The 144,179-nt window shown below is 39.8% G+C and overlaps 5 protein-coding genes and 1 long non-coding RNA gene across 7 annotated transcripts in view; 2 read left to right on the forward strand and 4 right to left on the reverse strand.

Annotated features, from left to right (window-relative positions):
- The first annotated feature begins 3,535 nt into the window (after positions 1-3,535).
- LOC122671979 (CMP-sialic acid transporter 2-like) lies at positions 3,536-79,041 on the forward strand. The gene is made up of 15 exons (XM_043869480.1): positions 3,536-3,783; positions 4,504-4,620; positions 16,350-16,406; positions 28,391-28,468; positions 28,704-28,748; positions 30,565-30,624; positions 30,748-30,870; positions 52,299-52,376; positions 71,312-71,381; positions 71,900-72,007; positions 72,202-72,335; positions 72,418-72,497; positions 78,019-78,067; positions 78,189-78,260; positions 78,833-79,041. Exons 1-14 carry the CDS (start codon positions 3,619-3,621, stop codon positions 78,237-78,239), a joined length of 1,215 nt encoding a protein of 404 aa, XP_043725415.1. The 5' UTR covers positions 3,536-3,618; the 3' UTR covers positions 78,240-78,260; positions 78,833-79,041.
- Positions 25,742-26,095, reverse strand: LOC122671980. The gene is made up of 2 exons (XR_006334424.1): positions 25,970-26,095; positions 25,742-25,866 (listed from the first exon to the last, which is right to left on the reverse strand). It is a non-coding gene; the product is annotated as an uncharacterized LOC122671980 (long non-coding RNA).
- Positions 79,042-85,949: 6,908 nt separating the features above from the next.
- Positions 85,950-103,027, reverse strand: LOC122671978. The gene is made up of 5 exons (XM_043869479.1): positions 102,871-103,027; positions 102,687-102,772; positions 102,129-102,273; positions 86,953-87,095; positions 85,950-86,885 (listed from the first exon to the last, which is right to left on the reverse strand). Exons 1-5 carry the CDS (start codon positions 102,964-102,966, stop codon positions 86,039-86,041), a joined length of 1,317 nt encoding a protein of 438 aa, XP_043725414.1. The 5' UTR covers positions 102,967-103,027; the 3' UTR covers positions 85,950-86,038.
- Positions 103,028-105,264: 2,237 nt separating this feature from the next.
- LOC122670966 (ubiquitin carboxyl-terminal hydrolase 2-like) lies at positions 105,265-124,656 on the forward strand. The gene is made up of 6 exons (XM_043868023.1): positions 105,265-105,299; positions 112,890-112,939; positions 122,377-122,423; positions 123,446-123,492; positions 123,617-123,719; positions 123,796-124,656. The coding sequence occupies exons 2-6, from the start codon at positions 112,909-112,911 to the stop codon at positions 124,567-124,569; spliced, it is 1,002 nt and encodes a 333-aa protein (XP_043723958.1). The 5' UTR covers positions 105,265-105,299; positions 112,890-112,908; the 3' UTR covers positions 124,570-124,656.
- A 2,653-nt stretch (positions 124,657-127,309) lies between these two features.
- Positions 127,310-129,528, reverse strand: LOC122670964. The gene is made up of 2 exons (XM_043868021.1): positions 128,230-129,528; positions 127,310-127,387 (listed from the first exon to the last, which is right to left on the reverse strand). The coding sequence occupies exons 1-2, from the start codon at positions 129,269-129,271 to the stop codon at positions 127,320-127,322; spliced, it is 1,110 nt and encodes a 369-aa protein (XP_043723956.1). The 5' UTR covers positions 129,272-129,528; the 3' UTR covers positions 127,310-127,319.
- An 11,739-nt stretch (positions 129,529-141,267) lies between these two features.
- The window catches only part of LOC122670965 (PTI1-like tyrosine-protein kinase 3), a 14,077-nt gene continuing 11,165 nt past the window's right edge, over positions 141,268-144,179 (reverse strand). The window contains exons 7-9 of one of the 2 annotated variants that reach the window (XR_006334296.1): positions 144,138-144,179; positions 141,527-141,711; positions 141,268-141,422 (exon numbers count right to left, since the gene is read on the reverse strand). The exon at positions 144,138-144,179 is cut by the window's right edge and continues 45 nt beyond it. Coding sequence is in view for 1 of the 2 variants with exons in the window: in XM_043868022.1 (XP_043723957.1) it covers positions 141,586-141,711; positions 144,138-144,179 (168 nt within the window). In the remaining variant the exon portion in view is untranslated. Of the gene's footprint in view, positions 141,712-144,137 lie in introns of both variants that reach the window. The other variant, XM_043868022.1, reaches the window with a different exon arrangement.

Here is a 144,179-nt window from a genome sequence, read left to right on the forward strand (position 1 = left end):
CTAGGCACCTTAGTCTACCTGGTTAATCTGGACTTCAAACCATAGGTATATTAAATAAGTTTAAAGCCAAATATACACAAAGAAATATTAATCTAAAAAAAAGAAGGAGATAGGAGACTCACCTCAATCCAGCTTTGTTGTATGTGCAGTATACTAACAATAAACAGACAATATGCAAAACCCCGCAAAACCCTGAGAACTAACAAGGTGTCAAACCTAGACTAAGGTTAGGATATGATGGAAATTATGAAAATGTCATTTTGCATATAAAGATGATGTATAGGCCTGTCATGCCAAATAGAGAGACATCATCACAAAAGTAAGAAGTAACCCTAAGAAATTTGTGCTTGTACAAAAGACAAAAATACCCCTAGGCATAGGCATGACATAGGGAGAGAAAAATGGAGAAACAAAGGGAAACAAAGCTTACACTAAAAACCAGTGATGAAGGCCATATAAAAACACGATAAAACATCGACTAAACATCAATGAAAACACCATGAAACAACGAATAAAATCAATCAAACAATGTAAATATGTGACAGAATATTTGCTGAACAGTCAAAAAATTAAAGAAAAAATAGAAAATACAATGAAAAATCATGAGTGAAAGCTAAGACCTAGATCTAAATAATGATGCAAAAAGATCTAAAAAAAAGGACATACCCTAAAAACATGGCACATCATCGCTCCCTTGTTGGGGCAGCCAAGATGCACCTCAGTAAACAGAGGCTCTCTAACAGTATACTTAAATGTAATTTAATGAACTTAAAGAAAAAGGAAAGAAGAATCTCATGTATTCAACTATCGTGAAGGAGACAAAATAGTTAGAGCAGACTAAGCTTAGGTTTGGAGAGGTTCAATCTGGGATAGCTGTGGCGAACTTGCAGAAACTCGAACTCTTTCTTTCGAGTGCCAAGATTCTTACTTTCTAATCTCAGATCCTCTTCAATTTGTAAGGGACCTCTTATTTTATAGTCCAGGGTGTTTACCACATCCAAGGAAAGCTCTCCTTATCCCAATTTTAAGAGAACTCTTTGTCTCTAAGGGGATTAGTTGGTTTTGAGCTATAGATGGATACAAACTCCATAAAGCGAGGTTGCCATGGGTTTGTGATGACGTGCAACAATTACGAAAAACGTTGATCATGTCCTCTAGAATAGTCTAGGTGAATTTTAAGGTCGACAAAGAAATATAAGGTCGATGCAAACTGGGACTCGAAGTTTTCACAAATCTGAAAATATTACATATTCTAGCAAAAAAAAAAAAAAAAGAAGGTTATAGCCTGCACAAAATGGAGATTGGTTGGCGCCATCCAAAGGCACTACAATGCCACCCTCAGTTCTATCGGTATCGACCTCAATCAGCTCCATGAATGGTTGAGGCTTGACACTAGGGCTAGGTCTGGCTCAAGTATGATCCTGAAACAGAGGATATCTTGGTTCTTTGGGGTTTTGGGCTCAATCTTTTCTATGCATAACAAATCCATTTCCATGAATTTTACAACACATTTTTAAATAATTAAAGAATCCTAAACCATATGAGGATTTGGAATGCTGTTGGGGGCCTAGGAAACCTCCTGGGCTTATCAATAATAGGTCCCACTCTACTTCGGGTCATCTATTTTATCATTTTTTTGTTTGGTTCGGGTGACAAGGTGAGGTGTCTATAGAGCCTTCCAGCCCACACGATCCTTATCACATTGGAGCTTCGGTTGCCCTTAGTGTTGATGATGGCCGTGTTCAAGACTCAGGAACAGAAGAGTTTCCTTGCTCTAGAGCCTCCTCTCTGTTTCCAGTGTGGTTTTTATATTCCCCTCTAACAAACGGGGCCTAACGGATAATTAATGACATTGTTCTAATAATTGGAAAAAAAAAAAAAAAAAACCAAAATGAACCACGGTTGAAAAGAACAACTGGTGTCTTGTCCTGGTCTGATTCCCAAACCCATACATCATAATCAATCAAACCAACATCGACCCGCCTCTTCTACCGAACAACAAAAAAAACAAAAAAACAAAAAAGCGACATGCTTTAATCAAATTCGTGTTGGGGGTTGAGGGTGCGTTTGGCTACAACTGAAGGGTCCCCATGGCCCAGCCCTTGTAATACGCAAGTAAACAAACTATCAAGGGTATATTCGGAATAATTTCTATTTCCGTCCACCTTTTTTTTGCCTTGGGGGTTTATGTTTTAACTTTTAACACAGAGGAAGGAGAAATACGACCCACCTGCACCTTCTTGTAAATTCAGAGCAAAATCTATATATATGGAGAGAGAGACGTCTCCGCTATAAATTTTCCATGGCAAGCTTTTCAGTCGGCATATTCTTCGCATAATCGTGTCTGTGCGTCTTCCGCAGCTCCATCTTCTCGCCCATAAGAGAGATCTCTTATTAGATCCTGAAACTCGTACTGTCTCTTCAGCGAACTCAGTTCCGGTCCAGATCGATCCTGTTTCGTTTCAGCAATTCATAGAATCTAATTGGTGATTGTCGAAATCTAGCGCTCCAGGTACTTGAGTTTGGCTTCAATGATGAATTCTTGCGTTCTGGTGTTTGATTTGGGCTTTGACAATGTTCGCCTGGTAGTCACATTGTACGTGGGTTTGTTGCAATTTTTTAGGTGTCATTGTTGTGTGAATCGATCGAGATATTTCAATTTTGCATTCGAAGTGGCAGGATCTCGGTTGTTTGTATGTGTGTATTCTCGCATTTTTTTTCGCTTTGATTATGTGACGGTAGAAAAATCACGTGGAGGTTCTGATTGTTTCAGCTCTTAGAGAGCAGAGTTTGTTTATTGTTGTTGACGGGGTCTGGTTGAATATCCTGCGATAGTAAATTGTAGAGGGGAATTTTTGTGTTGCTTTGCCACTGCTTGGCCCGAGTTTGGTATTAAGTTCTTTGATGTTTGGTGATAGTATTAACGCAATAGCAGATGAGGACGATCTAGTCATTCAAGATATGCCAAAGACTAGGTCCACAACTGATTCTCATTATCCCTAAACTCACTCTACGGAAGTTTCAAAATTTGTAAAATGGTTACCTTAAATTAAGGAACCGTATAGCTATACTGATGGAGTTTAAACTCTCCACTCTCCTGTATAAATGAATACCAATACGTCAATGCAAGTCATCCAAAAATTGAAGCTCAAGACTTTCAAGTCTTTTAGATAGTTTCGTAGTTTGGACCATATTTCTGTTACAATTAAAAAAAATAAATTCTGAATTACAGTAGAGAGAATTCAGTACTTCAGTCTCAGAATCCGTGGTTCCTTGGGATCTACTACTGTTAGCGTCCATGAACATATCCGCAAAAGGTAGTTCCTTTTTGTCGGATCCGTACTTTTGTTAGTTCTCGTTTGTTGTTTGCATATTATTACATCTTCAATGGTTTTTCAATAAATTTTAAGATAATATTTATGGGTGGTTGAGCTGCTTAACTGTGCTTTTCCTTTGGTGGTTTACTTCTTTGAGACAGCTTTAACATTTCTACGATGTTCCTTTTATCAGATGGCTTGAGGGACCTTCCTGATGTTCTTGCTGCTTCAATCTGCCATCTAAGCAATATATTGTAGATATATTTCTGTACTTGGTGGCATTTTGAGGAGTAATGCAACAATGAATGGCATGATAGAATGCAGTGTCTGCCATTCTAAATTGGTGTCTCCAAATACCAAAACTGTATCTAGGGCATATGATCAGCACAGAAGCAAGATATCATCAAAGTACCGAGCCCTCAATGTTCTTTTGGTTGTTGGAGATTGCACCTTAGTTGGGCTACAGGTGATTGACATTGTATAATTTTGTCTCATTGATGATCCAATTGTGGTGCACAGATAATGTAGGATGATGAAAATAAGTTCCATTCATTTTGGCCATTTGTTTGGAAGAAACTGTAGTTTTAAGCATACAAGTTGACTCATGCTTGATGCATTCATTTGTCTAATTCTGCAACTCAATGGGTTGTATGTTATTTTCAATCAGGCACTCGCCATCTATTTTCATTGTTCAACTCTTTGACAACATAACATGAAAAAACCAAAAGCTTTGCCCTCCCTCTCTATCTATCCAAGGGATGGAAGGGCAGAGGCCTTTGGTGTCCCCTCCAGTCAAGAATTGGGGCCTCACAATCACTAGCCAATATTCTTTTCTCTCATGCCTTTCTTCGTTCATGGTTCGATATTCTGGTGTCCTAGGCGTAGAGGAACCACACCAATCCATCCCGAACTTGGTGGTTAAACTCTACTGCAGTGACGATACTGTAGGGGAGGTCCTGCAGAAAAATAGCTCGACGCCAGGATGATAAAATGCTTAACACCTCTCATTCTTATTACTTATTCAATATGGGGAGTTACATCTCTTTTACATTTCCATTCAAGAGTTCTTTTCTTATGTGTTTCCACACCCTTTTGAGACCTCGAAAAATGGACAAATTCCTTTTCTTATTCTTAGGAACACATACAAGATTCGTCTCTAACATGCTCCTTTTTCGTTTTGGTGCAGCCCATTTTGGTTTTTATGTCTAAGGTTGATGGGAGTTTTAAATTTAGCCCTATTAGTGTTAACTTTTTGACAGAGGTTGCGAAGGTTATCTTTGCAATTGCAATGCTCTTGTTCCAGGTACGATTTACTTTTTATTCCGTTATGTGATTTCCTTTTCTATCTTTTCATGTGTTTTATGTGGGGTCAACATAATTGGTGTAATTGAGAAGTCATATCACTCTGAGGACAAACTGATGAAAATGAATTTGATGTAGTTACACACACTTGGTCCAATAAGGGCATATAGGGGTTATTTTTGTCGATTTACATTTATCATTCCTGTTGTTAGTTACCGTAGGAGGTAGGAGTCAATAGAAGAGTTTGTTTCAGTTTAGGAATTCTTGTTTGATTCAATTTTATCATTGGAGAGTTTATTTCTATACTTATAAACTATACATCAGATTTCAGGGTTGAATAATTTTGGAATTCTTACGTACTGTTTCTGTGACTTGGGTGCTAGTTGTATGGCTTTCTCTTCTTCTTCTTCTTCTTCATTAATTCAAATCTGATCAGTCTCCACAGGTCTGAATTACTGTTTCCCCTATTTTCTTTTGTTGTAATATGGGATATAAGGGTAGAATTGTCATAGGGATTTTGTGTTGTGTTGCCCTAGGGTCATTACTGTCTTTGTATTCCTATAAATAACGGTGTGCTGTGTCTTATAGACACAAATCACAATTCCCAAAGTCATCATGGTATCAGAGCAGGAAAAATAGACCTAGGGATTACCGCCGCCGCCGCAGCTCTCTATCCCCTTCCTCTTTCTCCTTCCCTAGCACTGCCACCACCTACCACCACTGTCGGCCCTCCATCTCATCACCGCTGCCTCCTCCCTTGCGACTCCTCTCTCTCGGTTTCCATTCTAGCGTCATCGAGAGGTAGGGAGCCGTGACTCCCTTTCTCTGCCACCCCTCGGTGGTGTTTTCTCACATCGCCGAGGGCTTTACCCTCTTTTTTGTTGGTCCCCAGCCCTTCTCCATGAACTAAAAGGCTGTGGTCTTTGTTTCCTGAAGGATTTTTTGGATTTGTTGATGATCTAAATTTTTTTCCTGCTTTTTGCTACGATGTTGGATTCTTCAACTGCTACATCTATTTTGGATGGGCAAGTCCGTGGCTCTCATGGCGGCTTTCCCTATGTGCGTTGTTCGGTTGGGTGGTAGCAATTATTTGATGTGGTCTAGATTATGTTATCTCAACATCGACTCTTACGGGTTTGTGGGTTATCTCACTGGCACGAAAGAGAAACCCCTCACTGTAGGTCCTGAACAGGATAAGTGGAGTTCTTCCAACTCCCTAGTGATGTTTTATTTGCTTTTCTGCATGACACCACAACTTGCTCGTGGTTATCTTTTGCTCGACACTGCTGCAAAAATTTGGAAGGTTGCTCAAGAGACTTATTCTCAGGTTGGGAATGATGCCCAAGTCTACGAATTACGAAAGAAACTTCATGAGATCAAGGAGAAGGAACTCAAGCTTTCTCAATATTACTCTTAGTTGCGTAGCCTGTGGCAAGAGTTAGACTTTTATGACACTTTCTAGGCCTCTACACCTGAAGATGTGATCAAGTTCAAGAAAAGAGAAGATAAATTTAGGGTGCATGATTTTCTTGCTGGGCTTAATGTAGAGTATGATCAGCTGCATGCCCAGGTTCTTAGCAAGGATCCCTTCCCAACTTTGGAACAAGCTTATTCTCTAATTCAACTTGAAAATAGTCGTCGCAATGCTATGCTGCCACCTTACCAGGACAGATCGACTCTTCTGTCTAGTCCTCCTATGCAACCCAAAAGTGCTTCTTCTTGTCCTGGTGATCGTTCGGACTTCTGACAAGGAAACCATTAAGTGTGATTATTGTGGGAAAGCGAGACACACAATGGAATTCTGTTGGAAGCTTCATGAGCGCCCTACTACTACTTCTAATAGGGGCCGTGGACATGGGAAACCTGCTGCACTTCATATTGAGACCATTGTACCTGATGTCCCTATAGGTGCTGCACCTCCTCCGGATGAGCTTACCAAGCTCCTGCGCCATTTGGTTGCCTAGTTGGACTCCACCACCGGCTCTGCCAGTTCCATCTCTGCTTCTGCTTCTACTTCTACTTCCACCTTGGTACCTTCGGACTCTACTACTCCAGGTATATCTTTTGCTGGTCTTTGTACCTCTTTCCTTTCCAATTCTTGGATCTTTGACTCCGGTGCTTCCGACCACATGACTGGTAAGGCAAATTTCTTCTCTACATATTCCCCTTGTTCTGGTAAGGATAAAGTTCACATTGCTAACGATTCCCTTTCCTCTATTTCTAGGAAGGGGTCCATCGTATGCGCTCCCACCTTGTCATTAAATTCTGTTTTACATGTTCCTAATTTTACTACCAATCTTCTCTTTATTAGTCGTCTCACATTTGATCTTAATTGTAAGGTGACTTTTTTTCCCCTCTCACTGTCTTTTTCAAGATCTGGTAATGGGGGAAACGATTGGATCTGGTAAAGCTGATGGTGGTCTCTATTTGCTTGATGCTGCCCCTTCTTCTCTTCACCACGCTCATCTCACTGCTGTTGATTCTGCTGTTCCATCTGAGTTATAACTTTTGGCATCGTAGTTTAGGACACCCTCCTGTGGGCAATTTACTTAAAACATTTCCCAAGTTATTTTGTGGTTGTAATCTTAAGAATATTTTTTGTGATGCTTGCGTTTTAGCCAAGCACACTCGTTCTTTGTACTCTAGTTTGAATTCTCGAAGGAATGCACCTTCAAGGTACTAAAACTCGGAACTCGACCCTAGGAAAAAACCGAGATCTCGGTCGAGTTGGTGCATTTTTTTTTTTCAACTCGAAACTTGGTTTCAGTGGGTTTTAGACCTAGTTTGGGTCTGAAACTTGGTACTCAGCCTATTTTAGGCCATTTAAATACAATGACATTATAAGATTTTGCAAAACAAAGTCCAAATAGGAGTTTCACTTAGTGGGAGATCAGGACAGACACTTATTTATGCCCAATATCATTTACTTAAGATATTATTCTTAAATAACCATATACCTCCTATTTGAATCCAATAAAAATAGTTAAAAAATCAAATTCCAAAAGGAAAAAAAGTTAATCCCCCAGTTCAAGAACAAAAATTGGATTTTCGGTGGCAGATGCAATTTTCAACTTTCCAATGCTGGGGTTTTTCTCAAATCTAAAAATCCCATAAATCTTAATATAGTAAAACATTGCTAAAAACCAAAAGTGCGGTAAAATATTCATTTATTTTGATGTCCAAAAAAATAATTTCATTCAGAGCAACCGCATTCGCGCACACTGATTTATATTGAAGGAGTTATGTACTGGTCAAACTTCATTTGGTGTGCGCGAATGTTGTCAAAATCGCTCTGATTGAAAATATTTTTTGGACAACAAAACAATGAATATTTTTCCGCATTTTTGGTTTTTAGCAATGTTTTACCATATTAAGATTTATGGAATTTTTAGATTTGAGAAAACCCCATCATTAGAAAGTTGAAAATTGCATCTACCGTCGAAAATCCAGTTTTTGTTCTTGAACTGGGGGGTTGATTTTTTTCCTTTTAGAATTTGTTTTTTTAACAATTTTTATTGGATTCAAATAGGGGGTATTTGCTTATTTATGAATAATATCTTAAGTAAATGAACATTTACTTAAATGATATCTGGCATAAATAAGTGTCTGTATACAGTATACTAAGGTTTGCATAGATAGGTGTTTGTATACCAAGATTTCCCACCGAGATCTCGAGATCTGGCACTCATATAAAGGAGTTTGGGTCGAGATCTCGCTCAAGTTGTTGCACTTTTTCAACTCGTATTCCATCCATGGTACTAAATCTCGTTTCGTTTTGATGTTTCGGTCCGATCGAAATTTCCGAGATACCGAAATTTCGTCGAAATCTCGGTCGAAATATGGTATTTTTCTGTGGGTGTAAAATGCCAAAAATGACCGAGATTTCCGAAATTTTCGAAACGAGATGACCGAAATTACCGAGATTTCCGAAACGAGATGATCGAAATTTCATCGAAATTTCCGAAATATTGCATTTTTTCATATCGGACTTGCGTTTCGTTTCGGACAAGTCGAGATACTCGAAATATTCGATATCTCGACCGAAATTTCGCGAGTTTTAGTACTGTGTTCCATCTAATCTCGACCTCCCAGAAAATCGAGATCTCACGAGTTCTCAAACTATGTGCACCTTTTATGTTAATTCATTCGAATGTGTGGGGCCCTGCCCTTCTCTTTCTGGCTATAAATGGTTTGTTTCTTTCTTTTATTGATTGTGATTCTCGTTGCACTTGGCTTTATTTGATGCATCATAAAAATGAGTTTTTCCAATGTTTTAAATCCTTTCATTCTTTTGTTCGTACCCAATATAATGCTCAAATAAAAATTCTCCATAGTGATAATGGTAGATAATATTTTGATGAGACATTTCAGTCATATCTAACTTCTCAAGGCATCCTCCACCAAACCAGCTACGTAGACACACCTGCTTAGAATGGGGTGGCTGAAAGCAAGAACAGCCACCTATTGGAGGTTGCTCGTGCCCTCCTATTTTAAATGAATGTCCCATCCCATTTTTGAAGTGAGTCTGTTATGACAGCTGCCTACTTAATCAACCGAATGGTTACCTGTGGTCTCCAGTTTTGCTCTCCTATGACAGCTGCCTACTTAATCAACCGAATGGTTACCCGTGTTCTCCAGTTTTGCTCTCCTATTCAAGTCCTTAAGATTCCACCTCCTTTATTATACCACCCAAATATTTTGGGTGTGTTTGATATGCCTGGAACCATCAACACCCTAGTAATTAAGTTGGAGCCACGAAGTTTAAAATGCATTTTTGTCGGGTAATGGGTACTCTCCTACACAATAGGGCTACCGCTGCTATCATCCACCTTCCTGTTGTATGTATGTGACCATGGATGTTGTTTTTAATGAAGGTGTCCCTTATTATGATGTGGCATCTTGTCAAGGGGGTGATCTGGTTAGTGCTGATATGCCTGTGTCTTCTCTTCCCATGTCTTTGGTTCCAGGGGAGTCTTCCCTTCCTATTCAAAAGGAGACTCAACCTGCTATTATTCCACCTATTATTCAGACATACACTCGTCAATGTCCTCATCGTGGGATGCACATAGACACTACTGCAGCTGCACCAGATCCACAGGCTCCTCCTATGTTGGATCCATCACCTCCAGGTAATAGTTCTTCTCCTTCATCATCTCCCATTATTTCAGATCCATCTTTAGATTTGCCCATTGCTGTTTGTAAAAGGGTTAGATTCTTGTACGCAACATCCTCTTTCTCAGGTTGTGTCATATGAGTTTCTCTCACCTTTATATCGTGCCCTTGTTACTTCTCTATCCTCTGTTTTCCTTCCTAAAATCTGGCAAGAGGCTCTTCAAGATCCCAAATGGAAGGTAGCTATGATGGAGGAGATGCACGCCCCTGAGAACAATGGCACCTGGGACTTAGTAGTTCTTCCTCCCCCAGAAGAAAACAGTCAGTTGCAAATGGGTGTTTGCTGTCAAACAGAATGCAGATGGTATTGTGGATATATACAAAGCCAGATTGGTTGACGGGGCTTTACCCAAACCTATGGTCTTGACTATCAAGAAACCTTTGCTCTTGTTGCAAAGATGAACACGATACGGGTGATCTTGTCATGTGCAGTCAATCTTGGTTAGGAGCTGCAACAGTTAGATGATGTGAAGAATACTTTCCTTCATGGGGAGTTAAACTCTATTTGGATATCCCTCCTGGATTTGCTACTCAGGAAACTCATGGGAAGGTGTACAAGCTCAAACGTGCTCTGTATGGTTTAAAACAGTCTTCCAGAGCTTGGTTCGGTAGATTTTATAGTGCTATGGTTAAATTTGGTTACACCCAGAGTAATGCAGATCACACTCTCTTCATCAAGAAATCTGGAACTAAGATTGCTATTCTCATTGTTTATGTGGACGATATAGTTGTCATAGGCAGTGATACTGAAGAAGTTGCAAGATTGAAACTACATCTTGGGAAGGAGTTTGAAATAAAGGATCTTGACCCATTAACGATATTTTCTTAGAATTGAGGTTGCCCGTTCTACAAAAGGTGACCTTGGAGCCACATCAATTCACAAATGTCATGGGACATTGCATGAAACTCAGCTTCAGCACTAGATCGAGCAAAGACAGTCTGTTTCTTGCTTCACCAGGTGACTCCTCATGAAGCTAATGCTTGTCTCTCTAATAAAACAGGTAACCCTGTGGACAAAGAAAAATATCAGAGGTGGTTGGGAAGTTGATATACCTTTCCCATACTTGGCCAGAGATTGCATTTGCAGTCAGCATGGTGAGTCAGTACATGCAGGACCTCTATACTTCTCATTGGGATGTTGTGTTACGTATCCTTCAATATTTAAAGGTTGCTCCAGGCAAAGGAAATTTAGGCACCGTTTGACAACGTTACTAGTGTTTCTGTGCCATTTCTAATAAAAAACGTATTTTGGTGTTACTGTTACCAGAATAACGTTACTGGCTTCCTGAAAGGTGTTTGATAAACCTGTTCCAGAAACGTATCCAGAACACTATTAATACTGAAAGGTGTTTGATAAAACCTGTTTCTGTAACAGTTTTGTATTGATTAATATAAATTACAAAATTGCCATTATTAATATAAAACATATAAAGTCAATGATGTTAGGACATTAAAATTTATTAAAAATCTAAATAAAATGTATATTAAAAGAAAAAGACAGAAATGCAATAATAGGTTACTATAAATTACAAAAATGCCATTAATACTATAAATTACAAAAGTTTATGGATCGATTAGACATACAAAAGTTTTAAAGAATATAAATAGGAAATGTCTCATTCATTTTTGCATCTTCAAAACCAGAGAAGCAACAAAATTCATTCAAACTATCAACAAAAAAAGAAAAGAAAAAAAAACACAGAGAAGCAGACATTGTATGATGCTCATGATTGTCTTCTATGAACAGTTGAATAAAAATGGTCATGGTGGATTCGAACCACCATCCCCTTGGAACATGCTTGACACATCCTCATGTTCCAAGTGCTTTACCAATTTGAGCTAAAGACCCAACAAGTAAAGTTTGAAATTTACAAGTAACCATGAGACCATGCCACAAACCATGCTTCAATGATAATACTCAATTGAGAAGGATATAAATACATTATACTATGAAAACACACATACACAGTTTTGGTGCAATGAGAAAGAGAAGAAGAAGAAGAAGAACATTACATAAGCTGTGCTTCTGTATAACTAGTATGCAATTTAAGCATTTCACTCCACAGAGGGGTTTTGCTGATGGGACCCAATCACATTTGCTATGTGGTTGGTTCCATTTCCAACTCAGATTTTTCAACAGTCACCAATAACACCTTCAAGCTACAAACAAGAGAAAGGTCCTCCAACAGCAAAGCTGCCTTGCAATAAATTGCCAACTCTCCTTACCTTCTCCCTTTATAATTCCATCCACAATCTTCACTATGAGACTCACTATCAAGTTACCTGCAGCCATACCTAATGTGAAAAGAGCCATTGCCATGCTAGCCATGTTCTTAGAGAAATGAGAGTAATAAAACTCTATTTTTGCCACAACGCTTATTGCCTCAGCTAAGCCATTCAAACATTGCTGTGGAACCAACCACATAGCCGATGGTCAAATTGATTGGGTCAAATTCCTAGGAACTGATGGGACCCAATCACATTTGCTATTTTGCTTTGGAATGGACTTTTGATCAACTCGATTCATTACTTTGATGGAAGCTATAGGTGTTGTTGCTTGTAATGGAGTTTGGTATAGCCTCTCAATCCTAATTCTAAGGACTTGCATCATATTTGATTTCTTAATGATCTTTGGGCCACGGAATCAAGCTCTAAAAACAGAGCAGCCGCAGGGTTTAATAGGCTTTCATAGATATGAATCAATATTAACAGAGAACAATGAATAACACTAAAATCAAAAGGAAAGAATCCATACCTTGGGTGGATTTCTTCAAGCTACAACTCAAAGGCCCAGCAGAGAAAAGAAGTCAGAGAGGTTACCTGAGAATTAACACTTCACATTAGATGTAATACTGTAATAGTAATGAATTGGGTCAAAGGTGTAAATGATTTCTTGATAGGTGAAGATATCAAGAAAAGCTTCATTCCCCATACCGTTCTTGCAGAGCCCATAAATGATTTCTTGATAAGTGAAGATATCAGGAAGCCGATCCTTCGCTATCATTAAATGGAGAAGCTCTGAAACCTTAACGTAATTCCCATCTCTGCAAAATCCAGAAATCAATTTGGTGAAAGCAATATTATCAGGGGTATGCCCAGCTTCAATCACTTGCCGAAGAAGCTCATAAGCTTTGGAGAGCTTTTTATCCTTACAAAAGGCTCGGATTAGATACCCAACAGTGTCAACATCGCCCACGAGGCCAGATTCCATCATCTTAGCATACAAATCCCAAACCAGATCAGTTCTCCCAATACGTAGAGAACCCAAAAAAGCTGAATACCAAACTGATAGAGAAGGCACAAAGTTGAAAATTTTGAGCCGCGAAAACACATCATGAGCATCGTAGATTGCTCCATCATCGCAGAGACATCGAATGAAGGATTCCAAAGATGGTGGTTGGGGTTGAAATCTAGGGAAACTTAGAAGAAATGATTTTGCAGCTTTTGCTGCTTTGGCTTCGACGAGGGTATCGAAGAGAACAGAGCAGAATTGAGGGTCAGGAGAGAAACCAGGCTGAGAGGAGACCCATTAAAAGAAACGGAAAGACAGGAAAGCATTGTTTTGACGCTTAATGATCTCTCCAACGCAGTTAGGATCGAACATACTGTGACTAAGAGAGGGGAAATCAGAGGAGTGTCTGTTCCCATCTCGATCGTGTTCGTATGGTCTTGCAGACCTCAATCGCCATTTGTTCGTATGGTCTTGCAGACCTCCTTCGCAACACTCGACAATCCACTCTCCGTGGCAGCATTAAGAACAAGTTTCCGCAAATTAGGGCATCCCTGTGCTATAACTCGTAGCCCTCTATCAATCGAAGCCGGTGGCAGCAAATTCTTTTCAGGGACAAACTCACAAGGCGAGAAATCAGAATCAAGGTGAACCGATAAGAATTTATGGGTCAACAAAATTCCAGAACTCCTGGGAGAGTCAATACAGGCGGCAACGAGATCAACATCGGTGAGGTTGGGGAAACGTAAAAGAAGTCGACCTGAGATGAGGACATCCTAGTCGAGCAGCTTGACAGAGTGAACTAGGCGGCCTTGGAGATTCAGCCATCGCTTGCGAATTAGGGTTGCGTTGTGAATCAGGAAGCTTGGAGAATACCCAGAGAAGAAGCTTGTCGGATAAGAGAGCGGTAAGGTCTGTCTTGGAAGATACTAAAGCAGCTTTCTTCTCCCACTCTGCTGAGACTTTGTGGTCTGGTGGCAGTGGTGATGGCGTTTTGCTGAGAGTTGAGAGAGCTTTAAGGGAAGGTCGAGCGAGAGTTGAGAGAGGAGACCTTTCTTCAATGGCTGTCTTCCTTTAAAACACGGGTAACACTTTTGGATTTTGGACCACAAAGTGGTAATAACAACAAATAGTTGTTATGTCAAAAACGTTTTTTTAGGCATAAATTGTTAAAAATTTTGATTTTTGTTATCAAAAAACACTTGAAACAAAACGGATTTATCAAACGGTTTTTCTGTGCCAATTGTGTGCTGGGAACATTATTGGCACAGAAGCAACAGAAACAAAACATTGTCAAATGGTGCCTTATTCTCTCCCCATGATCATCTGCGAGTGGAGGCTTTTACTGACTCTGATTGGGCTAGTTCTCCTGATGATCGCCGGTTCACTTCTAGCTACTGCACTCCTATTAGAGGTAATTTGGTCACTTGGCAAATCAAGAAACAGACTATTGTTGCTCGATCTAGTGCTAAAGCTGAGTTTCATGCAATATCCCATGACATTTATGAATTGATGTGGCTCCAGGGATTGTTAAAAGACTTAGTTCTTCCTACTTCATTGCCCATGTTGTTGTACTGTGACACAAGTCTGCCATTAGCATTGCTCATAACCCTGTTCAACATGACCGTACCAAACATGTGAAGATTGATCGTCATTTCATCAAAGAGAAGCTCGAACAGGGGCTGATTTGCATACCCTTTGTCAAGTCTGGTGACCAGTTGGCTGATATCTTCACAAAGGGGTTAAGTAGTAAGGTGTTTTGTCCTCTTGTATGCAAGTTGGGCATGTGTGATATCCATGCTCCAACTTTAGGGGGAGTGTTGTAATATGGGATATAAGGGTAGAATTGTCCTAGGGATTTTATGTTGTGTTGCCCTAGGGGCATTACTGCCTTTGTATTCCATTCTTATTATTATAAATAACGGTGTGCTGTATCTCATAGACAAAAGTCACAATTCCCAGAGTCATCATCTTTATTATTTCTCTTCTTATAGTACTGTTGCAACCCTTCTCATTAAACCCTACTCCTGCTCTGTTCTGGGCAATAGGTGCATCCCCTTTGAAATTGATTGATCTCTCTTGCATTCAATTAGTTTGGCCTCAGATTTTGGGGTTTAGTTCACTGCCCTAGGGTGACCAAAACTCTAAAGTTCTATCCCCATCAAACCCTCCTGATGAGAGATCATTACCTGAATGGCTGAACTCAAACCTGATCCTGTAGATTTCGTCAGGTCTCATTTCAGTGAACTTTTACTTCATGCCTGGTTTTTGATTTGGGTTATGGTTGGTTGGGATTCAGAGGTCAGTGGCTTGGATCATAAACCTGAAATTTTGTTTTGATAGGAGTTCACATGAGGGAGAACTCTCACCTGAATCGACAGAGGTTCACCGCTGGTTCAGTGCTATCGTATAAAGAAGAAGACATAGATTCTCATAAAGTACAAAATAAGGATGCTACTGTTTAATTTAGTAACAGCCCCTCCTTTTCTAACTTGTGTTTTATTTTATCCCCATATCACTTCTAAATTCCAGATTACCCTTAATTGCATAATTTGTTTCTGTTTTACCTCTATCGTTTCAGAAATTCCAGTTTTGTCCTTCCTCCTTAAACTTTATTTACATTTACATCCCTGATTCTTCCAATAAGGGTTTGAAATTTGCAGAATATTTATAAGTTTGCCACTGTTCATTGTAATTGAGTTTCCCATTATTTTGGTGGACCCATAATGATCCAAATTTAAGAGTTTCGATACCCGGGATTGCGTTAGAATTTTTATTTGCTTTGTGTAAAAAATAGTTTTTCTCCCATGATGGAAATTGTTACATTCAGAATTATTGAATCAACAATGGCTCCATACTTTTGCACGAATCTACAAGTACTTTGGAAGAACCAAGAAGATTGACCGGAGTCCATCCAGTGTCGCGAAACTTATCACTTGATGTCTGTTGTGACTTCTAAAATTTGGCTCAGGCAGCCCAAGGCTTCAGCAGGCTTGGCTGGCCTGGGTTGGTCTTTACCAGCCTTTAGTGCTCAAAATTGTAGTTTGGCTGGCCTTATGATAGACATTCGCACAGCCTGAGTTTTCCTACCTGGCCAGTTGACCATCTGAGGTTGGCATGAATAGTACTTTTAGCTTAAATTTATATGTATGTATTGTATTGTAGTTGGGCTGGTTGAAGCCTGGTCAAATAGCCCTAGCTCAGGGCGGTCGTGTTCAATCCTAGTCAGGATTTTTTTGGTGGAATTTGCCAAGCATTTTCTTTTTTTATCTATTTGTTGCCATGCCCAGGCTAGGTGAAACTTTCTCATGGTTTTGTTTGAATTGCAGGCTAGGCATCAGAAGATTGGGGAGAAACCACTTCTCTCAGTTTCTACGTTTATTCAGGTATGAGATTCTCACTTACAAAATCAATGCATGTCTATTTTCTCTGTGTCTTGTAACTAAATTTACTTTCTTAATCTTGTATTAAAAGTTGGATATTTTTTGTACTTTCTTAATCATATATCAAAGTTGGATATTCTATGTGTTAGTATTTTGGGAATCATGATACTTAGTTGCCTAAAGAGAGACTATTTTTTTGGGGGTGAATAATAATTCATTACCAAGAAAGAAGGAACAAAGGGGCCCCGAAGGGGAAAGAATATACAAGGCACAAGGCGCAAAGAAAAACAAAATTCAATGTCAATCTTGCACTAGAAAGAGTGCGGGAGGTTCCAAGAGCCGACAATTAGCCAGTTTTGGGGGAGTCAACACATCTAAAGGACACCGTAGGAAGTTTGCTTTTGACATCAAAGGTGATGGAGTCCCAAATATGCTGAAAAGATCTAGAGTTGGAAGTCCATCTTCTAAGGTTGTACTCAAACTAAATGCGGTGAATAGCCACGTCAAACACAAGCTTATCCACTCTGTCACAAATGGAAGAACCTCCAAAAGTCATGTCGACAAAGATCCACTCACGTTGAAACGGCATAATGCTTTTGCAAGGCCAACAACAAGCAAGAAGGCCAGCCCAAATCTTGGAGGAGAAGGGGGCAGTCGAAGAATAGGTGATCTACATCTTCAAAGGCATTCCAACAAAGGATACAGGAGGGGGGGGGACTGCAATGTGCCTTTAGATGAGAAAGGACTGCGTTGGAAGGCAGTAAGAGAGAGCACACCAAAACGTGAAACTATGACGGGGAATATGAGATTTGAACCACACCAAATTGCGCCAAGTAACAAGAGAGCTGTGAGTTTTTACAAGATCCCAAACCGACTTCAAACTGAAAAGATCCAAAGGAGAGGCAGTCCAAGAAACCATATCACCGCTACCAACCGGCCTCCTAGGGATACCAAGAAGGGAAGATCAAATGAGACCCAATTGGATGGAGGAGATGGCTAGGGGAGCCCAATCACCATCGATGATAATGTCAGAGACCATAGCAAGTCTGGTCGAACCCAGGCTGTAGATGGATCTATCACCTACCAAATGAAGGAGAATGCCAAGAGGGTGCCAATGAAGCCAAGTCTGGTGGAAGCACCATCATCAATCAAAGAAGTGATAGATCTGAAGGCAAGAGACCTGAGCTTCAGTATCTTTCTCTAGACCCAAGAAGCATCTTAGGTGATGGGAACCATCTAGATAGAGTCATTACAGAGAAGCCTGGAGTAGATGCAATCAAATCCAAATATTTTTCTTCTTTGCAGCTGATTTCCAAATGAATGTTGGCCGAGTTAACATCTTTGATGTGCCTTAGGCCCAAACCTCCCTCTTCTTTAGGGAGGCAAGCTGAAGTCCAAGAGATGGGGTGGAAAAACCTTGAGCATTCAGATCCTTTCTAGGGAAAGGAGCACATAAGAGATTCAAGCTTCACAATAACTGCCTGTGGACGACCAAAGATGCCTGACCAATAAAGGTAGATGGATTGGAGGACTGATCTGATCAACTCAAGACGGCCCGGCCCACATAGGATAATAACTTACCATTCCAAAGTTGCAGTCTTTTACTCATGAGGTCAAGCATGAGGGTACAATGATGGTAAGTCAACTAGGAGGAGATATTTGACCGGAAAGGAGTCAAATGAGAATCCAGTTAAATCTTTAAGACTAGCCTTTACCTCTGCAGAAACCCCAGATAAGAAGAGGAGGGATTTACAATGATGGGCAGTCAACTAGGAGGAGATCAAAGGCAGGCCAAGATATTTGATCGGAAGGGAGCTAAGGGAGAAACCAGTTAAATCTTTAAGACTAAACTTTACCTCTTCAAAAACCCCAGATAGGAAGAGGAGGGATTTAAAGAGGTTGATGCAAAGTCCAGACATACACTCAAACTGCCTCAAATATTGTAGAGGAATCAATGGAGAGGGGGTCAGCCTTGGAGAATAATGTGAGGTCATCGGCAAAGGCAAGTTGGGAGAGTTTAAGAGCTTTGCATTTAGGGAGGGGGGAGATGAGCTACTGGTTGAGTGATAGTTGAATACTGTGCAAAAGGACTTCAAGGGCTAAAGTGAAGATGTAAAGGGAATGGGGGCAGCCTTGGCGGATGCCAGTAGAGGAGGCAAAGAATCCAGCTAGGCTTCTGTTGACAAGCAAGGAAAAGCAGGAGAGGAAATGCAGTAAAAATCCAGTTGGTGAAAGCAAGGGGGAAGTACATCTTATTCAAAACATAAACAATGAAGTCCCATTGTGGGTATTGTGACCTCCGGGATGCGGGCCATTGCGGGCGGGATCAGTTCGATTCGGGGTCCCTTGGCGACAAGGGTTGGTTTATTGTTGGGATTCATTATTAAAATAGGGGTTTGGGATTAACAACAACAAACAACAACCCAGCCTTATCCCAACTAAATGGGGTCGGCTACGTGGATCCTTTCAAAACAAAACAAAGTAGAAAATTGAGGTCCTTACAAAGGGCAAGGACAGGAGGAATGAAGAAATGAGATAAAATGAAAGTAAGAGGAAAGAAGATAGCCAATAAATCAGGAAAAGCTTAGCTACCTGGTGTCGACAACGTGGATCCTTGCCCTCCAATAGGCTCTATCTGAAGTCATACTTGGCATAAGACCCAGACTATGCATGTCATTCTTCACAACCTCACCTATGGTCATTTTAGGCCTGCCCCTAGCACTTTTAGCTCCTTCGATTGGAATCAGATCGCTCTTCCTTACTGGGGCATCCCTAGGCCTCCATTGCTCATGGCCAAACCACCTCAGATGACATTCATGGAGCTCATCGCTGATTGGGGCAACTCCCACATCAGCTCTAATACGTTCGTTCCTCACTTTATCCTTCCTAGTTTTGCAGCACATCCATCTTAACATTTTCATCTCTGCCACACATAGCTTCGCTATATGGCTCTTCTTAACTGCCCAACATTCCACCCCATACATCATAGCTGGTCGGATGACAGTCCTGTAGAACTTTCCTTTAAGCTTTAAAGGAATGCGTCGGTCACACAGTACTCCAGTCGCACCTCTCCACTCATCCATCCCACTTTTATTCTTTGTGAAACATCATCATCTATGTCACCTTCTTTGTGTATGATAGACCCCAGATATCTGAAATAGTCACTTGGCGGTATCTCTCTCTCAATTTTTACCATGTCACCATCCATCATAGTGTGACTAAAGTTACACATCATTTTGTCTTTGATCTACTAATTATAAAGCCTCTTGTTTCCAAGGTTGATCTCCACAACTCTAGCTTAGCGTTAATTCCTGCTTTTGTCTCATCCACCAAAACGATATCATCGGCGAAGAGCATACACCATGGTACCTCGTTTTGGATGTTCTTGGCTAATTCATCTATGATAAGCGCAAACAAATAAGGACATAGGGTTGATCCTTGCTGTAACAACCGTGATTGGGAATTCCTTGCCTTGGCCTCCCATAGATCTCACACTAGTTACCACACCCTCATACATATTTTTAATTATATCTATATATTTACTCGACACCCCTTTCTTCCCAAGAACATGTCGGATTAAATCTCTAGGAACTCTATCATAAGCTTTCTCCATGTCAATAAAGACCATATGGAGATCCTTCTTACTAGCCCTACATCTTTCCATGAGCCTCCTCAATAGGTAGATAGCTTCTGTCGTGGACCTACTCGGTATGAAACCAAATTGATTCTTCGAGATATGAGTCTCTCTTCTCAAACGGGCTTTAATGACCTTCTCCCAAAGTTTCATAGTATGACTCATCAGTTTTATGCTTTTATAGTTATTATAGCTCTAGGCATCACCCCTATTTTTGTAGACTGGAACTACAATGCTTCTCCTCCAATCATCTGACATTTTCCTTGAGATCAAAATATTGTTAAATAATTTGGTTAACCAATATACCCCACATACTCCTAAGGCCTTCTACACTTCTATTGGGATCTCATCTGGGCCTGGTGTCTTGCCTATTTTCATCTTTCTTAAGGCTTCTTTAACTTCCGCCACACCAATCTTTCGTACATATCTATGATGTGTGGTGTCTTGATAAGTAATGTTGCTAACCGGTTCGGTTACATTAGAATCTCCATTTAGAAGTTCACAAATATACTCATCTCATCTCCTCACAATGTCCTCATCCCTTACCAATACTCTTCCATCCTCCCCTTTTATACGTCTCACCTGGTCAAAATCTCTACTCTTCCTTTCTCTCATTTTAGCTATTTATAAATAGCCTTTTCCCCTTCCTTTGTGTTTAGCTTAGTATAAAGCTCCTCGTATTTCCTTGCCTTAGCCTTCCCCACCATCTTCTTAGCCTCTTTTCTGGCCTCATTATATTTTTGTTTAGCTTCTGTTTCATTCGTCCATTGCCATGTCTTAAACCTCTCTTTCTTGGTCTTGATGGCTTTTTGGACCTCCTCATCCCACCACCAAGTCTCCCTAGAGGCCTGGCGCCTACCCTTTGCTTCCCCTAGTACTTCTTTGGCAACCCTCTTAATACAAGTCATCATCTCGTTCCACATCACATTGGTGTCTCCTCAAAGGGGTCGCCACCTAAGATTCGGGCCTAGGACCATAGTTGTCTAGGTGGCAAGCCGACCTAAGGCGGTGGAGGGGTGCCTAAGCGCTTAGGCGACCAAGGCGCCTGCCTAGGCGACCAAGGCGCCCAGGTGTTATTTTTTATTTCCTCTCTTTTCTAACATTATTTATTATGCTACAATGTGTACCTTTTATCATAAAAAGTCAACATTAAGCCACATCAAGTCATAAAAAATCAATATTAAGCATTTAAGCAACATCAGGGCGTACCCAGTGCACGAGGCTCCCGCCACTGCGGGGTCTGGGGAGGGTCATAATGTACGCAGCCTTACCCTTGCTATCGCATAGAGGCTCTTTCCAGACTCGAACCCATGACCACTTGGTCACTATGGAGCAACCTTACCGTTGCACCAAGGCCCGCCCTCTAATATTAAGCAACATCAAGTCATCAAAAATAAAAATTAAGTCACATCAAGTAATCAAAAATCAATATTAAGCCACATAAAGTCATAAAAAATCAACATAGAACTAGAAGACAACAAAGCTGAAGAAGCAAGCTATTGGAAGTTTGAAACAAGCAAAACATACATTTGGTTTATATTGTTCTTAGAAAATATGATCTTGTCAATAAGTAATTAAACTGCTCTTGATTTAGAGAAATGTTCTTGTTCTCGAAGAAGTTTGACTAATCAAATGATTTTATTTTTACATGAGACTTTTTGTATTGGTAGAACACAAAACCAGCTTTCCAACAAATCCAAGATTGCTTAAATATGGTTTATATTGAAGAAGTCATGTTCTGGTCAAACATTATTTGGTGTGCGTGAATGCTGTCAAAATCGCTTTGAATGAAAAATATTTTTTTAGATATCAAAACGAATGAATATTTTACCGCAATGTTTACCATATTATGATTTATGGATTTTTTATATTTGAAAAAAACCTTAGCATTAGTAAGTTGAAAATTTCACCTACTGCCAAAACTCCAGTTTTTGTTCTTGAATTGCAGGGTTGACTTTTTATCCTTTTGAAAATTTGTTCTTTTAACTATTTTTATTGGATTCAAATAGGGGGTATTTTCTTATTTATGAATAATATTTTAAGTAAATGAAACATTTACTTAAATGATATTTGGCATAAATAAGTGCTAGAACCTAGTCCGATACCAATTAAACCAGTGCAAGGCGCCTTGTACTAAGGTGATAGTCGCTTAGGCCCCTAGAGGTCCGCCTGGAGGCCTAGGCAGCGCCTTGACAACTATGCCTAGGACCCAATGGTGGTAGCCCAATCCGGACTGAGTGGAAAGGGCTACCTGATTCCATATGGTCTGATCAGAGGGTAAGTGGTCAAGTTACGAGTGTGGGAAGGTATTTGTACTCCATCTCACCCGGTTAAACTAGCCTTTCTACCAGATGCTTGATTTTGAATATTCTCTTATGATGATGTATTCTATTCCAACATGTAAGGCTATATAACACATCAAATATATGAAAAGAAATCAAACATGATATTTTAACAAATAAAAATTACTATTTACACTAAATACAAAGTACTTTAATGGTCTACATTGTGCCAAAAGTAAAGAAAAGGGTAAAAATGTATACCTATGAATGAAATTAATTAAAGTAAAGAAAATGCAAAAGATGCGAAACATGAGGTCTCCCACGGCTCAGGTGGAGACGGACGATTGACTTGCCTCTCTCTTGTTGAACAGAGTAACAACTATCTCGGACTTCGAACAGTGTGACGGCTACAAATGAGATTTTCATCACTTGAACCTCGGGCAGAGTAACGGCTGCCAACGGGACTTTCACCACTAAGAACTCGGACAGAGTGACGGCGTTACAGAGGATTTTAGGAGCCTGGTACTTGCACCTCGGACAGAGTAACATCGTCACACAAGACTAATGAGGGTAAACTGACAGGGTAGGTAGAGGAAAGGGAAAGAAAGTGGGGTATAAATGGTGCTAAGGGCTCAAACGAAAGACAGGGTACAACAACAAGAACAACAACAACTCAGCCTTATCCCAAATAAATGGGGTCGTCTATATGGATCCTTTCAAAAACAAAGTAAGAGGAATGAAGATGAATGAAGATTAAAAAAAAAAATGAAGAAATGGGATAAGAAAAGTAAGTAATGGAAAATGAAAATGAAAGTGGGAATGAAGGACAGGGCCATTAGGGGGAACTAAAACACTCAAAGAGGAGCAAAGGGGAGAGGAAGGTGCAAAACCCGAGGCAATAGGGCTCCTCGAAATAGAAGTAGAGGGGCTTGGGAAACGATGGCGTCGCAGAGACGTTTTGGAGGCCTCGCCAAACCGTATCACAGCCAGACGGTACCTTTTTTTGGGGGGGGGGGTTTGCAATTTTTTAGATCTTTGGGCCCTTTTTGGCTATTTTCTTGGGGGGTTTTTGGTTCTCCTCGTTGGTTGGGGAAGGTGAGTCGTACCTCCTTTAACATTTGGTAAAATGGGTCTTTTGAATTATTTTTAGGGATGTGAAGGTGATATGACTTGGGTGCAGGCGCAAAAGTCCTTGAGAGAGATACCGATGTCTGTTTGTGTCATGTTGTCGTTATTATCGGGGGATGACAAAATTCAGCATCTACACCAATTGCAAGTAGTCAAAGGCTTTGAGGATGTCAATTTTCATCAGGGCAATTGGGGGATGGTCTTTCTATCAAACCTCTCACAATCTCGTGACAGAGAAAAATGTTGTCAGAGATACAATGGCTAGGAATGAAAGCTGATTGGTTATCACTAATAAGAGAATCCACCACCAACTTGATTTATTGGCAAGGATTTTGGCAATAAATTTGTAGAGCAAATTGCAGAGTGGAGCGGAAATCAGAAATGGAGGAGGCACCCTCTTTCTTAGGAATGAGGCAGAGAAAGGTGTGGTTGATCCTTTTTTGATCTGATTAGGGTAGAGAGAGAAGCTTTGGAGGGCCTTGATAAGATCCATTTTAATGATGTCCCAACAGGCAGACTAAAACCCCGTACTGAAACCATCTGCACCAGGACCTCTATTGGCCTTGTGGAAGAGGATAGCTGCAAGGATGTCTGACTCAGAGGGAATGGCTTGAAGGGAGGCAAGGTGGGAGGGGGGATGGCTTTGTTGGAGAAGCCCATCCAGAATGGGGAGAGGGAAGGCCCAAAGGGCTGCAAAAATTAGTCAACAACTTCAGATTTAATATTTTCCATTTTTGAGAAGGTGGAGGCAGTGGAGGATACAAGAGAAACAATGGAGTTGATGTTGTGCCTAGCCTTCAAAGATTGTGAAAATAAGCGGAGTTGGAATCCCTAAGCTCCAACCATTTAATGCGGGATTTTAGTCTCAAAAAACTTTCCTCGTGGTCAATCAAAGACTGGAGTTCCAAAGAGACAGATTTCTCTTCTTCTGCCAGCGGGCCATAATGGACATCTGATTGAAGCCTGACTACTTGGATAATTGACAGCTTGGACTTGCAATCGGAAACAAGGGAAGAAATATTACCAAAGGTGGAGGAGTCCACATACCAGGGGGTCAAAAGTGGCATGGGAGGAAGGGAAAGTGGTTAATCAAGCTTCATTGACCAAAATTCTATCCAGCTTACGAGCAATCCTGGCAGGGGCAGTTCTCCTGTTGTGCCAAGAGTACTTCATATCCGTCCATCTCAGATGATTCATCCCAAATCTTCAAGGCAATCATAATAAGCCTCAACTGAGGAGTCCAAAAGGTGGTCACCTCCCAATTTCTTATGACTGAAACGGATGACATTAGAGTCACCTCCCAATGCCCAAGGGAAAGAACACACTTGAGGAGAAATACTACAAAGAACTGTCCAAAGTGATACTCGTTTTAGAGGGCAATTGACCGCATAGACGGCTGTTAAGAGAAAAGGGTGTTTGCCAAGAGGGTCGGTATTTTAAAATGAAGGATTGAGAAGAGGAAACCAAGAGATGGAGGTGGATAATGGTGGGGTTCCAAAGGCACCAAAGACAACTGTTAGGATGGTGACAGTAGTTAGAAATGAAGAACCAAGAGGGGGCAATAGCGGAAGCATTTGCGTTGGGCATTGGGCTCTTTTATTCTTGTTTAAACGAGACAACAAACCCAGCATGGAGGGCCTTTTATACAGGATCAGACTTCAGCTTGCTTGGAAGAGGAGTTGAGGGCTCTTGTATTATATAGAACATAATGGTTCATTGAAGAGGAGAGAGAGAGTGCAACAAAGACTCCTTTAAGCTAATCAAAAAGTTGCAGCAATTACATTAAATTGAATAACTTAAACTTTAGTCCAACAATGTCTTTCCAAAGCCAAAAGGAGGGTTCACATTGACTTTCTTGGAAACTTGCAAGCTCTTTTCTGAACACACAAAGGAAAAAAAAAACTCTGTCCAGAATCCAATCTCCAGAATTTGGTAAGATATTTTGATATTTTTATTCCTATTTTTTATGTCCAGAAATCTATAATTAATTTTTAACAGGACTGAGTGGCAATTGGGGCTCCTAACTGTCTAACAAACCATACCGAAATTGTTTACTGTGCATGAACTTTCCCATTTGCCCAAATGTCTAACCAGAATTTAACATTTGCAAATAACAAACTATACAAGAAAGTAGCAAGAAATAAGTTTCTTATGATTTGCCATCAGATCTTGCATCGTAAATGGTTATATTAGCTTCAACTTCGCAAAAGCCATGATAAAGTAAGAAGCAAATAATCAATTATTTTCTGCCCTGTAATAAGAGAAAATTTCTGCGTACCTTCATGTAGTTTCTAACATGAGTGAAATGTTCCGGGACACTCCACCCTTTGAAATGACCAAGAGCAACCTCCATATGGTACAGTTTAGGTGCCAAGCTTACATCAACAGCAGTAATTTTATCCCCATGAATATACGGCCCCTACAATGGTTAAATTAAAGTACATGAAAATCCCACAGAATCTGATATAGATACTTGAAAACACAATGGTAGAAGATATGCAAGAAACAACGTGAACACGTACATGGGCTTTGAGATCCTCCTCCAAGTCAGTCAGAGCGTTCAGCAATTCCTGTTCGGAGCCATCACTGGGATCCTTGCTCTTCAAAAACTTGAAAAAACAGGGGAAAATTTTCGATCCCCTGCAAGGAGGGGGAGGGGTAACAGTGCGGTAACAACGATATTCTCGAAGAGTGGGGGAGGAAGTCGAAAGATGAGGGGAGGTTGTGGGAGGAGTTCTTGGTACGAGGACCATAAGGAGGGGCGGTTGATGGAGCGGGATGGGGAGGAGAAGGCAGAAGGCCGACATTTGTAATAGTGGAGGCAGGTGGGAGGGGTGACTGATGGAGCAACGGGTTTGGGTCCACCCGAGAGGGAGGCAAGGGTTGAGAGTTAGGTCCTACTGGGTGGGCAAGGTGCTAGGAGCAATGGATCATTAAAGGAGGTGTGCTGAGACAAAAGCTTAGGCAGATGGTTGTGATAAGAAGAAAAGGAAGAGCTGGCCTGAGAGATGGGTCCCAAGTCCCAACAAAGGGATAGGAAAGGTGGGCCAACAATGTGTGTGGAAGCTTCCCCCAAGGTGGGACCCACAGTTAAGATGGGAGAGGTTAAAGGTAAAAAGGGGGGAAGAGAAGGAAATTATGTCACAGTGACATCGGGATCAAGGGAGACAGAAGAGTCAAAAGAAGGGGAGGAGATCCGTCAGGCAGAGAAGACAGAGCCTGAAGATTCGTCCACAGTTCCCCATGGCAGAAAACGGTTGTGTCCATCTGTGTGGAGCAAGGAAAGGACCAGCTGTAGGGAGATGGTTGCAGTATCATGGCCGCAGAAAACGGTTGTGTCCATCCTCCCACCAAAAGTGGAGCGGGCGGCCAGGAAGAGAAACCAGAGAGGGATTGAGCTGAGTTCAAGTTTGTTGAGTTGGAGGTACCGATCCAATTGCCTAAGAATGATTGGTTTCCAAACCGAACCCTGCAACTTCCATTGTTTGGATAGAGAAGTTTTGACAACGGGGAAGGGTGGCTGACTACCAATAAAAGGCCCCACTAGACAATTTTCCCACTTTCAAGCTTCGTTTAGGAGGAGCAACGGGCATTCTTGGAGGATTCGATGACGGTTGGGGGTCGGGACAAAATGTAAGAGGAGGCCTTTCCCTAAAGGAGACTGGACTGCCTGAAGAGAGGACCAGGCCAAGCCAAGGGAGGGGCCAGCAGGGGGTGGTGGAGGAAACAGGGGAGGGTCCTCGGGTGGCCGCAATGGGTTCAGGCATGTGGTTGGTTAATCTTCAGGCCTGGTCCGAGGGGGGAAGGGAGACTATTAATGAGCCTCATTGTGGAGAAAGTTCCATGTCGACCTATTTTGTTGCCATTTCCCCTGAGCCCTGGCTCATTGCCTCATTCCCCTTACTTTCTGAACTTTCTCTACCAATTAAGGACTCTAACCAGAAGCACATGTAAGGCCATCGCATCCTGGTAATCAAGCACCGAGCTTCAATCCTATGTGATAACAGGTTCTCTCTTGCAAAGTTTAGCCCACATTTATGAAAGAATTTGGCTGGTACCCTGAAACTCCTTTGATTGCTGTCGCAAATTATGAAAGTAAATAGTAATTGGGCCCTGACTTAAAGGGAATACAATTGAATCCTCTTTCAATCCTATGACTCAAAATAAGGATGGAAAGACTCTTAAACAAACTTGTACATGTTTCTAGACTAAAAATGTCATACCAGAGGTTGTGGGCCCTGTGATAGATGTCAAATTTGGACATTCAGACTCATAAGAGAATGCTAGTCAAGACTCAAGAGATCCAAATTTGGAGGTGCCAGACCTAGAGAGTCTTCCCATGTTGTTAGAGTATCGTGTTACCCCTCTCTCCTCCCCCCCCCCCCCACCCCCACCCCCACCCCCACCCCCACCCAAAACAAAAGGAAAAAGGGGCCAACTCGGGAGGCTAGTCTGAAGTTCTGGACTGTGTGGTTCAAAGCATAAGGCCTTGAGGTTAGCTCTTCCTCAGGATGTTTTCTAGAGAGGGTTTCTAATATATGTATTAATGAAATGAAGGTACATATTCAAATGATGTTTTGACCTTTATCCTGAGCATACACTAATAGTCTAATACACCCATACAAGAATGCATCTCGGTAAGCACACCAATGTGCCATTTTTCTAATACTGAATATAAGTGGCTTATAAAAAAAGAGCATCCCAGTGCACGAGGCTTCCACTACTGCAGGGTCTGGGAGGGCCAATAATTTTTAAGTGGCTTATAATTTGTATAAAATTGCTGCGACATTGTTTTTTTTAAAGGTTGTATTTGTTGTTATGTTTTCAAGATTTCTAGTTTGTGAGTTGAGACATTGATTGCACAGTTGGTAAAGGTTCACGAGGACAGGAAATTTACAATTCATGCCTTTCAAGCCTGAAATTTTCTCTTAATGTTCTTACAGGCAGCTCGCAGTAACGTGCTTCTTGCTGTTCCTGCATTTCTGTATGCTATCAATAACTATTTGAAGTTCATCATGCAGGTATAGGTCGTACTTTACATATTTGGTTTTTTGGTTCTGTTTTTTTTCCTTTGAGTAGGTATTAACTATGATAATCATTTTTACTGAGTAAACAAGAAGGTAATGTCTTTTGGGTTCTGTTTTTATTTTTCTTGAGTAGGTATTAACTATGATAATCATTTTTACTGAGTAAACAAGAAGCTAGTGTCTTTCCAGTTGGTTCAACTTCTGAATTGTGCTATTACTTTATTTGCAGCTATACTTTAATCCTGCAACCGTGAAGATGCTGAGTAACTTGAAGGTATTTTTTTCTTCTTATGTGATATTCTATTCACGCTTAACGATGACACTGCTAGATAATAGTTTTTCTTCTTTAAACTGATGAAATTCTGGTTTCTCTTGTGGGTGTTTATTGCAAACCTGATGGACTAGTATCTGTCTAGCAATGGTAGTATCAATTATTAGCCTAAAACAAAGATATTTTGGATTAAGATTAGCCAAAATTTTCATAGTGTATTTTCAGTTGTTCATGGTCAATTCCATGTGCATTATTGGATGACGTTGGTGGAGAGTATCATGTTTTTCAGATTCTATTAGGTTAAAATTGTCATTATTATTGCGAGAGAGCAACTTAAGTAAATCCAGCAGACATTTTTTAAACTTCTAGTTGAATTACTTTGCTACATGAACCCTTTTTTAGTTTTAGCTCTGCTTTCCTTCGTGGCCTACCTAGGAAGGGCTTCCTGCGCCAACCGATTATGTGGATAGGTAGACCTCAAGATCCCCTGCTCACATTAAATTTTAGCCTAAATGTAGTTTGCTAACTGCAAAGTGAAAAAAAAAAAAGAGCTTTGAAAACTTATGACTGTGGGAGTGCACAGTAGTGGTCAGAGTACCAATAGGCATGCATGGACATAACGGGGATGCATGCCAATACATGGGAGGGTATTTGATTGAATTAGGTTCTGAAATTTGACATGTGGCTAATTTAGACCATGTCCTCTCTATCCAATGGTTAGAATAGCTACAGTACTTGTCCACATGGCACAATGCTGTGGGCAGCGTAGGATCCGCTTCCTAATCAGGTAGCGGTAGCACAAAGAACCTCTTGTCTTCATTTGTAGTCATTTATTATTTAGTTTTTGGGGTCACGGGATACTTGAGAAATCTATCTTCTTTTAGTAAGCAGCATTTCCTTTACCTTGTTCCATCAGCATATGGTGACAGAAAAGTTCTTTTTCCCTTTTTTTTTTTGGCTGTCAAACACCATGGGGAATGCTATTAGAAGGAAGAAGAAAGTACAAGGAGAATGAACCTAAAGGATTGAAGTAATCAGTTGCCATTCCAATATGAAGACTCGTAACATAGATAAAATAACTCCCCTAATGTAAAAAGAAAGACCTCATAGCTTGGTTAACTCATCCTCATGGGAATGGCCAACCTAGGAATCCAGTGGAATGGGATGTTCAGCATGAATGCTCTAGGATTTGGATAATTTCTTTCCAGAGTTTATTTAGTGAACTGTATCTGCTTACTTCTTACTTTTGTCTTTCATTTTTCTTTTATTTTCCACCATTTGTCATTTTCCTTTTTTCATTTCTCATTTTATTTCCCACCCCTCTTTTTTCATCTCTTCATTCCCCTTTTTCTGTTTAGACCTCAGTTTTCCGTACCTTGTTTTGTTTGGATCCATGTAGCTGACCCCATTAAGTTGGGATAAGGCTGAGTTTGTTGTTGTTGGAGATCAAAACCAGAAGAAAAAAAGTAATTTTTTTAGACACCATCTACTCTGAACTATCTTATGAATTTGTTTTTTTTTCTAATAATTATTGGGCTTCCAGAATCCAGAGCGCTTCCATTTTGTTTATTTTCTTATTGGCTCCTGGCAGATACATTGGTTAAGAAACTTCTCTTTTTCAGTCCTCAAGAACTTCCTTGGTTGTTTGTCAGCTAGACTCTTCATAATATCCATTTCTTTTTCTTTCACTAATTTATCCTGTTTCTACCTTAACGTTTGAACGTGTAGTAGAATGAATTATCCTCTTCTCATATTAGGCCCTTTTTGTTTTATCCTGACAATATTATAATATTTTTATGGGAACTGCCAATGTATGCAGGTCTTGGTTATTGCTGTTCTATTAAGGATAATCATGAGACGTCGTTTTTCAGTCATTCAGGTTAGTGGAAAAACTAAGTAATATTCAAGTTATTGATTTGAATTCATTTCAGAGTATGTACGACTACATGCATGCTAAGATTCTCAACCTGCATGTGTTATCTAAATCATTTTGTTATGACAGTGGGAGGCTCTCGCTCTGTTGCTCATTGGAATCAGTGTGAACCATCTTCGGTCGCTTCCTGAGGGCACAACAGCTTTGGGTCTTCCTGTTGCAACTGGTGTATATATGTATACATTGATCTTTGTAAGTGACAACTTACTGTTTCTTTGGTTATGGTGCCTGTTGTGAGTTTGATTTGGACACTTTGTGTCACTACCCCACTTACATATTTAACAAGAGTACATTAGTGAAGAGGAATATTCCAAAAAGGAAGTAAAACATGGCCAAGGGACGAGGTCCCTGAAAGCCCCAAAAGAAGGTATGGTGTGCATCTGTTCTGCACTGGAAATGAGCCCAACAAAATAGAAGACTAAAATTCATGTTCACCTGCATAGCAGAAAAAACTCGGAGAAAGTAACGATGACTTCTTTGCAACAGGAAGTCAACTGATCTCAAACATGGCAACAGTATCCAGAGCTTATCTACCCCAAAGTCCAAGCATCTTACTAGAAATAAATGCAGTCTGGTGCATTGCTAACTTTTTTTGTTTTTGGTAGAAAAGTGCATTGCTGGCTTTTGTGGTCTGTATTTCCTCTCTGGGTGGAATTTATAGGGAATAATATCTTTCCCACCCCAGTCTAATAGCCAGAGAACTTCCCTCAACACATATTGTCAACTTCCCAGTCTAACATATCCATTTTATCTCTCAATCTGCCCCTTTTATTGATCTCTGTAAAACTCATTGGCATTTGCTTCAACACTGACAAAGCTTAGTCCTAAAGAACATGGTCTGTAGAGGGGGAAAAAAGATCAACTGCCTCTGCTATATGGACTTCTGATTCCACCCTTGTGTTAGAGTTGATAGTAAATATGTATCAGGGGTAGTTCAGGAACTAGACTTCTAACTAGTTCCCTTTTTATGTCTCTTTACCTTTTACCTCCCTAGGGAGGTGATTGTAATACTTTTAGTAATTCTATTTGAGCAATATAGGTGTGTTGGAGAAGTCTCTCTAATACACACAACTTTCAACCGTAACTCTCTCTTCTTCCCTCTCTTGTCTCCTTCTTCTCTAACATCTTCCTTCCTTCTCCATTGTTTCCCTAATCTGAAACTCAACTTGGTATCAAACCAGGTTGGTTTGAGAGTCGTATTTGGTTGCTCTTCTCTATTCTTTTCTTCTCTTTGGAATCCTAGGATTCAAAGGGTTTCAAAGAGAAGCTACCAATGTAAAGAATCTGTGGTATAGAAGTATGAAATAGGTTGGAAATAACCTACTCAGCTGTTTGGAGGTGTTCTTTGAGCTTGGTTGAAGCTATTATGAAGTTTTGAAGCCATTCCATCACCTGCAACTATTACCGCCAGCTTCAAGTTCGAGCCCCTGGTTCTCTCTCTCTTGGCCTTGGTTTCAGCCTTGGAATGGCTCCATAGAATCGCCCAAAGGTGCTCTTTTCATCCCATCTGGCCTTGGTTTCAATCTTCTACTACTGCTTGAGCAGTACTCTTTTTCGTGGAATCCCTGTTTCTGCCCAGGTAATATCGGGACTGCAATTTCTCTGCTCCTCTTGTTTCTGGACTGCTATGTATTGCTGCCTTTGCTGAGAAATGTTTAACATCAGCCTGTGTGAGGGCCTTGAGATTGTTTCAGATATGTTATTTCTTGGTGAATGCTAGGGTGAAGCCCCTTTTTCCTGTTTTTCCTTTACTTGAGCCTCTACAGGTTGCCTTTACTTGCTGGTTCTGTTTTATCAGACCTGTTTGGAAGTTTTTTTTTATTTGGGTAGAGTGTGTACTCCCCACTTGAACAATGGGTGATTCTGAGATTTCGGGACCGGGTATAGCTGAATCACAGCCTGTCCCTTCTCCTCAATTTGCCTATGAAAGCACACAGTTTCAACTTTCCTTTGTGAAACTTGATGAGACAAATTACTTGGACTGGTCACATTCTGTGAAGCTTTCCCTTAGGAGCAAAGGGAAGCTTGGGTACATCACAGGTGCTATCAAGCCTCCAGAGCCGAATGCACCTACTTATGAGAAATGGGAGACTGAGAACTCTACAGTCATGACATGGTTGATCTTCTCCATGAAGCCTGAGATTGGGAGAAGATTTATAAGAAAGGAGACTGCCAAGGCCATCTGGGATAGTGTCTCTCAGGCCTCTGACAGAGTGGGTGACTCTGCCAAAGTGTATCAGCTGCATCAAAAGATTCATTCCATGAGGCAAGGGGACAGAACTATTTCTGAGTACTATAATGCGTTCCTTAGTCTTTTGGAAGAATATGACCACTACTGGGACCTCCATTTGACTAACCCGACGAATGAAGCGAAGGTGTATCAGACCTTTGAAAGGGAGCGGGTATTCACTTTACTTGGTGGTCTGAACCCCGACTATGAACCCATCCGGCTCCAACTCTTAGGCCGATCTCCTCTTCCATCTCTTAGTGAGGTCTGTAGTCACCTACAGAGTGAGGAGACTCGGCATGTCACTATGGACTCCACATCAGCATCATCTCATTACAAGTCAGCTCTCAATTCCAGTTTTTTTCGAGACACCCGTGGGGGTAGTAGAGGCCAAGGGCCCAATCGTGAGGCAGCCAGTGTAGTAGAGACAATTGGTGCCAGTGGAGTTGGGAGAGACATGTTTAAATGTGATCACTGTGGGAGAACTGGGCACACTAAGGATAGGTGTTGGTCATTTCATGGTCGCACCCCTAGCACACGTAGTCGTGGTGGTCGTAGAGGGGAAGCTCGAGCTCACTCCGTGACGACTGAGCCAGATGCTCCACAGGATGATCCTATCTTGGTTGACACAGTCCGCCGGATTATATCCCAGTTGAGCACATCTCCTGCATCTACCGTGGCCAGCTCATCTTCTTCCTCAGCCTTGCAGGTCTCCGCTACAGCCTCTACTGCAGCCCAGTCTTGGGTCATTGACTCTGGTGCCACTGACCACATGACTGGTATGTCCTCTAATTATGATTCCTATACCATTTGCTCTGGTAAGGATAAAGTTAGGATAGCTGATGGATCCCTTTCCTCGATATCTGGTAAAGGTAGTATCCCTGTTACCTCCTCTATTTCCCTTACCTCAGTTCTTCATGTTCCTAACCTTGCTGTTAACCTTTTATCTGTAAGTCACTTGACTAAATCCCTCAACTATTGTGTCACCTTTTTTCCTTCTCACTGTCTCTTTCAAGATTTGGTGACGAAAAGGATTATTGGTAGCAGACGTGAGGAGAAAGGCCTTTACCTTTTTTATCCTGGTGTACCCACCGCTCAGTCCTATGTGTGTGGACGTGATGACAGTAGTTCAGTGGAGTCTGTTATGTTATGGCATCGGCATCTAGGCCATCCATCTTTTGTTGTAATGAGGAAACATTTACCTCACTTATTTTCTTCTGTTGCATCTTCCCATGTTTTTGAATGTGAACCATGTATGTTGGCCAAACATTGTCGCTCCTCTTATCCATATAATGGTAATAGAACTGCTGCTCCTTTCCATATTATACATACTGATGTTTGGGGACCTTCTCCCACTACTTCTTTATTTGGCTTTCGTTACTTTGTCTCTTTTGTCGATGATTTTTCTCATGCCACTTGGACTGTTCTTTTGAAAAATAAGAGTGATGTTTGTGAGGCATTTCAGAATTTTTATCAAATGATCCTTACTCAGTTTGATACCCGTATCAAAGTTGTCCGGTCTGATAAAGGGGGAGAATATATGTTTAGTGGTCTCCAAGCTTTCTTTACTAAGAATGGCATTCTCCATCAGTTAGCGTGTGTTGACACACCCCAACAAAATAGGGTTGCTGAGAGGAAAAATCGCCATTTATTGGAGGTCACTCGTAGTCTCTTGTTTGGTATGCATGTTCCCACGACTGTTTGGTCGGCTGCTCTTCTCACTGCTTCTTTCCTCATCAATCGCATGCCAACCAAACTTCTTGGTTTCAAATCTCCCTTAGACATCTTATCTCCACAGGTTTCTGCTTTCTCTCTTCCTCCTAAAATCTCTGGTTGTGTTTGTTATGTGCATGTTAACAAATCACATCGCACAAAACTTGATCCCAAAGCCCTCAAGTGTCTTTTTCTTGGCTACTCTTCTACTTCTGAAGGTTACCAGTGCTACCATCCTTCTTCTCGCGGGTGCTTCACCTCCAAAGATGTCACCTTCCTTGAATCTATTCCTTTTTTTGCCCCATCTCAGCATTCTCTTCAGGGGGAGAATTGTGAGAATGAACAGGCTCCTGATTCTCTCCATTACCCACTACCTATCTCTCCCTTTATGCTTGACATTGGGAAGTCTGTGAATCTGGATGATGTGCATACTGATTCGGTGGTTGTGAATCGCCAGTGGTCCTAGTAAGGAGAAAGATTACCACATTACATACGAGAAAAGGTGAAGGCTTGCATAATGAAAGAACGAAGACCTACCAAGAGTCCTCTTTGGATCCAGATCCACTCTTCTCACTCAGGTGATCTCCCTTCTCCTTCTTTATGTGATTTAGACCTCCCTATTGCTGTTCGCAAAGGGAAAAGAGCTTGTACTAATCCTATAGCCCAGTTTGTTTCCTGTGATGCTCTTTCTCCTACAAGTCTTGCCTTTGTTACTGCCCTCTCTGCTACTTCTACTCCCAAAAATGTTATTGATGCTATGTCTGACCCAAAGTGGAGACAAGCTATGTTTGAGGAAATGATGGCACTTGAGAAGAATGGTACTTGGCAACTGGTGGATCTTCCTAAGGGACGTGTCCCTGTTGGATGCAGATGGGTCTACACAATCAAGTACAAATCTGATGGGAGTGTTGAGAGATACAAAGCAAGGTTGGTGGCTAAGGGATACAGTCAAGTCTATGGAATTGACTATCAGGAGACATTTGCTCCGGTTGCCAAACACAACTCAATTAGAGTTCTTTTGTCATTGGCTACCAATAAAGAATGGCCATTATACCAGTTGGATGTGAAGAATGCCTTTCTCCATGGGGATTTGGAAGAGGAAGTGTACATGCAAACTCCTCCAGGCTTCAGAATGCCATCAGCTGAAGGGAAGGTGTGTCTCCTCAAGAAGGCATTATATGGTCTCAAACAGTCACCAAAGGCATGCTTTGAGCGCTTTCGGCAAGCCATTCTAAAGAATGGATATTCCCAGAGCCAAGCTAATCATACTCTCTTTACTAAGAGGGGCCATGGTACCATTACAGCCCTTATTGTTTATGTTGATGATATTGTGGTCACTGGAGATGATATAGTTGAGATAGATAACCTAAAGAGTTACTTGCCACGACAGTTTGAAATTAAAGACTTGGGTCCCTTGAAGTATTTCTTAGGCATTGAAGTATCAAGGACCAAGAAAGGAATTAATATATGTCAACGGAAGTTTGTTCTTGACTTGTTGACCGAGACAGGAATGTTGGGCTGCAAACCAGCCAATTCTCCTATTGAGCAAAATCATAAACTAGGAGAAGATTGTGGTCCTTCTCTAGTTGATGCGGGAAAGCACCAAAGGCTAGTGGGGAAGCTTATCTATCTTGCCATGACACGCCCAGATATCTCCTATGCAGTGGGAGTAGTGAGCCAATTCATGCACGCTCCCAAGAGTGGCCACTTGGATGCCGTGTACCGTATTCTTAGATATTTGAAGTCTTCTCCAGGGAAAGGATTGTTGTATGCCAGACACAACCACTTGAAAGTGGAAGGTTTCACTGATGTTGATTGGGCTGGCTCCATCACAGACAGGAGATCCACTTCCGGTTATTGCACCTTTGTAGGGGGTAATTTGGTTACATGGAGAAGCAAAAACCGGCATGTTGTAGCTAGATCCAGCGCAAGGGCAGAATTTAGAGCTATGGCCCATGGAGTATGTGAACTTATATGGTTGAGAAGACTTGTTCAGGAACTGGGATTTGAGACTGAAGGTCCTATGAGACTCTACTATGATAACAAGGCAGCCATCAGTATTGCCCACAATCCTGTTCAACATGACCGAACCAAGCACATAGAGGTTGATAGACACTTCATCAAGGAGAAGATAGACTCTGGCTGCATTTGTACAATTGTACTCCCTTTGTGAAGACTGGTGATCAGTTGGCAGATATCCTCATCAAAGCTCTTGGCTCTCCTCAGTTTAATGTTCTTCTAAGCAAGCTGGGAATGCATGATATATATTCTCCAACTTGAGGGGGAGTGTTAGAGTTGATAGTAAATATGTATCAGGGGTGGTTCAGGAACTAGACTTCTAACTAGTTCCCTTATTATGTATTTTTAACTTTTTATGTCTTTTTACCTTTTACCTCCCTAGGGAGGTGATTGTAATATTTTGAGTAATTCTATTTGAGCAATATAGGTGTGTTGGAGAAGTCTCTCTAATACACAACTTTCAACCGTAACTCTCTCTTCTACCTTCTCTGGTCTCCTTCTTCTCTAACATCTTCCTTCCTTCTCCAGTGTTTCCCTAATCTGAAACTCAACTCCTTGACCACCCTTTTAAGTATGACCATGGTAGAGGACGAGAGGAACTATTTTCCTTATGTAACTTGTCAACATCATTGTCAACTTCCAATTATTATGACTTAAAAGATCAGCAGCTTTATTTATGAAGGTCTGTACTTGGTATTTACTCCAGCAAGGCAGCAATAAAAGCAATACCTCAGATTCTTTCTTATCTGAGAGTAGTAGATACCCAGGTGCAATCCCCCCATCCCTGGGTTTTTCTTGCTCGCTTAAGTGATACGTAACTTTTTTTCCCTTTCTTTTCTGATCATTATATCTCCCTTGCTTGCCTCTAACTTTGTGGGCCGCCGCATAAGCTCTCAAGAGGGAACCACAGCATAAAGTTTGCCTAGTAAGCACATAAGCCTTGGAACTTAGGCTTTTATTGCGTCTTTTGTATGTTTACGAGGCCATACATGATGTGCATCACCTCTGTATAACGAACATGATCACTAGAGAGAACATCTCTCATAAGATAACGATCTAGGTGATACAACCTATGGTTTCAAAACCCTAATTAGGTTGCACAGGGTTGCACAGGGCTCATCCAAACTAGGAGATTCCAGAGGGAAAACAGGAGCTTATTACCAAGACAAGCAACACAAGTGAAATTTGGAAAGAAACTTGAAATGGAGGGCTATTAAACAAATAGGGAAGAATGCATGTTGGGGCTGCAACTACCGCTAAGAACAGAGTAAATCCCATAAATACACTTTACCTAATAAGAAAATAGAAGAAACAGGGAAAAATATAGAAGAATATTATCAGTTCACCATGAACTGTTACCCAGGTTGACCATCAACCCAAGTGGACTTTCCCTTCAAATCCATCTGACAGGAGACCCTTCCTCTGTTCCAAAACCATAAACCATTCCATTCATTGCAAGAATCGATTATATCAATTTTATATATAGATTAAACTCTAATTGAAAAAACAAAAACTTTTGTAGAACTGAAACCCAAACGAAGAAACCAAATATTCCCTATGTATCTACCAAGGATTCTACTTGGAAAGATGTAGAGCTAGTAAGAAGCAAGGTATAGAATTTCGCGATATATCGGTATCTCGGGCCTACCGAGATATCCGAAATATGGCGAAATTTCGCCGAAATATTGCATTTTTTCTGCCATATTACGGGAGTCCATCTCGGTGGGTTTTTGGCTATATCTAGGTCTGATACTTCATGGACACCCTTATTTAAGCTAAATAAACACATTTAAACCTTCATATTGCAAAAAAATGAACTCAAAGTGGTGTTTTGGGCTTGCACCCTTGATTGACAGTATACGGTCGCCGACCCTAATGTATAAATAGTTAGATACACATTGATTAGGCAGTTAAAAACATAAAAGAAATTTAAACAAACTAATTAAAACTCATAAGATATAATTCATAAATCATATTCTCATAAACTCCATAATAGTCAATGACTCAATAGTCAATACTCAATAGCTCAATAGTCAATACACAAAGTCACAACTCACAAGTTCACAAATCAGTGAAATCACAACTTACAACTTACAAGAGACAAGACTCACAAGACTCACAAGTCACAAGTGCTAATAATAGTTGTTGTGCCTTCCTGGATCAACCCCACTCATGACCCGCTGGAGTCGACGTCCATTGCTCTCTGTTTGAAGGGCATATGTGGACCACGGTATAGTTTCGGAGAAGAAACGAGTGTAGTCATCCACAACTGTCATGTAAATGGAGTCATTAACATACTGTAAGTAACCTATGCTAGGATATGGGTTAGGGTTACCGATCGGTCCAGCCTGTGAAGAAGATGATCCAGTATGATATGATGTTGGCGGAAGCGGCGTTGGCACTGGCTGCATGTATGGCTGGTGAGGTTGGTAGCTAGGGTATGCAAAGATGTCATCTACAAAAGATGATCCAGTATGTCCCTGGGACTGGGACTGGGAGTCATAGTCCCCTACCCCACTAAATTGCTCATATCCGTATCCACCGTGAAGTTGTGATGCACTATAATCTGATGATAATGGAGTGGTATGTGCGTCAAAAGATGGGGCACGCAAATGCCCAGTCAATCGTCCTTCCCTATCACCCATACTTAAACCGTCAACAGAGCTAGATAAGTCATCAATGTTCATATAATCAGCTTGTAACTGTGTTTGTCGACCCCTACGCTTCCTATTGTATGGTTGTATGGGGGCTTGTGAGGGTGGGGGTGCGGGGTCACGTGCACCGTGGTCCGTATCCTATGTGGCATGATCAAATTGTGTCTCTCCAGTGAATCGGACTGGCTCTACAGGCACCGTATCCTCACCTACCACATAACGCTCTCGCATTCCATCAAATTCTTCACCACCACCACCACCACCACCATCACCATTACCACCATCATCATTACCTAAGGACCTAGATCAGTCATCATCATCAGCAACATTACCACTAGTGGGCTGGAATGGTATGAGTGATGCTTCCCATGCATGTATCTGACCCTCGTCAGCCATATAATCATCCACATTAGCACCAATCTTGGAATCTATCACGGGTTGGGCCTCCTGATCCAACACCGGCTCACCTCTATCCCTCACCCAATCCATAATAGGGTTCTCATCTTCTGAATCAACTTAAAAGATGTTGGCGAGGTCAATAGTGCCCCTTTGTCCCTCATGTCCCATGCATATGTGTTGCAGTTTCAGCCTCAAGTTGTAGTGCACATACACCATATTAGATAGACGTTCAAACCCCAATCTGTTGCGCCTCTTGGAGTGGATGAGCGCAAAGGTACTCCAGTTCCTCTCACAGCCAGATGCGGAACATGTTTGGGTAAGGACCTTGATTGCTATTCTCCTTAAAATCTCAGCTAATTCCCCATACAACACCCACCATTCAGCTGCATTACAAGTTTACAACAAAAAAAGACATGTGTCAAATGTTGTTTCAACTTTCAACTTTCAATACATATGTAATTTAAAACTTAAAAGAATTAGGTATTGAATTGAGTACCAGCATCACCGCGTGCTCTGCCTTGTATTGCAACATCGGTTCCAAAACTTCCTAATGCATCCCTAAACATCTTCATCTACACCCATGTGGAAAATTAGTAATTACTTATTACTAATTAGTAATTACTAATTGCTACTTACTAATTATATTCCAAATGAATTCTAAGACTCACCTCATTGTTGCAAATAGCTTGTAGTTGACCATCTGGCTCCAACTTCTTCACTACTTGTTTCACAGCATTAATAAGTTAAGTTTCCAACCCAAGCCTATTATTATATTGATACTTAGGGTTCAAGTAGTATGCTGAAATTTGACATATAGAAATGAGATATTGTCAAATGCATAGGTAATTAGTAAATAGTAATACTATGAATTAGTTATATAAACAAATTTACTCACTAGCCTTATGTAGTGGATGCATAAGTTGATTCTCCCAGCGAGCATTGATGATATCCAAGAAGTGCTTGCTACTGCGAGGAGCCACACTGTAGACACTATCTTTCATTAAGTCCATTGCAGCATATAAAACTGGCATGGTAGGGCCCTTGAGAGCGGAGTCAGCTATATGTAGAACTTTAACTACTGGCTCCAAAACTTTCACCACTTTGCTTAGCTTTGTCCAAAAGTCCTCAGATGACATGGTTGCTTGTGCTTCCCTCCTACTTGCAGTATTGGAACCCTTCCATCCAAACCACTCCTCAGAAGCAAACATACTTCTCAGCTTGGCCTTCTTTGTCTCAATGCTTTTTAGGGCAATGTAGTTGGTGGCAAATCTTGTGATGCCCGGCCTCACCAAGTCACCCCCACATTTTTTCCTCAATAGATTGAGTGCAAATGAGTGGTTGTATACAAAGTTGGTGACTTGTCTTACACTTTCAACCACAGTCTTCACCAACTTTAACTTTCCCATATCCTTTAGCATTAGATCAATGCAATGGGCTGTACAAGGAGTCCAGAAGAGCCGGTACTTACTGTTGTTCATCATCTTCTCACCGGCCAGCTTAAAGTTGCTTCCGTTGTCCGTTACAATCTGGACAACGTTGTCAATTCCCACATCTTTTTCAACCACTTCCTTTAACAATCTGTAAATGTATTTTGCATCCTTTATCTCTTTGGATGTATCCACAGATTTGAGGAAAACTGTCCTCCCATCACAATAAACCATAAAATTGATGATGGACTTTCTTATAGGCCTAGTCCATCCATCTGCCATTACAGTCACTCCATATGTCTCCCACATACTCCTCATCTCCCCAATGTACTCATCAATCTCAGACTTTTGTTGAGGCAAATAAACATTCATTACCTCATATGGGGTGGGGCCCTTGAACCCTGGGCCAGCCTCTGCAATTGTATCAATTATGGTATCATAATGGGGGCCTTGTGCAGTGTTTGCTAGGATGGTATGGTATAGCATCCACTTAGCTATTGACTCTTTAATTAATCTCTTCATCCCCTTCTATGCTCCTTTTATTCTTGGTTGACTGCTTCCTTTCTTCCTATGTAGTTTAGGATCTGATGCTGATGGTGGTACTGGTTCTGCTAGAGGTGTTGGGGCTGCCTTCACACTTTGTGATCTTTTAAAAGGATTGAAAGATCTAGAACCTCTAGATGTGCCAGCTCCTCCACTACCCCTACTCTCTGTCTCTGCTGATCATCTTGAAAACTAACTCTACTCCTTCAAACAGTCCGTCAAAAGCATAGTTCAAAATCTCGCGAAATCTCGAGAATTTCAAGAATTTCGACCCTCTCGAAACGAAATGACCCCTCGAATAAAAAAAATACTAAATTTCGATCGAAATTCTCAAGATTTCGAGATATTTTCAAAATCTCGAGATATTTTCAAAATCTCGCGAGATTTCGAAAATCTCGAGAAAATGCTTTATATAAAATACCATGTTTCGATAGTCTCGGTCGAAATTTCGACCGAGACTGAGAAACAAAGCATTTTTCCTCTTTTGCTTGGTTTTTGAAGGTTTTTGCTTATTTCTTCTTCAATCTTCCACTTCCCACTTGAATCCTTGCCACATCTACGCCGGAATCACTTGGAGAACAAACTTCTTAGCACATCTGTGAAGCCTTTCCACTATTTCAGGTAAAACCATATTCTCAAAATTGATTTTTTTAGGGAAATGATTGATCAACATGTTTGTTTGTGATGAAATAAATATATGTTAGACACCGGAAGCCGATCTATGACTTCACGGTGTCGAAAATTTTTTTTGGTATATATATTATTTATTTATTTTTCTACTTCAAAAATTGGATTTATTTACAACAAAAATAAAAAAATAATAGGGGTTATGTATATTGTATGGTGATGAATTAAATATATGTTAGACACCATTGGCCGATCTATGGCCTCATGGTGTCAAAAATATTTTTCTGCCAATAATTAATTATTTTAATTTTTGAAAATTATAAAAAATATTTTAAAAATTCAAAAAAATAGCAAAAAATAAGAAATAATATGAGGTTTTTGTTTTAAAATTACTGAAAAATATAAAAATAAATTGTACATACTTCTTATTTGCTGCCCATTTACATATCTTTTCGATTTTGTTGTGCTAGGCCAATATTTATTTGAAAAATATTTTTAAAAATTGTTTTTAAATATGAGAAAAATATGAGGGTTAGGGGAAAAATACTAAATAGTTATATACTTATATACTTGTGTTAGTGCTCTTAAATCTTAATTCTTAAACATTTAAAATTTTAAACTAAAAGAATTGATGTGCTTCAGCGATTAATGAATTGTCTTTTATTCATGCAACAATAAACTAGTCTGATTATGACGAACCGTGGTAAACGATAGAGCCAGAGGCAAGAGGGGTAGAGGCAGCCGGCCCAGACCCAGGAGGAGGGGAGCACACCCAAGCGCACTAGGGGTGACATTGCATGGTTGCATGGCACTCCAATTGATGGGGATAAAAGAAAATCCCAATGCAACTATTGTCACATGCAGTTTTTGGGAGGTGGTGCCACTAGACTCAAACAACATCTAGCTGGGAATTCTCCTGAAGTGGTCGCATGTCATATGGTCCCTGTGGAGGTATGTAGGGCTGTCATTGATTACATGAAGGGAGGGAGTAAGAGGAAGGCTCAGAGGGAGAAGGCAAAAGTAGATATTGAGGAAGCAGTGAGGTGTACAGCGGGAGGCCAATCAAGCCATCGTGATGATGATGATGATAACAGTGATGATGTCTATATTCCTGATGATATAGAGACTGAGCAAGAGGCTAGGGATTGGAGACGAGCACAGATGATGAGCAAAGCCAGTTATCATGAGGATCAGGAGAGAGTCGAGAGACAGAGAGTAGGTGGTAGTGGAGGAGCTAGTACCTCTAGAGCTGGTGCTACTGGTAGTGGAGGAGCAGTACAAGTGGAGGAGGTGGGTTGCCTAATCCCTTTAGGAGATCACGAGTACGAGGGCAGCTCCCCTCCGCCTCCACCACCACAAGATGACCAAGACTTCACAAGCACCTGGTGTTTATAGAAAGAAAGGCAACAAACAACCAAAAATCAAGGGAGCATGGAAAAATCTGAAGGGGATGGTGAAGGAATCTATAGCTAAGTGGATGTTATACCATACCATCCCAGCAAACACAGCACAAGGCCCCTTTTATCAGACTATGATAGATTCCATTGCAGAGGCTGGCCCAGGGTATAAGGGGCCCACCCCATATGAGATTATGAATATGTATTTGCCCCAACAGAAGAGAGAACTTGAAGACTACATCAATGAAATGAGGGGGCTGTGGGAGAACTATGGGGTGACCATAATGTGTGATGGTTGGACTGGTCCTGCAAGAAAGTCCATCATCAACTTTATGGTGTATTGTGATGGGAGGACAGTCTTTCTGAAGTCTGTTGATGCATCCAAGGAGAAAAAGGATGCAAAGTATATCTACAAATTGCTGAAGGAAGTGGTAGAAGATGTAGGAGTGGGGAACGTTGACTAAATTGTAACGGACAACGGAAGCAACTACAAGAGTGCCGGTGAGAGGTTGATGCAAAACAATAAGTACCGGTTGTTTTGGACTCCATGTGCTGCCCATTGTATAGACCTCATGTTGAAGGACATGGGAAAGATCAAATTGGTACAACATGTCGTGGAAAAGGCAAGGCAAATGACCAACTTTGTCTACAACCATGGGTTTGCACTAAACCACTTGAGGGAGAAGTGTGGGGGTGACTTAGTGAGGTCAGGCATAACTAGATTCGCCACCAACTACATTGCACTCAAGAGTATAGAAACCAAGAAGTCTGGACTGAGATCAATGTTTGCTTCCGAAGACTGGTTCAACTGGAATGGGTCCAATACCCATGGTGGTAGGGAAGCACAAGCTACAATTTCATCAGATGACTTTTGGTCTAAGTTGCATAAAGTGGTATAACTTCTGGACTCAGTGGTCAAGGTTTTGCATATAGTTGATTCTGCTATCAAGGGACCAACCATGCCACATCTATATGCTGCCATAGACTTGATGAATGAAGGTGTTTACAATGCAAATCCACGAGGTAGCAAACACTTTCTCAAAATTATCAAGGAGCGTTGGGAAAATCAACTTATGCATCCACTGCATAATGCTGGTGAGTGTACACTCTTTTTTTTTTATGCAATTACATCTTTTAAAGTTAATTTGAAGGATATATTACTGACTAGTGAATATGTAATGTCAATTTCAGCATATTATTTGAACCCCAAGTACCAATACAGTCATAGGCTTGGGTTGAATAATAGTCTTATTGATGTAGTCAAAGAAGTAGTTGCCAAGTTGGAGCCGAATAGTAAATTACAGCCGATATGCAACAATGAAGTGAGTCTTATAAGTTATAATTCATTTGGAATTACTCAATTCAATACTAAATTGTAACGAGTCATTACTAATTTTAAATATTTTCCAAATGATTATAGTTGAAGACTTTTAGGGATGCATTGGGAAGTTTTGGAACCGAAGCTGCACAGCAAGGCCGGACACGCGGTGATGCCGGTACTCATTAGTCATTACTTCATTAGTCATTACTCAATTCAATATCTTATTCTTTTGAAATGAAGGTGACATGTTTCTTTTGTTGTAATGCAGCTGAATGGTGGGTGTTGTATGGGGGTTTGGCAAACAATTTAAGAAAAATAGCAATCAAGGTTCTCTCCCAGACATGTTCAGCATCTGGCTGTGAACGGAATTGGAGTACATTTTCTCTCATCCACTCCAAGAGGAGAAATAGATTGGGTTCTGAACGTCTCTCTGACGTAGTGTATGTGCATTATAATTTGAGGTTGAAGATGCAACACATACGCATGGGACAAGAGGGTATCAGGGAAAATATCGATCTCGCCGACATTTTCCAGGTGGAGTCAGATGATGAAGATCCTATTGTTGATTGGGTGAGGGATAGAGGTGAGCCAGTGTTAGATCAGCCTGGAGGTAGACCTAACCCCATGATAGCTGAACACATACAAGCTGATGTGGATGACTTCATGGCTGCAGAGGGTGAGGTACATGCACGGGACGCGTCACCCATACCTTTCCAGTCTACTGGTGGTGTTGATGAGGAGGATGAAGATTGGTCTATGTCATCTGGTGGAGATGGTGGTGGTGGAGATGGTGATGATGGAGGTGATGATGAAGGTAATGATGGACGTGATGATGATGGTGATGGTGGTCAAGCATATGAGGGAACTTGAGTCCCGTTTGTGGTACAAGAGCAGCAAGAGGCAGTCCGTGCCCCCACCAGCCCCACACCAGCCACACGGCCCACATCGTCTACCTCGACCTACTCGAGAAAGCAGCGTGGCCAGTCCCGTCCTGGTGGTCGTGGTAGTGGTACTAGTAGGCAGGCTGAGCTTATGGACATTGATGCCCTATCTGGCTCTGTTGGTGGATTGAGTATTGGCGATAGAGACAGTAGATCGAGTGGGCATTTCCGTGCCCCATCTTTTCATGTAGACAGCAGTCCATCTCCAACACAATCAGAGCATGGTTCATCTCATTCACATCCATGTGGCGAAGGGCATTCTGGGCAGTACCCTTGGGGGCAGCAGCCTATATCTTCTCCATCCATTCCCAGTTTTGAGTATGACTCCCACTCACAAGGATATAGTGGATCGTCTTTTGTGCATGACTTCTTTTCCTACACTGGCTACCTAACCCACCAGTCGCAGCCGTACAACCCGTACATGCTCCCAAAGCCGTCATATGACTCATATCATAGTAGATCAGTGGGTAGTACTTCTTCATAGTTTGGTGGCCTATATCCTAGGATAGGTTACCTTCAGCATGTTGATGATGCAGTTTACATGGCCACTGTGGATGACTACACTCGCTTCTTCTCCCAGACTATGACGTGGCATGCATTTGTCCTACAGTCGGAGAGCAATACATGTCGGCTCCAGCAGACCATGAGTGGGGTTGATCCTGGACGGCGGAGTAGTTATTATTAGCAAATTTGTAAACATTTGAGATGAATGATGACTAGTTGACTACTTGACTTGTAGCCTTGTAGGGGACAATTGGGGATATTGACATATTATGATTTGGAATGTTTGATATCATCTTCTTAAATCTTAACTCTTAAGTTGTTATTTGTTAACTTGTTATTGACTTGATGTCTTACGTACTTAATATTATGATTTATGACTTAACTTATGAGTCATTATGTTTCCAACTTAGGTCCAAGTCAATTTACTTGTTTAATACTTTAATGTACAATGTGTATGTGTAAATGTGTAATTAACTAAGTTATACACTTATACATTAGGGTTCGACCGTACGTTGCCAATCAATGGTGCACATCCAAAACACCATTTTGGGTGACTATTTTTGCAATTTGAACATTTAAATGTGTTTATATAGCCTAAAATAGGATTTCCATGAAGTTTCAGGCCTTAACTTGGCCTAAAACCCACCGAAATGACCTATCGAAACATACCAGAAAAAATACAATATTTCGATCGAAATATCCGAAATTTTGAATATTTCGGATATTTCGGTCAGCTCGAAATACCGAAACGAAACAAGTTCTCGAACTATGGTCAAAAGTCCCTAGCGTCCTCTGCTGTTTGTGTCTTATCAGGTACTGCAATGTCCTCATCATCATCAGAGGAGTCATCATCATCATCATCATGGTATTGTCCTCCTCCTCCCATTGAACTCCTCACTGCATCCTCAAGTTGTTCTCTTATTCTCTGCTTGTCAGCCTTCCTCTTCTTCTTTCCCCTCAAACTCTCACCAATCTCCCTAGCTACTTGCACATGTGTCTTATGGTAACCTACAACATCTTTAGATCCTCTAGTCAGATGTTGTTTAAGTCTACTGGACCCACCTCCCAAAAACTGCATGTGACAATAGTTACATTGGGATTTTCTTTTATCCCCATCAATTGGAGTGCCATGTAACCATGCAATGTCACCCCTATGTCGGTTGGCTGGGCTCTATTCTCTCTGTTCTCTCTGCTCCCTCTGCCCCCTCCGTTGATTACTTTCCCCTAACTTTTGCTTTCTCTTCGCACGTTGTCTTTCACGATCTGCCATAATAATACTTGTTTACTGCAATGTAAGTAAAACACATAATTAAAAACTTAATGTAGAAGCACTTCAATTGACTTTTAAAATACGAAAACAATTGTATAGCTATTTAATATTTTTCCCCTAACCCTTATATTTTTCTCATAATTAAAAACACTTTTTTATATATAATTTTAATATAAATATTGACCTAACACAACAAAACCGAAAATTATTAAACATAATATATATCTAATGCATTTCAAAACATGTAGAAATTACTTTCATATTTTTTCATGAATTTTCAAACCTAAAACTCATATTTTTCCTTATTTATTTCTTTTTTTATTATTTTTTAAAGATTTTTCTTAATTTTTGAAAATAAAAATAATTATTTATGAGCAGAAAAATAAGTTAGGCACCGTGAAGCCATAGATCAGCCATTGGTGTCTAACATATATTTAATTCATCCCCATCTAAGTTATATTACCCCTAATTTTTTCCTATTTTAGTTGTAGGAAAATCAATTTTTAAAACCAGAAAATTTAAAAAAAAAATACATATGGAAAATTTTTTTTGACACCGTGAGGTTGTAGATTGGCCTTCAGTGTCTAACATATAAATATTTCATCATCATCCAACATATATTGAACATATTATTTTCAAAAAAATTAGTTTTAGAGAAAAAAGAATTACCTTAAATAATGAAAAATACTTGGAGGATGTGCTTGGATGAGGCTCCGACGTGTTTCCGGCGATAATCTGTCGAAAACGATGAAGAACAATGCTTGGAGAGTGGAAGAAAACCAAAGAGAAGAGAAGAAATGAGCAAAGAGAAGAGGAAATAAGAGGTTTGCAGGTCTCGGTTGATATATCGACTGAGACTTGTGAAATGGTGTTTTTATGTCCTAGGTCACGTGACCTTTTAGTGGTCATTTGTAACATTTCGGTGATTTATCGGCCCATGGCCGAAATATCACGATATTTCGTCAAAATTTTTTACTTTTTCATTTCGTTTACACATTTCGTCTCGGCCTTAACAAAAATTCCAAAATTCACCGAAATATCGGTGAAATTTCACGAAATTTAGTTCCATGGTAAGAAGGACCTCTATATGGTCTTTATTGACCTGGAGAAAGCTATGATAGAGTCCCTACAGATTTAATCCAGTATGTGCTTGCGAAGAGAGGGGTGTCGAGTAAATAGATGTAATTAAAGATATGTATGAGGGTGTGGTGACTAGGTGAGATTTTGTGGGAAGCTAAGGCAAGGAATTCCCAATTACGGTTGGGTTACATCAAGGATCAGCCCTAAGCCCTTATTTGTTTGCGTTTATCATGAATGAATTAACCAAGGACATCCAAGATGAGGTACCCTGGTGTATGCTCTTCGCCGATGATATCGTTTTGGTGGATGAGACAAAAGCAGGGATTAACGCTAAGTTAGAGGTGTGGAGATTGACCTTGTAATCAAAGGGCTTTAAGATTAGTAGATCAATGACGAAGTATATGATGTGCAACTTTAGTCACACTATGTTGGATGTTGACATGGTGAAAATTGAGGAGAGAGAGATACCACCAAGTGACTATTTTAGATATCTGGGATCTATCATACACAAAGATGGTGATATAGATGATGATGTTTCACAAAGAATCAAAGTGGGAGGGATGAAGTGGAGAGGTGCGGCCGGAGTGCTGTGTGACCGACACATTCCTTTATAGCTTGAAGGAAAGTTTTATAGGGTTGTTGTCCAACCTGCTATGATGTATGGGATGGAATGTTGGGCAGTTAAGAAGTGTTATATAGCGAAACTGTGTCGCAGAGATTAGGATGTTTAGATGGATGTGCGACAAAACTAGGAAGGATGAAGTGAGGAACGAACGTATTAGTGCTGATGTAGGAGTTGCCCCGATTAGTGACTAGCTTCGAGAATGTCGCCTGAGATGGTTTGGCAATGTGCAACGGAGTCCTGGGGATGCCCCAGTAAGGAGGAGTGATCTGGTTCCGATTGAATGAGCTAAAAGAGCTAGGGGCAGGCTTAAAATGATCATAAGTGAGGTTGTGAAGAATGACATGCATAGTCTAGGTCTTGTGCCAAGTATGACCTCAGATAGAGTTTATTGGAGGGCAAGGATCCACGTTGTGGATAACATATAGCTGAGATTTTCCTGACTGCCTGGGCTATCCTATTTCCTCTTTCATTTTTCATTTCTAACTTTTCTTATCTCATTTCTTCTTTTTATTTATTTTTTTATTTATTTATTCTTCATTTCTCTTACTTTCCTTTCCTTTTGTGAGGACCTCAGTTTCCCCTACTTTGTTTGGAAAGGATCCATGTAGCCCACCCCATTTAGTTGGGATAAGGCTGAGTTGTTGTTGTTGTTGTATCTACCAAGGATTCTACTTGAAACCAAAGATTAAAACTTAAACCCAGCCCATTACAACAACAACAAAACAAACTCAGCCTTATCCCAACTTAATGGAGTCGGCTACACGGATCCAATCAAAATGGCGTAGCGAAATTGAGGTCTAAAAATTAGGGAAAGAGATGAGAAATACAAAATGGAAAAATACAAATGAAAGATGGAAAATAAAAAGAAAACGAGAAAAAAAGAAAAATGAAGGATGAAAGTTAGTAGGAGGAAAGAGGCACAGCCCAGCAAGACAGGAGAATCCCAGCTAAATGGGGTCTGGTACATGGATCCTACTCTCCAATAGGTTCTATCCGAGGTCATACTAGACCTAGACTATGCATGTCCTTCCTCACAACTTCTCTTATGGTCATTTTAGGCTTGCCCCTAGCTCTTTTAGCTCCTTCAATCAGGATCATTTCACTCCTTACTGGGGCGTCCATGGCTCATTATAGAGTAACCCAAAATCCATATCACAGTAAGCTCAAATCCAACTACACAATAGTCCATCAGGCTGTCTGCATCACTAGATTAATAACCTTATACACAATATTCCATCAGGCTGGCTGCATCACTAGATTAATAACCTTACTATATCTTGTTGTTCTTTGTATTTCCATTGCACTTATACAGTTATACTATTAGTTTTAAAGTCACTTTATCTTGTTTGTTCTTTGTATTTCATTGAACTTGTACTATTAGTTTTAAAGATCCATTGCATAGATGCAGGTGGTATGGTGCTTCTTTGAAATATATTTCTTTAGTAGCTATTGAGGGATGGCCAATGAGTGGGTTGGGTTGGAGGGAACCCAACTGGACCCCCAATTATTACCCATTCACAGCAATTAAGCCATTCACAACCCTTACCCACCCGTGAACCAATTTATGACCCATTTAATGTAATAGGTATCTCAAACAGACAACATTATGGAGCTGAAATCATGTTAAATTAGACTCAATTCCTCAACAAATTCAGAAGCGATCAAGAGAACAACAAAACCAGAGCCAAAATCAGTTGTTTCTATGGCTGTTTAGCTGTTGAACCAAGGTGGCCTTTGAGATTGATTCTAGTTTTATGATTCTCCTCTGATTCTTGGATTAGTGTCTCCCTGATTCTCCTTTATCTTCTTCTTCTTCTTGTTCTTGGAATTTAAAGTTCTGGTACTATTCCTTCTCCATTTCTATTGTTGATTTCATGCTAATCCATCCATATACTGATCAACTTTTCTTACCAGCTCTGTTTCCCTACTTTCTGCAACCAGTTCCAGTGCATATTCTAAATCCTTAGAAAAATTCAATTTTCTGTCACTGCTTGGTCAGACAGGGTACCTTTGACCTGCGTCTAAATTTCAGGTCGACTGGAATCCAATTGGTCAGACTGGTTGTTAAAGTTGTCTCAAAACACACTGTTGTGAGGTTGAAGAAATAAAAATTTGTTATTCAAGAGCAAAAAACACGGACCCAAATCACAAGACAACAATGAAATGAGAACTCCAATGAGATCAAACCACTCAATCTATCGAAACAAAAGACAATCAGAGAATGTGGTGATGTACTCGCTTGGAACTGGAGCAAAGGGTGGATACTGGATACCATCAAAATCTTCGGGTGCTCACATCCGAACCAGTGAGGATTTCTTCGGAGTAGCTTCCACTGTTAATTGAGTTGGTGTCATGATTAGGATCGTTTCCCTGGTTTAAGATTTTTTAACTGTTAATCAAGAATCGAGAGTGCCTTCCACTGTTAATTGAGAGTCTTATTAGGATATAATGGGTTGAACCCTTACCCCACTTAGTTACCACTTGAATTAATGGGTGAACCCATCTTGACCCAATTGTTAATGGACTTGGGTTGGATTGGGTTGAGAATGGCTGGATCACCAGTAACAGAAATGCCGTTCAGACCTTCCTGTCCCCAGACAGCCAGCCCTCACCTTTCGGGTGGGTTGGACGGGTTGATTGAAATTGGCCACTCCTATAGCTATCAATTTTCTTTTCTTATTCCCCCAACCTTTTTTTATCATCTTTCTTTCCAAGTTGAGAAATATAAAGGGCAACCAATGAACCAATTAGAATTCATCTAAAATGAAGCAAATGTGAACTAGAATCAGATAATGGTTTAGCAGTATTAATGCTGTCGTCAAGAAGAACTGTTAGTGTATGGTGGAGACTTATTTTAGGATATTGATGTGCAGGTGACTGTTCCATCTTTGGCCTCAGTTTACAATGAGTATGCACTGAAGAGCCAATTCGAGACAAGCATTTATCTTCAGGTGATTCTTCAATGATGGCCATTATTGATTACTCTTGGGTGCTAGAAAAAAATTCTGGAATTCTGAGGTTGTATATTTGCATCATGTTTTCTGCAAGAGAAAATAATCATCTTTACTTCCAGACTCCAATTCATTTTATATGATTGGTAATAACCTCTTGTTCCACATTATTCCAGAGGCTCAGATGACCTGTATTTTCTTTTCTTTATGATATCAAAAGTCTCGTTATATAGGATTTCTGTAAGTTGTGGACCTGTTTGACTATTTCTGATCCTTTTGCCACATATATTAGAATAATTGGTCAATTCCATTTTGTTGTTGTCTGCCTGTCTGGATCCCAATGAGTGTTTGTATAATCAAGGTGTTTAGTATCAATATACATATCAGTATCTGTAGACACCTATACGATACCTGGTAGACACGATACAGAAATAAAAAATAATTTTCTCAGGTTTTATTGACCCGACATGGTTGATACGGGTTGATACAACCTGATACAGTTCAATACGTTTTGACATCATCTTCCCGAGAGCCTGAAACCTGCAGAGGCGGAAACAGAGTTAACGCCACTGGAAGCAGCAGCAGCAGCAGCAGCCTCCGCCACTGGCCACTACCACTACCACCACCAGCAGCCGCTGCCACCGGTCAACAGCAGCAGCAGTAGCCACCAGCAAGAAGGAAGAGGAGAAATCAACTGTGCAGTGGCGGTGGCGTCCGGTGTCTATGATGGTGACGGCGGCAGCAGGAGACGATGATAGCAGGTTGCAGTCACGGTGGAGCTGTGGGGGGTTTCTCCACCAACTTTACCTCCCCCCCTTTGTCCGTTTATATCTAAGGTAATCTTTAACCTAGGGTACCTCCATGGAAGCTTATGCACTGCCATTTAATTGGCCACAAGGAAGGATGATTTGGAAAATCCAACCGTTGAGTAGGAAGGGCATGGTCTAGATTGGTTACAGGCCAATTTTCATAGCAAAGCTCAATAGTTACATCACCCATGTATTGGTATCTTTCCCATGTTTTTTTAACCATGTATTTGTTTTTCTAAATATAATGAATGTTTAAAGCTTTATGCTGCCACGTGGCTAACTCTGATTGAGTTCAAAATTAGGGCTCCCCCTAATCTGCCATGTGGCAGATATTGGATCCGACTACTAACATCCTAAGGCCGGACCTAATTATTTCTTACTTCAGGTGTATTATGCATCAAAATAAAATTTGCGTGTATTCTAAGCATATCCATGTGTTAAGCATTTCTATGTGTATCTTAGCGTATCTTGCGTCTCTCCTATACGTATCCGAGACGTCTCTTAAAACCACCCTCTTGACACGCTGACCGATACCGATACTTGACACCCCGTGTATAATTCTTCTTGTAAGAACATCCCCTACTTTGTTATTTAAGAGAAATGATGCAGTTGCATTAGGCATTAATCCCGTATGGAGGCCTACATCCAAGCTTGGGAGGCCCAAAAGTGCTTGTGGTAGTCTAATGGGCTGAAATTGCCCTTTGGGTTGTTATATTATAGGTTGGGCCTTTTATTTTTCGGTTTTATTGTAATGGGTCTAATTCATATGCCCATAAAGTGGGCATAAAGTTAGTACACGGCATTAGTAGCTAAGTTGAGTGTTTGAGTTAGTTTAAGATACTTAATAGGTAGATAGAGTTATGTTTTGAGTGTATTAGAGCCATAAACATAGTACTATATCTCGCGATATATCGGTATCTCAGGCCTACCGAGATATCCGAAATATCCGAGATATCGCGAAATATGACCGAAATATTGCATATTTTCTGCAATATTTCGGGGGTCCATCTCGGGGGGTATTTGGCCATATCTAGGCCTGAAACTTCATGGACAACCTTATTTAAGCTTAATAAACACATTTAAACCATAAAATTGTAAAAATGTGAATTCAAATTGGTGTTTTGGGCTTGCACCCTTGATTAACATACGGTCGCCGACCCTAATGTATAAATAATTAAATACACATAGATTAATGAAATCACAACTTAAGTTACAAATTACAAGTGCTAAACTACTAATAGTAGTTGCTGTGCCTCCCTGGATCAATCCCACTCATGCCTCGCTGGAGTCGACGTCCATTGCTGTCTGTTTGAAGGACATATGTGGACCATGGTATATAATCGGAGAAGAAACGAGTGTAGTCATCCACAAGTGTCACGTAAATGGAATCATTAACATACTGTAGGTAACCTATCCTAGGATATAAACTAGGGTTACCAATCGATCCAGTCCGTGAAGAAGATGATCCACTGTGATATGATGTTGGCGCCGGCGCAAGAGGCGATGGCATTGGCTGCATGTATGGCTGGTGAGGTTGGTAATTAGGTCCGCTAGGGTATGCAAAGATGTTATCTACAAAAGATGATCCAGTATGTCCCTGGGACTGGGACTGGTAGTCATAGTCCCCTACCCCACTAAACTGCCCATATGATGATGATCCATATCCATATCCACCGTAAGGTTGTGATGCACCATAATCCGATGCCAATGGAGTGGTATGTGCGTCAAAAGATGGGGCACGCCAATGTCCAGTCGGTCCTCCCTCCCTATCACCCATACTCAAACCACCAACAGAGCTAGATAGGTTATCAATGTCCATGTGATCAAGTTGCAACTGTGTTTGTCGACCCCTACGCTTCCTGTTGTATGTATGTAGGGGGCCTCTCGAGGGTTGGGGTGCGGGGGCACGTGCTCCGTGGTCCGTATCTTGTGTGGCATGATCAAACTGTGTCTCTCCAGTGAATCGGAGTGGCTCTATAGGTGCCGTATCCTGGGCCTCCTGGCCTACCACATAACGCTCTTGCATGCCGTCAAATTCTTCACCAGCATCACCACCACCAACATCACCACCACCAGCATCACCATCATCACCATCATTATCATTTGAGGACTTAGACCAGTCTTCATCATCAGCAACATTGCCACCAGTGGGCTGGAATGGTATGGGTGAGGCTTCCCTTGCATGTATCTGACCCTTGTCAGCCATATACTCATCCACATCAGCACCAATCTCAGAAGCTATCATGGGGTCGGGCCTACCTCCCTCCTCATTCAACACTGGCTCACCTCTATCCCTCACCCAATCCACAATAGGGTCCTCATTGTCTGAGTCAACTTGAAAGATGTCAGCTAGATCAATGGTGCCCCTCTGTCCCTCATGTCCCATACGTATGTGTTGCAGTTTCAGCCTCAAGTTGTAGTGCACATACCCCATGTCAGATAAACGTTGAGACCCCAATCTGTTGCGCCTCTTGGAGTGGATGAGTGCAAAGGTACTCCAGTTCCTCTTACAACCAGATGCAGAACATGTTTGGGCAAGGACTTTAATTGCTATTCTTCTTAAGTTTTCAGCCGATTCCCCATACAACACCCACCATTCAGCTGCATTACAAGTTTACAACAAAAAAGACGTGTCAAATGTTGTTTCAACTTTCAACTTTCAAATTTCAATACATATGTAATTTAAAACTTAAAAGAATTACCAGCATCACCACGTGCTCTGCCTTGTATCGCAGCCTCAGTTCCAAAACTTCCCAATGCATCCCTAAATACCTTGATCTACACCCATGTGGAAAATTAGTAAGCACTTCTTTACTATTTATTTGAAAGCATCAATAAGTTGAGTTTCCAAATGAACTCACCTCATTGTTGCAAATTGCTTGTAGTGCACCATCTGGCTCCAACTTCTTCACTAATTGTTTCATAGCATCAATAAGTTGAGTTTCCAACCCAAGCCTATTGTTATATTGATACTTAGGGTTCAAGTAGTATGCTGAAATATGACATATAGAATAGAGGTATTGTCAAATGCATAGGTAATTAGTAAATAATAATACTATAAATTAGTAAACAAAAACAAATTTACTCACCAGCCTTATGCAGTGGATGCATAAGTTGATTCTCCCAGCGAGCATTTATGATATCTAAGAAGTGTTTGCTACTGCGAGGAGCCACACTATGACACTATCTTTCATCAAGTCTATCAAGATATAGGACTGGCATGGTTGGGCCCTTCGAGCGGAGTCAAGAACATGTAGAACTTTAACTACCGGCTCTAAAACTTTCACCACTTTGCTTAGTTTGGTCCAGAAGTCCTCGGATGACATCGTTGCTTGTGCTTCCCTCCCATTTGCAGTCTTGGAACCCTTCCATTCAAACCACTCCTCAGAAGCAAACATGCTTCTCAGCCCGGCCTTCTTTGTCTCAATGCTTTTGAGGGCAATGTAGTTGGTGGCAAATCTTGTGATGCCAGGCCTAACCAAGTCACCCCCACATTTTTCCTTCAATAGATTGAGTGCATAGGAGTGGTTGTATACAAAGTTGGTGACTTGTCTTGCACTTTCAACCACAGTCTTCACCAACTTTAACTTTCCCATATCTTTTAGCATTAAGTCAATGCAATGGGCTGCACAATGAGTCCAGAAGAGCCGGTACTTACTATTGTTAATCATCTTCTCACCGGCCAGCTTGAAGTTACTTCCATTGTTCGTTACAATCTGGACAACATTCTCAATACCCACATCTTTTTCCACTACTTCTTTTAACAATCTGTAAATATATTTTGCATCCTTTATCTCTTTGGATGCATCCACAGATTTGAGGAACACTGTCCTCCCATCACAATAAACCATGAAATTGATGATGGACTTTCTTGTAGGCCCAGTCCATCCATCTACCATTATAGTCACCCCATATGTCTCCCACATATTCCTCATCTCACTAATGTACTCATCAATCTCACTCTTTTGTTGAGGTAGATAAACATTCATTACCTCATATGGGGTGGGGCCCTTGAATCCTGGGCCAGCCTCTGCAATGGTATCTATCATGGTATCATAATGGGGGCCTTGTGCAGTGTTTGCTGGGATGGTATGGTATAGCATCCACTTAGCTATTGATTCTTTAACCAATCCCTTCATCCCCTTCCATGCTCCTTTGATTCTGGGTTGACTGCTTCCTTTCTTCTTATGCAATTTAGGATCAGATGTTGATGGTGGTACTGGTACTAGTAGAGGTGTTGGGGCTGCCCTCACACTTTGTGATCTTTTAAAAGGATTCAAAGTTCTAGGACCTCCAGAACTGCCAGCTCCTCCACTACCCCCTACTCTTTGTCTCTGCTAATCATCTTGAAAACTTACTCTACTCCTTGAAACAGTCCGCCTAAAATCCCTAGCCTCCTCTGCTGTTTGTACGTCATCAAGTACTGCAATGTCATCATCATCAGAGGAGTCATCATCATCATCATCATTGTATCATCTTCCTCCTCCCATCGAACTCCTCACTGTATCCTCAAGTTGTTCTCTTATCCTTTGCTTGTCAGCCTTCCTCTTCTTTCTTCCCCTCAAACTATCACCAATCTCCCTGGCTACTTCAGTAGGGACCATATGACAACGTACAACATCTTTAGATCCTCCAGTCAGATGTTGTTTAAGTCTACTGGACCCACCTCCCATAAATTGCATGTGACAATAGTTACATATAGATTTTCTCTTATCCCCATCAATGGGAGTACCATGTAACCATTCAATGTCACCCCTATGCTGGCTGGTTGGTCTCTCTTGTTCCTTCTGTTCTCTTTGTTCCCTCCGCCCCCTTTGTTGACTACTTTCCCCCACCTTTTGCTTGCCCTTCGCACGTTGTCCATCACGATCCGCCGATATGATACTTGTTTACTGCAATGTAAGTAACACAAATAATTAAAAAACTTAATGTAGATGCACTTCAATTGACACTTTTAGATTACTAATACACTTGTATAGTTATTTAATATTTTTCCCTTAACCCTTATATTTTTCACATAATGAAAACCAATTTTTTATATATAATGTTAATATAAGTATTGACCTAACACAACAAAACCAAAAATTAGTAAACATAATATACATGTAATGCATCTCAAAACATATAGAAATAACTTTCATATTTTTTCATTATTTTTTAAACTTAAAACTCATATTTTTCCTTATTTATTTCTGTTTTCTTAATTTTTATATATTTTTCTTAATTTCCGAAAATTAAAAGAATTATTTAAGAACAGAAAAATAAATCCGACACTGTGAAGCCGTAGATCGGCCATTGGTGTCTAACATATATTTAATTCATTACCATCTAAGTCATATTACCCCTAATTATTTCCTATTTTAGTTGCAGGAAAATGAATTTCTAAAACCAGAAAAAAAATAAAAAAAATACATATGGGAAAAAAATTTCGACACCGTGAGGCTGTAGATCGGCCTCCGGTGTAACATATATTAATATCATCAACATCCAACAACATTTGTACAAAGTATTTTTAAAAAAAATAGTTTTAGAGAAATAGAATTTACCTTAAATAATGAAAATAGGCTTGGATGATGAGCTTAGATGACCCTCCGACGTCTTCCCGGCGACAAGGAGCTTCAACAATGCTTGGATGAGGCTTGGAAGGGAGGAAGAAAAGCAAAAAATGAGGAAGAAGAGAGAAAAATAGATTTTCAGCAGCTCTCGATCGAAATATCGACCAAGAGCTGCGAAATATGGTATAAAAGGGGCCTTTAGTGTGACACTATTTGTCACTTTTTCAATATCTCGCGATATATCGTGAGATCCACGATATATCGTCGATATCTCACGATATATCGACGAGATATTGTATTTTTTGGTTTCGGAAGTGTTTCGTATCTCGGACATGTCGAGATTTACGAAATATGGCGATATATCGCCAAGATATCGCGAGATTTTATACCATGGCCATAAGGAGTCATTTTATGGGTCAAATTTGGAATTTTAGAAGGCATTTATATGTGTAATACATCATCCCATCAATTAGAGATGACTGGATAATTTTTTTTTTCTATGTTGTTGAGCAGTGCGTACGGGATTGGTATCCCAAACCTGATTTCTTCTTTTATCTTCTCCACTCTTTTCATCCCAAGAAGATCGATCTGATTTCTTCCTTTAACAACACAGTTTCTTCCTTTATCTCAGATCTGATTGCAATTTGATTATTGGGTTTGCTTGCATCTGAGATCCATAATCTGGATTTTCAGATTGCATTATTTGGTATCAAAGCCGAACTTGGCTGTGGATACCTACGTTTTTAAGACCAGAGTTCATTTGCCCAACAGAAAACTTCTATGTTACTCATAGATGATGGGTAGTGACAATTTCATCTCACGGTTTGTGGTAGAGATGTTATCAAAGACTAACGAAATCATTATTGAGTTTGAGGATGATGTTTTCGTTGAATTCACAATTTCCCAATATTGTGATGGTTGCTTATTGTAAATCATTTGATTCTTCTAAGAATATTATTAACGTGGGTCGAGAGTGGTTGGAAGCATGAAGGAGTGTTGTTGATCATGACAAAAATTTGTGCATCCTACAACCTTGTCACATGCACCAAGCATTCATTCTTCAAGGATTGGTACACGAGGTATGCTCGGAGCCAAAGGAGGTGGCACCAATAGTGCAGCCACAAGAAAAGCCAAAAGAGTTAACCCCAGAGGAAGACCACTCTGACGTGGGACAGCAAATAACATTTAAGGGAGACGAGATGATTAATATGGGTGAAACAATAACAAACTCTATGATAATTACGGATTTTCTACATATTGAGTTTGTTACTCCCAAAATATTTCAAGACGAGGATTTGTCACCCATGCCTCATCTTCTGAACCTGGTTCGTGATACTGGTGCGGAGCATGAGACATTCTCGAGCTCTTCTATTTCTTCCCTTCTACAAAACCTGAGGGAGAGTTTTTTTTCTCGACACCGTGGGAATTGATGCAGTTGCATTAGGCATTAATCCGGTATGGAGGCCTATATCCAAGGTGCTTGTGGCATTCCAATGGGCTGAAATTGACCTTTGGGTAGTTATATTATAGGTTGAGCCTATGATTTTCTTGGATTTCCTTGTAATGGGCCTAATTCATAAGCCCATAAAGTGGGGATAAAGTTAGTACATGGGATTAGTAGCTAAGTTGAGTGTTTGAATTAGATTAGGATACTTGATAGCTAAATAGAGTTATGTTTTGAGTTTATTTACTTTATTGAATGTATTAGAGTGATTAGGAGTCCTTTTATGAGTCAAATTAGGGATTTTAGAGCTTTATATATGTAACACATCCCCCATCAATTAGAGATGATTTGAGTAAAGAATGAGTTTTTTCTAAGAGTTTAGATGTTGTTGAGCAATGCATACGAGGTTAGTATTCCCAACCTGATTTCTTCTCTTTTGTTCTCTTCTTCTCTCTTCTTCTCTCTTCTTCCTCCCAAGAAGATCGATCTCATCCTTCTTCTCTCCCTTCTATCGATCTGATTTCTTCCCTTAACAACACAGTTGTTTCCTTTATCTCAGATCTGATTATAGTTTGATTATTGGATATGCTTGCATCTAAGATTCATAATCTGGATTTTCAGATTGCATTTATAAGGATAAATCATCTTGTAGAGCTCACACCTCGAGGGTTTTTTCGATTATAATAATCTAAACTTAAGGTGAACTTTTTTTTTTTTTGGGTGCCCGGGGGGGGGGGGGTGGAGGTTGCAAAACTCCTTCCATTGGAGAAGCTACATGCAGGATTAGGAAATGATCAAAATAGTGTAGATAGAAGGAAACCCAATATTGAATAGGCTAGACACTATGCAATGTGAGGTTGCTGAGATTCGGCTTCTTTCTTTCTTTCTCTTTTTCTTTTTTCTGAGATGTCTGGTTAATCACCAATGTAATCTTTTAATGGGTCAAACTGGGGTACGTCATCTTTGAGAGGGATTCACATGTGTTGACTAACTTGACTCTTGAACATGCTCAGAATGATGTCTATATGGCATCATTCTGATCTAGGATTACCGAAGGGGAGGAATTGATGTAGATTCTGGTCAGAGGAAGAAGCAAAAGACCCATCGACCCAGGTCCCCTTTTGGGCCAGAACTGGACCAACTCAAGCCAGCCAAGCAAGGACCAAAGATGCCCCACGATTTTGTTAAGATCCTCCTTTGACCAGTCAACTAGGATTGGTGCACTTTAGTGGTTTCTATATTTATTAGTTTCTAATTTGTTCCTTGCATGTGGCTGAATTATGAAGCCTAGTAGTTTCTAATTTAGTTACCTTCTATTTTAGTTACCTTCTATTTTAGTTAGGATGTAGTAGTTTCTATTTTCATGAGTTTCTATTTTAGATTAGTTTCTATTTTGGAAAGTTTCTATTATTATTGTAAGCTTGCCTAAGTTATTAATAGGCCTCTTATTGTAATGAAGGAACACAATTTTGAGAATAGAATTTCTGCCCCAAGCTTGCCATCGAATTATGGAGATCCTCCTTGTTTCAACAGCTGAGATAGCTGTGAGTGAGAGACCCAGGCTGAGAGAGCCATTCCCCTACCCCTTCTTCTATCTTCTCCCTTTTCCTCTTTTAATACCCTGCTCGATCTCTGTAGAACCGCTGCTGCTTGTGTCTGTTGCTGCTACTGAAGAACACCATTCGAAGGCTGCTGTGATCCCTCCTTCACTTCTGAGTCTTGTTGCTGTTGCTGTTGTTGCTGATCTGACAAAACAGAGGCTGAACAACCCCTCGGATGCCAGTTCTGCCTGGGTTCTGCTGCTAACTTCAAGGCTGCACAACTCCTTATCCATCCATCCAAAGTTGCAGAGTTTTGGAGCATCAACTCACACCATCATCCCCACTTCTACCCCATTCCATCAGCTGGATTGTTCCATAACACCAAACCTTCTAATTTCATTCCCATCCCATAACTCCACCTCTGTCCATCAGAATTGTTTCATATTTGCAGCAAAGCCTTCCACCATCAAGGCCTCCACTCGATCCTCATTGGAGCCCAAACAAAATGCTGGTTTGTGAGATAACTCCTAACCTTCTATTTTGGTGTTGCTGCCATATCTCGCAACCTCACCATCAGAATTGAATGAAACTTTGAGCATAGCTTCTCCTCTATGCAAAACACCACTCGACCTGAGTTTGGTTCCATTCTATTGACTGGTTTGGTTTCTACACATTGATCCATATTTTCTATTTCTGTGATCTGTTGATAACTTGTAATCTGGGCATCCTATTGCACTCGACCTTGCTATCAGCCCCTATCGAGTGGCTGGATTTTGGACTACAACATAGGCCTTACTTCTGAGTTTTGGCCCTTGCGTAAACCCTGCTGTTGGGGATAATATTAGTTGACTGCTGTGATTTATTGTGGGTTTAATTGGGGCTGGGTGAACCCTAACCTAGCTTTACATTAGGAATGTTCTATGTGAGTTGGTGATGGGCATGGATCTTTTGGATTGGTTAGAGATTCATGGACTTAGGATGTGATGTAATCAAACGAGATAAATGGATGGGCGGGTGAGTGAAAAGTGTTGAATATTCACGGATTACCCATTGATCCGTGACCCGGACCCGGATACATTAAAGTGTCCAGGTTCATTATGCACATGTTGCACATGTGATTTGACTAGGATTTTATTTCCTTTATTGTAATGATCTCTGATTATAAATAAAGAGGCTGTGGACCCATTGTTCACAAGCCATTATTCAAGGATTTCAACATGGTATCAGAGCCAATCTGAGAATATGGGATCTAAAAATTTCTCTGTTTTTTGTTTTTTTTCTCTCTTCTCTCCATCGTGAAGTCACCCTAGCAGCAGCACCTCTGCCAGTCTTCCGCCGGCACTCCACACCACTGCCAGCCCCTCACACCACCGCCAACCTCCCGCCAGCCCTCCAGCAGCCTTTCCCCACCTTTTTCTCACACCACCGCCTCCCTCCCGCGACTCTCTCTCTCTTTTTTTCTCGCGAGAGGACTTCCCGCCTCCTTGCGATCCTTTTAGACCCTCCCTTGGTGGTGAGTTGTCTCCCACCAAGGGCTCTTTTTTCCCCTAAAATTTTTTCGCCTATGCAGTAAACAAATCTGCGATTTTTTTTCCATTATTATTTTTTTCTGACCAATCACCATGCCTGACAACTCTGACGTCACGTCTGCTTCCTCTAGCCCTGACGACACATCGCAGCGTGACTTTGTTCCTTTTCCAGCCAGTCCTATAAAGTTAAATGGGGCCAATTACCTCCTGTGGTCTCGTTCATGCTTGTTTGCAATCGGTTCCCGTGGTCTCTCTGGCTACATCACTGGAGCCTCTGTCAGGCCTGCTGAAACTGGTTCTGCCCAAGATCGGTGGGAGAATTTTAATTTTCTGGTTATGTCCTATTTGGTGAATTCCATGGAGCAAGAGATTGTCACAAGTTATCTTCTTCTCGATTCGGCGGCCAAGATATGGAAAACAGCCAAGGACACATATTCTCAAGTTGCAAATGCCGCTCAGTCCTATGAACTTCGTCAAAAGATTCACTCTACCAAGCAGTTAGAGTTGTCCCTTTCACAATATTATAACACCATGTGTACTCTGTGGCAACAGTTGGATTTTTTGGGCACCTTTACTGCAACTAGTGCTGCTGATGCAACGGCTTACAGAAAATGGGAAGACAGTCTTCGTGTTTTTGATTTTCTGGCTGGGCTCAATATTGAATTTGATCCGATCCAGTCTAATATTCTGAATCGTGATCCTCTACCTACTCTTGAGCAGGCATATGCAATTCTTTCTGCCAAGGACAGTCGACGCATAGCCATGGTTAATCCTGTCCCTCAGGAACGATCGGCTCTTATTTCTGGTTCACAGTCTTCTGCTCGTGGCAATACTTCCCGTTCTGTTCCTAGTGATCGGCCATCTGGGGATCGTCCTCCTATTAAATGTGATCATTGTGGAAAGGAGTGGCACACAAAGGATCGTTGTTGGAAGCTACATGGTCACCCTGCAGATACTCGGGGGTGGGGCAGGGGTGGTTCCAATCGGTCTACTGGCACACGTGCAAATCAGGCATCCACTGAAGAACAACTTGCGCAGTCTCTTTCTCAATTTATGGCTGAACTCAATCATCTCAGGGATATGGTGACTTGTGACTCGTTTGGACACGTCTTCTTCGGCATCTACATCCTCTTCATTGACTGCCTCTGTTGTTTTTGTGCCGTCTACTACTCCTCCCACTCCTTCTTCAGGTATTTCATTTGGTGGGAACTGCTCCTTTGTCATTCCCAATCCTTGGGTGATTGACTCGGGAGCAACCGACCATATGACAGGTTCTTCATCTCTTTTTTTCAAGTATTCTCCTTTATCTGGTCATACTAAAGTTCGTGTTGCTGACAAATCTCTTTCTTCTATCTCGAGAAAGGGATCTGTACAGTGCACATCTTCTCTTTACCTTTTCTCTGTCTTGCATGTTCCAAAATTCTCTACTAATTTACTTTCAATTAGTAGTATAACCAGAGATTTAAATTGCAAAGTGACTTTTTTTCCCAACCATTGCTTGTTTCAGGACTTGGAGACGGGTCATATGATTGCATGTGGTAAAGTGGTTGGTGGTCTGTATGTACTTGATGGAGCTCCGGCAGCCTTGACATCTCAGTCTTCCTCTACTGAATCTGATTCGGCAATTTTGGAATTGAATAATTGGCATAAACGTTTGGGCCATCCCCCTATAGGGGTTTTATCTGATCTTTTCCCCAGTTTGGTTAAACGATGTAATAAATTTAATCTTTCTTGTGATGCTTGCATTTTAGCCAAGCAAACTCAGACGGTTTATCCTATTTCTGATAGCAGAAGTTATCACCTTTTAATTTGATTCATTCTGACGTTTGGGGCCATGCCCGGTGTGTTTCTACTTATGGCTTTCGGTGGTTTATCACCTTCATTGATTGTTGTAGTCGGACCACTTGGGTCTACTTGATGCACAATAAGAGTGATGTTTCCACTGTTTTACCCTATTTCATAAGATGGTTCAAACCCAGTTTGATGCCAAGGTAAGAATTCTTCGGTCTGACAATGGCAAAGAATACATAGATGGTGCCTTTCGGTCATACTTGGAAACTCATGGGATTATCCATCAGACCTCTTGTGTGGAGACACCTGCTCAGAATGGGGTCGCTGAAGCAAGAACAGGCATTTACTTGAGATGGCTCGATCTCTGATGTTTGATATGGTTGTTCCCCCTCGTTTCTGGGGTGATGTGGTCCTCACAGCCACTTATCTTATTAATCGGCTTCCCTCAAGAGTCTTAGAAGGACGCTGCCCGTTAAATGTTTTATTGGGCTCCTCGACTTTTGTTGTACCACCAAAAATTTTTGGTTGTGTGGTGTTTGCTCGAAACCACCATGTTCATGGTAAGTTCGACCCAAAGGGACTTCGGGACATTTTTCTTAGCTACTCGGCTACTCAGAAGGGCTACAAATGCTACCATCCTCCAACCAGAAAAATATTTGTTACCATGGATGTTGTGTTTCGTGAATCCGAGGCCTACTTTTCATCACCGGAACCTCTACAGCGGGAGATCATAAGTACAGATTCAGAGGTCCCACTGATTGTTCCTCTAGATGTTCATGTACCTGTTATAGAGGATTATTCTGTGGAATTGGAGGATGGGATTACAAGTCAAGAACAAGAAATGGGACAGATTGAGCAGCAACCAGTTCAGGGGGAGAAAGATTTAAAGAATTATTCTCAGGGGACGTTTTTTCCTCCTCATGGACCATTATACAAAGAGACCACTACCACACTACCTACTCAATCAGCACCTGTTCCGAGTTCTCCCATTCATGCTCCTAGTAAGCCTCCTTATGATCCCAATCTGGATTTACCTGTTGCTGTTTGGAAGCCAAAGCGGAGTTGTACTCAACATCCAATTTCTAATTTTGTATCTTACAACTCCCTTACTCCTTCTTTCCATGCCCATAGTTATCATGGCGTCCAAGCGGAAATCTGGAGGTATGGCGATGGGGCGCCTTATGGTATGTTAGAAAGGCAACCGCCTTGGTCACCAAAGCGACACCTTAGGACGCCTTGTGAGCAAGGCAGTCGCTTTTTGGTTTTTTTTTTATATTTTTGTTTTTTTACTTTTTTTATGTACTTTAAGTTATTCTAATTGAAAATATGTCATTGGTTGTACATTTTTTGTTCCATGCTGTGAGAAGCATGGAATCATATGTTGAACTTTTAAAAAAAAAAACCAAAACCTTAATACCAATGCCAAACTCGATTCACCTAATCACCTTCGCGGGACATACCAAAATCAAAAAGAAAAAAGCGAAAGAAAAAAGAAGCAGAGCAGCAGCAACTTGCAGCGACTCCGACAGAGTTGAGCTCAGACCTCAGTCCTTCAAGGCTTCGACTCCCTCTCAGTCCCCATCCTCCACCAGCGTTCGGCGAGGCAGCGACTTGCAGTGACTCTGTCGGCGCTTAGACCTCAGTCCTTCGACTCCTTCTCAAGTTCTCAGTCCTCCCTCTCCGGTGAGGCTAATTGTAAGTATCATGTTTTTTTTTCCCTTTTTCCTTCTAAAATCTAAACCACTTTCTCCTTTTTAAGTTCTAACTTCTAACCTCTCCTCTCCACCGACACCCCCATCTCGACCATCCACCCCCACCGGCGAGAGAAGCAACCTCCACCCCCACCGGCGACATCTCCAGCCTTGTAAGTATTGTGCTTTTTGTTTTTTCTTCTTTTTTCCTTCTAAACCTAAACCCCTTCTAACATCTCCACTCTCCATCGACATCTCCAGCCTTGTATGTTCTTTTGTTTGTTTCTAAAGAGAACCATGGACTGTGGAGTAACAAACAGTTCCTTTAACTTCATTCAATCTTGTCTTTCTTTCTTTTCCTCCTTTTTTTTCACAGAATTGAATGATTTCTTTATTGGACTAAAATGAAGTGATCACAAGACCAGAACTTGAAAATATTTCATATTTATGAATGGTTTTGAACTTTTGATTGGGCCGCTCTCTTGGCTGCATTTGGATAGACTTAGGAGAGAGGTCTTTTTGTTTCGTTTTATCTTCCCTCTTTTCCGTGGAGGTCTTTAAGGTGTTTGTAGATATGCCCTACCTTTAGCCGACATGTCATGATTATGCTATTTTGCAATTCCTTGATTATGTACTTCAATTCTTTCATATTTATTTAGGATACAAGTACAATTATATAAAAATTAATATGCTATTATGCCTAATAAAATGGTTATATAAAAAAAAGAACACTTGAACGCCTTGTTCGCCAAGGCGACGCCTTGAGGCCGCCCTACTGCCAAGGCGCTTAGGAAGGCCCTCAAACGCCATGGTCGCCTTGCTGCATTGATAACTATGTCCGTGCCTTTGTGTCTTCATTATCCTTTATTATTATTCCTAACAATTGGCAGAAAGTAATAGCAGAGCAAAAATGGAAGGATGCGATGCATGAAGAAATGCATACCTTAGAGAAAAATCAGACCTGGGATTTGGTAATTCCTCCATCAGGAAAGAGACCCGTTGGCTGTAAATGGGTATATGTTGTGAAGCATAAATCTGATGGTTCAGTTGAAAGGTATAAAGCAAGGTTGGTTGCCAAAGGGTTCACTCAAACCCAAGGAATCGACTATCAAGAAACCTTTGCTCCTATGGCAAAGATGAATACAGTGAGAGTCATCATTTTTTGTACTGTGAATCAAGGTTGGGATCTTCAACAACTTGATGTGGAAAATGCCTTCTTACATGGAGAGTTGGAAGAAGATGTCTACATGGAGATACCTCCGGGTTTTGCCTCACCAAACACTCAGGGAAAGGTGTGCAAATTGAAGAAAGCCTTGTATGGCTTAAAACAGTCTCCCCAGGCCTGGTTCGGTCGTTTCCATAGAGCTATGGCTGCTAATGGATATTAGCAAAGCAATGTTGACCACACACTATTTGTTAAAAGGGTGGGACAGCATATCACTATTTTGATTGTGTATGTAGATGATATAGTGATCACCGGAAGTGATAAACAAGAAATTCAGCGGTTGAAGACCTATTTGGGTACCGAGTTTGAGATCAAGGACTTGGGCAGGTTGCGGTATTTCTTGGCAATAGAGGTTGGCTACTCTGCTAAAGGTATATCTCTTTCTTAGAGAAAGTATACTCTCGATTTATTGAAGGACACTGGGATGCTTGGGTGTAAACCTGCCGATACACCTCTGGAACCTAACACACACTTGAAGAGTAAGGATGGTGACCCTATTGATAAGGGCAGTTATCAGAGGTTGGTTGGGAGATTGATATACTTGTCTCATACCCGACCAAATATTGCATTTGCAGTAAGTGTAGTCAACCAGTTTATGCATGATCCTCACTCTTCTCACTTGGAGGCAGCATACCGAATCCTAAGGTACCTAAAGTCCTTTCCTGGTAAAGGAGTCCTATATTCCTCACATAGTCATCTCCGGGTAGAAGCTTATACTGCTGCGGATTGGGCAGGCAGCCCTGATGACAGAAGGTCCACCTCTGGATATTGCACCTATGTTGGAGGAAATTTGACTACTTGGAGAAGCAAGAAACAGGCAATGGTTGCTCGGTCAAGTGCTGAAGCTGAGTTTAGAACCATGGCACAAGGCATTTGCGAACTTCTTTGGCTCAAAGGACTTCTCCAAGATCTTGGATTGTCAGTTGACCTTCCAATGAGACTCTATTGCGACAACAAGTCCGCAATCAGCATTGCCCATAATCCAGTCCAACATGATCGCACCAAACATGTTGAGATTGATCGGCACTTTATCAAGGAAAAGCTGGAGCAAGGGGTCATCTGTGTTCCGTTTGTTTAGTCTAGTGATCAAGTGGCTGATATTCTTACTAAGGGAATTGGTAGTAAATTATTTTGTTTTATTGTTAGCAAGTTGGGCATGTTTGACATGTATGCACCTACTTGAGGGGGAGTGTTGAATGTTCATGGATTACCCGTTGATCCGTGACCCGGACCCGGATACATTAAAGTGTCCTGGTTCATTATGCACATGTTGCACATGTGATTTGACTAGGATTTTATTTCCTTTATTGTAATGATCTCTGATTATAAATAAAGAGGCTGTGGGCACATTGTTCACAAGCCATTATTCAAGGATTTCAACAAAAAGGTTCACTCTTCCTTCTCCTCAAGGATAGACTTGGGTTGAACTAGCTTGACTGCCTTTTCCCCAGTCTGAGCTACACCGCTTCTTCATATTTTTCCCTCTTCTTTCCTTGTGAGATTCTTTTTCACTGGATTGACTCATATTTAATGAAGGTTGTAGGGCATTTGGTGGAGTAAGAATTTTGATTGATGGGTGACTAACTTCTTGAGATTTCTTGGGGAAATCACAATAACAAAACTATTTGTGAAATGGGAGGGAAAATTTTGAGTTATAAATTCTCTGACGGCCAAATGCTTGGAAAGCTGCTGTAGAACATTCTCCCAAAGTTTTATGTTTCTTATACTTTTTTACATTCTCTTGACACCCAACATAGCCTAAATGTTTCCTAATGAATGCCAGTCTATCAAAAAAGAAAGGAAAAGCCAAAAAAATTAATGTCGCTGTCACCCCTTGTTGCCCGTAATGCCAAAATTATGTATTCATTTCTCTGGTTTGATGTAACTGAACATGGAGATATGGTATTGAATTGAATTGTTGGAGGAAAAAGACTGGCTTACCTGACCCCAAGAAGGGATAAGGCTGTGGGCTGAATCTAGTTGATGTTATTGAAATTGAACGAAAGATTTTTCTTTTTCTTTTAGTGATGTTGGGGACATCATTGTCCTTTCTCCAAAAATCAGCGACATGAGTGTCATTTGATCAAATAACTGGGGAGAGAAATAAGTCTAATAGAAGAAATGTTGTTTTCTAGGTTACAGAAACAGAGCATCATGTCCGTGTGTTTGAACTTGTCCAAATCTGGTTGAAAAGTTGGAGTGATCTGGTTTAGCTCATTTTGGTTTATCCCATCATTCCAAGTTCAAATCAAAATTTAAAAGCCCAGTTTGACAAGGTTTCAGTAAGATCAAGTTCTTCTATGAAGTGCACCACCTGCAAATTCCAGAATTTTGACAAAATAACGATTTTTTCCTGTTCAAACCACCACGAAGTGAGTATTTTTCCAGTCTTGACCATAGTCGAAGTCTACGAGTTCAAATTTAAAGGTCTATCTGTAAGTCCTACTAGGATTATGACTTCTGCCTTGTCCAAAAGCGAGATTTTCTTTTATTTCAGTTTCTTTTAGAGTTCTTTTAAGATTAATTGGTCACTCTAGTACTTAGAATTAAGCGATCAGTTTCTTTTGATTGCTGTTTGACTAGAAGTAGGATTTAGGAGTTTTCAGGTCTAGGACCTGGAACAGGGCCTATGGTTGTAAATGAATTTCTGTTGGAATAAATTATTTATTTTTGGATTTTACTTTTTCATCTTCTTTTTTGTTGGTTTTCAGATATAAAAACCTTTAATTCAGTGCTAACATGCAGATATTGAGATGACACTCATAATTGTTCTGTTATCATGTTTTTGGAATGTGACTGTTTTTATCTTGTGTTCCACATTTAAACCATTGATTCATTTATCTTTTATGGGATTCGAACTATGGTTTTGAATAATCTTGTTTTTCAAGAGGTACTTTCGTTATTCTAGCCTCATTCAATTAAAGCAGAAAAATAATCAACTAGATGGACTTGTCTGAAATAGTGAATGAATGAAGTAGATGGTGTGTGCAGAAGTGGTTGATTCTGTATGTGATGTTTACCACGTAGATGCTCCAGGGAGTTCATAGTTCCTACTTAACGGGTGATTACAGAATCATCCTCACATCTTTCTATTAGTTTGCTTGTGGATCATCCACCATCATTTCTATTCGCATTGAAGTTCCTCAAGTCATCACTGTGTATAACCTCAACTTACACTTGATGATGACTACCTTTTGTCATCTAGTTAATCTGCCCGAATGGTGATGCTTTCATTTTTCAATATTTGTTTATAGTTTGCCTGGGATAGTTTCTTGAAGCTGTGGAGGATGTTCATTTCCCAAGGTTTATATGTTGTCTGACTTGATGGATTTTATTTGCCTGGTTTGCAGAACCTGTTTTTATATGGATATGGTGCTATTTTCAATTTTCTAGCTATTGTTGGAACTGCCATTTTCAAAGGTAATTTCTTGTCCAAAGAAAATCCTATATGACTATATGAGTGTTTGGAACTAGGAAAAGAAAAGATTGCTCTAGTTTTTTTTTAAATAATAATTTTTTATTGTTTAATAAAGCATGATATTTATTTGCAGTTACTGCTTCATGCCTAGTGTTTTTGTGTTTATTTTCTTCTTAATGTTGGATTTGAGTGAGTTACCACATAGGCTCATTTTCCTAGAATCATATCCTACTCCACCAGTGTTTGGGAGTTATTTGTGTGTTCTTTATTTAATTTTTTTTGGGTGAATAGCTTTATTTAATTTTTATTAATATGAAATTGATGAGAGTAAATTTTCTAGAAAATGGTTGCCTGAAATCAGTGTCCCCCCCACCCCTCTTTTTTTTTGGGGGGGGGGGGTGGTTGTACAAACACTTTCTTTCTAATGTAAGAAAGATGATTAAACCTTACACAGAGTTCTATGTGTAGATAAAAGATTGAGTGTGACAATAATGTTTGATTTTTTTCTTGATGCTTTTAGGTACCAGTAGCTTTGATATCCTGGAAGGGCATTCAAAGGCCACCATGTTTTTAATATGCAACAATGCAGCACAAGGGATCCTGTCCTCCTTTTTCTTCAAATATGCAGGTTATTTCTTCTTGCTTAAGTCCTTTTCTCAGCCTAAATGTCTATCAGGAAATATTCTGAGTAAAAAATAACTCCAGTAAAATTAATATTTGACCGGTGTTGTCCTTTTTCATCTTTTATTTTTATCAATCCAGTCCTTGAAAAGAGATTTTTGTTGCAGATATTTTATTGAAGGATATCTTTCATTGATGCAGATACAATTTTGAAGAAATACTCATCAACTGTTGCCACAATCTTTACGGGTATAGCATCTGCAGCTTTATTTGGTCACACTCTGACCATAAACTTTATCTTGGGTATCTCTATTGTGTTTATCTCGATGCATCAGGTATTTTATGAAAAAATTGCAATCCTTTTATTATTATTATTATCACTTCCCTTTGAGACTAATGTTTCCTTTTCCTCTTCAGTTCTTTTCACCTCTTTCAAAAGTCAAGGATGAACCACAAAATGGGACCATGGAAATGATGGATGTTCACAACAATCACAAGTAAATCTTTTATTGACTTCAGCTTCTGTTGACCCTGTTTCCCCATCTTTTCCCTATTTGGTGTGTGTAATTGGATGAGCTGTCTGCCTTGTCTGTGCTCCGCCATTTGGTGCCCATACAAAGGGTGCAACCCTGGGTCATAGACCCTGCTTTGGGATTGCTATAGGCCTACAAGAATAGTAAATAACTCGATTAAAAGATGTGATGGTAATTCTGTAAATACTATAAACAGTTTAGGATACTTTTGGAAGAGGAAAACAAACTCAGGACTTAACTTGAAACAAATGTTTAAGTAGAGGGTATTTCTGGAAACCAACAATAAGGAAGGGTGATAAATAAAATAAATTCATAACTATAGGGACTTTTATGCAATTATGGACAATATGATTTTAATCAATAACATTGAAGGTAATCTTCAACCTCTCGACCAGGAAAAAGAGGCGGTAACCTGGTTCTGTTCTGGATGTAAGAACTCCTCCATAAGAAGCCCGATCGCAGTGGAATTTCGGGGCATGAATCCTAGCACAGTAACGTCTTGAATCCAGTTCATAACCACCCAAAATCATAGTTGTCAAGGCATCACCTTGCTCGCCTTGTGGTGTCGCCTTGCGTCCAGGCCCCCTCCAATGCCTTGGGTTGCTCAGATGCCGTGACAACTAGTACAACAAAAACTCAGCCTTATCCCAACTAAATGGGGTCCGGCTACATGTATCCTTGCCCTCAAATCAGCTCTATTCAAGTTCATACTTGATACAAGGCCTCAGCTATGCATTTCTTTTCTCACCACTTCTCCTAGGGTCATTTTAGGTCTGCCCCTGGCTTTCGTAGTTTCTTCAATTTGAATCAAATCACTTTTCCATACTGGAGCATCCAACGTACTCCTTTGAAAATGGCCATGCCACCTCAAACGACTTTCTCATAGCTTATCATGTATCGGAGCTACTCCCAAATCAGCTCTAATCATGCCGTGACAACTATGCCTAGAATTTAACGTCAAGCTACTGAAACTATACCTTGCGGCACATGGGACATCAAATCCGAAACTAGATTTTTTTCCCACAACCCATGTGAGTATTAGGCACCAGATTCTATAGACCCAGTCACCCCTAGGGTAGGTATTAGCACAAGAAATTTGGGGTTGAAAGGATTAAGGGTGAGAGAGATCAATCAGATTAAATGTGCTGCTAGTACTGTTAGAACAGAACTGACAAAACCATAGCAGTATAGCATGAAGAAGAGAGGAGGATGGAAGAGGAAGGAGCAAGGAATAGGAAAGAAGAAACGAATAGGAAGAACAAGAGAATACAAGAGAGAAGAAACAAAGGAGAAGGGAAAGATATAGGATGTACCTGAGTTTGAAGGAAGATGGAAGCAAGATAGAGAAGATTAGAAGAAGATAGGATCGATAGCCTACCCACCTGTTCACTGACTCATAACTTCCAAACAACTCTTCTCAAACTAGGAAACAACTCAATCAAATCACTTACATATATCCAACTCTAAAATAAAATGCAATTACAAAAAAAAACCCCAAATAACTAATAAACCCCTACCAACCTTTATTGGACCAAAAACCTGATTGGGTTAGGTTTCGCCTCGGTCTAGGTTTCTAGATTGGGTCATATCGGTTGAGCCATGATAGTGTTATGCATCAATTCTCCCCCTCTAAAAGAACTCGACTACATCAAGTTTGAGTGAGGGCGAAGGATGCCATATGAGTCAACTCGCTGGAGGACAAACAACCCTATTGTCCTCTTGAGTTTAATGGCTGGGAGGTCCTTAATGGGAAGAAGCTCCACTTTGAGTACACCGTGTCTGAAGGAGTAAGTATTCTCATAACCACAGTGTTGTACCTTTTTATCAAATAACCAGAGTCATCCAAAGAGGATGTGACAAACCTTCAATGGTAGAACACCACATGGCATTGTTTTGATCAACCCACCTATAAAATATATGAGCAAATACATATTATTGATTTTGAGATTGGTGTTATTCACCCAAGCAGCCTTGTAGTGGGTGGGATGCGGCTCTGTCTTCAACCCTTACTTGCAAACATCTTCAGAAATGACGTTGCCATAAGCCCATAACTACTGCTTTCAATTACCATAGTGCACAATTGTTGTTGCATTTCACTCTGGTATAGAAAATACTAACACGACATCAATCATCCTCATTGGAGACCTTATTTGGAGCCAAAATTGGACGAAGAACGTAGCGAGGTTCCTGTTGTTCTACACCACTGTCATTGCCGTTGACCTCACTAAGTTTACACTTTGCTCCAAAGATACAATCTCGTTCTTTTGTTGCTCTTCTGAAGCAAGGTTCTAAAACTCGGTCTCGACCAGGTTGAGTTTTCCAAGATCTCGGCGAGACAGTCATTTTTTTTACATTTCGGTATTATGTTCTGGTGGGCATATGGCCATAGTTGGCTCCGAAACTTTAAGGTAAGCTTGTTTTAGGCTTAATAAACATATTTAAATGTTCAAATTGGAAGAAAAAAAACACTCAATTCTTAACTCCCAAGTCCCAACAATACAATACTATGACTCTATGAGTACTGAGGAGGTCGAGATTCTCGAAATATTCGAGATTTCACCGAGATTTCTTGAAATATTCGAAATCTCGGTCGAGATTTTTGAGATTTGACATTTTTGTGTTTCGTATGCTATTTTGTCTCGACTAGCTCAGTTTACCGAGATTTCCGAGATCTCGCCGAGATTTTGAAGTATGTTCTGAAGCAATAGCCATGACATCTTCCTTAGTAGCAAAAGTGACCAAACAATTAGGACACTGAGTAGAAAAATGTCCTTACCCCTTGCACGTTAACACTGTATCTCTGCCTTTGGCTTCGAAGGAGGCCTGTAGAACCATGATCACGAGGTGGGGAATACATGTAGTGTGGCCATGAATACGCCATAGAAGAACTGTTGACCTGTTTCTTCCTGAATGACTTCTCCTGTTGAGAAGGAAGTTTGCATGCACTGTCACCTTTATAGAAGGTGTCTAGGAAGCTCCTCCGACTGTGAGGCTTCTTCAGTCTGTCCTCTATGTGATACGTTACCTGAATGGCGTCCTTAATCATAGAAAGTCAACTAGAAGCCAATGCAACACTGATCTAAGGTTGAAAGCCGGTCCAAAATTGTGCCACTAACACCTCTTCACCCCACTCAAAATCAGGTCTGGTGGCTAAGTAGTAAGTTTTTGCCACATTCCTCAGTGGTCATAATGTCTTTTCTCAGCTGTGCAAATTTACAATGCATGCACTGCTTGTAGTTGGTAAGCAAAAATCACCAGTTCGTGGCCTCTCGCATTTTGGTCGAAGTGTTTACCGACCCGATGCCTCGAGTCTGATTCAGCTGCTGGTACTTGATCCATTAGACTCTAGCCGTACCCATCAGTTTGGCTTCAACAAATAAAATCTTCCTGACCTAAGTCAACTCATACCATCGGATGAATGTCTCCAGGCTATGAATCCAGTCAAGATATTGCTTCGGATTATTATCCCCGTAGAAGTCGAGGACATCCAACTTGCTCCTTTTTTAGCTCCATAGGGAGCATCATCAAAAGGTCAGCCAGCTCCATAAGGTGGTGGTGGTGTGAAATGAGGCGGTGGTAATGGTTGTAAAATGTGGCGGTGGTCATGGTGGTGTAAAATGTGCCAGTGGTCATGGTGGTGCAATGTGAGACAGGCCTTGTAGAATGGAATTGGAAGAATCCCCAAATTGAATGTGACTCTTTCCTTCATCCGAAGGTGGCAATTTGTCAATGGAAGCTTACATGGATAGCATTGTGGCCTGAAGGGAAGTAACAATCGTGTTGTAGAAGTCAACACCTACCCTGCAATGCCTCTAGGACGGTCACCTTTTCTGTGAGACGAGTAAGGTTTGCACAGTTTTCCTCCTTATGGGAGCTGAACTACTGGATAACCTCACTATTGGCCGTTATAATTAAGGTAAGAAGGAGGACTTTTGGCTCCGATACCAATTGATGCAATCCTGAGCCACAGCAATAGTAAATAATTCAATTTAAAGAGATAGTGGCTATTCTATTGTGAACAGTTTAGGATCCTTTTATAAGTGGGAAACATACTTAGGACTCAACTGGAAACAATTGTTTGAGGTTATTTCTGGAAACCTAAGGAAGGGTGATAAATAAAAGAAATCCATAGCTATAGGGACTTGTCTGCAATTATGGACAATAGGGTTTTAATCAATAATGTGGGAGAACGAGAGGCAGTAACCTGGTTCTGCTCCAGATGTAAGAACTTCTTCATAAGAAGTCCGATTAAAGTGAGATTTCAGGGCATGAATCCTAACACAATACCCTTTTGAATCCAGTTCCAAATCACCCGAAAGAACAACCCAGAATTTAATATCAAGCTACTGAAATTATACCTGGCAGAACAAGGGATATCAGATCTAAAACTCGATTTGTTTCCCACAGCCCACGTAAGTTAAGCATCAGATTCCATAGACTGAGTCGCCCTTAGGGTAGGTATTAGCACAACAATTTTGGGGTTTATAGGGTTAAGGCTGAGAGAGATGGATCAGATTAACTGTGCTGCGAGTACCGTTAGAACAGAACTGACAAATAATAGCAGTGTAGCACAAAGAAGCGAGGAAGATGGAAGAGGAAGAAGCAAGGAGCAGGAAAGAAGAAGAGAATAGGAAGAATAAGAGGACAGAAGAGAGAAGAAATAAAGGGGAAGGGTTAGATATAGGACATACCTGAGTTTGAAGGAAGATGGAAGCAAGATGGAGAAAAAGATATAAGCGATATCCGACCCACCTGGTCACTGATTCAAAACTTCACAACCGTGAAGGTACCTCAAACCCAAATTTTCACTCAGTAATCTATAAACTCCAACGATGCGGTTACATGTATATAAATAAGAAAAAAACTTCTATTCTTGTATGTAATCTGGAAATTGAAACTACTAAATAACTCTTCTCAATAGGAAACAATTCAGTTAAATCTATTATGTAATCGAACTCTAAAATAAAATAATATGCCATTAAAAAAAAATATCCCCAAATAACTAAGTAAACCCTTACCAACCCTATTAGACCAAAAGCCTAGTTGGGTTCAGTTTCGCCTTGGTCTGGGTTTCCAGATTGGATCATGCCGGTCCAGCCATGATAGTGCTACTACTGCATCATGCGTCCTATGTGGAACCCAAATAGACTAATCTGACAAATATTAACCATTCAATCTGTTGACAAATTCTGGATGCTAGTTTAGTAAATGGTCCAGATTAAAGTTCTAAACTTGATGCTTGTGATAATTTGATCGTGCTGCACAAAAGGCATCCTAGGTGATTCCAGTTAATTGGTGGCTCTGAATCCCCATATATGGGTCCAACTTATTATTGGCAGCGAATCAGAACTAATTCTCTTTATTCTGATGCTACTCTTCTAGTTTTGAGATTTTGTTGTTTTCAGTACAATGTATTCTTGTCCTGAATTTTCTCTTCTAGATGTTTGAATCTACTTGCATTTTATATTGGTATTTTCATTATCAGGTCAAGGGATTCATCCTCCATAAATATGGCGGCTGGAGCTAATGAAGATGTGAGATTGAAAATCTTTTCCTTCTGATTCCTGAGAAAATTATTTACTGCTTTCCAGTACTTCTGGGAGAATTACATTGTTCCCCCCTCCCTTAATATTCTCTTGTTTTCACCATTTCCAGGCTAGCCATCGTGTTGAAGCTGATGAGAGACAGCCATTGCTTCCCATCTAAAGTGTTAAAGGTACTATTCAGGTATTGTACTAAACCAAATGTGTGCTTGCATATTGTCTCTCCACATGTACCCATAGAAATGTTTGGACCTTTGATTGGTTTTGCTTATGGTGTGGATGCTCATATAGGCACTCCATATTTCTTTAAATTGTGTCAGATATATGACTCCTACTCTCATGCTTTATGCATGTGCATGCTATAGTGTTATCCACTTTTGGTATTTGAAGAAAAGAGAACATCAATAAACAAGTAAAATCAAGAAACTGGGATGGATTCCAAAGAATTTATCATCGTTTTTTGTTTTATTTTGGAAGGGCAGTAACAATAGCAACTTAATCGATGTAATTTGTGAAAGATGCATAACTTATATGGAACTAATTTTTGAAGCTATTTTATGCTTATCGTTTTGTTACACATTATTGTGGTTTTTATTTAATTGAGCCTCTCACCTTTGTGTTACAGGGCTGAACAGGTAGAACTTGGTTATTTAATGTTTTTTTTTTTTTTTTAATTATTTTTCTTTTTCACTTTTTTAAAAACCATTGAGAAAGGAGAAATTCAGAGCTCTATTATTTTCTCAATTCTCATTTCAGGAATATTCATTGAAGGTGATTCTTTTGGCTGGACTTACTATGCGGTAGGGAGACTAGCCAGTTCTCACTAAACTCAATAAAGTAAGATGGTGTAAAAGAAATTCTTTTGTTTTGAGACCCCTTTAGCCATTGGGATCCCTGTTGGTTTGTAGCTCCTGGTAAATGAGGTTGGAGTAAAGAGAAGCCAGCAAGCAAGCAAGCATTTTGGTTCAATGAAGAGGTTTAGAATTTTAGATAGAGTTGCTGTGGGGTATGTTTGTTCAAGGAGCGATGAATTCCCTGAATCTGGTTTTGAACATACTGATCCGATGGTTTCACTTCTATATGTACACTTCTTAGATCATTTATATATGAATTAAAATTTATTTAGTTCTTATATGTCATTTTGGTGCCTCCCTTTTATTTCATGTTCAATTTCCAGAAACTAAAGTGCAGCTTGTTTCTCTGAATTTTTTTTTTTTTGTTATTTTAGGATTAAAAAGGGTGGGGGGGAGGATGAAAAATGGAAAAATGGAAAATTGTTAATTCTTTTTCCATTTCTTTTTTGTTTGATATTGGTCGCTTCAAAATACTGACACTACTATAAAAATTGGTCGTAATGTGAGTTTTATATTGTCCAAGAGGATCGGAACTGTTTTTCAGTCAAGACATCATAATTGCAACCAAGATTTGTACTGTTCAAGACAATGTTTTATCGCAGTTGCGAAGTTACTTGTGTTATCTTCCAATGCAGACATAATCTACGAATACTGTGGAGTTGAGTTTAAATAAAATTTAATAAAATGTGTCAAGTGCTATCGAATGTGATTCCTTTTAAATCATATCATTGGGAGCCCATATATATTGTGATCCTCAGTCACCCTATATTAATTGGAGTCATAATTTTCTTTTCTGCAATGCAAATAAAGCATTAGCTAATCCAACCAGAGGAAAGCATGGAGCTGTTGTTGCATAGGCAGCTCGTAAGGTAGGAGGTTGGTCCATAATCACTAAATGGGTATGAAGCATGTTGTTGCAAGTTGCAATTGCTTAACCAATGACTAGATTATGCAGAGTAATGGTTGCAATTGTTGATAAGCTAACAAAGCCCGTACTAAGCTTGGATAGAACTGTTTAAAATTAAAAAATTTAGAGAGTATAGTTCGTAAAAGGAGAAAAGAAATTTAATTTTTGGCTGATAGTGATAGAAATACTAAATTTTTCCATGCTGTTTTGGAAAAAAATTTTGTGGTAGAAACTATATTGAGCGTCACAATCACAATCAGACAACTCACTTGGATGTTCTTCCAAAATGGGTAATGGAAATTATATTGAACGTCCATCGCATTCACATTTATACCATGCATGTCGAGCAAACTGATACATAGCTAGTCTTATTAGTAGGCATGAACCATTGACATACCATAGACGCGCAATGTTAAGTGCCTCTCAGATAAAGGAAGGGATTCCCTATTGCCAAACACAATTGACAGTGAACCATTCAGGAATCTCAATAGATCAATGTTCGATACAAATGTGCCCACATCTATATTTCCATACCAATCCCTATTAAGAAAATATACAAAGTGGCAACCTTAGAACAGACTGCACAAATCTATCCATAGTTGTGAACCAATAAATGGTAATATTTGGGATGTTGCATAATAATTATAATAAGCATATATAATTATAAACTGTAATTAATTAATTTAATTAGATTTGATGGAAACACACTACATGTCATAAAATCCAACAATCTCTCACTTGTACATCAAAGCCAGCATCCAACTACTCTAACACTCATGAAATACAATTGGTGTGAGTCCCTTTGTCAGTGGGTCGAACAATTTAATTGCAGAATCAACTTGGTAATGATGACATCACCTCGTTGTATGATCTCCTTAATGAGATGATATTTCAGTTCCATGTGCTTGTTCCTCTGATGAGCTCTAGGTTCCTTAACTTGAGCAATGTCTCCTTTGTTTATCACATAACAAGGATATGAGGTATTCTACGAGGTCAAGTACTACCTCAAGGTCAGTCAAGAACATTTTCAACCACACCCATTCCTTGTTGCTTCATAAACTACCATATACTCAACCTCAGTCGTAGAATTTGCAAACTTCTACTTGGTACTCCTCCATATGACTACCCCCTCCTCCTAACATAAATAACATCCCAGAAATGGACTTCTTGTCAACTTATTAATCTAAAAATTTGAGTCAATATATCGAACTACTAGCATGATGTCTGTACCATAAACAAAGAAATAATCCTTTGTCTTTCTCAAGTACTTTATGATACACTTGAATCAATCCAATATTCCGGTCCAAGGTTAAACTAATATCGACTGACTATACCAACAGCATGACATATATCTGATCTAGTGCACAACATTGTGTACACGAGACTTCCCATTGTCGGAACATCGGGAACCCCTTTCTTTGTCTCTATGTCCTCAGAGGTCTGAGGACACTATGAATTAGAAAAAGTAATGCCATGTCCAAAAGGAGCATTTCCTCCCTTAGAATTCTCCATTCTAAACCTCTTTAAAATTTAATCAATGTAGTTGGCTTGTGAGAGTCTCAACATCCCGAGTTTTCAATCTCTCACAACATGTCAACATCCACATATAGAACTAGAAAGCAGAGTGTGCTCCCACTGATCTTTTGGTAGACACAAGATTCATCCATGTTCTAATCAAACCCAAACTCTTTGACTGTTTGATCAAACTGGATGTTCCAACTTCTAGATATTTACTTGAGTCTATAAATAGATCTCAACAACTAACACACTTCATTCTTTTCTCCCAGAAAAGTGAACCTCTCTGGTTGTGACATGTAGAAGTCCACATCAAGGTGTTCATTTAAGAAAAATATCAACTAAGTTTAGAGATGTCTACAAATCTGGTTCTTGATTAATGAAACTTTGAAGCTATCAGCTAATTAAGCCAATCCGAGGATTGACTCCTAAGGACTTGATGAAATGTATTCCTTACTTTTCCTTTCTTCTCATTGGTAAAAAGAACGTATAAAAGGGAGAAATGATTTTAAGCATAGGAAATGTCAAACAAGGCAAAGAATCATAGATTTCATACCAAAGGAAAATGGAATCAAGAACAAACAGTTGTGACAAATAGAATAAAACCACTTTTGGCATGGAATCATCAAGTACACATCAATAAAACCATCCTTGTGGCATGATGCTTGAGAAACCTAAAGTGAACAAGATCAACTTCCATTAGTAAAACCAATCAATAGATCGTTAGAGCATCATTGGATCAAGAACATGGACACTGAGTCAAGAGCCTTAAAGGTATCACTCTTTCAGTGGACCCCATCAAGTGAAGACGTATCTCTTTGTGATGGGAAATTTTTTTTTTTTTTTAAATGTAATCTTGTAATTCCTATGAACTGTGTAAGGTGATTCTCAACCTAGGAAACCTTACACACCTTGATCAAAAACTTCGAAACATAGCTTATTGGTATATCTAGACTTTAGACTTTTTGGTGAATTGGCCTTGGGAAGCAAGTGGTCCAAAATTGAGGGAATTTTACTCAGAACTATTTGAAAATAAGTGAGAAAAAATCCACAAATTATAAATCGATCAAAATCACCTATCGGCATGAGCAACCGACATACCGGCTCCTGGCATGAGCTTTCTGAATGCTTTGGGTCCAACCGGCCGAAGCAATCAGCTCGCTAGTTCTAGCTAGTTGATGGGACCTAAGAGCAGCTTGCTCAAACGGCCTGAGCAAGCGGCTCAAGGTTAGGCACCGGTACGGATGCCAGCTCACCGGTGACAAACCGATTGTCAACCAACGGTAAAATAATATTCATTTTGTTGTAATGGTCACTAGGTACCGGCTCATTGGTATATGCTACCGGCATGCTGGTAGGAAAAAATTTTTGCCCATTTGAGTTGGTTTTCAACTTAGTTTTTGAGTTACTTTGGACCATATAAGTGAACAAGTGGGAGCCACTTCAACATATCAAGAACACCTATGAGCCTATCTTGGAGAAATCATATAAGGGAGCTTGAGGAGAAGAACCAAGCCATGTGAGCTTCAATGGATGATACACCTTCAAGAGGTAAATGTTTTGTGCTTAAATTGTCTATCTCCCTACATAGAGGGATTTGTAATGTGCTTGTACTTGTATAAAATTTAACACCTCTTTTAATGGAATTTGTTAAGATTAGATGTGAACCTTAAAATGCCCACATTTGGTGTGAACCAACGAGAAACAACAGATTTGATGGTGAACCCAAAAAACCATTTAGTTTATTGTGAATCCAAAAATCAACAAGTGGTTGCATAGTGAGTGATATAAAACTATCTTGTAAGGGTTGGATTACTACCTGTTGATTTACCCAAAAAAAAAACAAAGATTACTACCTGTTGAAGCAATTGAGTTAGTGGAAACACAAGGAGTGAAGAGCTTCTTGGAGTAGATATCGGAAAGATTGTCAAACCACTATAAATTATTGTCTCTCTTTCTCTTTAGCTCTTATTTATTTCCTTACGTACATTGTATTGAATAGGTGTTAATGCCTAAATGGACTTATTGCTTCCATGAGGAAGTTTGTCTTTAGTTTGAACTCAAGGTTTTATTTGCGCAAATATTTTTAATCGGTTATTGTTTTTCACAATATCCAATTCACCCCCTCTTAGGTTGTCACCCGATCCTAACAACAGCATTGATAAATTGTGTGCTAATTATGGTCAAAGAAATAAATCTACTGGCTACCGACCTCTTTCGATGTCTGACACTAGGGTAGGAGAACAAGTGGGTTAAGATAAAGAATCGTTATCCTCTCCTGTTACTGCACGGTGCAGTAATGCATTTTGCGGTGGCTGCAGAGGCCATGTGCACCATGTGGGGCCCGCTGTGTCACATGGCCTCTGCAGCGCCGCACAATGCCATTCTGCACCGTGCAGTAACAGGAGAGGATGAAAATTCTCAAGATAAAACCTATAGATGACTACCATACCTTCATCTGATTCCACCACCCTAATCCGCATCTATGGAAATCCAAATTCTAAGGAAAAGATTGGAAAATCTCATACACAAATTGAAGAAGAAAAGGAAAAAAAAATCCAATGATTGGTGTATGAAAGAGTCCAATTCCTAAAGTGTGGCAGTTCGACAGTACTAGGTGGAGATGTTGACACCTGGCAACTGCCGCATCCAACGGTCCAATCATTGATATGGACCGTTGGATGCAGCAGCTACCAGGTGTCAACATCTTCACCTAGCACTGCCGCACTGCCACAATTTAAGAAATTAGAGAGGATAATTTTCCATATAAAGCACAACTCCTTGAGAGATCTAGGCAACCAGTTAAAACATCCATAGGCTAGAAAATACTTGCAAGGGACATTTTAAGGATAAATTTCCAACATGCCAAGCCATCCGAAGGGACATTCTTCATAAAGCAACTTCAAATGGCAACAAAAAATATTACAATACCCTCAAATCAAAATCTCGATCTCATAAGAAAAGGAAATCTACCAATCTTTGCATGCCACCTACTGTCTCTCTCTCTCTCTCGGAAGGAAATGAGTAAACAAGGGAGGCTTTCTAAATTTGATCTGCACCTCTTAGGCATTTGATATCAAGCCTCTAAGACAAGAAGAAACTCAAATTCCATCCGAGGTGGTAACCAGATATCAATATGGTTAAGAGAGAAATAAAGAGAACTTTCCCAATACAACATTTTATCCAAGAGATCTCTACTTGGTCATATGGTCTCTATCCCGTCTAGGCCAATGAAGGAGCACGCCTGGGTATCTACTTAAGAGGTTGAGACATCATTTCAAGGTGCTCTGTGAGAGAGCATAGAAAACACCATCAAATAAAGATCTTTTTCCCCATATATTTAATCAGGGTTTCTTTTCCAATTCGTCACTCTTCCTTCTTCATTTGTGCAAAATAATTTACAAAAAATAATGTGTTAAGAGTCTTGATGATTCACTGGATCCCCACTTTGTTGATCATTGATCTACTTCCATCAGCCGGACTCCAGATTGAAGACATGCAAGTTGCAACGATGGATGGAAAGTGATATGGAGGAGTTAACCAGTAGTTGGATATTGATTTGATTTGATTTGAATCTGATGGTCGTGAGCCTGATAAACTACAATCTTAAAGCTGGATCCCACGTTTCAATTTCTGTCATCAGCTTATGATGAATCATAATTTATATTCTATTAATAATTAGGAAAAAGAAAGCTAACCAGTCGCATGATTGATAATTCAGACACAAGAGTGCGTGAAAAGACCATTCAACCCTCAGTAAAGTTGAAAAATCTCATTTAAACCAATGCTTTTGTGAACTGGTGAAGGGGCTACATGACTGGTTAACATTCTCTTGCCCTAATAAAAATATCCAATCATATTTGGATTTATATTTATGCATTTTTCTTGGATGTAATAATTGTTTTCAACTTTGGATGCATTCATTTAGATAATAATTCTTCAATTTATGTATACATATTGCCGTATTTTTTTTTCCTGTATTTTTCAAATCTAAATGTTTAAACCACGTATTTTTTTGCCATCCTCAAACTGTATGCCCAGATTTTATCCATCCTGCTCGAATTCTGATCCGTGCATCATACTGAACAAAGTTTTTTTGCCGTTCCCATTTTAACAAGCTATGGGCCATACACCCTTTTGGTAGTCCCAATTTTTTTTTGTCTTGTTTGCCACTACTTGGCAAACTCTAGTTGAACTGAAACTTGACATGTGAGCAGAGGCCGGTGTACACAAAATTCAGCCCCATCCAACTTGCCATCTAGCAAATATAAACATGGAGTCCAGGAATTTTCCTGCACCCCGGAACCGCGCACCCAATAAGTAACTAAAGAAATCAAGTGATATATGATTATACAAAGTTTGTAAGTGGTCTTTACAGAAAAACTAATATGTCCTAAGGTTCAAACAGAATCCAAAAAGCATGGTTAAGAAAGATGAAATCACCATATTAAACTTATAAACCAGTCAAATGGAAGGGGCCGAGGGAGTGGTGGGAATTTCATAGGGAAGAACACAAGCAATTTAGTCAGTGAGAACATACAGACTAGCCATTGCTATTACCAATAATTTGTGCATACTCTTCAAGTTGGACAATGAAGATAAGAAGCAGTGTGTCACCAACATACATGATACATGCTAAACAGTATTTACAATATAACCGGAATCCATTGAAAGCATAGTCTGTTTTCATGTTTCTTTCGATTTGTCCTGTAAATTCCTGATCCTAATACTTGATCTTCTGACAATGGAGTCATTGGGTCTTTCTGTTTTTTTACGACTTTTCCTAAGTTTTGAAGAAGATTCCTCTATGGTCCCTTCAAGGCCATCACTACCCAAACTTTTACTGTTACCACAACATGATTTCTCTCCAACAGGACTTGCAACGTTCAGATTCACAATGTTGGAGCCACAAACAGTTTTCGTCTTATCTTTCAAATCGCACTTTAAACTGTCCAACCACTTAGGAGAGCATCTGTCCAGTCCCGAGTTACTCCTACCTTTTCTTTTTGACACTTTCGAAATCAAGTCAGTTACACCATCTTCATCTTTATCTGAAGTTGAATTTGGCATCTGCAGCTCTACCTCAAGCAGGTTAACATCTGTATTCTCCAGCAATACTGAATTTTCAGCAACATCATCAGTGGTGTTACGTGTTTCTAATATGGAGTTTCCTTCTAAGATTATACTTTCAGGCTCATTCAAACCATCACAACTGATATTATTTTTTTCTTCTTTAAATAGTACTCCAGTGCTTTCTACACCATTTTCTGGATCAACAAAATCCTTGCCAATCTCATGCTTGTTTTCAATCTTGGCTTTCTTACATCTACTTGCAGTTTCCTCTTCCATGGATGCACTAGATCTATTCAGATATGAATGAATTGACACCCCAGGAATTTCAGAATCTTTGCTACTGAGTTTTTTAAGGATATCGTTCAAATAGCCTTTTGCTAGCACGCAATTATCAGAGATACGTGGGCTGGAGATTAAATGATCGCGCACTTTAGTAATTGGGAATTCATATAAGTGATACCTGGGCTGGGGATTAAATGATCAAGTATTTTAGTAACTGAGGGTTCATGTAAGTGAATAAGTGATACCTGGGCTGGACATTAAATGAGGGCATAATTTGCTCATTGAAATCAGAAACACTTGTCGGAACATCACCTGTGCATGTATCAAAATACTGGGCAATGTAATCTTCCCAGTAATAGGGAAAGCCAAAAAGGAAGTGATTGGAGACCTGTTCAAAATAGAAGTTAGCATCTAAACATACTTTCAGAAGAGGAGGGGGGCATAGAACTTTATTATGTAACTTTGATACACGTACCAACATGGCCATGAGATTAACATCTTGACATTTTCCATTCAGCAAGTAGGCATCCAACAATAATTACACTTTAACATGATAAGATGCTCATGCAATGATATGGATACAGAAATTGGAAACTGGATGGGTATAGTTTTAAAATATTGATGATATAATCACGTCACAACATACTTCCAAATATTCATGTCTTTTTTCAAAGTACAGTTTACTACGAAATTATATTTGCAAGACAACCCCCCCCCCCCCCCCAAAAAAAAAGGGGGGGGAGGGGTTAGGACTTGAGGAATTATCCAAAGCAAGAGTAGGAAAAGATAATATAGTATTTAAGTATTTTACTCAGAATCCAGCACCTGTACTAGTATCTTACTGTTCCAACCTTGATGCACTAGGCATGCTCAGGTGTCTGGGTATAAGTCTACTTCAGTAATAATGAGCTCTCCAGGGACGCAAATGCATCGATACTTGTATCTGTATTTTACTGTTTCAACATTGGCACTAGGCAAGTGTGGGTATATGGGTATAACTGATCTACTTTGATACAGTTGAATTTATAATTTGCTCATATTGGTTAAATCAACAAAAACACCACATCCAATGCAGGTGAGGAAATTGCAAAATTAGAAGTATTCCATTCACCATTCAACTCTGTAGCTACTTGTGTTGCCAGCAATCAAACTACTGCACTACTGAGCCGCCTAGCAGCAAGAAAAGCGCTAACACCCCAACTATAAACAAGTGTGCTAACGCGCCCAGCAAGAAAATCTGATCGTAGACCACCCTATATAACGGGACATTAGCGCAATGGTGGTCGTAGTCGACCGCAGGGGTAGCCCTTCCTTTTCTAGCTGTTGAAAAGAGAGATTACTATAACTCAACAATAACTCCTCCTTTGCTTCTAAGGTCATTCAATTTCCAGGCGAGGGTGGTCATCTAATGCAGGTGAGGAAAATGCAAAATTAGAAGTATTCCATTCACCATTCAACTCTGTAGCTAATTGTGTTGCCAAAACTGATAAACAATGCACATTCAAGCAGTAAGGAGTCATAAGGCCCATCTGATACATTACAGTATATTTCTTTCTTGACCCTACATATAGCAACAAGTTAAGCTAACCAACTGAATGTAGGAATAGGACGTGATGGAGGCATTCAGACAATAGACCCTCGAGAAAAGTGTGGAGATTGAATCTTTTATTTTTAGGACAAGAAGATCAAGTAACAAGACGAAATTCTAGAATGAGTTTGAGTGCTCCACCGCTTTGTGAATGAAAATGTACTCCGCCGTTCTGTGCGTGAAATTTCATGGCAATGATTGATACTGTTAATCATCCTCTCCTCTAATATTCTGTGTTTTAACTTAACATCGCATCTTGATTTCCTGTCATTTAAATTTTTTTTTTTCAAGGGCTGAATCTCCACATCCAACAAAAGGGAAGCAAGTTTTTGTTTCTCCCACACCACCAACTTTTATCCATTCCTCACCATCATCCTCTTCCCATCTTCAACATCACCAACAATCCTTCCCAATGCTATCTTCTTCAGATTACCTTCACAGTCACCAACTCCTATCAGATGCCTGGATGAGAAAGAACATCTGTAGAATGCAGATGACAATGTTCCAGACGAAGTGTTATCTGATGATGATACGTATTCTGTGGCGGATGATACCTGAACTTTCAGTCACTGCTAACCTGGACTGCTCTCTGGTTGGAAAATCATTGTGGGTAAATCTTACCGTTGGCAATCTGTGTTCGAGGGTTTGGTGAAAGCTTGGAATACTACTCATGGTGTTTGTGTGACACCTCTGCAAGAGGATATCTTCCTTTACGGTTTCTTCCATGAAATGGATCTGAAGAATGTACTACTGGATTCACCATGGTCTGTTAATGGAAACCTGATCATCCTAGAAAAATGGCAAAGCAACATCAATGTTAATGAGTTCAACTATGTTGATGTTTGGGTACGGTAACATGATATGCCTTTACATTGCGGTCCTGTAGAGTTTTGAGGGACCTTGCATCAAAGGTTGGTGTTCTAAGGAAACCAAAACGTTCAGGAATGGCATCCAGGTTCATATATATATATATATATATATATAGATGCCGGGTAACAATTGATGTTTGAAAACCCCTTAAAAAGGCCATTCACATTAAGAGTGGGGGTGTTTTGAAAGATGATATTCTAATCGCGTATGAGTGTCTACCTCTGAATTGTTACTATTGCAGCATTCTTGGCCATGAATCACGAGGTTGTGAACATTATTATGATGCTGTGTGTGCCCACCAGAAGGAACATGACTGTTCTGAGATTGAAGATTGTGAAGATGGACCTGCACTTCGATTTGACAAAACTATTAGCGGATTTGCTCCAACTCAAATACAAATGGACACATCTGCGGTAGTTTGGTCATCTCAACAGAATTCCAGCACTCAAAGCCCTTCTCCGGCGACTGGCTGTGTGGGAGATGACAGTTGCATTAACCGCCACCAAGTAAGAAAATTGGTTTCTACTGATACCCGTCATCACATAGGGGTTCAACTGCAGCATCCCAGTCAGCCACCAACCCAAAACTGCAAGCAACATCACTGAACCAAATCACTAAAGAACCCTCCATCACAGATATTACTCCAACTCTGACAGCCCATGCCCATTCTGCAAACCAACTAAACCAACAGCCAAATTCTTTCCTTTCAGCACTGGCGGAGATACATAACCAGTTAGCTCCACTGAATCCTTCTACCCAAGATTATACTCAACTCATCCACACCCTTCTTCCACAGCTTCAATCTGTTTCAATCCAAAATCACTCCACCCAAACTATCCAACATCCCTCCACTCTCTGCCCAAGCCAATTTACCATTTCCTATACCATATGATCAACCAAATGACCGTTTGGTGCCACTACAAAGTGCTGTTTCACCAATGGATACTTCGGAGGGATTGATTGTTGCACCTGAGGTGAACATTGATGAAGCTGTACCAGAAATTCACAAACGGCCTCATGTTTCATCACCAGAATCTGCTGTCCCTCTTGCTGAAACTGATTCTTTAGAGACTGGTCTCTCCCCTGTGGAGGCTGTTGTTTATCTGCCCCACAGGCAACAATGAAGTTATTAAGCTGGAACTGTCAAGGGATGGGGAGGCCCTTGACATTCTGTATGCTTTCTCAGCTCTCCCATGGTGGCCGAATGGACTTTATTTTCTTGATGGAGACTAAGAGTGCTCGCCCCCGCATGGAAAGAATGCGAAGAGCATTGCATATGGATAATCTTCTTACGGTAGATCCAATTGGCAAATCTGGTGGTATGGCCTTATTATAGAAAAATAATTACAATGTTAATGTTTTATACATTTCAGATAATATACTAGATGCTTTTGTAAATTATGGAGTGGAGGATTTCTTTTATATGAGTTGTGTGTATGGTCCCTGTCTGGGATAAACTGATTGAGCTTGGTGCTAACTGAGATAAGGAATGGATCATGTTTGGGGACTTTAATTCACACCGGCAGGAGAAATAGGGTGGGCTAAGCAGTAATTGTAGAGATATGTTTGCTTTTAAATCTATGATGAATGCCTGTCATCTTCTTGATCTGGGTAATCATGGTTGTAAATTTACCTGGAGCAATAAGAGAGTTGGGAATGCAAATATTATGATCAGGCTTGACAGAGCTATGTGCAACGTTGCTTGGAGAACTAAATATGGGAATGCATGTGATTTTGCCAAGCCAGCTATTGGTTCTGATCATTCACCATTACTTATTGACACTGAGAGAGATGGTTTTAAGGGTATTCAACCCTTTCGTTCGAATCAATGTGGTTCAAGCATCCGGATTGCAAATCTGTTGGTCTTGCAGCCTGGACAGAACATTGTTTGGGATCTCCTGCTAATATTACAAAGCAAAAAATTGGAGAATTGCAGATCTACCTTCACCAGGTGGAACGAGGAGGAGTTTGGCCACCTCAAACCAGAATTAAATCCTTAATAGAGGATATTGTTGCACTGCAAAGACTGCTTTTACAGAGGATGTCCGCAGTCAGATAGATGTTCTTCAGAAGGAGTTGGATGTGTTTCTGGAAAAAGGGGAGGAATTTTGGAGACAAAAGTCTCAAGTGCAATGGTTGAACGAAGGGGACAGGAATAAAATGTTTTTTCATGCCTCCACAATCCAAAGGTGGCAACATAATCGGATCTTGAAATTGAAGCTCTCATCTGGGGAATGAACACAAACAGAGGATGAAGTATATGGGGAGGTATTGTTTCATTATAGTTCTGCATTCCTTGTTTTTCAAGCTTCTAATCCTTACTTTTTTTTAATCTAAATATCTAAATAATAAGAAATTCACTCTTGACAGTAATATATGTTGTATACATAAATTTATGAAAATTCTAGATGTGAAATATACAGAATTCACCCATGAAAGGGTATAAGATATAAGAATAGGCGGCAATCAATATGCTTATGCTGAAATAATAAACAGGGGCTAATGAGATAGAAATAATGAATCATAAATAGAGTTCAGGTTCGAATTCCATAGATAATATAGATGGGATTCTCTATAATGATTGAGAAATGAAAGACTTTCTTATGATTTACACATCAGAAAGTGAAGAGATGGTTCTCTAAAATTATGAAAGTTCCATATGGTTCAGGACCGAAGAAGTATTTGAGGTTACCTACAGATTTTGGATTTTCTAAAACTTCTTTGTTCCAAGATGTCACTTCTAGAATGGAGTCTAAAATCCAAGGCTGGAAACCAAAAATGCTTTCACATGCAGGCAAGGAGGTGCTCCTAAGGTCAGTTGTATTGTCTATGACTAATCATGCCTATATGCATTTTAAATTGCCATTTTCTATGCATAAGAAAATACGGCAATTAGCTGCAAACTTTTTTGAGGGAGAAAAGGAAGGGAAACCTAAAATGCATTGGGTTTCATGATATCGATTGTGTTTGTCCAAGGAGAAAGGTGGACTTGGCTTCCGGGATCTTTTTAACCATAATATGGTTCTCTTATCCAGAACAGCATGGAAAATATCGAAGGAACTGGATAGTTTGTTGAGTCGGTTTCCTAAAGCTGTTTACTTCCCACAGGCGGATTTCATCAAAGTCAAGGTGGGACATAACCCAAGTTGGGGTTGGAGAAGTATAATGGCTGAAATAGAGGTGTTGGAATCTGGACTTTGTTATTGGATTGGTACGGGGGCTGATGTTGATATTTGGAAGGATCGTTGGATCCCTACAAATAAAGATCATTAAATGTCTTCTCCTTGCCCTACAAATACACCAGTCCATTGGGTTTCACAGCTTATTGATGAGGCAAACTGTAGTTGGAGTCTTGGAGCTTGATCTTATGGGACTTCTTAACTCTCATGGTATAAGAGAGATTTCAAAAATCAATGTGCCATTAAATCCAAGGAATGACAAATTATAATGGTTTTCATCAAAGAATGGGGATTATTAGTCAAGTCTTCTTATCATCATCTAACAAACATACAATATGATAAGAGGAAATTGGTACCATCAACCATAGTTCGAGAACTCGCGAGATCTCGCCGAGTTTCTCGGTTCTTCGAAATCCCGAGACGAGACTGCCTACAAGTCTCAAAATGTCAATATCTCGGATCTCGGTCGAAATCTCGGTTTGACATAGGAAAATGCCCATCTAGGTCCTTTATATGAGCGCCAGATCTCGAGATCTTGCTGAAAATTCTTGGTATACAGACACCTATCTATGCCAGGAACCAAGACAGATACTTATTTATGCCTAATATCATTTAAGTAAATGTTTTTGTATTTCATTTACTTAAGATATTATTCATAAATAAGCAAATACCCCCCTATTTGAATCCAATAAAAATAGTTAAAAAATCAAATTCCAATAGGAAAAAAAGTCAACCCCCCCGGTTCAAGAACAAAAACTAGATTTTCGGCGGTAAGTGCAATTTTCAACTTTCTAATGCTGGGGTTTTTCTCAAATCTAAAAATTCCATAAATCTTATTATGGTAAAACATTGCTAAAAACCAAAAGTGCGGTAAAATATTCATTTGTTTTGATGTCCAAAAAACTATTTTCATTCAGAGCGATTTTGACAGCATTTGCGCACACCGAATAAAGTTTGACCGGTACATAACTCTTTCAAAGGTCAAACATAATTCGGTGTGCGCGAATGCTGTCAAAATCGCTCTGAATGAAAATAGTTTTTTGGACATCAAAACAAATGAATATTTTACCGCACTTTCAGTTTTTAGCAATGTTTTACCATATTAAGATTTATAGAATTTTTAGATTTGAGAAAAAACCCAGCATTAGAAAGTTGAAATTTGCACCTACCGCCGAAAATCCAGTTTTTGTTCTTGAACTGGGGGGTTGACTTTTTTTTCCTTTTAGAATTTGATTTTTTAACTATTTTTATTGGATTCAAATAGGGGGCTATTTGCTTATTTATGAATAATATCTTAAGTAAATGAAATGAAATCATTTACTTAAATGATATTAGGCATAAATAAGTGTTTGTCCTGTGTCTGTCCTGGTTTCTAGCATAAGTATTGTCTGTCCTGCTTTCCCACTAACTGAAACTCCTATTTCGACTTTGTTTTTGCAAAATCTGATAGTGTCATTGTGTTTAAATGGCCTAAAATAAGCTGAATACCAAGTTTCAGACCCAAACTAGGTCTAAAACCCACCGAGATAAGGCTTTGAGTCTAGAAAAAAAAAAGTGCACCAACTCGGCGAGATCTCGACTCGACTCGGTTTTTCAAGGGTCCAAGTTGGCACCGAGACCCGAGTTTGAGAACCTTGCCATCAACTTCTTCAAACCATTCATGGTCATTAATTCCAAATGAAGTTTGGAAGAATATATGGAAGTGCAGTAGCCTACCCAAGATAAAGCGGCTTTTATGGAGGTCATGTGCATCCGGTCTAGCAACTGCAAATGCTTTGTATTGAAGACAGATTGATGCTGATCCTAACTGTTGCCGATGTCCAAAGTTGGAAACAATCGCTCATATCCTCTTCGAATGTTCTTTTGCTAGAGCTGTCTGGTTTGGTAGTGGTTTAAGATTCCACCACATGGATCTATGACGGTGACTGATTGGATTAAAGGATGGTCTTACTACTCACAGTTTGGTGAATCTACAGGAAAAGAATTGATTTTCTAAGTACGTTTATTTGTTGATACTTATGGATAACACATAATGATGCAGTTTTTGGAAGAAGTTCATGGACACCAGAAGATGTAATCATAGTACTATATCTCGCGATATATCGGTATCTCAGGCCTACCGAGATATCCGAAATATTGCATTTTTTCTGCAATATTTCGGGAGTCAATCTCGGTGGGTATTTGGCCATATCTAGGCCTGATACTTCATGGACACCCTTATTTAAGCTAAATAAACACATTTAAACCTTCATATTGCAAAAAAAATGAACTCAAAGTGATGTTTTGGGTTTGCACTCTTGAATGACTGTATACGGTCGGACCCTGTTGTATAAAATAGTTAAATACATATTGTTTAAGTACTAAAAGACATAATAAGAAGTTTAAACAAAGTAATGAAACAAAAATAAAGTCAAATGTAGCCTTTAGTTTAAAGTTTAAACTCATAAAGTCATAAGCGCATAAGTCATAACTCATAAACTTCATAATAGTTAATAGTTCAATACTCAATACACAAAGTATTTCTACGAAATTTACCAAAATATACCGAAATGTACCAAAATTTACCAAATATACTGCTCAATACACAGTATTTCTACGAAATATACTGAAATATACCGAAATATACCGAAATTTGAACTTTTTTCATTTCGAAAGCCCATCTCGTCTCGGCCCTACCGAAATTACTGAAATTTCGCAATATATTGGCGATATATCGCGAAATTTTGTACCATGGATGTAATACAGGTCTCAAAATCTGCTTTCATTGAGTATACAATTGCAGTAGTTTCTGGAGCAGACAAACAAGGAAATTTTAATAATGATGGGGATGCGGCCACTGCTACAGTTCATGGGGCACCACACTCTAATATTGATGAAGTCACTTCTCCAGGTTCTTGGATTTCGCCTCCACCAGGCCATATCAAATTCAACTGTGATGCTAGCATAGTACTGGGATCAAACAATGTGGGTATAGGCTATATTGGTTGTAATTCCGATGGGCGATCATTAGTATTGGTCTCTAGCCCTTCACAGTTTTAGGATCCATCAGTAGGTGAAGCAGTTTGTATCCATGCAGCTATGTTAGAGGACATCTCTGAAGACTATGGGCATGTTAGTTTTTAGAATAACAAGAAGGGTGTTATCTCTCTTTTGCAAGGTGATATTGCAGCATTGCCTTTGACTTTGAAGCCTATCCTTGAGGACATCGTGCATTTGTCTTCTTATTTTGCATCTTGTGCTTTTAGCTTTGTTCCAAGGGAGATTAACATCATTGTTTACTCCCTGGCCAGGAGGACATTGTCTGTAGCATGTAGGAGTGTAGGACAGTTTGGCCCAACTCCGATCCATGGATTCGGGAGATGTCTTTCCCCCCCTCCATGTGTACTCCGCGCATTATATGAATAACATTTAGTTGGATTTTAGGTTAGAGATGTAAGTGAGAGAAGGACGAGAGGTTGAAGAAGAAGGAGATGAGAAGGAGAGCAAGAAGAGAATAGAGAGAGATATTTCGGTTGTGAATCTTGTGTGTAAGAGAGACTTCTCCACACTCTATATTACTTGAATAGAACTAAAGGAATTATTACATCCACCTCCCTAGGGAGGTACAAGGTAAAAAAGGACAAACAAGATAAAATACATAACAAGGCAACTAGTCCAAAGTCTAGTTCCCAAACTACCCCTGTTACATATCTACTAACAACTCTAACACTCCCCCTCAAGCTGGAGAATATATATCATGCATTCCCAGCTTGCTTAGAAGAGAACTAAACTGAGGAGAGGCAAGGGCCTTGGTGAGAATGTCTGCCAACTGATCACCAGTCTTCACAAAAGAAGTACAAATGCAGCCAGAGTCTATCTTCTCTATGATGAAGTGTATATCAACCTCAATATGCTTAGTTCTGTCATGTTAAACAGGGTTGTGGGCAATACTGATGGCAGCCTTGTTGTCACAATAGAGTCTCATAAGGCCTTCAGTGTCAAATCCCAGTTCCTGAACAAGTCTTTTCAACCATATGAGTTCACACACTCCATGAGCCATAGCTTTAAATTCTGCCTCTGCACTGGATCTGGCTACAACGTGCTGTTTTTTGCTCTTCCATGTAACCAAATTACCTCCCACAAAGGTACAATAGCCGGAGGTAGATCTCCTGTCCGTAATAGAGCCAACCCAATCTGCACCAGTGAAACCTTCCACTCTCAAATGATTGTGTCTGGCATACAACAGTCCTTTCCCTAGGGAAGACTTCAAATACCTAAGAATGCGATACACGGCATCCAAGTGGCCACTTTTGGGAGCATGCATAAATTGGCTCACCACTCCCACTGCATATGAGATATCTGGGCGTGTCATAGCAAGATAGATAAGCTTCCTAACAAGCCTTTGGTACTTTCCTGCATTAACCAGAGAAGGACCACAATCTTCCTCTAGTTTGTGATTTTGCTCAATAGGAGAATTTGTTGGTTTGCAACCCAACATCCCTGTCTCTGTCAACAAATCAAGAACAAACTTCCGTTGACATATGTTGATTCCTTTCTTAGTCCTTGATACTTCAATTCCTAGGAAGTACTTCAAGGGGCCCAGGTCTTTGATCTCAAACTGTTGTGCCAAGTAGCTTTTCAGTGTACCAATCTCAGCTATATCATCTCCTGTGACCACAATATCATCCACATAGACAATGAGAGTAGTGATGGTACCACTGCCCCGCTTGGTAAAGAGTGTGTGATCAGCTTGGCTTTGGGAATATCCATTCTTCAGAATAGCCTGTCGGAAGCGTTCAAACCATGCCTTTGGTGACTGTTTGAGACCATATAGTGCCTTCTTAAGGAGACACACTTTCCCTTCAGCTGAAGGCATTTTGAAGCTTGGTGGGGGTTGCATGTACATTTCCTCTTCCAAGTCACCATGGAGAAAGGCATTCTTTACATCTAACTGATATAATGGCCAATCTTTATTGGCAGCCAGTGATAAAAGAACTCTTATAGAGTTATGCTTAGCCACAGGAGCGAATGTCTCCTGATAGTCAATCCCATAGACTTGACTGTACCCCTTGCCAACCAACCTTGCCTTGTATCTCTCCACAGTACCATCAGATTTGTACTTGATTGTATAGATCCATCTGCATCCAACTGGGACACGTCCCTTAGGAAGATCCACCAACTGCCAATATCATTCTTCTCAAGAGCCATCATCTCCTCAGACATAGCTTGTCTCCATTTTGGGTCAAGCATAGCATCACTGACATTCCTGGAAATAGAAGCTGTAGAGAGAGCAGTAATAAAGGCAATACTTGTAGGAGAAAGAACATCGTAGGAAACAAACTGGGCTATAGGATTAGTACAAGCTCTTTTCCCCTTTCTAACAGCAATAGGAAGGCCTAAATCATATGGAGGAGAAGGGATGTCACCTGACTGAGAAGGATGGACCTCAGGATGTGGATCTGGATCCAAAGAGGACTCTTGGTAGGTCTTCTTTCCTTCATTATGCAAGCCTTCACCTCTCTTGTAGGTAATGTGGTAATCCTTCTCCTTATCAGTACCACTATCAACGACTAAATCTGTATTCACATTCACATCCACAGCCCTGTGCTTTCCAATGTCAAGTGTAAAGGGAGAGATGGGTAAAGGATGAAGGAAATCAGCAGCCTGTTCACTTCCACAATTCTCCCCCTGAAGAGGATGCTGAGAAGGGGCAAAGAAAGGAACAGACTCAAGGAAGGTGACATCCTTGGAAATAAGACACCGACGAGAAGAAGGATGATAACACTTGTAACCCTTGGTAGTAGAAGAGTACCCAAGGAAGAGACACTTGAGGGCTTTGGGATCAAGTTTAGTACATGCAGATTTGTTTACATGCACCTAACAAACACACCCAAAGACTTTAGGAGGAAGAGAGAAAGCAGAAGCCTTGGGAGATAAGATGTCCAAGGGAGATTTGAAAGCAAGAAGTTTGGTAGGCATGCGATTGATGAGAAAGGAGGCAGTGAGGAGAGCAACAGACCAAAAGGTCTTAGGGACATGCATGCCAAACAAGAGACTACGGGTGACCTCCAATAAATGGCGATTCTTCCTCTCAGCAACCCCATTTTGTTGGGGGGTGTCAACACACGCTAGCTGATGGAGAATGCCATTATCAGTAAAGAAGGTTTGGAGGCCACCAAACATGTATTCCCCCCCTTTATCCAATCAAACAATTTTGATCCGAGTGTCAAATTGAGTAAGAATCATTTGATAAAAGGTTTTAAATGCATCACAAACATCACTTTTATGCTTCATAAGAATAGTCCAAGTAGCACGAGAAAAATCATCAACAAAGGACACAAAGTAAACGATAGCCAAATAAAGAGGTAGTAGGGGAAGGTCCCCAAATATCAGTGTGCACAATATGAAAAGGAGCAGTAGTTCTATTACCATGATATGGATAAGAGGAACGACAATGTTTGGCAAACATATATGGTTCACATTGAAAAACATGAGAAGAAGCAACAGAAGAAAATAAGTGAGGCAATTGTTTCCTCATTACAACAAATGATGGATGGCCAAGACGACGATGCCATAACATAACAAACTCCACAGAACTACTATCATTACGTCCACACACATAGGACTGAGCTGTGGGCAAAAAAGTCTCAAAAAGGTAATGGCCTTGCTCCTCACGTCCACTACCAATAATCCTCTTCGTTACCAAATCCTGAAAAAGATAATGAGAAGGAAAAAAGGTGATACAACAGTTTAAAGATTTTGTCAAATGACTCACAGAGAGAAGATTAAGGGTAAGGCTAGGAACATGAAGGATAGATGTAAGAGAAATAGATGAGGTAACAGGGATACTGCCCTTACCAGAGATGGAGGAAAGGGAGCCATCGGCTACCCGAACCTTATCTTACCGGAGCAAATGGTATAGGAATCATAATATTGGGACGTACCAATCATGTGGTCGGTGGCACCAGAGTCAATGACCCAAGACTGGGTTGCAGTAGAAGCTAAGGTGGAAACCTGCAAAGCAGAGGATGAAGGAGAGCTAGCCACTGTGGGTGTAGGAGATGTGCTCAACTGTGACATGACCCTGCGGAACACTGCATCAGCCAAAGTAGAGTCATCCTGTGTAGCATCTGTCTCCGTCATAATAGAGTGGGCACCTCAAGCTCCCCCTCGACGGCCACCACGAGCCCCACCGCGTGTACCAGGAGGACGGCCATGAAGAGTCCAACATCTATCCTTGGTGTGCCCAGATCTCCCACAATGATCACATTTAAATCTGTCTCTGCCACCTCCACTAGCACCACCTGTCTCCACTGCTCTGTCCTCTCCATAAGTAGGCCCCTGGCCTCTACCACCACCATGGGTGTCCCGAAAAGAGGAAGAATTGAGAGCTGATCTCTCAAGGGATGATGCTGGAGCAGGTGCCATAGCAACACGCCGAGTCTCCTCACTCTGTAAATAACTGCAAACCTCATCAAGAGATGGAAGAGGAGACCTGCCCAAAATCTGGAGCCTGATGGGTTCATACTCAGGGTTCAGCCCACCAAGAAGAATGAAGACACGCTCCTTTTCAAGAGCACGATACACCTTTGCCTCATCCGCTGGGTTGGCCAATTGGAGATCCCTGTAATGATCATACTCCTCCAAAAGACCAATATAGGCATTGTAGTACTCAGAAATAGTCTTGTCATCCTGCTTTATTGCATTAATTTTTTGGTGAAGTTGATAAACTTTGGCGGAGTCACCCACCCTGTCAAATGTCTGGGCGACACTGTCCCAAATAGCCTTGGCAGTTTCCTTTCTCATAAATCTTCTCCCAATCTCGGGCTTCATGGAGAAGATGAGCAATGTCATGACTGTGGAATTTTTGGTCTCCAATTTCTCATAAGTAGGGGAACCAAGAGCTGGAGCAGTAATGGTGCTTGTAATATACCTAAGCTTCCTTTTGCTCCTAAGGGAAAGCTTCACTGAGTGGGACCAATCCAAATAATTGGTGTTGTCTAATTTCATAATGGAGATCTATGGGTGTAAGTTCTCAAAGACAAACTGTGAGGCTACCGGAGTAGGTTGTGATTCAGCCGTGCCAAGCCCAGAGGCATCAGATTCAGCCATATTGTGGGGATAAAAGAGACACTTAACCATGCACAAGTAACTCCAAACAAAGTGGGGAGTACACACTCAACCCAAATACAAATTCCAATCTCAAGAAATAAATTCCAACAGAAAAAAAAACAGGTAAAATCTAGACGGAACTTCACCCAACACCTTCCAAGGAGAAACACCCACTCAAACAAGTTCTAAGACCTTAAACAAGGTATCCATAAACACTTCTCAACCAAGGGAGGAGTCCATGGTACTCCAAATGCAAGAAAAAGAGGAAGCAAGATCACGGTTTATACCGGGCGTAAAAGGAACCCCATGAAAATGAGCTATGCTCTAGCAAGAGAACCCTTTAGCAAGGAGACACACATGGGGCATAACAAGCATCCTTTTACGATCCTAATGAGCTATTCCAAGCTCCAAACCCATGCCGAGAGAAGAAAACACAGGAGCTGCAACTTTGAGATGGCGGAAAACCTAGGTGAAGCTTGGTTTACTTCAAACACTTCAATGGGGCTTCAATACAGCTCAAGGATCATCTTCAAACACTTAAACAGGTTGCAAAGAACCTATTTCATCTATCTACAGCAAGTTGTTTACATAGATGCCTCTTCCTTGAAGTTCCTTGTGTCTTAGGATTTCAAGGAGAGGAAAAGAATAGAGAAAGCGGACTGATACGACTCTCAAACCTAAAGCTCTGATACCAAGTTGGATTTTAGGTTAGAGATGTAAGTGAGAGAAGGAGGAGAGGTTAAAGAAGAAGGAGATGAGAAGGAGAGCAAGAAGAGAATAGAGAGAGATATTTCGGTTGTGAATCTTGTGTGTAAGAGAGACTTCTCCACACTCTATATTACTTGAATAGAACTAAAGGAATTATTACATCCACCTCCCTAGGGTACAAGGTTAAAAAGGACAAACAAGATAAAATACATAACAAGGCAACTAGTCCAAAGTCTAGTTCCCAAACTACCTCTGTTACATATCTACTAACAACTCTAACACATTCCCCCATCATTGAAGGGAGTTGGGGGTGTTTGTACCCAAAAAAATAAAATAAAAATAGAATATATATTTCAAGAGTTGCGATGATAGACCCAACCACCAAGATTTATAAACTTTCTGCCCTAAAATAAAGGATCCCAACCCAAGAATGTTTGTCTAGAGTAAACAATCCTAGATAAAGAGCTTAAGGCCTCGTTTGTTTAGAGGGGACTTAGGTGGGGTGGGAAAATGCTGATGTGGCACTTCAAAATCCCACCCCAACCTTGTTTGGCTATCTTGGGATGGTGAACTTACAAAAGCTCAGGGAACATTATTAAATGCTTTGTCTATTGATGTGGCACTTCGAAATCCCACCCCTATCCTATCCAAAGTCCCACCAATCAAATTGGTGAGACTTTGGTTACTGTTCAAGGGAAAAATAACTTTACCTCAACATTTCCACCCCAACAAAACCCCCCACCAACATGTGGGTCCCATCTCCCCAATATCCCACCCCACCTCCCCCTCTAAACAAACGGGGCCTAAGTTAATTCTACCAATCTCCAGGGGGGTGTAAGATTCCCATTCAAAATCTTTGGCTTGACTTGGTTCATCCCTCACATCCAATTAGAATAACAAAGTACAACCTAGATAAAATTATTGATTATAAGAAGACAATACATCAACTGTAATGAAAGCAAGATAAAAGAAAGAATTAACATACCTCCATTGCAAAACCATTCTGGTTTGTGCGGGAGAAGTTGATAAGGCCCTTAATTGCAATTGTGATGCCATCTGACGTCTCAAGAGTAAAGGTATCAAACCTTTTAACAATTGGTGCAGAGGAGAATACTCTAGCTGCATGCCGCCTGTTGTACAATTATACATGTTTACTTTCAGAACAGAGTTATATATAAACTTTCCACTTATTAGCCCTAAATTAACAGAACCAGGAATGGAAAAGGCTCAGCTAGTCAAAGATCACACAAATGGGTCCAAAAGTGGAGCTTTTGGTTATGTTTCACTAATTATCTGAACCTATTGCTGAAATTTCTCAGTAAACTCAAATATACTAAACCCTAACCTTTTTTCTTTTTCCAAGCTCATTCTCTTGACTTAGTTCTGATCACCTAATAACCAGTATGGCCGTACCATTACTTATTGTCTTTCGTAATTTTCCCTTATGATTCCGAATTTAAGGAAAGCTAGTGAATACAAAATTTATAATAATCTTAAGGATGAGAGAGAGCATGCAAACCCTAGACATGGAAAGGAAACTTACTCTCTGGAAGCGATCCCTCCAACAGCTAATCTTTTTCCATGGAAGTCACGATCAGCCTTAACCAGCCACCAGTCTTGTAGACAGACCTATAAACAATGAAGATGAAGAAGAAAGTGAAAGTAAGGATCGGAAGGAAGGACAATTCAAACTCGCATCTGAGAATTTTTGGGAGAAGAGAACCTACTGTTTTGAAGAACGAGTGAGAGATTAGTGTAGTGGTGGTGGTGCGGAAGGATTGATTGGAAGATTTGGAAGTAATATCGGGAGAGCTCGTCGCCATGGGACTTGCAGTGACGAAGCACGCACCTCCACGGCTCCACTTCTCCGTCCTTTTGGGGTTTGGCGGGAAAAGATAATTAAATTGGACAGATTCCAAAAAAAAAAAAAGGCGAATGGAGAATTCGTTCGACCACTTTTTTAAGGATCATCAGAAGCATTAAATCTTGGGTTAAATACACGTGCCTCCTAAAATCGTCCCAATATTCCGCATGCGTCCTAATATTTTGATAATTTCACATCCACTCCTTGAAAATTTCATAGGCACCCTTAATTTTCAAATTTATCATAATTAAGTCCACGCTATTAATATCAGGCGTTAGATGTTAAAAATTAGTATTTTGCTGGCCCTAGCAAGGCCAAGCCGAGCTTGGGTTGAGGCCTTGGCCCTGGCAGGGCCAACCCGACCCTGTATACACAATATAATATCTATATAATGGGTTTTGTTAAGTAGGTTGGGGCTATGTATTCATATACATTATATGTACAATGGGCTTTGTTAAGTGGGTTGTGGCTTCCGACCAAAAAAAAAAAAAAAGTGGGTTGTGGCTATGTTATTTGTTAAGTCGACTCATTAGGCTATTATGGGTTGTTCATAATTCAGGACCAATCAGGGCCGGACCGGGCTGGGGACAACCCTGCTAGGGTCTGGCTGGGTTGAGGGTATGCTTGACCCTGGCAGGGTCGAGTTGGGCTTGGGTTTAGGTTAAGGCTGCCAAGGTAGGGTTAGGGTTAAGGCCAAGCCCAACCTAGCATGACCCATTGACACCCCTATAAGAAACTAACCCCCAACCAATGTTTATTGTTGCCCTCCTGAGAGCACTTGCTGCTTTTGGCGAGACGCATTGTTGACATCCGAGCTTTAATTCCCATTTGAATCTGGGTCAGAGATGAAATGAGTATAGCAAAGAGTGGTTAAGGAGGAAGGAAAGGAGATGGGTTCATGGGATCCATTTGAATTTTTCTTTTTCCAAGACTTAAACGATTTGGGGAAGATGAGGATATTTTGATCAATTAAATAAAAATTTAATGTTTAATGCCTACACTAATTAACGGAGTGGGTGTTTTTGTTACTTGGTTTGAATCTTAGGGGAGGTATGTGAAATTTTCCCAACCTCATGAGTGAAAGCATAATTAGGTCAAACCCCAAGGGAGGTACGTGAAATTTTCCCATTACCCTAAAAATAAAATAAAATTATAGATTAAGATTCATCAACTAGTTTAATAAAAATAATAATTTGGACGTGGAAAAAAAATCCCACGTGGCAAATTGGCAAGGAAGCTCGATTCATTTATCTGCCACGTGGCAGCAGGCGTGTTGCGTTGCGGTTGGGTTAACACAAATGGATAAAAATCAATCAATCCATCGAGGCGTCGACGAGGGTTTTATTTTCAACCCCTCTCAAGTCTCTTTCATCTTCTCCAAAACCCACTGCTGTTCAGGGACAGTCGACTCTTCAAATCACGTTAAGGATCAAAGGGAAACACTAGATTCACCTCTTTTTTCCCTCCAAAGCTGCTGCGGTTCCATCTTTTCACCCTGAGCACCGCCCCTCCAAATCTCTCCAGTCGGTTGCGATCAGGTACCAGAAATTCCGGGGGGTGGGGGGTTACCCCTTTTAGGTTTGTTTGGTTTTTATAAAGAATAATCACATTGTTAGTCGATTTCTGAACTTGAAAGTGAAATTTGTCGGTCTTCAAATTTTATTTGGTATGCTGTCCTGCATTTTTTTTTTTAATTAATTAAAAGGTTAGTGGTTTACAAATAAGAATGCAGTCAGTAGAATTTGGGGTATTTTTCTTTTGTTCTAAACTAATTCCTTTAACTTTTTCCCCTCTTCCCTGAGGATTTGTGATTGTCCCTGAATGTCTGTTTGTTAGTTTTTTATGCTAATGTTTGATGCCTGTTGTGATTTTAATCTGAATTTGATGTTTCATGGATGCTATTTCTATATGAAAATTTGATGTTATTGTTGGCTATAGATACTATTTGTTTGTGTTATTTTTAAGCTGTATATGCTATCTGTTTCTCTTTTTCTGTGAATTATAATTTATTTATCTAAAACTTGTTTAGATTGAAGATAACCCTCTGAGCTGTCTCCTCTGCTCGTATTTTCTTAATTAAGATAATTCTTAATCTAACTAATAAGTGTTATGAGCTCCTCTGTTTCCATGGCTACCACGGCCTCTACCTCTCCCTCGCTTACCGCGTGGTACCATATTGATAATAGGGAAGTTGGTGATTAAAGAAGATAAAGGATGCACAGAGAAGCATTTAAATTTGGTTTAGTTAGAGGAAAACCAGCCTCCAAGTCGATATTCAATAATTTGATAAAAGTTCTGGATATTTCCGTTATAAGACACCTGGCCGTGTATATATATATATATATATATATATGGAGAAAAGTTCTCTGTGGGGGAGTGTACCGCCCACGCCCTGAGTGGGGGAGGGGCGCGAAAGAGTCAAACAAAACGTTAAATTCCTAACCTTAAGCAACAAATCTCCTCGACTTGAGCAACAGATAACCCATTCAAACACTCCAAAGGTTTCGTAAATACATGACATGTGTGTCTTAAGATAATGTTAGCATGCAACAGCTCCCTCCCCCCTTAGATTTTTCCATTGTTCTTAAGGCAACATTTGAAAATCGGAAGCTTCAAATCCTCAGCATCCTCCCATGTGGCATCTGCTGGAGAAAGACCCTTCCAGTGGACAGAAAATTCATCCTTCCGCCTCTTCAGCCTTCAATTCAAGATGGCTTTGGGAATTAGTCCTGGTGTAAGGTCTCTTTTACTCATATCTAGTAAAGTGGGATGAACTTGGACTTGGGCTCCCAATTTGTTCTTTAAGTTTGACACATGTACCGTGGGATGTAATCTTGCATCAACAGGCTGATGCAGCATTGCAGCAAGGACTCTCTGTTGGGCCAAGGCAGGGCTGTAGCTGCCCCCGATTTTTTTATTTAAACCCATATCAAATAGCACTATGCCAGCCTATTCTGCCACATTGTCCATAAGCATAAAAGGGGATTTATTTCCAGAAATAAAGTAGGCGATCGATCAGTTATATTTAGGAGATTAAATTGCAACCAAGTTTGGTGATTTGTGGGGTGTATTTTTCAGAAGTAATTCCACTTTGTGTGGGCCCCATGGCCTGCTGTGAGAAGATTATTCTTGAAGACATTCTTTGTGGTAAAGACTAGGGAGAAGTTTAATTCCAGGTTCAAGTGGGCCCCATGACAGCTGATGGAGATTGAATTAAATACAAATTGAAGACTCAATTGCCAATACATGGAGAACTCCTACAACTGTTATAATTAGTTTTATTAGATAGGTTTCTATTGGGATTTGTTTCCGTTTTTCAAGGTTAGTATTTAATTTTCTAGATAGATTAGGACTTTATTGGACTTTCTTTAAATATATTTGTAATAGCCATTAGGTGGGGTCTTGGGGAAGGTTGAGATGATGAATGTTTGAAGTTTTCTTCATGAAGCTGTGCGATTCAGTTGAGAGGTGGGATGCCTTGAAAGGATGCGAGGCCCGGGAGGGAGAGAGAGACTCGATCCAAATTATCCTTCTTCTATCTTCTGATGTTTTTATTTTTATTTCAATCGATTTCATTGTGTGATCTGCTACAAGTTCTGCTGATCGATGGTCAACAAACAAGTACCTGCAACTCTGTTATTGAGGGAGTGTTGCTGAACCAATAAAGCATTGATCTCCTTAGTCATTCATCAATTCGTGCCCAGTTTTTGAAGACCAAACCAGCATTAAACTTAGTTCAAGAAGATCCTACTTGGGGCTAGGTCTTTCGTGATCCAGCCTTACATTACAGGCCAGGCATATCAAGTTTGTAGGCCACAGATACTTGAAAAGGCCCATAAAAAAGTGGTGACAGTTTGAGATTTCTCCGCATGGCAAGCAAAGTTTGTCAATAAAGTTGTCTTAAATTCACATAATCACCAACCATAAATTCTCTCTGTACGATGTTGATCACCAACCACAAGTTCTCTCTCTGTGTGATGTTGAACTGCTACTTTGCTTCGTTCGGGCTTGGGCATTCTTCAAGTTTTTCTAAAGCTCTTTCATGACTAAATCATGATCCTTTAGTTCTTTGTCAACGACTTCTGATTTGGCAGTTCCGGGAACATAAGATAACAATGTTGGAGGTGGATGCCCATACACAATTTTACATGGTGTCTTCTTTATAGTACAATGCAGGCTTGTATTGTAACAATACTTGGCCCATTCTTTTGGTTGTGAAGTTGTAAAACACCTCAAGTATGTTTCCACCATCCTATTAACGACTTCTGTTTGCACGTCTGTCTGAGGATGGTAAGAACTGAAATTAAAGTCAGTTCGTTAAGAGGGAACAATTCCTTCCAAAAAATACTTTTAAATGTTGGATCATGGTTGCACACAATTGACTTCGACATACCAAGCAAAAATTTTGTTTAAAGAACTCATATGCTACACTTTGGGCTGTATATGGGTGTGAATAGGCAATAAGTAGGCATATTTGGACAGCCTATCAACAACGATGACAATGGTGGATTTCCCCACAAAAATGGGTAAACCCATGTATGAAATCCATAGATATATCAGCCAATACTTGCGTAGGAATAGGTAGGGGCTGTAATAACCCCACTGGCCGGGTGTTCTTCGACTGTGACGTTGGCATACATCACACTGCTGGAAATGCTCTCTAATTTGCTGCTTCATCCCTTTCCAATAAAAAACTGACCAAATTCTATCCGATGTCTTATGAAGACCTTCATGAGTGCTAGAGTGAAATTCATTAATGATTTCAGATTGTAAAGGAGAGTTCTTACTGAAATATATACGATTTTTTTTGAAAGGGGAAAAAACTCCTTCACGATAGACTCACAGGCCAACAGCTTCCCTAATGTAAGGCTAGATTACAAGTAATCCTAACCCCAAATATCACCCGCAGTAAGGTCTAACAGTCCCAGCAATAGAGGTCTTAATCAACAGTTCAATAGGGCTGCCGCAGGTCACAGTCAACCAGAAATGTTACAAACTCAGAATTAATGGATATAACCAATGGATGGGTCTAACTTTGTAATTAAAGAAAGGGCCAAACTCAGAATCCCTGAAAATATTGGATCAAATTATCGGTCGGATGCTAAGATATCAACAAGTCACCAAATTAGAAACTAAACTCAGAATTAGAAATTTAGTGAATAACTTCCAAACCAGCCAGCAGATTAACTCCAGATTTGGATCGAGTTTTGGAGAAGTCGGGATTTGAAACCCTGCAAGTTGAAATCGATATGGCTGAATAATCTTCTGAATTCCAGCAACTGGTGTAGATCTTCAATAGCGGCAATAGTAGATGATTAATGGAGAAGAATAACCAGCAGTAATGCAGCAACTAGTTGTCGACTCAATTCACTTAATAATGGATGGAAGGGGGATCGATTAGAATGATGGAAAGGGAAATGAGGAAGTTGGTTTCTCACCCTAGGCCTCTTGCCCCAACTCTCACAGCCAATCCTTTCACAGGACAATCACTTGCCAAAGCAAAGCAACTCTAATTTTATTAACTCAAATCTGCCCTGCTCCTAAGAGCTGATTACATATATATAGTCCAATGGTTGAGACAAAATAAACAAAATCGAAACTGGACTCCAACTAAGATCCCAACAAAATAGAAACTAGACTCTTAACTAGGATTCCCAACAAAATAGAAACTAGTCTAACTAGGGTTAGGATTCCCAATCAGAAATTACAATTCAAATATGAAGCTAAATATAAGTCTAGTAAAATAAAAACCTAACATCAACTCCTCTAAGCCAGCAGTTCAGGTGGGGCCCATATCACTCTTCTTGTGAACATTACAACACGAACAGCATTTAGTTGCTCATTGCCCAAAAAAATAAAAATACCATGCGAACAGTTGTTGGGTACTGTTCACGTGAACAGTGTTTTGCCCTTTTCTTCATGCTTTGATCTATATCATGCCCCGTCCAAGCATAATCTAACCAGTTCTTTCAGCTCTGGTTGCTCTGAACTTCTTTAATGGTGTCCAGCCACCTCGGAACTGGCTATGACAATGCAGATAACTCATTGGCCTTATCCCCTCCTTGATAGTGCGTCAGCCACTTGGTTTTCATCCCCTTTTTGAACTCTATCTGAAAATCATACCCCATTAATTTGGAGAGCCACCTTTGTTGTACAATAGTAGCGATACACTGCTCCCGCAAATACACTTGACTCCGCTGATCCGTTCAGACAATAAATGTTCTTCCTAGAAGGAAGGGACGCCCTTGTGAATTGCTAGTACTAAGGCCAACATTTCTTTCTCATAGGTTGAAAGCAATAAATTTTTTCGATGGAGCGCATAACTGAAGAAAGAAACAGGCCGCTGATCCTGCATCAGTATACCATCGATTCCTGTTCCTGAAGCATCGATGTGACAATAAATAATTTAGTAAAACCAGGAAGGGCTAAAAGTGGTTTGTTGACATGGCTTACTTGAGCCGTTCAAAAGTTTCTTCAGCTTGTGGGGTCCACATAAAAGAATTCTTTTTGAGCATATTAGTGAGGGACTGCAATACGACCACAATTCTTTATGAATTTCCGGTAGTAACCTGTCAAACCTAAGAAACCACAGAGTCTTTGGCGTCATGGGTTTGGGCCAATCAAGTATAGTTGAAACTTCGTTTGTGTCAACTGAAACACCTTCTTTGCTGATTATGTCCCGGAATATTTGATTCGAGTCCAGCCAAGCTGACATTTTCCCCTCTTGACAAAGAGCTTGTGAGACCATAGGATAATGATAGATTGAGGCACGGGGATGATGATCCCAGGTGCATAGTTGTCATGGCGTCTAGGTGACCCTAGACGTTGGAGAGGGTCCAAAAGCAAACCGACACAATTAGGCGACCAAGGTGTTCAAGGCGCTCGCCTAGGCAACCAAGGCGCCTGGACACCTAGGCATCGCCTTGACAACTATGCCCAGGTGTGACTATAAATCAAAATATCATCAAAAAACATAAGAGCAAACTTCCTCAAAAATTCCTTGAAAACATCATTCATCAAGGATTGGAATGTCGAAGGGGCATTAGTTAATCCAAAAGGCATCACAAGAAATTTATAATGCCTATGACTAGCCCGGAAGACGGTTTTTGGAACATCAGGGGAATGAACCTCAATCTGTTGGGTATTTGGATCGTAAATCAAGTTTTAGAAAAATATTGAGAAGCATGTAACTCATCCAGTAATTCATCAATAACTGGAATGCAAAACTTATCTTTTATGGTGATTGAATTCAACATTTGTTAGTCGATACACATCCTCGAAGATCCGCTATTTTTCTCGACTAGCAGAACATGTGACGAATAATGACTATTACTAGGCCGGATTATTCCAGATTTAAGTATGATTTCTACTTGCCACTCAATTTCAGTCTTTTGAAAATGTGGGTACTGATAAGGATGAACACTCATTCGACCGCCGCTGCCTTGCATCAAGGGAATCTTGCGATCGTGTCCTCGTAGTGGTGGCAACTCCTTGGGCTAAGCAAAAATATGTTGGTATGTAGATAGCAATTGTCGTAATTGTGGGTCTTCCACTTGGACGAGATTGAGTGGGTAGTGGATCCACCATGGAGAGGTAATGCATTTGCATCATGACATCTTGTTTCACCTTTGAAATAGAATGCAACATATCCACTTCTCCCACCGACTTACTTTCTGGAATTGTCAATCCCTGCAATATTACTTGTTTTTCCATCTACAAAAAATGTCATTTGCAATCTAGAAAAATCCCATGTAATTTGTCCAAGTGTCCTAAGCCTCTGAGGCCCCCAAGAAAACATCATGGCCATCAATGGGTAAGTTATAATAATCTATCAAGAGAGGGGTTCCTTGGAGAAATACATGTTCCCATGCACCTACCCTAGCTTGAGAGGTTAGCTCCATTTGCCACAACCATTTCTAACCTTTCACCACATTTAGTCTCGATCCCCAAGCGACTGACCACATTTTATTGATGAAATTATGTGTGCTAACCGAGTCAATCAAAACGACGATGGGTTTTTGGTGCAACTTTCCCCGCACTCTCATTGCTTGTGGTGCGTATGCTCCCCTCATAGCTTGAAGAGATATCTTTGGTGTCTCTTTATAAGCTTCTTCTACACACTCTCCCTCTTCATCTTCAGTCCCATTCTCACCTTCCTTATTTGGGCGACAAGCTGTAATGAGAAAAAGCTTTTTACAGTGGTGGCCTGGTCCCATTTTTTATATTTTTTTTTATCACAGTGGAAGCAGAAACCCTTGTCTGATGTTGCTTGAGTTCAGTTGGTTTCATCTTCTTGATGGCGACATGACTTGATCTTGAATAGGTTGATGGTTTGTTGGATGGTGGAGCCTTCTTTAGTTTGAGTTAGATATCTAGCCTTATAGAGTTGTCACTTACAATACACGGCTCTATAAAAGAAGGTGGTTGGGTTAGGAGCGTTTTCAATATTCATCTTTTCCTCTTTGTTGAGACGAAAAAGGAACCTAACAACCAAGCAACGGCTGAGCTAGCTGATCGTAGGCCTCTCTCTCCTGGGGGTCGAGCTGCTCGTAGACCACCTGATTTACAACCATCCGGTTGGTTGAGTTGATCGTAGAGCACCATTGCGCTAATGCAGTAAGAAAAGCGGTAACACCCCAACTATAAACGGGCGTCTAAGCTCACTGCCGCAGAGAGTGATGCAGTGCTGGACATCCACCCTAAGGGAGTCTCTCAATCCACTGATAGAGCACTCACTCGGTGTTTGGAAGACAACTTTTCTGATAGGCTTAATAGCTTCTCAATTTGGGTTTGGTGTTCACGAACCGATCCCATATGCTTCAGCTTCGTGAGGTCACCAAAGAAATCATTGAAGTTAGAAGGACCATATCTTGATAGAAGGCCTGACTTCAATGTCTCCCACGTAATAGTCTCCTCTTCGTTCTTCAACAGTTGGTACCATAGTTGTGCGCCATCTTCGAGGTGGTATGCTGTCAACGGCACCTTCTCCTCCTCCAAGGTGTGTTTGAACTCAAAGAATTGTTCCACACAGTAAAGCGAGTGTTCATAGCAGAGAACATCTCCTGCATCCCACCTCAGCCTCCAAATGATCAACACTTGGTTCATCCATCGCCTGCTTTGATACCTCTGTGTTATTAGTGCCTTTGTTGTCACGAACTCTACCTCTCCCTCGCCTATCATGTGGTGCTATTGTGATAATAGAGAGAAAGGGAAGTTGGTGACTATGAGAAAAAGGATGCACAGAGAAGCATGTGAATTTGGTTTACTTGGAGGAAAACCAGCCTTGAAGTCGATGTTCAATAATTTGATAAATGTACTGGATATCTTCGTTATTAGACATCTGGCCATAGATATACATGGCGTACCCTATGACTCTTCTGGAAAGAGTCTTGACAAAACGTTAAACTCTGAAATTTAAGCAACAAATCTACTAAACCTCCCAATGTCTACCCATTCAACCTTTATTCAACTAAGTCCTAAATGCATGACACATGTCTCTGAAGATAATGTTAGCATGCAACACTAAGATGTTAAGTTTTTATTGCGTTATCAAATTCTGAACTTGATAATGTGTTTGCAGCAGTAATAGGTGATTTCCACTTGGGCAGGGTGAGTTTGAGGAAAGTACAAGTCTGTCTCTTTGATATAAGAATTCAGTAAATGTAGAAATTTCATATTACTTCTGTGCATTACTCCTTCCTCCTCCACCCCCCAAAAAAAAAAAAAAAAAAACGCAAGAAAAGTTCTCTAAACTTAGTTTGTCTGAAATAGCAAACTGATTGTCTTTTTGGATTAAAAAGTTATGGTTTGGTAAAAGTTTACATTAACCCTTGCTTTATTTTATTATTCATTTGATATTTTTCTTTTTCCCCATCCATGCAGCAGCTGGAAATTCTCAGTCATGTCCTGGTGCACTATTGAATCTGATCCTGGTAAGGTTCTTGATCACCAATCTGTACCACTTTAACATTTCTATTCAATATTGTAAACATTAATATTGCACCTCTTTTTTTTTTGGGTGTGTGTGTGTGTGGATAGGTAGGCCCCAAGGAGTGTTGAACTCATGACCCTTAATTGTGAGGTGTTGGTCCTTGCCAACTGAACTACCCCTTGGGGTTGCACCTTATATTTTTAACTAGCTTAAGAGTCCCAAAAGTAAAATGTTGCAGGACAGGAACCAACCATGTGAAAACTTCAATTAAAAAAAAGGGTGTACCCAGTGCATGAGGCTCCTGCCACTGTGGGGTTTGGGGAGGGTCATAATGTAGGCAGCCTTACCCCTCCTTTCGCAGAGAGGCTGTTTCCAGACTCGAATCCGTGACCTCTTGGTCAAATGTGAAAACTTCACTATTGACTTCAAATTTTTGATAGAGGAATTCAGATGTAGAAATTCCATATCAGACCTCTGTGGATCCAAGTAATGAAAGCTGGATCCACTTCTCTCATATGCCACAGCATACAGTCTAGAGGCTTTATTCTGTTAGTATTGATTTAAGCTTCCATTCTCTCATCATTTCTCTACCAAGTTTGAATTGGCATTCTAAATACATTTGAGGGAATATTTTTGTCACCAATGAAGTGCATCACTTTACTTAGGTTCTTTCGAGGAAGTGTGGTTGTTTGGATATCTATAATGGATAGTGATCGCCAGTTGATGAAGAACTTTTTAGGATTTACTTCTTTGAAAGTACATATGTATTTGAAATAAGCTATCTGTTGTATGACTTAGGTTTTTGAAAAATTCTAACGTAATAGTGTAACTGAATAATCAAAACAGTACCACAACAGAATCTTTCTCAGTGAATAGAAAACCAGATTAGGTAGAGAACACATGGAACAAAATCAGATGGTCGGATGAGACTGAAACTCAAGTCGAGTTCAGCAATTAGGTCTCTACTCAATCCAAAGGTTGGATCAGAAATTATAAGTCAATTCTAGTAGTACTAGGAGAGGGGTGTAACAGTGAATTCACAACTCAGATTGACATTCAGATAACAGAAATATGATGTCAAATCAATTCTGGTTAGGTGACAAAAATTTCAGCAATAATAGATCAATAGAAACAGTGACTCGAATCAACAATCAGACAGATGGTATTAAATCTGGAAAACAGGGGCAGAATTGTATTCTTCAATATATCCAGCTCAGCAGGTCTGATCAGCCAGAGTTTCTGGTCGAAGGCCTCTTTTAGGTCTAAGAACAACTCATAAAAATTTGGTGGCCAGATTCCCTCAGTTGAAATTCGTGCAAAAAAATCTTGCATATGAATTCCAGATCGGACTAGGAATTACAGAAAATTTAATGCAGCACTTATTACTTGATTAATGGAGAAGAAGATGGAGGAAGAAGAATAAGAATAAGGGAAAGAGAACGGCACCCGGGTTAGCCACCGCAAGGTGTTTGGATGGATCAAACTATAGTTGTCACGTCGTCATGGCGATCCAACTCGGTGGAGGGGTGTCTAATCGATATATCGACATGTCACCCGCCATGGCAATCAAGGTGACCATGTTTTATTTTTTATTTTCCCTATTTATAATGTCATTTAGTATGTTATAATATATACCCTATAACATAAAAAATCAACATGAAAGTGTACTACAAATCTACTATGGTTTAATTCATGAAAACTGCTGTTGGTTTTGCTTTACCAAACAAACAAAAAAAAAATACAACAGCCGTGTCTATTTGGCTGTCACATGAAAAAATTACAAATACCCCCCGTCTCTCGATTCTCTCCCTCTGTCTCTGTGTGTGTGGCTGTGTAAAAGGGAAGAAGAAAGAAAGAAAAAAAAACCTGTGTGTGACTGTGTGCAAGCTTGCAAGGCAAGAAGAGGAAAAAAGAACAAAAAAACCCCTCTGTGACTGTGTGCAAGCCTGCAAGGCCTGTGAATAACTGAATATTACCTATAAAAAAAAAGAGGAGAAGAGGAGTCACCGAAAGTGAAGAAGACGAAGAAGTAAGAAGAAGAACTGAAGGAGTGAGAAACCCCCTCTCTGTCTCTCACTGGAGTCGCTGCATGTGTGTGTGCGTGAGTGAGTGAGAAGATGAACTGAAGAAGAACTGAAGGAGAGAGTTGCGTAGGACTGGGAGGAGGAGAAGAAGAAGAACCACCAAATTAAAAAAAAAAAACAAAACAATTACTTACCTGCTTGAAGAGGTTGCCGGAGCTGGGAGCACTCGCCGGAGCCGAGGAAGGAGGCAGACAGCCGTTCGAAGAAGTGAAGAAGAACTGCGTCTCTCTATCTCATGACTCTCTCCTCTGTCTCTCTTTTTCGATTTCTATTTCTCCCAAGAGTTAGGGTATAGTCAATACTACTCAATAGTGTATTGTTTAAAGTTTTTTAATTTTTCATGATAATGTGTATTGCAGGTGTAACTTGAAAAGTTGCACCTCCAATACACATTAAGGAAAAGGCATTATCTTTTAAATAGTTAAATTTTTTTTTTAAATTATTAAAAACTTAAGTTTTATACATTGAAACAAGAATATCGCCTGATATGGCCATATATCGTGGTATGGCGTCCATGTCGGCGCCATGGCGACGCCATGGAGGCCATATCGGTTGATATTCTTACATAACCCATATTGACCAACGATATGTACCCAGCTCCAGCGATATGACGCCATGACAACTATGGATCAAACACCAACCAGCCTTGATGAAACACAAGGTTCCTTGATTGAACACAAGGGATTCTTCATGCAGGAAGGAGAGCAGCAAAGACAAAGCTTTTCATTAATTAAATTTGTGTACAATGCTGGACCCCGTACAAACTTATATAAAGGGCGTACCCAATGCATGAGGCTCCCGCCACTGCGGGTCTAGGGAGGGTCCCTTACAAATTTATATAGGAAACTCAAAACCAGACTTTGACATTAAAAAGGAAATGACTAATACAATTCTTAACTAATAAGGAAACTGATGAGGAAATTGAAATAATTAAGGAAACTGACTCAAAATAGGATTGGACTTACAGAATCTTAATCCAGCCTAACTAAAACACTTAATAACAATTAAAATAAAGAAATAAAGGTGCTTAACTAAGTAATACCGTTTGCCTGGCCTCTACTCATATCATAGGCTCATTAAAGTGGTCCATTACAATGAAAACACATGGATCAAAGGCCCAACACATACATAACCCAACCATATATTTCCAATAAAAATAAGCCCATTTAGGTGATTTAACTGCATCAATTCTCCCCACCTTGAAAAACTGAACCTCGAGTTTTGTAGTGACAAGGGGAATCAAAATGTGAGTAGCAGCTTTGACTATTCCCAAACAAAACACTGGTGATGTATGGATGTTAGGAATAAAGTCTTCAACCTTGGGGGTTTTCTCTTGGAAGTAGTAAGGTAGAATCACAAACTCAATAAATTCTCCGACGGTAAGAATAACATCTGGGGTGGTGACAGCTTCATGCAGAGTGTACTCGAAGCCTTCCTTAATCACGACCTCATGCGGTACTACTGCTTTAATCATGTGTTCATCAACCTCTCTAATGCAATACTCCACATCAGCAGCCTCTGGTTGTTGGTCATCCGTCTTAAAAGTCTTCAAGTATTACCTCTTTGTTGTCATTGCAGGCTTCTTTGATTTCTTCATCTTGATCTTCAGATGTAAGCTCTAGTTCTTGAAGTAAAGGAAAATCTTCTACCTTGGAAAGAATTTAATTTTCACTTTGAATCATTGACTCTTCTATGATTGCTGTTTCCTTGCCTTCAATATCCAATTCAAACTTTTGTAGAAAAATTGGATTCTCCTTTGCTGACTCATCCAAAGTGATAAGCTTTTCACTTTATAATTGTTGGTCTCAGACTCTCAACAATCCTCAATTTGCGAACTGAATTTCATTGATGGATGCTTCAAGTTGTCTTTAGCTGAAGGCTTTTTTATGGTAATCTTGTCGAATAGCGAACTTTCTTTGGATATATGCAGGTAGGTACCTGTGCTCCAGTTCTTCTTTCATCTCCTCCCATGTAGTGGGTGCTCTGCCACGATTCTCAAGCTTCCTTCCATAAGTTCTCCACCATTCACTTATTGCACCAATCAATTTCATTGAGCCAACCTCATCTTTCTTGATTTAGAGAGTTCGAACCAGTCAAAAGTAATTATCCAAGCTTGCCAACCAACCATAAAATATCTGTGGATCATGTTTCCCATTGGAATCCTTCAGTTTGAGCTTGAACTTCTGTGTCATTAAAACATCGTTGGGGTGCACCATTACCATCATTAAAGTAAGCTCGCATGTGGTCTTTAAAAGTTGATTTGGATGTATTAATCCTCTGTGGGCCTCCGAGTGTGGTTGTTCGTTGTAGAATGTGTTAGATATCTTGCCTCAGCATCAAGTGGTGTATAACTACCCTGTATAGATGTAGGATTTTGGCTCTTCATTGCTATCAACCTTTCATTCATACTTGATGCAGTGGTACAACACTACATCCGCAAGAAGAAGAAGAATAAGAAGCTGTTGTCCAAGTAGTATAGTCAGTAGTATTAGATGTGGATGCATACTTAAATTTTTTTAGTGTGTTTTTTTATGGTTTTAAATTGAACGGCCCAACCTGGTTGAACCAATGGTTCAATTTAAGTGACTTGAGTCACCTTTTAAATTTTGTAATTTTTTCTTTTATTTGGATCCACTCCACACCCCCATGATTTAAAGAGGGGGTGTGGGTTCAGTTAGTCGGCTAGGGTCCATTAAGACTCCTAGGCTGAATAGGAGTTAAGGATGTTAAGCCTATTTAATTAATGAAATTCGTGGAGCTCTCTCATTGTCCACATTTTGAAATTAAAAACTGCTGTTGGCAAGCTGCTGCTTCTCTTCTCTTGTGAAGACTGTTTTGTGTGTGATCAAAGCAAGGTGGGATTGGTGTGTGATCCAATTGACACCTTGTGGTGTGAAGCTCGGGTAGTTCGAACAACCTTTCTCCCAAGTTCTCTTCTTCAAGTCTATTGCTGCCTATCTTCCACTGCATTTCCAAGTAAGTTTGAAGCCTCCCCAACCCCAATCTTCTTCTTTAAAACCCTATACAGCACAACCCTAACTTTCCCCTTTTATTTTCTTCAATTTCCCTGAACCTAATTCACTCGCAGCCCTAACCCACCATCAGAATTCAGCCGTATTTGGATCACAACATCCTCACAACACCCCTTCCACTCGACCTTCACCTCTGCCCCATCCTACCATCAAAACACTAAATTCCATTAATTCCCATTAAACCCGGAAGCCTAAAATACAGCCTAGCCATATCCAACCATCAACAGACTTCCATACCCTGGCCAAGTGACTCTCACCATCACTAGAGAACTCGACTTTAACCCCTTGCCCTAATTCCATCTCTCAACCCTAGATCCCCTCACTTTCCTCTTTTCAAAAACCCGAAACCTAATTTGCTGTTCTTTGGCTTCTCACATTTCCGCTCATCAAAACATCATGCCTACAAAAACATACCTTCAAACCCTAACCTAACCCTAATTTGGACTGAAAACCCCTTTTTTGCCCAATTGGACTGCCTGTTCATAGCAGATCCTGTTGCGGCTCCTAACTGGTATCCTTGCCACCTAGGGCTATATTAATACTCTTCTGATTAGAAGTTAAAACTGTTGTAAGTTGTAACATCTCTAACACCCTAGCCATAGGATCAGGTGGGTCTGGAGTTCCTGTATAGGTGTAGGATTTCAGATCTGTATTGCTAGCAACCTTTCATCCATGCTCTTCTGATTAGAAGTTAACTGTTGTAACATCTCCAACACCCTAGCCATAGGATCAGGTGGGTTTGGAGTTCTTGACCTATTCTCTGTAGCTCAAATACCATTTAATGTAGTACTGTAATTGAATAATCAAAACAGAACCAAAACAGAATCTTTTCTTATAGAATAAAAAATCAGATTGGGGAGAAATCACATAGATCAAAATTAGATGGTCTGAGGAGAATTGAAATTCAATTCGAGTTCAGGAATCAAGGGGTAGAACCATGGTTGTCATACTGCCTAGGTGAACCAAGGTGTTGGAGGATGCATGGATGCAAGGCGGCACCAGCAAGGCGGCCAAAACACCCGCCTATGCAACCAAAAGGCGACACTGGTTGTCAAGGCGGGCACCTGGGCAACGCCTAGGCGACTATGGGTCGAACAGTTGCTGAAATTCTCAACTTTATCCAAAGGTTGGATCAGGAATCATGAATCAATCATAGTAGTATTAGCATAGTTGTGAAGGTGTCGCGGTGGATTTTTGGGGCCCCAGACGATTGCCGCTTTAGTGGTTTTTAACGCCTTAGTATTATCTAGCTAGATTGGCCCTTATTTATGCCAAATATCATTTAAAGTAAATGTTTTCATTTACTTGAGATATTATTCATAAATAAATACCCCTTATTTGAATCCAATAAAAATAGTTAAAAAATCAAATTCCAAAAGGATAAAAAGTCAACCCCTCAGTTCAAGAACAAAAACCGGATTTATGGCGGTAAGTGAAAATTTTAACTTTCTAATACTGGAGTTTTTCTCAAATCTAAAAATTCCATAAATCTTAATATGGTAGTACATTGCTAAAAACCAAAGTATGGTAAAATATTAATTTGTTGTGATATATAAAAAATATTTTCATTCAGAGCGATTTTCATAGCATTCATGCACATCAAATAAATTGACCGGAACATAACTCCTTTAATATAAATCAGATTTAAGCAATCTTGGATTTATTGGAAAACTGGTTTTGTGTTCTACCAAATGCAAAAACTCTCATGTAAAAAATAAGATTATTTTGCTAATCAAACTTCTCAGAGAACAAAAACATTTCTCTAAATTGAGAGCAGTTTAATTACTTATAGATAAGATCATATTTTCTAAAAATAGTATAAACCAAATGTGAGACTAGGTATACCGGGACAATGACCAATTCCAAGAACAGTCTAAACCAAATGTATGTTTTGATTGTTTTAAACTTCCAATAGCTTGCTTCTTCAATTCTGTATGTTTTGATTGTTGTAAATTTCCAATAGCTTGCTTGCTTCAATTCTGCTGTCTTCTAGTTCTATGCTGATTTTTATGACTTGATGTGGTATAATGTTGATTTTTTATGATATAAGGTATATATTGTAGCATACTAAATATTGTTAGAAAATAGGGGAAATAAAAATAACACTTGGGCGCCTTGGTCGCCTAAGCGCTTAGGTACCCCTCCACCGCCTTGGGTTGCTTTTGCAACTATGAGTACTAGGAGAGGGGTATAACAGCAAATTCACAACTCAGATTGAAATTCAGATAACAGAAATATGATGGCCAATTGATTCTGGTCAGATGACAGAAATATCAGCAACATAGTTGTCACGTCGTCACGGCGATCCAAGTTGGTGGAGGGGTGTCATGTCGATATATCGACATGTCGCCCGCCATGGCGATCATATCGACCATGTTTTTTTTTTTTTCTTCTTTATTTTTAATGTCATTTGGTATGCTATAATATATACCCTATAACATAAAAAATTAACATGAAAGTTTAATTCATGAAAGTGTAATATCCATTAGTGTATATGAAATCATGGATTATCAAATAATTGATAGCACTAGTCTTGCTGAAAATAAAGTTGAAAAATCATGAGAGTTGAGATATGATTCATATGAAAGTGACTTCAAAAGTAAGTAACAAAACAAAAAAACAATTACAAGAACGTAATTTATATTGAGTGAATAAAGCTAATAAACAACCCATCTAAATAAATAAAAAAAATTTGCTGATGTGAATATGTGATTGTGTATTAGTGTTTTCTGTTTGATGTGTTTTTCATTTTTTTTATGTTTAGGAAAAAACATTAAAATAAAAAATGCTTAAAAAAAATTATTGTTAAAAAATTAAGTTTTATAATTTGAAACAACCATGTCGCCTGATATGGCCATATGTCGTGGTATGGCGTCCATGGCGGCACCATGGCGACGACATGGAAGCCATATCGGTCGATATTCTTACATCATCCATATCGGTGGTCGATATGCCCACTTCTTCAGCGATATGGCGCCGCCATGACAACTATGATCAGCAATAATAGATCAATTGGAACAGTAACTTGAGTCAGCAATCAGACAGATGGTATTATATCTGAAAAACAGGGGCAGAATTGGAATTCTTTAATATACCCTGATCAGCAGGTCTGATCAGCTAGAGTTTCTGGTCAAAGGCAGTGTAAAAGGGGGGGGGGGGGGCAGTTGTCTGGGGAAGGTCATAATGTATGCAGCCTTACCCCCGCCTCGCGGAGAGGCTGTTTCCAGACTCGAACCGGCGACCACTAGGTCGCAATGGAGGAACCTTACCGTTGTACCAAGGCCCACTTCTTTTAGGTCTAAGAGCTACTCTTAAAAATTTGAGGATTGTCTTATGGCCAGATTCCCTCAGTTGAAATCCGTGTAAAAAAAGTCTTGCATATGAATTCCAGATCAGATTAGGAATTGCAGAAAATTCAAGGGAGCACTTACTTGAATAATTAATTAATGGAGAAGTAGATGGAGGAAGAAGAATGAGAACAATGGGAAAGAGAAGGGCACCGGGCTTCCCACCGCAAGGTGTTTAGATGGATCAAACACCAACCAGCCTTATCAAACACAAGGTTTCTTGATTGAACACAAGGGATTCTTCACACAGGAAGGAGAGCAACAAAGACGAAGCTTTTCATTAATCAAAATTCGTGTACAATGCTGGACCCCCTTGTAAACTTATATAGAAACTCAAAAACAAACATTGATACTAAAAAGGAAAGAGGCCCAACCTAATCCTTAACTAATAAGGTAATCTTAACTGACTCAAAACAGGACTGGACTTATAGAATCCTAATCCAGCCTAACTAAAACACTTGATAACAATTAAAATAAACAAATCAAGGCACTTAACTAAGTAATCCCGTATGCCTAGCCTCTACCCATGTTATGGGCCCATTAAGTGACTCATTACAATGGGAACACATGGGATCAAAGGCCCAACACAGCTTATTTCCAATAAAATAAGCCCATTTAGGTGATTTAATTGCATCGAATTCTAGTTCTTACGATTTTTTTTAATTAGTTGGAGTGATTTTTCATTAATGGGAGATTATTTAAAACCAGTTAGTTCTATGCTAATACGGAGCTTTTTCTGTCTGCATTATGTAAATTTCTTACTTCATCTTTTTACATCGACAATCAAAGCATGAATTTTGGGTTCTGTAATTTTTATTTATTTTTGCTCTTGTAGCTGTTTCTCCTGTAAATTAGAGTATTTTGACACATTTAGTTTCTGTCCTTGTAGCTGTTTCTCCTGTAAATTAGATTATTTTGACACGTTTAATTTTTCTATATTTCTTATTGCTAAGACTGTAGTGGCTTTCATTGTAGGTGTGTTTACTGAACTTATACAACAGATGCAAGTAAAAGGTGTCCAGGTGATCTGCATGTGCAGCCTGATATCCTGTTTTATTTCTTATGTATAATTTTTTTTTGAGGTCATGTTTCAAATATTCATAAGATTGATGTGGGGCGAAGTCATCTTTGGTATGGAGAAATTCATTGACGAGAGGTTCTCCACAGGAACCATATAGAGCAATCTTGACACCGGGTGTTTGAATGTTATTTTCTGCCACCTGGCAGCTCAATGGCAATGGAACTGTGGACATGTTACTTATATCCCCATCTACGCATGTGATAAGTTTTAGCCTAAATGCGTTACAACAAATGGCATGATCCACAAATCTATTTGGTGGAAATCTGATGGCTGAAAATACTAGGTCAAATATCCAATACAAGGTAAAAAAATATGGTTGGGTTTGGTTATGAGAGTTAATATATGCCCGATCTACGTGCCTATCTGTCCGACATTAAAATGGCCAGATAAGTGGGCGAAAGTACAAGGAGAAATGTTCATTACGTGATTGTCCCATATGTTTGAAAAGGGCCATGAAATTTGCATGTAGGTAATCAAAGAGGTAAAGAGGTGCCCTAGCTTCCTAGTGGTTGGATTGAATTACTTCCCATACATTCGTCACGACAATGCCCATTAGGAAACCTCTGCCATCTAAGATAATTAGATATTTGTGTGGTCATGTTAGGATGTTAAGAATCTTTATATCGTCTCTGTTTTCTTGTTGGCAAATTATATGGTAATTAGTTTTCTTCCTCCCCCCTCCGCCCCCCCCCCCCCCCCCCCCCTTTCTGAATTTTAGTCAGTACCAAAAGTATTGCTGGATTATTTACAAACTTCAAGCAAGTTTGACTTTGTCCAACATGTTGGTAGCAATAGAGACTTGTCTTTGTCTTGAAACCTAGTTATAATAATAATACCATTCACTATATGATTATATAGGACAGTTTCCTGACAATGCTGGATTTTGAGGGGAACTTAATGTTTGTGCCCTTCAGCTTGTGTTTTTCCTCAGTTAGGAGTAAATGCCTTGCTTGTGTGCTGCAGGTTGAGGAATTGTATTCATTGGACCTCGAATCCTTGAACAATCTCCAGTCAGTTATCACAACCTTTCTCAGATTATAATATCTTACAAGCACATGTGTATCTACATTTTTTGACTTTTCGAAAAAATTATTTGTTGCTGTTTTGTTTGTTTTTATTTTTTAATATTTGCAGGCCAGTGTTTGGATTGATTTTTCTTTTTAAGTGGCGTCCGGGAGAGAAAGATGACCGTCTTGTAATTAAGGATCCTAACCCAAACTTATTTTTTGCGAGCCAGGTTAGTATAGATTAAATGAAGGATGTGGAATATTAACTTGAAAAACCCATGGTCTGAATGTTTTTTAATCTCGCAGGTTATTAACAATGCATGTGCCACACAAGCCATCCTCTCCATTCTTGTGAATTGTCCAGACATTGACGTTGGCCCTGAACTTTCCAATTTGAAAGAATTCACTAAGAATTTCCCTCCAGAGCTCAAGGGGTTGGCAATTAACAATAGTGAAGCCATACGTACAGCTCACAATAGTTTTGCAAGACCTGAGCCATTTGTGCCCGAGGAACAGAAAGCTGCTGGGAAGGATGATGATGTATACCATTTTATAAGCTATTTGCCTTTTGAAGGAGTCTTGTATGAGCTTGATGGATTGAAAGAAGGACCCATTAGCCTTGGGCCATGCTCTGGTGGGCAAGATGATCTAGATTGGTTGCGAATGGTGCAACCAGTGATCCAGGAACGTATTGAAAGGTATTCTAGAAGTGAGATAAGATTCAATCTCTTGGCAGTTATAAAGAATAGGAAGGAGGTTTACACTGCTGAACTGAAGGAACTTCAGAGGAAAAGGGAACGCATTTTGCAGGAGCTGAATGCTGCACGGTCAGACAGGATGGACAGTGCAAATATTGATTCACTCAACAGAACGCTGCAAGAAATAAATTCTGGAATTGAGAGTGCTACAGAGAAGATATTGATCGAAGAAGAGAAATTTAAGAAGTGGAGAACAGAAAATATCCGGAGAAAACACAACTATATACCCTTTTTGTTCAACTTCCTCAAGCTCCTAGCTGAAAAGAAGCAGTTGAAACCCCTTATTGAGAAGGCGAAGCAGAAGTCAGTGCAGCCCAAGTGAAAGGTCCTATTTTTAGTTTTACTGTGTGGGACCTTGTTGTAGGAGCAGTAACCAAAGCAAGAAGTATACATTATTTTGGAATGTACTGTGCCTGTTTAACTGCGACGATGGAAGTAGGACCTATATTTGCCCTCAACTTGCCCAATTGTCTTGAGAACCATCTTTTTCTTATTGTATTTATTGCAGATGTAAGCCCCATAGTAAGTGATGACAGCCTTCCAAATATTTTTCCTTCCAAAATCCAGTTTTTCTCAATTGCCTCGTCGATGGCTGATCGCCCTAGTCTAACTGTCCTTTAAAACACTGGTACAATTGTATTTCCAAGCTAGAAGATATCTTAAAAAAAACCATCCTATTGATCGATCTTTACATGTTTCTTGCCTACAATTCAGATCAGAATGGTCAAATAATGTGGTGGGATCGGTGGCCATGATCAAGTCCTCTGAGATCTGTAATGCTTTGTCTGGACTCGAGTGCATTTCACCTTGATCTCCTTTTTGTGCACATTATGGTCTAAATATTGGTGTGGAGGCGCATTTCACTAGCAGCCTTCTTTCTCCATTTAAGAATGTAAATGTGTAGCTCAATATTCATTTGGAACCCTAGTTCTTATCCATTTCAGTTATTTTATTTATCTGTGTGATTGAATTTTTTTTTGTTCTCAATTACAGTCTAAGATTAGGGATGAGGGAAAAAGTTTCTCTGAGTCACTGGGGCAGGGAATGCTAGCACCTCTGTTTATTTCATTGCCTTCTTACATATAATACTGTTTTGTCGCTCCTCTCCTTATTGGTGCTCCCCAATGTTGCTTCCTCATAGAACCCTCTCTCGATTGGTTTCTGTCCAGGAGTTTAGGTCCTGCACCAGCCTCCTTATATGTCTCTCTCTCCTCAGTCCTCCCTTTAAAATTACCTCCCTGTGCCCCCCATGGATTGAACCGAATTGGGGGTGGGGGGTTGCTTTGGGTCTCATGCAGGTGTGGGAGCGTAGAAAGCCCTCTTATTCTCTTTACTCTTGACATACTGCTGGTATGTACAAACCTATCATTCTCTTTCTTCGTAACACTCGCTCATTGACAATGTGAACCGCTTCCGTGCCCCCATTGGCTTGGCATAAGAGATTTCATCTCACTACCGGTAGTGTGTGATTCCCTTGTCCATTCTATTTTCATTTATAATATCATAAAGGGCTCATGTTCTCTGTGCCGCAGCACAGGCTGCGCCAAGATACATGGGCCTGCCACTCAGGGGGGCAAGGTGGTCATTGCGCCCACCCCCATTTGTCTGGGCACAGCCTGCGCCCCCGGCACAGAGAACGTTCTCCGTATCATAAAACATAACAAATTCTATTACGGAGAGCTAATGATTTTCAGGATATGCTCTTGGTATGTATCTCTTTGTATAAAATCTCAAAATATAGTCTTGGGCTCTCCTTGAAACATTAGGTGAAAGAGAGGGCCCTTATCACTTGGAAGAACAAAGCTAGTACCTAGACACACCACCATGACTTGCAGTACCAGTATCGATTACCCTCTCTGTATTAGGAAGCTTTAAATATAAATTCTCTCTCTCTCTCTCTCTCACACACACACACACAAGTGCAATGTACATTTCCAACTAATAGTATCTCCTTGACAAACGGCTAGCAGTTTCAAATGAGTCTATGAGTCTCTTTAGCATTGAAACTCGAGATACAAGGTTCATCCTTGAAATTACTGAGAGGGTAGGACGGCTACTGGCAGAGACACTATAAGTTTCAAGACTGCAACCTTCAACAGTCTGGCTGGTATTATCCTCTTCATAATCCCTCAGGAAAGATAGTAAACTCCCAGAATTTTTAGGACTAAAGGTCGTCAAATGCTAGGAAGTGTCATCTTCAGCAGTCATATGCGCTTGCAGGCATCAGAAGTTTGAAGACCCACACCCCAAGATGTTGGCAACTGTCATCTTCAACAAGGGTCAAGAGTGACTGCAGATGAGCAGAATCCTTAGGATCACTACTCCCCATGTGAGACAGAGCCTGAATTATTAAGAGAAATGTAGAAAAATTAGCTCAATTCACTTGGGAGGTAAGCCAGATTTAGTTAATCTATGATCCTTTGATTGAGCAACTCACCCCGTGTGTAGCTAATGACCTATGATGGTATCATACTGTAGTCCTGGGAATTTTGGCAGAAGTAATCTATCTAAGTAGTGTGTGTGTGTATGAGAGAGAGAGAGAGAGAGAGAGAGAGAGAGAGAGAGATGCTACCGGATGTTACACAGCCAAACAATATTGTGAAATTATTCTCCAGATCTTGGGAACACACTTCACCAGAAATGAATGATGAAACAAATAGATTTCAACCCCTTAATGTGAAAGAAGAACCAGATATGGGAAAAATACATCGGATAAGAACGCACGACATTCAACTAATTCCAATGAGAAGACCAAACCATTTTGTTTCATTCAAGTGTAAGGACAAGCATTTGGAAGAATGAATTTCACTAACATGTATCATCTGTTTACAATTTTGATGTACAATTGCAATGGATATCACTATCAGTATCAAGTGTACTGCTTAACAATCTAAAAAATAAAAAAAAGAGAAAATTGCATCCAAAGTGACCGTCCTCCATAAATCTGCAATTTGATAAGCAAATTGCAAGCAGATTCATTTACTAGACTGCATATTGATGGTGTAAGCCACTTAAACAGTCATCTGCCCAGGCATCCAAGTTAAGTGGTTTCTACTTTCTAGTAAATTGCTTTTAACCATTCTTCAAATTAGAATAGACTTGCAGACAGTGGTTCCCTCTTCCCTTTGCAGCCATCACACCTGTGGACAGTGGAAATAAAACATATCAAATTGAAGCAAACTGACACATAAACCCAAGAGGTTTAACTGCAGAAAAAAAATTCATAAATTAGGGAAGGACCTAGAAGTGTCTCAAAAATTCCTTTTTTATTGGGGGGGGGGGGGGATGAACAGCTGTTTTCTGAAAGATTCAATCAGATTTTTAAAACTTTGAAAACAGTTTTGTAGATTAGAGAAGCAATTTTACTTTATCAGCACAAGAATGACAACAAACTCTTATGTCTAAGAGGCTAAAAATTAATGGCTAGCACATATAAATGAGAAGCACCTTATGAGATTAAAAAAAATAAATAAATAAAAATAAAAGACAAGAAGTAGTGGACTGAGGAGGATTGTGATCAAAATCAATTATGGACTTGTTGAGAGAAACTCCAATCAAATGTCAAATATTTTGACACAAAATCCATTACCCTTGAAAGGAACCAAGGAGGAGAAGTCTCTTAAAAGTGTATTCAATCAAGGTTCAGGCATAAGAGTCACCCCCATTCCCATACAACTAAAATGACCTATTAACTGAAGCCAGCTAGAGAACAGTGTCCATCACTAGAATACATTAAAATTTTCAAACATCAGTTACTTTTGATGAAGCATGGAAATTCTTGTTCAATATTAAAAAGTAGTCCAGCAGCAGTTCTGTTATAGCAACAAAAATCTACAATGTTTGCAAAAAAATCCCATTGAAATTCAAAACACAAATTACTCAGATAACCAAAGGATAGATCAAATGCACAATGGCATCAACTAGTTCTACATCACTGAAGACTGAAACAAACAAATATGGAGTAAAAGGAAAGAACACATACTGAAAACTGCAAAATTCTCTTTCCTCTTCACAATGCCTTGGTGATGCTCAACATTTCTATTTCCTTGTTTCTGACGTTGAGAGTCCGCCATGCCCTTAAGCTCCTGAGCAACAAAAGACCCCAGCCCATGGCAAACTTCATTCCACATAATTCGCTGTGCTTCAACATTAACAAACCTCAGCTCTTCCAGCTCCTTCCTTGAGTAACTGATCTTTGATCCATCACCCCTCTTTAGACAAACATTTTGGGCTTCACTCACAAGGCTAAGCATATTTTGCTTCCCATTTGCATCAGAAACCTTATTCGTGCGTTTGGCCCATCTCTGGGGGAACTTGTCCCTCTTTCCTTCCTTTCCATCTTTCTTCACATTCACCTGTCCACATCCACCGATTGAAGCTCCGACCATAACAGGAATTTCATATTCTACTGCATTCTGCAAAGAATTCTCAACAAGATTTACGATCCCATTGAAACCTTTCATCTTATCACTATCACTTCCCACCATTCCCTGCATGTCTTCGACCTCTGAAGCGCATTTTGTACATCCATACAGATTGTTTAAACTGTTGTCAGCATTTCCTGCTTTAAATTCCAGCGACCCATGTTTTTGATCGGTCTGCTCCATGCTTTCTCCAGGACTCTTAGAACCAATATCCTCTAGACCAGTTCTTTGTGCTTCAAGAATTGAACCCAACTCAGATTCTATCAGAGGGCGCGTTTCTTCCATTCCCAAGAAATTGTCCGAGCACTTCCCACATTTACCTGTACTACTAATCATCTCAACGGGTTTTTGAGATTCAGCGATCGAATCACCAAACATTTTCTTTCCATCTTCAAAGATAGAGTCCGTCCCTTCTTCAGACTGTTTCATGATGTGATCGCTCTTGTCGGATTCGTGAACTTTAGAAAAGAACAACACTTCTTTCTCGATGTACACAGGGTTATCAGTAATGTTCCCTGAGAAACAGAACGAGTGTTTAAACATGGAAACCGACCTTTCTTCCTCAACTTCTTGCTTCTTTTCGACCAGAGAGACAACCATTTGTTCCTTTTCTTTAAAACTGGATCCTTCAGAGACAGAATCCAACTTATTTCCAGGATTTTCTACATCACCTTCAGCCACCGAAACGATTGTTTCTTGCTTTACTTTACATTCAACAATTTCGTCACCCAACGAACTCCCCAGCTTCAAATGTACGCCATTGCAGGATTACCCAGAGACGAAATCCGAATCGTGGACCTTGGCCATCGCAGATAAACTGAAGAGCTCCAACCTCTACTGGTCTCAAAAAGATCAAGAACAACCGTAGAGAGGAAGAAGAAAAGCTACTCAAAGCAGAGAGTGTAAAATAAGCCTTCAAGTTTTTTCCAAATTTGGATTGTTCTATTAAGTTGGGCTATGGGGTACTTACTGCTCGTGCGAACTTTAAAATCCCCATGGTCATGAGGATCCAACGGCTGAGATCTCCCTGTGGCCTGTAGGGTCGGTATTTCTAAAGGTGTCAATCGGTCAGTGTGGACCGGTTTATCGGTTTTGATGTGAGCATGGTTTGAGGTATCGGATCGGATCGGCTGATATTGGCCGGATCGGATCGGTATCGGTTGAGGCCGATCCTGAGATTTGACCGATACAACAAGGTTTGACTGGATCGTTGATTGGATCGCCCAACTCGGTTGGATCGGTCGATCCGATCCAATCCTTGACCAATCCAATTGAATATTTTTTTTATTTTTTCAAAGTTTTTAAGTTTCTTTTTAGTTTTTTTTATATTATCTTGACCGATATCGACCAATACTGACCGATACCAATCGATTTTGACCGATCCGATCCAGATAATATCGACCGATCCGATCCTGAGATCACAAAGCCCACCAACTTTGGCCGATACATGACCCGATCTATAAAAAAACGATTTGGGGGGGGGTTTGACCGATCCTGACCGATTTGGAACGATCCGATCCCGATCCAGAAAGGTTTCGGCCATGACCGATCCCGAGTTCGATACCTGGATTTTGAACTTTGGATGTGAGAATGAGTGAGTCACAAAACATGATTCAATAAAGGTGCATCGGTTTCAGATTGGGTTCGGTTCTTATTGGTTAGTATTGCTTTGGTTGCAATTGACCTTGTAAATATATTTAGAAATTTGAAAATAATGTTTTTTTTTTTGGAGGAAGAACACCACCCGATTGCACCAAACATACCGCTTCAATGCCCTGACACTAGAGTGTGCGAAATGACCGTCATACCCCTGATCATTTTTGGGATTCCAGGAGGTGCATTGGTCCTTTCACGCGCCCCAGTGTCAGGGCGTAGGGGTGATGTGCCCTGTGCAACCGGGTGGTGTTCTCTTTCCCTTTTTTATTATTTATTCTTATGAATTTTAGGCTGGTATCAGTTTCTTATTTGGTTATATCAATTTCAATGTGATTTTTTAAGTTCGGTTCGTGTATTATCAGTTTCAATGTAGTTCAGTTTGGTTTCAATGTCACAAAATCCAGTCTGAAACATGATCCAATAAGTTCATACCGGTTTTGGTTCGATTTCGTCGCTTCAATCTAGGTTTTGACACTTCTAGATGTTTCCCAGCTTATCAATTGGGTTACTTATTATCACTCCACCTATATTTACTCAAACTCCCGTGTCTCAAAGGTGGTCAATGACAACTTTAAGTAGAAGAAGGCCAAAAAGGCCACTTGGGATGAACTTGAGTGAAGTAAAATCGAAAATGAGTACTCCCCCCCTAATGAGGATTGAAATAAATGTTTTTTGGAATGGAAGAATCTAGGCTATATTTGGATGCCAAGAAAATAAAAAACATAAGACAAAATTCATGATGACACCATGATTGTTTTATGTGTCTATTTTTCTCTTAAAATTCAATTTTTTTTGAATTTTTTTTCTTTTCTTGGAATCCAAACATAGCCCTAGTGACTAGGAAGAGGTAGGTCATATTCCATCTTATGAAGAATTGTCAAATATCTTTGAGAAACTATATTGGAGTTCGAAAAGTTATGCTTTACTATGAGGGATTTGAGAAAAGGGCCTTTTAACTTAAAATCTGAAAAATGATTCACTAAAACAAGCCAATGAGATCTTGATCTCACAAGTTGATGATTTAAAAACATCACTTGAGAAGCTCACTAATGAAAAATTGAGCAAATAATTTCTAATATGCCTAAGCTTATCCGAATAAAAATTATTTAAATCCGCAGGCAGGCTTGATGTTTCTCAAGTTGGATCAAAATAAATTCTTAACTATGGCATAGAGGAGGTCCATTTACTTTGATAGAAAACCATCATATAAGACAAACACTAAAACAAAAATAATTTTTCATATTATTACAAAATGATAGATCTAAACTAAAATAATCTACCACTTAGTGTTCAAGATCTATAGTAATAACCTAAGAAGAAGGTATTCGTGAAAGCAAACTAGATGAACAAAATGCGGATTTATCTTTTCGTGTAAGATCGAAGAGTGCCTAAAGTCTAATTACTGTTTTGCATTTTATCTTCTCAAGCGATGACGAACCTCGGACGGCGGCGGTGCTTACTTTCTAAAATTAATCTTCTGATATTTTTGTTCCATATGTTTCTCTTCATGGTAGAATATATACGATCGATTAACCCAAGATTAGGAATCTCTCCCCTTTTATTGCTCACTTGACCACTACCTCCTATCAAAGTAGTTAGTTATCTATGTTGATTTATTTACCTCCCCACTACCTAATACTGACGTGGCACATTGGCCACATCAGCTTACATTTTAAAAAATGGCATACTTAATGCACGAGGTTCCTGCAACTGCGGGGTTTGGAGAATGTCATAATGTATGTAGCTTTACCCCCGCTTCACGAATAAGTTGTTTCCCAACTTGAACCTGCGACCTCTAGGTCACAATGGAGCAACCTTCCTGCAATGGTTGGTCAAGGGCTATGGTACGGTTCCACCAGTAAATTAATCAAAAAACTGAATGTATAGAGGCAGAAACCTCCAAGCTTTGATACCAAATGAAAGCAAACTAGATAGAGAAAAAGCGGACTTATCTCTCCGTGTATGATCGAAGGTTGTTTGAAGTCCAATTCCTGTTTTGTATTTTATCTTTTCTGATGATGACAAATCTCGGACGACGGCGTTGCTTACATTCTAAGATTAATTTTTTAGTCTTTTGATTACATGTCTCTCTTGATAGTAGAGTATGTACGACCAATTAACTCAAGACTAGGAACCTCTCCTCTTTTATTGCTCACTTGATAACTACCTCCCATCAAGATAGTTATTTATGTTGAATCAGTTACCTCCCCACTACCTAATACTGATGTGACACATTGGTTGCATCAGTTTTCATTTTAAAAAATGGCATACTTAGTAGTGCACGAGGTTCCTGCAACTGCGGGATCTAGGGAGGGTAATAATGTACGTAGCTTTACCTCTGCTTCACCAATAAGCTGTTTTTCAACTTGAACCCGCAACCACTCGGTCGCATTGGAACAACCTTCCTCCAATGGTTGGTCTACGACTATGGCACAATTCTGCTGATAAATTTACCAAAAAATAGAATGGACAACGGTAGAAATATCCAGGCTCTGATAAAAAATAAAAGCAAACTAGATAGAGAAAATACGAACTTACCTCTCCGTGTATGATCAAAGGTTGTCTGAAGTCCAATTCATATTTTACATTTTATCTTCTCCGGCAAGGACAAACCTCGGACAGCGATAGTGTTTACGTTCTAGTGTTTTGATTTCATATGTCTCTCTTGATGGTAGAGTATGTACGATCGATTAACCCAAGACTAAGGATCTCTCCCCTTTTATTGCTCACTTGATAACTACCTAATGTAGTCCTATATAGGCAAGGCCTAATAGGAACCAGAAAAAATAGAATTCTATAATTATTTACAGATGTGGACTGTTTAGGGTGAAATTAGGGTTAGGTTTAGGAATTCATGTATAGTTTATAAATGGTTTTCATATGCAGGTTTAGGGGATTAATATGATATAAAGAAAAAAGGCTTTGGATAGGTTTAGAAATTCTGCAGTTTTAGGGTTAGGGTTAAGGTTAGGGTTTTAGGTTTCAAATTTTAGGCTAATTCTAGGGTTTATGAAGGGGCTTTGGGACAGAGTTTGTGGTCGAGTGTAGCTGACAGTAGGGGGTGACTCGATCAGGCTTTAGTGGTGTTTTGATGGTTAATTAGGGCTAGACAGAATTTAGAATGATTTTTAAGATTTTGGGTTTTATGGGAGATGAGGGGGATTAGGGTTTGAGTGGTTTGATTGGGCTGAAAGTAGGATCGAGTGTAGGGGGAGTGTGGTGGATGTATGCTGAAAGTTTGGGACAGATCTGATGGTGGGATGATGGTTGCTTAGAAACTAAGCTATGATTCGAAGGTGGAAGTTGCAGGTTTAATGGAGGGCTAGGTTTGATAGATGGAGAGGGAATTGGAGTACGTTTAATGGAGGGAATGCTGAACAGTATAGGTAGGCTAGGGTTTGAGGATGAAGAAGAGAAGGGTATGTGCAGGAAACTAAAATTACTTACTGGTTTAAAGAACCAGCAATGGTAGCAGCTGAAACAGTGAAAGAACCTCCCGATCTTCTCGATGTAAGGAATCAACTGGAGATCCACCAATCCCTACACCTTGATGTTACTCATAAGGCAACCTTGATATTACTCACAAGGCACTCATACAATGGAGCAAGCAGAAACAACATTCATGGCAGCAAGCAACGAAAATTTTTAAAACTTAATTGGTGGAGGAGCCTCTCCCACAATTTGTATTAAATAATAGGCCAAAGGCCTTATTCCTAAAGCTATTACAACTCTATTTCCCCATCCAAAATCGTGGAGAAGTGTAGATAAGTAACTTAAAACAATTTAAAAGGTATTAAAAGACCTAATTGACCCTAATGACTTAAAAACACTTAAAACAACTAAGATTCTTCATCAGCTAATAGGATATAAGATCCTACCAGCCAATCAGAATTAATCACTTAAACTAAACCAATTGAACCAATTGGATGCAACCAATTTAAAATCGGTTCAATTAAAAACATAAAATAAAAACTAATATAGAACTGAAATAAACTAAACTAAGGCTCCTACTAAAACCCTAGGCTTAGGGTGGCTTTTTCAATTCGAGGAGGCTGAGATCTGCATCACTACCTCCCATCAAAGTAGTTATCTATGTTGAGTGATTCACCTCCCCACTACCTAATGATGATGTGACACATTGGCCACATCAACTTTCAATTCGTATATGGTAGATTTTTCCATCGACTACATCAAATAGTCTAGGGTTGTTTATGTCATTTTCTATGGACATTTATGCCAAATTTGACTTCATTTAGTACTGATCATGCATGAAAACTCTTGCTATAAACTTTTTTTGGTAGAAAACTCTTGCCATAACTTAATAGTTAATACAAAAAAATCTTACATTTATATCATATAATTTTGTACATATAAAGGTTTGAGTTTTCTTTGGGTAGGAAGAACAATAAGCAAGTTCCTTATGAATTAGAGTTTTTGTGCAGTAATGGGAATCACCAATTGATTTTAAAGAAATGGCCTACGTTGGAAGCACCATTGTAGATGCAGTGGTAGGTTTCACTATCATTCTAGCTCATTGTTAGTAGTTACTTATGGGTATTTGGAGGTTTTTCATTTCTCTCTTCTCAGTAGTAGCCACAATCTCAGACAAAGTTTAGTTTTGCTTTTCCGTTTGTTTCCTGATTCATGTACATATATGTTCACACTTCACAAGGTTGCTATTGATACGACAGTCTAGTTTAATGATTTGTTTATTATTATTTTTTTTTGAGTTTGAAGTTTATTAAATCTTAGTGGTGTTGAAACCACTTTGAGTTTTGATTACCAAATTATATGGATAACAATTACAGCTTAAGTGGATCCTTAGCAATGATCTCATAGGCCACAACAGATGTGAATAGTTTGATGTTACCGCTATCATAAATAGTGGGAAAATAGTTTTTTGTTCAGGAGTGCTAGTGTAGTGTGGCCTACGCCAGCATTCTATGTGTCTATTTCTCCTCAAAACATGGGGGTATAGATGTTTTTTCATATGTGGAGGACAGAGATAGACTCATGGGAGTTTTTCATACTAGGAGGAGAGAGATAGATTCATGGGAGTGTTGGTGTAGGCCACACTCTCAGACAGAGTTGTTTTTCCCTATATATATATATACTAAAACAGTTTCACTCCATAAATATTAGTAGGAGGCTCTCTCAGATTATAGTAATAGTTCATCAGCTATCTTTTAAGGTTTTGAAAATTCATGATATAACTCTTCTGACTACTGATGTGATGCTGTCGATTTTAGTTTTTACATATTTTGCTTTTGGTATCATAAAAAAAGGACCGAATTTCCCTCCATCCACGGTGAATGGGCGGGCATTTTTTATACCAAAATTAAAACAAAGGGCTTTACAGAGATAGAAAGAGTAGAAAGACAAGAGAGAAGGAGAGCAGAAGAGAGCTATCTATTCTATATCTTTCAGAGAAGAGAGGAGTTTCTCTTATATAGAGGGTGGACTTCAAATAAAATTTTGAAATCCGAATCTTGCTGACGTAGGGGGTGACATCAGGAAAAAGTGATGTAAGCAGTGACGTAGGGCGGCGGTCACTGTTCATGGGGCCATGGTGACGTAAGCAGACGTCGACTGGAGAGGTTCACAAATGACGTGTCATCGTCTGGGGTCCACTGCTGGGGTCCATAGGCAATCGGACTCAAGGTTGATATCTGAGTCCACAACATAATAAAACCCTAGGATGGTGAGTGAACCTTCTTCCATGGGTGGAGGAAAACTTTGTCCTAAAAAGAAACGTTTTCCATTACCCTTAAAATAAAGAAAACTACTCTAGAAACAGTTTGATCATGTGATTGGACTCTTGCACCGTATGACAACGTTTGTTTCTATTGTTTCTGTGCCAATAATGTTCCCAGCACACAATTGACACAGAAAAACCGTTTGATAAATCCGTTTTGTTTCAAGTGTTTTTGATAACAAAAATCAAAATTTTTAACAATTTTATGCCCAAAAAACGTTTTTGACTTAACATCTATTTATTGTTTTTACTGTTTTGTGGCTTTTAACAAAAACTATTTCCCGATAAAACGCTTGCAATACGCGTAGTCGTTCATCTCTCGCTCAACTCTCTCTTGCTTCAAAAGTTCTAAACGCTCAAAAACGCAAAACCTGCAACTCTCTCTCTCGCTGATCTCTGCTCGAGTTGGGACCTGAAGGTATCATCGTAACATCTGCTCGAGTTGGGACTTGAAGCTTCGTCCTCACCTCAAGCTCGAGGATCTCTGCTGCTGTACCTCCACTATCCAGGTCACTCTCTCTCTCTCTCTCTCTCTCTCCCTCTCTGCAATAAAACTGGTTTTCTGTACAACCGAACCTGCTGCTATGAAACTGGTTTTCTGTACAACGAAACCTGCTTCTATGTAACCCTAGATCTGAACAAAAAAAATTCAACCTGCTGCCGACATCGCCTCTCCCTTGAGCCCAAATCCAACTTAATCCATTGTGATTTCTGCAACTTTGGTGCCACGGGCATCAACGATATCCTCGATCACTGTTCTACCCTCTTCAAACTCAACTCTACGGTGTCTCTCTTCAATCCTGTCTCTTCCATTGGAGTAGATTTTGTATGCTGGGAACATTATTGGCACCAGTGAGAACTCGAATTCAAACTCATCGTCTCCTACACGGTTTCCTCTCCCTCTGCATCCACAAGCTATGCAAGCAATTACTACTAGCTCCAACTTGTTCCACCCTCTCCTCTCTCTATATACCTACTGTCTTAAAAAACGTTAGTCTTGGGCTGTCTGTAAATTGATGTCCTCAAACTCAGTTAAATGCTGTAGTTTTTGGGCATTTTGGGTACATAATAAGGAGAAAAATTTTGATATTTGCAAACTAGTATGAGTTCTCTGAGGCTGAGCTTCAGAAAGAGAGAGAGAGAGAGAGAGAGAGAGAGAGATTAGTCACTGAAGTGAGGAGTCCATCAGGACTTCAATTCAAGATCTGGTTGTGTTTGAAGCATACTCTGATGCACTGATGATTTCTCTGACAGTGTGAAATGTGTTATTATTAGGATTACTCTCTTTCTCTCTGCCTGTGTTAACCGGCCAAAGTTTATGGAATTGTAGTTAAATTACAAAAGTCTGTGTTAGTTTTTCCACTATTGTTCTTCCTTTAATTGGGTTAAAATAGTTTTTAGAGTTGATAGTCAATGCAGAGCGAATGATAACCCATAAATGCTAGGATTAATATGGTAAATTTGTAAGAATTTAGTACTTAATTTTTCTATGATGGATGAATGGTTTAGGACAGCCTAAAAGAGATAGGGGGCTGTCTTTGCTTTTGAGTAAAGGGGAAGGGATGCGGGAGGTATAGGATGCTCTGGGATGGGATGGGATGGGATGGGGAAAGGATTCTGTGTTTGCAAGTTGTTTGTTTGCTTGCTTGCTTGAAGATGATGATGTTTCTATGGTTCTTATTGATGGATGGCAGAATGGGTTTGAGTAGGAATTAAGATATGGTTTGGGGGTTGGAGGTCTTTACATTTTTGGGAAAATCAATTCCACTCAAAAATATTCCTTCCTCATTTTCTAAAATTGACTTCAATGATTTCATGATTTCTGTATTTTCTAAAGTTTCCCGCCGATACTTTAATATTTCTATTAATTTAAGTACCTGTAATGTAGTCTTTATCACCTATGGAAGACTAAAAGAAGGGTTGGCTCTTGGGATATGATAGTATATTGCACAGGTAAATGCTCCACATTTCATGATCAATGACCAAATGGTAGTTGGGTTACCTGTTATGTTTCGATTCCATAGCTCCCATAAATCTGATGGATTGGACCTAATAGTAGAAGCCATTTGTAATAATATTAGGTTTGGACCCATTAAAGATTTGATCCAATTATGAGTATGTTTATCTTAAAGACTATTAAAATGGGTCTCAATAAATGCCCAATAATAGCACACCTTAAACGACCCAAACATTTTCTACAGAGAATTAAACCTGGAAAGAAAGAGAAAGAGATATAGTCCAACAGTTGAAAGATATATGCAAATTAAAAACTGTCTTATCCCATTTGGGTTGGGTTGTTGGGACCATTAATGGAGCAGGTTAATCAAAACTAGACGAGGACACTCTCAAAGGAATGCATGTGTCTTAATAATATTGCTTGATGACATACTTTAAACTTATCCTAATAATTAATATTTGCTTGATCACTGACAGTCTTGACTTATCCAACAAAATATGATGAGCAGAATGAGATACTTTGGTAGGATCAGTAGCTATCATGGACAGATCTTATCATATCAGATCTCATGAAGAAAAGCTGCAAGCTTTGAGAATGATGGATGGTTAGACAGATAAGAGACACATTTAATTAGTAAAACATTAATGGACAAGCTATAACACACAATTAGGGCTGTAAATGGATAATCGAAAATCCGAATTCGATCTGCATTTGTATCCGTTTTGAAGCATCTGAATTCGTTTAAAGAAATCTGAAAAAAAAAAACCGAATACTCCGATAAAAATCTGAATCCGAATACTTAATTATAAAAAATTAAGTAAATATTGATCTTGAGGGTTTTTGAAGATTCAACAGGTTCTAGAATATGAGGAAAAGAGAATCATGATATAAAACTATGGATTGAAAGTAAATTATATCCACTAGGGGGAGGAAGGTTCGGGTTACACAAGGCAGAGGTGGAAACGGATGGTCGAAAATCCGAATTCGATCCGCATCCGAATCTGTTTAGAGGTATCCGAATTCGACCAAGAAATATCCGACTCTGATTACATCCGATCCGTATCCGAGCCGAATCCAATCCATTTACAGGCCTACACACAACTGGATATCATATCTGAAAATTGAACCACTTGGGATCCTTTGAGCAACATTTGCTTCAACTTGAGAAGATATTTCAAGTCCTCTCCTGTATTGTGACACGATTCATTGAGTGACTGAGAGAGAGAGAGAGATGTTTGTTTTCCCTTTTGTCTCTCTGATGGTTTCAGGTTCTAGTTTAGTTCTTCTACCCTTGTCTCTGTTATTGTTTATTTCAGATTATTAATCCAAAATGGACCAGTTACAGTGTTACACTCACCACATAGTCTCTGTCTCAAGTCTCAAGTATCATCACAAAACCGAACCCATCTCTTTCTCTTTAACTCTAGTGCTATCAATCAGTCAAAGAAGAAGAGAAATTATTTTGAAGAACTCTTCAACATTTCTTTAACTCTAGTGCTGCCTTATACTATGCATCATATTGAATAAATTATCATTTTAAAGAATAACCACCACTTTGGTGATTATTCGAATATCTTGAATTGGGCAAACCGCAAAAAATGGATTTGGGATTCAGGAGGGTGCATGATGAAGGGGTACCTCCAGCCTTATGAAAGGGAGGTGCATGTTAGCTACTTGTGATTTTTTGCAGGTCAATGAGTTTATTATCATTTTAGAGAAGGCATACACTAGAGAACAGATATTGGGGATGAAGAAGGCAATATTGGGCAGGCTGGAATGGACATTGACATTTCCAACACCTCATGTCTTCCTTGTTGGATTTATGAAGGCTGTTGGGTCTGATCAGGAGGTAATAAATCCTTACTTTTTCCTCTGCTTAGAGTTCTTTTTAACCAATACATGTGAGAACATTAGGAAGGATTGTGGCAAGGTCTCAATTGGGTATTATCATTGAAGCATGGTTTGTGGCATGGTCTCATGTTTACTTGTAAATTTCAAACTTTACTTGTTGGGTCTTTAGCTCAAATTTGTAGAACATTTGGAACATGAAGCTGTGTCAAGCATGTTCCAAGAGGATGGTGGTTCGAATCCACCATGACCCTTTTTATTCAACTGTTCATAGAAGACAATCATGAGCATCATACAATGTTTGCTTCTCTGGGTTTTTTTTTCTTTTTTTTGTTGATAGTTTGAATGAATTTTGTTGCTTCTCTGGTCTTGAAGATGCAACAACGAATGAGACATTTCCTATTTGTATTCTTTAAAACTTTTGTATGTTTAATCGATCCATAAACTTTTGTAATTTATAGTGTTAATGGCATTTTTGTAATTTATAGTAACCTATTAGTAAATCTCTGTCTTTTTTTTTAATATACACTTTATTTAGATTTTTAATAAATTTTAATGTCATACCATCCATGATTTTATATGTATTTTAATATATTACCAAAAAAAAAAAAATATATTTTAATAAAAATGATAATTTCGTAATTTATATTAATCAATACAAAACTATTACAAAAACAGGTTTTAGCAAACTCCTTTCAATATTAATAGTATTTTGGATACGTTTCTGGAACAGGTTTATCAAACACCTTTCAGGAAGCCAGTAACGTTATTCTGGTAACAGTAACACCAAAATACGTTTTTAATCAGAAACGGCATAGAAACACTAGTAACGTTGTCAAACGGTGCTTTGGATCACCATTACACTTTCACCCCTATTGGAAAGATCGAAATACCTCTTTCTAATGCAATGCACTGCAATGGTACTGATGGGAGCAGACGTGGAGATTAATTCCATCCACACAAACGGTGTAGAGAAACTGTGTCCAAAACCAAATACATCAAAAACATGGACTTGATATAAAAGGACTGTAAGCAAATTAAGAAATTTTGGAACTCGATCAGTCCATTAGTTCACCCCTGAAATACTGTTTTAAGGAACCCTTGAACTGGCTGTTTGGAATGGAGTTGCCAACCAAAAAAGGGGGGAAAAATCCAATGGCTGACAGTTTCAGCAATCGATTGCAGGTCCCAAGCAGGTCCAATACCTGCTGTCAAATTTGATTGAGGTTCAAAGTTCAATTCCGATCTGCTATGTTCTATGCCATATGTTAATGAAGTAGAAAAAAATTATATTGTCAAGGGAAAACTGGAAAGAAAATTTCGGATCAACCAAAGAAATTAGGAAAATTAGTAGGATGCATTTTATAATAATCACAGACATTGATGGAAAAGTCATTTAATGTACAAAGTTCTGGAGCATGTCTTCAATCATTAGGAAAGAGAAAAGCCAGAGACACTCAAATGCCATCCACCACATCCCAATCCCATGTCACTCATGATTCACAATTTCGCCAAACCAGCAATGATTCAGATACCTGCTGAAGAGCCGTCCATCGCCAAACCGAATCTCAATGCACAAAGAAATAAAAAAATGTAAATCAACCCAGTTAAATCTGCCAGAAGAAAAAAACAAAGGCATCAAGCATGCAGAGTTTCAAGACATGAGGGAGAAGAGGACGGAGGCAAGCATTGTTTGTCTTAGTTCTCAGGCACTGGAGCAGCAGGCTTCTGATTGAGGAGTGGTTGGAGTGCCTTGACTACGATGCTCATATTTGGCCGGAACTCAGATTCGTACTGCACACACAAGGCTGCTACAGCTGCCAGCTGCATCAACCAATACCATTACCAAATACACTGTTAGCTTTTAAACTGTGATCACAATCCAGATAGTCTTTGAATCAGAGCATCTATGGTTGCACATACACACAATACAGCAAAACTCATCACCCATGATAAAAGATATCCATTTCAACGTAAAACAAAAGAATGACGCAACTGTTATAAGTTCAGTCTGCAGCAGTAAACAATAGAACACAATCTGACAATAAGGAATATTTTCTCAGCTGAGAAATCAGAGATAATCCTAATAACCATCTGAAATATTGAATTCTTAGTGGGAACTCGTGTTTACTACTTATCATCTCTCATTGTCTCACAGTAATGTTGGTCAGCATTTGCTCCACAGAGCTTCTTACCCTCTCCATTACATCTATACAGAAATCTAACTTTTGCATCATTATGTCATCCTCCAATACAGTTTATTCTTAAGAATAACCCCATTCTGATAGGTGGAGATCAATTCAATATTTCGGCTCCAACTATGTACGTGGTAAATACTAAATTAACACTCTCCATGCAGTGAATGAGAGGAAAAAAGGTACATACCATTTTCCTTGTTTTGCCAAGAGACCAAATACCATTGACCTCAATGAAAAAGTTTGTGCTACTAATCAAAGCCTGTACTCAGGCCACGAGACTTTCCTTAAAACCATACTAGTACCACTCCTCAAGCCAAATCTTGACTTGCTTTCTATAATTTGTCCTCGCAGAAGTTCCATGCCTTCCAAGTTCCATATAGACATATTTTGGCTGCTTGTATGTACATGAATGTGGTCGTTCTCTTTATAGTCAACTCACATAGGATTTATCTGCATCCGAGAGTTCCTCATATAGGATTTATCTGTATCCGAGAGTCCTCATATAGAAGCAACTCTCTACATTCATTAGTTTATACAAAGTCTTCCAATGCAAGTTGATAGAAGAAATATTTTGCTTACATATAACACCAGATTTTACCTACTTGATTTCCATGCTGGTTGGTGTGGAACAGAGCATTTAACATGTTAAGGGCAATATATATTCATAAATCTGGGGTATAATATATAGTGACACAAGTAGATAATTCACTAATGCTTCATCAGATACTTTTCCAACAAACTCATTCAAATGCCCCCTACACTGAATGATTTTTTTTTTTTAATTAAGGGCATTTTATCAAATAAAATTTGAGCAATTACTTCTGGCAAATGAGACATGAATATTAACAAACTGACTTGTGAACAATTTGAAAAGAAGATAAAATAAATAATTATAAAATTCACCAATATGGAGAATGTTATCAAGAAAGCTCCATGTACATGTATGTGTGTAATGGATAATTGTGCAGTATTTGTGGTCCATTTGCAGGTGTTGGGTTTCATGACTTACCTCCTGTGTGTGTGCATGTGCACACCTCAAGCTAAAGCATGACCCTAGCAAGTCAAAACCATCCATAGCAAACCTAAATCACTTGTTCTTTTTTGGATTCAGGTTCATAGTTCGTAGATCACAACATGCCATTGACCCATACCATAAGGAGCATGATTCTACACTTTATATTACATTTAGTTGCATAAAATTAAGATCTGTTTTTTGTTCAGACAAAATTTAACGTCTTGGGAAGCCAACCATCTTGTTTGCAAGTCATTTGAGTGTCTGTGATCCTCCTGGACCCCGGCTACTTGCTTTCCTTGGCTATGTCACCTGGGGAGTGAAGGAAGGTTGGGCAAGAGGACATTACCGTGGGCCATGATTTCATCCGATTATGGGAAAAAGAACGCTAACCAGTCGCGTGGTTAGTGTGGTTCCTGCGCCTAGACACAAACCAATGCTTTTGTGTGAGAAAAGACCGTTCAGCCCCCAGTGAAATCGAAATTTGCATCCAAACCAATGCCTTTGTGTGCACTTTCATTGGCTACTGTGCTGGTGCAAGGGCTACACGATCGGTTAGCGTTCTCCTGCTATCTGTTTGGGGTGTTTTTATTTTGTGGGGGAGGCGGAGTTCAAGAGAGGAGAGGATGAAAGCCAGACCCGGTCCCAAGTCTCCACTGCAACAAGCTAGAGACCTTACAAGCTGAGCCAGCTGACACTTTCCACAAAGTTAAGACTTGATAGGTAGGTAGGTTCAAGGGAAAAAGAAAACACAGTTAATTATTAATGAACAGAAAGATCTATATTTATTAGGTATAGTTGTCAACCATTAGAGTTATATACTCTTAGCTAAAAAAGGTTTCCCATGTGTTTTAGTATTTTAACTGTTCTCTTCCTTAATATCATAAAAAAATTTACCAGCACTCTTTATTGCTATATGTCCAAGCAAGAATCTTCTATGAAGGATACACATGTAGTATGCATGCCTCTGCCTCTGTGTGTGTTCGTGTGTGTATGTGTTTGTGTTTGTGTGTGTGAAAGAGAGAGAGAGAGAGAGAGACCTTGGCAACTCCTTTTGGAGGATATTCTCCCTTCAGCTTTGG

The sequence above is a fragment of the Telopea speciosissima genome, chromosome 8 (genome assembly GCF_018873765.1).
Source record: "Telopea speciosissima isolate NSW1024214 ecotype Mountain lineage chromosome 8, Tspe_v1, whole genome shotgun sequence".
Classification (NCBI taxonomy): Eukaryota; Viridiplantae; Streptophyta; class Magnoliopsida; order Proteales; family Proteaceae; genus Telopea; species Telopea speciosissima.

Excerpts from the sequence above, each read along its gene's own strand:
- LOC122671979 (XM_043869480.1), top strand. The coding sequence starts at position 3,619 with ATGAATGGCATGATAGAATGCAGTGTCTGCCATTCTAAATTGGTGTCT. Across the intron at positions 28,749-30,564 it reads AGATGCTGAGTAACTTGAAG|GTCTTGGTTATTGCTGTTCT; the intron begins GTATTTTTTTCT and ends CAATGTATGCAG. Across the intron at positions 72,498-78,018 it reads GATGTTCACAACAATCACAA|GTCAAGGGATTCATCCTCCA; the intron begins GTAAATCTTTTA and ends TTTCATTATCAG.
- LOC122671978 (XM_043869479.1), bottom strand. The coding sequence starts at position 102,966 with ATGGCGACGAGCTCTCCCGATATTACTTCCAAATCTTCCAATCAATCC. Across the intron at positions 102,274-102,686 it reads GGAGGGATCGCTTCCAGAGA|GCGGCATGCAGCTAGAGTAT; the intron begins GTAAGTTTCCTT and ends ATTGTACAACAG. Across the intron at positions 87,096-102,128 it reads AGAATGGTTTTGCAATGGAG|GTCTCCAATCACTTCCTTTT; the intron begins GTATGTTAATTC and ends TATTTTGAACAG.
- LOC122670966 (XM_043868023.1), top strand. The coding sequence starts at position 112,909 with ATGTCCTGGTGCACTATTGAATCTGATCCTG. Across the intron at positions 122,424-123,445 it reads TGCAAGTAAAAGGTGTCCAG|GTTGAGGAATTGTATTCATT; the intron begins GTGATCTGCATG and ends TGTGTGCTGCAG. Across the intron at positions 123,493-123,616 it reads GAATCCTTGAACAATCTCCA|GCCAGTGTTTGGATTGATTT; the intron begins GTCAGTTATCAC and ends TAATATTTGCAG.
- LOC122670964 (XM_043868021.1), bottom strand. The coding sequence starts at position 129,271 with ATGGTTGTCTCTCTGGTCGAAAAGAAGCAAGAAGTTGAGGAAGAAAGG. Across the intron at positions 127,388-128,229 it reads AGAGAATTTTGCAGTTTTCA|GTGTGATGGCTGCAAAGGGA; the intron begins GTATGTGTTCTT and ends CACTGTCCACAG.